General features: G+C 37.3%; 2 protein-coding genes and 2 long non-coding RNA genes across 7 annotated transcripts; 2 read left to right on the plus strand and 2 right to left on the minus strand.

Moving 5' to 3' along the window:
* Positions 1–3,208: 3,208 nt before the first annotated feature.
* LOC123312239 (TBC1 domain family member 20) lies at positions 3,209–99,862 on the minus strand. Of its 3 annotated transcripts, none has more exons than XM_044896566.1 (8): positions 99,593–99,860; positions 99,352–99,468; positions 70,778–70,930; positions 70,618–70,712; positions 70,072–70,265; positions 37,268–37,594; positions 6,158–6,370; positions 3,209–3,470 (listed from the first exon to the last, which is right to left on the minus strand). In XM_044896566.1, the coding sequence occupies exons 1-8, from the start codon at positions 99,726–99,728 to the stop codon at positions 3,455–3,457; spliced, it is 1,251 nt and encodes a 416-aa protein (XP_044752501.1). In that variant the 5' UTR covers positions 99,729–99,860; the 3' UTR covers positions 3,209–3,454. The 3 variants fall into 3 exon arrangements, with proteins under 3 accessions (XP_044752501.1, XP_044752504.1, XP_044752502.1); XM_044896569.1 differs by lacking the exon at positions 3,209–3,470 and adding an exon at positions 17,113–17,135 and having other exon boundaries at positions 6,193–6,370; positions 99,593–99,862; XM_044896567.1 differs by lacking the exons at positions 3,209–3,470; positions 6,158–6,370 and adding exons at positions 16,938–17,014; positions 17,113–17,135 and having other exon boundaries at positions 99,593–99,862.
* LOC123312243 lies at positions 46,892–47,471 on the plus strand. The gene is made up of 2 exons (XR_006537595.1): positions 46,892–47,026; positions 47,084–47,471. It is a non-coding gene; the product is annotated as an uncharacterized LOC123312243 (long non-coding RNA).
* Positions 99,863–102,551: 2,689 nt separating the features above from the next.
* On the plus strand, positions 102,552–103,917 carry LOC123312242. Of its 2 annotated transcripts, none has more exons than XR_006537594.1 (3): positions 102,552–102,909; positions 102,962–103,134; positions 103,212–103,917. It is a non-coding gene; the product is annotated as an uncharacterized LOC123312242 (long non-coding RNA). The 2 variants fall into 2 exon arrangements; XR_006537593.1 differs by having other exon boundaries at positions 102,972–103,134; positions 103,212–103,916.
* A 16,948-nt stretch (positions 103,918–120,865) lies between these two features.
* On the minus strand, positions 120,866–123,879 carry LOC123312241. The gene is made up of 3 exons (XM_044896573.1): positions 123,843–123,879; positions 121,153–121,432; positions 120,866–121,077 (listed from the first exon to the last, which is right to left on the minus strand). The coding sequence occupies exons 1-3, from the start codon at positions 123,861–123,863 to the stop codon at positions 120,926–120,928; spliced, it is 453 nt and encodes a 150-aa protein (XP_044752508.1). The 5' UTR covers positions 123,864–123,879; the 3' UTR covers positions 120,866–120,925.
* Between the last annotated feature and the right edge of the window lie 20,300 nt (positions 123,880–144,179).

Here is a 144,179-nt window from a genome sequence, read left to right on the forward strand (position 1 = left end):
AGAGACATTTCATAAACAGATTTAATTCAATAATTGAAGACTCCTTTCATTACCAAAATATGGATTATACCCATGGTAGAAGAATACTTCATCGCACCATGGTGGTACCAGAATTAGCCAAATGATGGCATCACTGCTCTTGACGGTTGCGATCACAGGGTAGCATACACGTCTATTGCGGTGCAGCATACGCCAAACGATGGCGCCACCGGCGAAGCACTACTCTATATCCTCTACGTAACCGGCGTTTATGCGTTTATAGCAGGCACGAACTACGCTGCTTCGACAACAGTTTGTCTATGTTTGGCGATTGTCATAGGTAATTCCTAGGGTTCATTAACCTACAATCACCCTTAAGATCAGGCCATTTCTCACATAACGTAAACTCTCCCCTTCACTTACCGCCAAATTATCAAGTGAAATTGGAAATTTCCGATTTGCAGATTAGGTTTTCTGTTTATTACTAGGAAACTTCTCTATATAGAGTATTGTTTCGTAATTGCAAGTTTCGATATAGTATAGTTTTTACACAGTGACTGCTACATTTAAAGTGCAGCTTACTGTACAGTTTGAGCACAGTGTCCATTGTATTTAAAATACAGTTTTTGCACTTAACTGCTGTATTTGAAGTGTAGCTTGCTGTACAGTTTTTGCACAGTGACCACTGCATTTAAAGTGCAGTTTACTGTGCAGTTTTTGCAAAGTGAATACTGCATTTAAAGTACAGCTTGCTGTACAGTTTAGGCACGTCACTGCTGCATTTGAAGTGAAGCTTGCTGTACAGTGATTGCAATACCATCGCTGTTTTTGAAGTGCAGCTGTGGCTGTATGTCGAATGCAGTTTGTACTGTACAGTAACTGCACAGTCCACCTGGACATATACGGTCCTTTTTGGTGCAGTTATTGCATTACCGTCACTGCAGTCAATTGAAGCAACGAAGTACAGTTTTTGTACAGTGACTGGATTTCAGTGTTTGCTGGGTATGAACATATGTCCTAAACGTCTTGCCTTTTGAGATACAAAGTGGTGAAGTTTTAAAAAATAAATCATTTACTATTAATATCTACAACACCATTTCAGTCCAACGTACGGGTTTCATTTGAAGAAATAAAATCGTCGTATGTCTCTGCATGTTGATATTGTCATATATGTATGTACTAACGATATTTGTAATGATCATGCAGAGAAACGATTTTTATTTTTCAAAGCGGAAACTGTGAATCGGATTGAAAAAAGTCAGGTGATCAACTTTGGTGAGAAATGATCGGGAATTTCAAAAATAATTTTTATTTCAGGGAAAATCTGTGACATATGTCACAGATTTGCTGTCTGAAGTAGTATTGTAGATATTAATAATAAATGATTTATTTTTGAAAATTTTACCACTCTGTATCTCAAAAGGTAAGACGTTTAGGACATATGTTCATATAAAGTTTTTTTCTTAAAATGGGCCCAAAAATCACCCCCATAAATATTGACATTCAATTACCCTGTATATCATTATGAATATTTTTACAATATATAAAAAATTTAATCGCCGATGTCACCCCGCCGCTATTTTTAACGAAATAAGTTAAAAAACCGTCGAAAAATGATTGTGAAAATGAGTTTTGTAGATACTGAAGCTCAAATTCCAAACATAAAAACCAACTAAATTGGAAAAAAAAAGACGGAGTGAATTCAAGAGGTTCTTTAACTTCAATAAAAAAAATTAAGGCTTTAAGTACATCATTCAAAGCATAAATGGCCGTTTTTGAATGGAGATTCTTGAGGTATTACTTCCCCATAACATTTTCTTGTTTAGCTTACGTCAATAGCTCTTCCTGATAAGAAATACGATTTTTCAAACGAAACTCTGCATTTATAACATTAATGATAACACATTAAGAATATACATATAAAATTATGAAAAATAAACACATTCTTGTATTCTAATATTGAGTATTGCCTCCACGTGCTCTTATCACTGCCCCATGAGGCATGGTAAGTGGTAAGTTCCAATACAGTTGGCAATTTCCTGTTGTGGAACGTTTTCCCATTCTTCAAGAAGAGCTGTTCTGAGAGCTGGAATGGTTTCCAGTTGACGGTTGTGAATAAGCATCTCTCAACCCACACATCCCTCCCACATATGCTCAAATGGGTTTACATCAGAGCTACGTGGAGGCCAGTCCAATCGATGGATGTTTATCTCATCTCTCATCGAGATAATCTGTTACAATTCTCGTCACATGTGCAACTGCTTGCGCGATTTCTTCTGCATAATAGAATAATCACTTGCTAAATGCAATGCTAAATTCCAGTGAACTGTAACTGACAAGATGAATTACATAAACACTAATCATTACGTTGACACGCAACAGAATAACCGTGTTCCTTGATCAAAAAGTAGGTATGTATTGTTCTTAATGCCTTAATGTTAAGCTGCGTTTACACTAGCGAAATTTCCCTCGCGAAATAATTGCGCGAGGAAATTTCGCCTAGTGTAGACGCCTCCCTCACCGCGAGGAATTGCGGGGCGAGGGCCCTCGCTGCGAGCCACAGGTCTGTCGGTTTTTGTCCGCGCATCAAAGAGTTTCGCTCATCGAATTTCGCATAGTGTAAACGTGGTCGACAATCTCCGTACTTACTGCGAAACAAAAACTGAAGGCGGCTCGCTCCACTCGCGAAAGATTTCGCTCTTAATTGCGCTTTGTTTTGGGAACTGCGAAATTTCAGTCGATGAGAGTAATTGATGCCCGTGTGATTTTCGCGAGGAAATTTCGCTAATGTAAACGCAGTTTTATAAATTGCATGAAAAATCGTATTTCCTTACAGGATGGATCTATTGACGTAAATTGAATAGGAAAATGTTAAGAGAAAATCAGGCTCCAAAAACACATTTAAATACCCATCATTGCGACATTAATTACCTCCACAGGGTGTTCAGAAATTTAGAGGAAATTGAAATTTTCAGTCCACCCTGTATACCATCGAATTCAAATCAAATTCCCGCAGACTCGGCATCAGGTGAAGAACTAGATGAAATAGGCTACAAATAGAAAACATGATCAAAATTGATGCATACCTTGAAAAGTTATTTTAAAATGAATTCGGTGAAAAAATGTATTATATGGAAAACGGTATCGATGTTATCCAAATTATCATTGATGATGCCTCTGCAAGAAGATTCGGGATTTGGGCATGATTTTAGATCAATTGAAATATCAAACAAAGGACTTCTTTAATGAATTATATAAAAATTGTTTTTTTTTACTACAATAGAAGCATTTGCTTGAATCCTAATTAAATTTCATACACTATACAGTAACAGTTGTTATATACATCTAACAAATATATTGAAGGAAACATAAAATTATCATATAAATATATATCCCAGTACTCGTAAAAAGTTCAAATACCTGTATAAAATTTTCGCTTGATAAGATCCTTGACAGTTATGCATGGAACTATATGTCATGTATCCCATATACTGAAAAATTATCATCGTTAGTGAATGTTGAAATGTCTGAGATGCAGTGTTCAGTTTTTTTAAACATTATTTTTTTATTGAAAGCTATTTTTACTGAATTTTTGAAGTTTATGCAAAGAATTATCGGATTCCCAAAGAAAAATAGCTATCTGCATTTTTCTGCGGTTTTCATTTTTACGAATCCACTAAAAATCAAAAATACTTTTTTTTTTTACTTTTCAAGTGTCTATCTCTGTTTCTTGTGGAATAGCTATGATTGACATCGTTTTGGAACTTATCTCTATTCTTGAATACAAACAAAAGACATTCATGAATGTACAAGGCATATACAGTCATTATATTCATACGCTTGAATTTGCCTCTACAAGAGTCCCTGAACTTCATTTTGCACCTGGTTCCCATACTCTTTTTTGCACAGCAAATACTGATTCCACACTTGCATTGCTACCCCAAAAAATAATACCAAATCTTAGAACAGATTCAAAATTTGCATGGTATAAAATTTTTAATGTATTAACATTCATGTATTGAGCTACGACCCTGATTCCATAACCAATGCTAGATAATTTCAAACAGACCTTTTGATGACCTTTTTATGTGGTTAATTACATGTTGAAAAGTATATATTTTCTTAATCTGACAATTCAAGCTTATCGAAATGTGTGGGAGGGCGCCAAAGTTGCAAAAAAAAACGTCACGTGTTATTTTGAAGATAATTATTCAAGAATAACGGAAAAAACATAATCGGACAGTTTTAGCAAGCAGAAACAATAAAAACTGGCCATAAAGGTCAGAAAAATCAGATTTTCGAAATATCTCCTCAAATGGGCTTCAAATCTATTTCGCATTCATTATAAAAGTTGTAGAGAACCAATTTTTTCTACGTTCAAACGATTTTGAGATATTTCGCGATTAATGCGAGGTATTTAGCGATACATTCTGAAGCGAAAATTCACTCGTTGGAAAATAGTATATACATTCTAATACCTCAATTACACTCAGCCACTGCCACTGCCACTCGCGCTGCCGGAAATATTTCCCGAAATATTTCTGCGGCAGTATCGAAGGCAGTGAGTATTTACACCCTGCTCCATCATTTCTCTCGCGGTCAAGTTTCGGCAATGACGGATATAAAAATAAAATCATCAACTTACCTCGTTTTCTGTATTTATGGTTTCTTCTACCTCATACGAAGGTCCCAGAAACCTTTCCATGATATCAAAGGCAAACCATATAGGTTGAAAAACATCATCTGCTCCTGATCCAGACTTAATGGACTGGATTTTTCTCCTCAGAAGTGGTCGGAATGTGGCCATAAGTGATTTTTTGTGTATGGGGGATATTCCAATTGAGGAATTGAAGGCGAAAAAAAAATCAGCGCTGAGGCTGCAATTATCTCTTCATCCGTCATTGCCGAAACTTGGCCGCGAGAGAAATGATGGAGCAGAGTGTAAATACTCACTGCCTTCGATACTGCCGCAGAAGTATTTCGGGAAATATTTCCGGCAGCGAGAGTGGCAGTGGCAGTGGCTGAGTGTAATTGAGGTATAAGGTTCAGTCAGAGACAACACTTAAATTTTCGTAACTAATTTCGAAATTGTCGTCATAGAAATTCCTTGTCATTTTGTCAATTGGATGAATGTAGATAAGACTGGGATTTCTGGGATAAGACCTTGCCCTTTCGCATATGTGGCTAAGCTCCTCGCCCTTATCGCCCTCTAACTCGAGAACAGTTAAAAGTACGTAAAATTGCTTCAGATTAATGTTGTGTAGAATTTCATTATATTCAACTTTCATTATGAATACAAAAACGATTAGAGATAGAGGCAGGGAAAAATTCGAAAAAAAAGCATTTTTGTCATCTTCAAAGTGTCAGATTAAGAAAACCCCCCTTGCTTAGGTCAGGTTAATGGTTCAACACGTCTACAACACCGATATTAATCCCTTGAAAAATAGCTTCCTTTGGTTCCAATAAACATATTCTCCAAAAATTTGACACGCTATAAAATTTTTTTTTTTTACCATTTTCAACTTTTCCATACGGCCAGTCCCATCGCGCAAACTGTCTGATAAGCATGAATTCATTATAAGAGACACGTAGGGCATATACAGTATCTTAATCTGACACGGTCGAGTATGTACACCTGACGATTTTTTTTTTTAGATCTTTGAGACTCTGCGGACGCTTTCCCCACCGCTGAAAGTGCATACATCATAGAACCTTTTTTTCCTTCTACCATCTAATCTTCAAAATCCACTAGGTTTCTACGACGCTCGAGTAAATCCCGATTTAGCATCGTCAGCTCCCCAACTAAAACCCACCATGGCCGCTCATGCAATGAAAATATAGGTTAAATTATGAAGTTATGAGGTCAGCATTGGGTTAACTCCTTTTTTTCTGCTATTTTAACGTGTTGATGACTATAATTTGATTTTTTACATTTAACATTTTAGCCTTGAGAAAGAAACTAGATGAGTTTCGAAACGTCGACAATGTAACAAGAAATTTAATAAAGATATTCGGAGTACAGATTCCTGTTATTGTTATGTCTGAAAATTTACATCATGGATAGTACTGAGAATTCATTTCTTAAATTTTTAGTATTGTAATCATTACTGAATTTGACATAGTGTCAAACCGCTGTAGATACATTTCATATTCTATTAAATCATAAGAGCATACTTACTGTGATAAATAATTCACATTAGGATTGATGGATTTCAGATAATATGCATAAAGGCCGATCAGCACTGTAGCAGTGGCGAATAGAAAGCCATATCTGCTCCTGTGATTAATTAGTAACCATGGCGGCATGCTATTGGAAATTCGCAGCCACATGTTATTGTTACCTCTTCTTAGCCTGCGCATACGGGCCTCATCTCGTTTTCTTTGATCCTGTCTTGAAAAATATATATATTCAAAAAGGAAAACAAATGAAATCCATGAAATACTTATAGCCATTTAAAGATATCAAGACATATCAAAAGCTTTCCTTCAGGAACGAATATTACATATTACAAATTAATAGTTTACAATGGCCACATGTCCCGTTTATACACAAGTCTATATCTCATTTTATGCAATTTTATGAGATATCATTATATGACCTTGGAAACACTAGTTCGATTTTCACAAAAATAAAATAAGCTAAAAGCAGTACGGACTATAATTAGAAACTTTTAATATGGTATTTCCTGCTACTCATAAGCTTATATAAATAAGCAGAACAAGCTGAAAGTCTGGAATATAAAAGAAACCCGCAGAAAATTTGGGATAGATACAAAAACACTACCCTATATACTTAAACGGCGGCAAAAATCAGGAAACTGATTTCTTCTTCGAAAACATTAATACATTCAAGGTGAGTTCCGATATCGCTAGTGTTTCTAGCCGCGTTCGAATTACGATACACAGAACCATTGAATATAAAATACCAGAAAGTATGGTATGAAAAATCTTGCGAACGGAAACGGCCCTATTAGACTACCTTGTGTGACACATCGATTATGTGTTTAATAACATAACTAGTAAGCACAGCGATCTATATTTTCGGTGACTCCATAATTTACCACCAAATCAATTAAAAAATATGATAAGCGAAAAAAAATCAACCAAATGAACCCGATTTATACCCCGTAGTGATGATTACTCCTGGCCGTCCAGTTTCAATACCGACTATTCCAGGCATGGGCGAACTTTTTGAGGGAAGGGCCAGATGAAATGAAAAATTACCTAGGCGGGCCGAAAAAAAAATACACATTTTTACAAGTGATTAATTTTTTTTCGATTTTTACATCAAACATGACTAACATCCTAGAGAAGTAAAAAAAAATGACAAAAATTAATTATTGTTCGGTAGGATACGAAAGAGTATGTGAAAAATGAAACTGTGATTGAGCTTCTAAGAATTGTCCATACTCTGGTAGAAATTGGCCGTGATGATGCTAAAAGCTGGTCACTAAAGCTGCCAACAGATTACTCTGACGACGTGGGCCCAAGTCATAATGCGCATTATTCGAAAATCTAATATAGGATTTTTTGCGGAAGCGCTAAATTAGTCAGACGTGACGTTGACACGTGTATTCCCACGTTCCCACATTGAACGCTTCCGCGCAAAATCCGATGTTAGATTTTTGAATCATGCGCATTATGACATGGGCCCACGTCACGTTAGAGTAATCTGTAGGCACATTTATAGTCGGTTGCTTACGCTGCTATTCATAGTTTCATAGTGGAAAACACCTGTTCACATAACAATATGCAGTTGTTCCCAAGATATTATGATTATTCATTAAATATACCATATTCCGCCCGTCATATTTGGTGCTCCTCCCTCCAGTAGTAATGTTGTAAATATTAGTCAAAGGTACTTTGAAGGACGTGATTTTTTGTTTCTTGAAATTTTTGAAAAATATGTGATATTTTTGTTGCTCTCATCAATGAAAATCAAAAGGTCAAAAATACTTCGAATTACACAGACGTTGACAACGAACCAAACGAAAATTTTAATGCTTGATTCGTTACTAACCACCACGAGCATAATATCATCATCTCAGTAACCACGCTGTAGACTGCTATAACTCGAGGTCCCAAGACTCCCAAGCAAATCCAAAATAATTTAGTTTAGAATTGAGAGAACTAGAACACTACACCTATGCTAAGTTGCGCGCAAACTTTGCTTAACTGAAATTAATGTTAGATCCAATAATTAATACCGTTCTTAAAGCTCAAAAATTTTCATTCAGAAGGAAACCGTTACTTGATCGATTCAAACTACGCAGAATCGAATAATTGAATAAATTTTCATGTATTAATCACACTTGAATACTGCCTTCATGTTTGGAGCTCAGCAACAAGCCGTTCGTTGCAAGTTTTGGATTCGATGCATCACTATTTGTGTTCTGCGATGCAGTCGTTGGAACTTCGAAAGAGATTTGGCAACTTTTGCTTTTTCTGGGGATTACAAGAAATAATGCCAGCCGCTGCCAGATGCACACGCAGTACTAAGGCTGAGCCTCGAGCACAACTCTATGCAATTTGAATAACCAATTGGTGGACTTTTATTTGAGGGATTCAGGGCTAAAGTGAACCAAGTCCATGCAGCCTAGTTTTGAGATACATGACATAGAAGTTGTTTATCACTAATTAATTCAAAAGTGACTTCTTTAGATTTGTGTAAAATGAATGTAAGCATATGCTTATATTCTAACCTAAGTCATGTATCCCAAAACTAGGCTGCATGGACTTGGTCAGTGGCGGCTGGTCTGTGAGGGCTATAGGGCTACAGCCCCCCATACAAGAAATCACAAGGAATCAATCCTTTTATGCTATTTACCTTTCTATACGATTTTCAATGAAAATATTACTTTCCACGGTTATTTATATAATTTATTAACGTAAAACTTTCATGCGACTCCTGCAGTTTTGTTTATTTCAATCATAATCTAGCAGTTCGTCCCTGCATGGGCGATGAATCGTATAGCCCCGAATTCTTGCATTCGGACAGTCATTCGGCTCCAGCCGCAACTCTTCGTGTCGGTCGTTTTAAGGAGTAAAAGGGCTACGATAAAAGTCGCCCCTATCCGCTTCAGTCTAGCCGCTGCCGGCTAGCGTATAGACAACCTAGTGTGCGTTCGTATTTGTTTACGTTTTGAAATCACGGCGGACAATAGTGTTCAAAATATTTTAAAAACTGATTTCGCGAGGCTTTCGCTGGCGGAAAAAAGCCGTATTCAACTGCTGGGTTGACCGACTCCCGATTTAAATTTAACCCAGGCAGATAAAACTCCAAAAACTTCTTAAGCAAGACGATTCTCAAGACAAGTGTATAACAATTGATAACGTATGGGCAAGGGCAGGATTTAGAGATTTGAAGCACCTTAATGAAAAAATTAAGAAGCATGAGCTATCTGCCAAGCATGTAAATTGTTCGACAGAATTAGCTTTTCTGGTTACGACTAATATCGCTGCTCAATTAGAATATCGGAATAATATTATTAAGCACAACGAGCAAGTAGATAGGAACAGGTGTGTTTCAAAAAGAATTATAAATTGCATAAAATTTTGCGGAAAACTGGTTTTAAAATTTCATATTTTTATTATTATTCCAAAAGTAGCCCCCTAGTGACCTAGATCACGAGCCGCCACTGGACTTGGTTCACTTCAGCAGCTATGAAGCCCCCATTTATCAGTCCTTCTTCCACTAAATACGTTTCCAGCTAATTTGTCGTCTTCGATGTATAATCTTCAACATTTCAAGATGATAATAAACAGTACGCAACTTACGCTTTGAGACAACTCGGTATTAGGTGACATTGCTTTTCCTTATCAGGCGTTCAAACTTAGAAAACAAAAATACTGGCGATTGTTTCAAAATCTTGATGCTGGCCGGATTAGACTTTCACGTGGGCCGGATCTGGCCCGCGGGCCGTAGTTTGCCCATGCTTAGACTATTCCACCACGGTCAATACCGTATGTCGATGTCAACCCTGCAGGCTGTTAATTTTTCCTTATTTAGAGTAGAATGCCGAAGCGAATAATAAGCTATATGCAAGGAGGGATGGAGTGACATCTTACCAAGGATTATACAGGGTGAGTCAAAAATTTGTACCGAGCTTTCCTAAGGTGATAGTACATTGAAAAATAAGTGTAGTTTGTTAAATGAATTCATGGCCCAAAATGCATATTAAGGTAGATTTATCCTTTGAAAGTTAATAAAACTAAAAAAATTTCCCCACATAACTGCATTTTGAGCCACGGGCAAACTATATTTATTTTTCAATGTTCTATCACCCCCAGAGAGCTCGGTACACATTTTTGACTCATCCTGTAGATTAGGGTTTATAATCTATAATTTCTTACAACTATTCAGAATATTTAACGGATTTCTACTCCCAGGAGAAATATCAGTTCAAAATAGACGGTCAGAGAAATTGATGGATACAGTTAATAGAGGGATCAATAAAATATCCTAACATAATTTTTGTATACTGAAAGCCCAAGAGCCTCAGCTCCAAGGATTAAAATGAACCACCACTATTAGGTAGACGATGGAGAGCATGTTCCTCATATTATTTCGAATGTATAAAACGGCTGGCCAATAAAATTGATACAATTTTAGAAATTTATAAGATTTACTCAGAAAATTTTCTATTTCTTTCTGATAGCCATAGAGCTCTAACTTCAAGTATCAAAACGAACTGGTATTCCGCCTACGGTCGAGAGTATTTTCCTCTTTTTTTCTATTGAAAATTTAAAATGGTCAAGAAAATTTTTTCTCCATGCACCCACTCCATGAATTATCTTGGATGGTCATTTTAAATTTTGGAAAAAAAAGAGAAACATGCTCTCCATCATAAACAGAATATCGGTTCATTTTGATTGTCGGAGGTGGGGTTCTAGGGCTATCAGAATTAACCAAAATTTATTCTAAGTACATTCTGATACATTCCTTCATCCACCAATTTTCTTGTCCGGTCATTTGAACTTGCAAAATGAGGAATATGAGCTTCAGCTTAGACTGAATAGTTCATTTTGATACTCGGAGCTCTGGTATGAACAAAAAAATTATGTTAGGGATATTTTAGTCTTCCCTCTATATACTTGAGCCATCAATTTCTTTTTCTTATTTCTGGTAGTTCCTGTCCTCTCATATGCGGTCCCCCATATCAAGAGAGACGTTCTTTAGCCGACTATTTTGAACTGACTTATCTTATGGAGGAGGAATCCTTAAAACATTCCTCTATTCACCAATTTTCTTGACCGGCCATAATGAACTTGAAAAATGAGGGATATGCGCTTCATCGAAGAGTGAATATTTCATTTTTATCCTCGGAGCTGTAGTATGAACAAAAAATTATGTCAGGGATTTTTTAGATATCGATTGTAATTTATTCTGGGAGGATTCTGCATCTCTTCATAAACTTTTTAGGGTTTTCACTCCCAATCTCTGAAACAAAATCAATTAAAAATGAAATCAACGATTTGCTCCTGCGTAAATTCTTGCACTAATTTGTCAGGAGCAAATTAACTAGAAAAAATTGTTGCCTGACAATGAACTCAAAATAAATACCTAACGTTGAAATTATAATTCTCAGTTGTAACGTTTCGGAGTCTATATCAGACTCCTTCATCAGACGAAAAATCTATTTTTGAAAATCTTCTGAATTGTGGCTTTTGTTTGACATTAATTGTCAACACACAGAAACAGAGACTGCATAGAAACGTTGATTCATTTAATTTTGAAATTACCGGATGACAGTTCCTTCTTTAGTAAATTGATCCAAATATGATCTATTCCTACCGAACAATTTGCCAAATTATTATCCTGATCCAACAGAATACACGTAGACTCTTTAATTTTTCGTTTAAAATGGTCTGGTTCCGTCATTAAAATTTTAGTGTTGTCCCAATCCATCATGTGGTCTCCCGTATTAGAACAAATGTGATCTGCGATTTGTGATCGATTAATTACATTCAACAAATTTGTTGAATGTAATTCCTTATGTTAATGGCCTTTCAGAAAAAATAAGAAGAATCGGTTCGAAGTTCAACATACGAACTGTTTTTAAAACGCAAAATGATTAAAGATCTATATTAACAAAAACTAAACCTTTGAACGAAAAACAAAAATCAAAAAATTGTATTTACAACATACCCTGTATTTGTGGTAAAACTTATACAGGTGAAACGTCCAGACCTCTAGAAATAAGAAAACGCGAACATAAAAATAATATTAAAAATAGAGAAATTAATCGATCACAAATCGCAGATCACATTTGTTCTAATACGGGAGACCACATGATGGATTGGGAGAACACTAAAATTTTAATGACGGAACCAGAATATTTTGAACGAAAAATTAAAGAGTCTACGTGTATTCTGTTGGATCAGGATAATAATTTGGCAAATTGTTCGGTAGGAATAGATCATATTTGGATCAATTTACTAAAGAAGGAACTGTCATCCGGTAATTTCAAAATTAAATGAATCAACGTTTCCATGCAGTCTCTGTTTCTGTGTGTTGACAATTAATGTCAAACAAAAGCCACAATTCAGAAGATTTTCAAAAATAGAGTTTTCGTCTGATGAAGGAGTCTGATATAGACTCCGAAACGTTACAACTGAGAATTATAATTTCAACGTTATTTATTTTGAGTTCATAGTCAGGCAACAATTTTTTCTAGTTAATTTGCTCCTGACAAATTAGTACAAGAGTTAACGCAGGAGCAAATCGTTGATTTCATTTTTAATTGATTTTGTTTCAGAGATTGGGAGTGAAAACCCTAAAAAGTTTATGAAGGGATTTTTTAGTTATCCCTGTATGTACTTTAGCAATCAATTTCCTTGACCGGATGTTTTGAACTGATTTATCTTCTGGGGAAGGAATCCTTAAAACAATCTGAACCGAAAAAAATCGGTTCATCTGGTAGTTGGAGGTGGCGTTCTAGGGTTGTCAGAATGAAGAAAAATATATTCTGATACATTCCTCTATCCACCAATTTTCTTGGCCGGCCATTCTGAATTTGAAAAAAGAGGAATAGGCGCTTTATCGTAAACTGAACAGTTCATTTTGATTATCGGAACTGTAGTATGAACAAAAAATTATGTTAGGATATTTTAGTCATTCCTCTATATACTTTAGCCACCAATTTCCTCGGCCAGTCATTTCAACCGACTTATCTTCTACAGAAGAAATTCTTAAAACATTCTGAATAGAAAGAAAAAAAAAAGAATATCGGTTCATTTTGATCGTTGGAGGTGGGGTTCTAGGACTGTCAGAATGAAACAAAAAATTTTATGAGTACATTCTGATACATCCTTCTATCCACCAATTTTCTTGGACGGTCTTTCTGAACTGAGGAATATGCGCGTCATTGTAATATGAAAATCAATAATGAAATTAGCGATTATAAAACATGATCTATAATCATATAGCTAATTATTCGCTTCGCCATACAATTATGAATAAGGAAAAATAAATTATCCCACTGCAGCATTGATATGAGAGATCGGCCGGGAGCAAAAATTCGATTATATGACTTGAGGAAATAATACTTATTCGAGGAGGATCATACGTTGTGTGTCTTAAAACAAATATGGATCCATCATAACAATAGTCTTAATCATGAATTAATTTGGAAAGTTTGAATCTCAGAACTTCACCAGTTTAAATGTTCCATGAGCTATGATTTTCAACATCAATGCATTTTAGATTTCAGGATAAAGAATATATATATTAAAAAAAAACTAACCTCTGAGAGTGCATAAACTCTTTACTTACTCAAGATGTTTCATTTTTATATCTTCCTTCAAAAACTAAGTCAATTCAATTGTTTACGAAACTGAAAATTTTTGAAAGATCCTCATTTTGAACTTTGAACTATATATAAATGGCATGGAGAAAAATTGTTGGGCAGAGAAAATAAGAAATACTCGAAGTTGATATTATTGCAGTTTTAGGTCTAACTGAAATATAAAAGTACAAATCTGGGTCAGCTAATGACATAGCATACATACATACATAGGTTACGTTAATGTCAGGGGATGGGTTGATCTCACTTGGCTGTTTTGCGAAAATGCGACTTGAGTGAATGGCAGGAATGCAAAGATATTACATGTGTGTAATATCTTTGCAGGAATGGATCTCGATTTTTTTTTAATTCAAAATTGATCTAGATATTTTGCGACCGAATTTGGGTCACGGACTGTGCTACGGGATATGGAGAAAGATATTTTGCTATCAGTTGTCGTTTTCTGGTTGGTTTCGTGTAGAAAAGTAGGTAGGTTCTCAGGAATAATAAAACTCCTCCGAAACTATAAGAAACGGCAACATGCCCCAGGTGAATCTGGAAGCGTTTACATTCGTATTGAAAAATCTCGAATTTCTGAAGCTTTTTTCTCGTATTTTCTATAAGTCGCAAAATTTCCATTGATTGTTATGATTTGAACATAAAAATATGATTTTTCAGATGCTTGTATCCTCTAAACAAAAACGAATTGGATATATGTTCATAGGAAAAAAATGTTCAGAATACGCACAGCTACCATCTGTCAAAGTTTGTCATAGAGCTTGTAGAACAGCCTGTATATCATCGAATCAGTGTAATGAAGGCTGTACTGTTTACTTTTTCTTTCACGTTTTCTACTCTGTTTTTTTTGTTTCAGATAGAATTTCTAAATGGAGAGAGGAAAGAAATTTTTATGTCAATGAAAAAGAAGCCCTTCAGTATTAAAATCTCATTCTGTAAACAAATTTGTCATCACTACACTACTCATGGGGAAAAAGGGTTTTTCCTAAGCTCTTGTATCATACGCCGAAATGTATGGTACCCCAATGTATAGAATGCATGCCTGGGTCTTCTAGGCAATTTATGAAAAAATACGAATGCTTTTGTCCATTTCATACTTTGCCTAGGCATTTTATACAGTTCTTAGGTGTTTTATCGAGGTATATTTGGTCCTATCCCCATATTTTGGTCCAAACAATCTGCCCTTAGCCTATGACCCAATAGTTATGAATCACCCTATATAGAATGCCTGCTGATCTGTCGGGAATGTATGAAATGAAATGATTCAGATAAGAATTATCTTATCAGCATGGGTATGTATAGGATGGGCACAATTCGTTCTCTACTGAAGGGATCTCGAGAACTACGTATAAGAACTAGAAGAAAACCAATGACACACATTTCATAGCTTTTTTTCAGAGAAAGAGAGAATGGTGAAAACCGTAGCCTCCTACTATTCTTCTTTTTTGAATTACATATTAGCAAAAAATTAGTTTTTGGCGATTTCGAAAAGTTCTCATAACTTTTTTGTCTGTGAACTTACAGATCTGAAACTTGAATCTTCTTAGGCACTTTTATACGTAGAATCTACCGACAAAAGATTTTTTCCAATTCATAAATAACAAATTAACTTGAAGTTTGTATTAAAAAAAAAGCTCGCCTAATGATTCGAAATGAAAAAATATTTTTAGCCCCTCTTTTGATTCTACGTAAAAAAGTGCCTGTAGAAAGTTCAAGTTCCAGATCTGTAACTTCAAAAACAAAAAAGTTATGAGAACTTTTCGTAATCGTCAAATTCTCATTTTTTCTAATAACTCAAAAACGAAGAATCGTAGATAGCTACGGTTTTCATCATTCTTCGTTTATCTGAGAACGAGCTCTCGAAAGTTGTATGTGTTTTTGAATCCCCTATCCTACCGTCAATTTTGCTATTAGTAATTAGGGCAAGTAATTCGAGTTGCCTACGTAACATGGAGGCTTACCGAGAGACTTTCACGATTTTTGGCCATAGGGTAGTTAGGTGTCTTTGAAGTGCTTATAAGCGGCATTGACCAGCACAAAATAATTTAAGGCCAGAGCAGTACAACTGACATTTAGTAAGTAGCAACTTGAGAATTTGGCAAGTAACTTTAAAGTTAGCAAATTTGATAAGGATTCCAAAATGGTATGGCACTAGCTAGATTATTTATTGAATAGAGGACAGTTTTTTTCCGCAAACACCCATTTTAAAACAAATTTCTCTTCAAGGCCGTTTCTAGTTCTTGCGGCTCTTTTGATATGATAAGGGACTCCGTTATCTTTGTAGAGATTTGCATGTTAAATGTCTTTACGGTTTCTTCGAAATCATTTTTAAGTTTATCCGTAAATATGTAGGCTTGAACTGACCTCTCTTCGTATTCCGGTTGAAAAAGAAACTCTATTTATTGTTTTATTTCTACCTTTACATAAGTATTGTTGCCAATGTTCTTTTCTGATAATGGAAATAATATTTGGTTGCACTTCTACCTTCTTGACTAATACTAGTCCGTATGCGAGTCTTACTCCGTCGAAAGCTTGGCTAAGACCAATAAATGGGGCTGCCATAAATGTTGGAATATGGCACAGAAATACCACATAAAATTTGAAAACTCATCAGATAGGTTTCATACTGACTTGTTTTTTTTTTTACTAAGTTGTTGAATTATATCACATTCCCCGATCAAATTAGACACATTTATTCACAAATATTATTAATCGCCACTTCTATTAAAAATGTGAAAGTCTGTTAGTTTGTTTGTTTTTACGGAACTCCGGAATCAGATGTCCGATTTTGATGATAATTCAACTAAAGTGTAGAGAATTTTTTCAAGTAGTTTTTCGTGCGACATTCATTCCTATATAGTGACGAAATGATGAATTATATTGATTTTTCTTAAACAAATTCGAATGGAAGAATTGTCACATGAATCTTAACCAGAATTATTCTCACCGTTTCATTCTCCACAAATTGGCGGATTTTGTATTAAGTAATAAATTCATGTCCAATTCCTGAAATTTGTTTACTTAAGTTAAAATTGAATGTTTTCCTAGTAAGAAAATACAAAAATTAAATCAGACCATTAGAAGACAACATCTGTTTCGTTGCCTAACTACTAACCTGAGAAATCGATTTTGAAGATTTTAATCTAAACTATTGTTTATTTCATGGGACATTCAAGTTCTCGAAGCATTGGTTGATTTTGTATTATATGGGAGAATATATTCAAGTCCCATTCCTGAAATTTGTTTACTTACATTAAATTTGTTTTCCTAGTACTTTTGAACATATAAAAATAAAATTAGACAACATCTGTTTTCTTGCCTAACTACTAACCTGAGAACTCGAGTTGGACATATCTGAAAAGAAAATTCGAATTGAGGTGTCACTCGACCCTTGTTCCTATTCAAATTTTGTAGGATGTAGCGTTTTAACACTTTTGAATACAGCAAAATGTGCCCCCCCTATGAAAATTAATGAAGGTATTCCATTAAATTCTGATAATCATTATGCTATGAGAAATATACTGGGTATGGCTCCTTTCGATTAGTACTCCCTTCATTCAAAAAACAAGAAGTCACATGAGACGAAAGCGCGATTTATCATCTCTTGTGCAGAGACGTGATGAACAAAAATAAAATATCATCTAACCTCTCAAATCAGGCACATTTTTACAATTTTTACATTTACCATACTGTCACTGGAAGTATCCGCCACTAAGACCAAGGTGATTTAAAATAAATCGAATTTCAATTCTCACCCTGTTTATGATTTTAGCGCAGTTCAACCAAAACTGCAGGTCTTTAACCATTTAGCAGGTAGTATTGAGGATGCCATTTTTCACAATGTGTAGGGAACATTAATACAAAAAAAATATTTTTTTCAGTTTTTTATTCAAGGTTAGGTAATAAAAAGTAAGTTTGGTGTCAATAATCTATTGTAATTCACGTTTTCGATTGGATTAGTAAATCAATTGATAATAATAATACTTTATTGAGATTATTCTTGAAATTCTTATTATATTTTTCATCCATTTTGAGATTGAATTTTTTCTCTGGGATCCAACCCGGCAAAATCGTCTATGAATGGAGTGACTTATTTATAAATGAAATCAGTGAAGGACTGTCGCCCAAATTATTTCGAGGTGAAACAAATTCATGTGCTTGTTATTGAACAGTAATTATACGTATGTGCCTTCTCATAAAAGATCGTGAGGAAATTTGACGAGAGCATTATAACATACAAGTAAGTGAAAAGTTTGGAGCCTGACCGAAGCATTCAATTCGCTGAAAGATTGAAAGAAATTTAGTCCTGTGGTTTACATACTATTTTATGCATGTCCTTATATTTCAAAAAAATTGAACCTCAAGGGGCAGTTCACCAAGAAGGTGCTCTAACACTTTACCCCTATTTTCGATTACATTTTCGAATGAGCACATAAAAACTAAAAACAATGTGATATGAATGGACGAAAAATTGAAAATGAACATAAATATTGAACAGAATTCACATAATAAAAGAAACATAACCAACAGGATCATCTTTAAAACAATGAGACCTGATAAATTTTCGGAGAAAAAAAAATACTCATATTGTAAAGAATATGATTTTCATCTCTCTTTTGAATCTAGCCGGTATAAATTTATCATATTCATTTGGAAACGAGTTGTGAAGTTTGACTATATTGGATTTAAAACTTCTTTGAAAGATCGATGTTCGGTGCTGGGGACCTATATCTCAGGTTTTCGTGAAGATAGAGGAGACATTTTTATTATTAATTGTACTGAGCTGAAGGACCGAAGGTCGATGGCTCTTGTCTGATATTCAGTCAATAAAAAACAGTTCTCTCTCTCTCATTACTATAATTTTATGGTAAGTACAGAGGGCATAATATTCCAATAAAATTTTCATAGACAACCAAAGAGACTCCTTCAACTTCTGTGAGGCATATATAAACCTGATAGAGCTATTTTAAACACGTTGAATTCGACTTAATGTCTCCTAGTTAAGGCAAAAACAGAGAAGTGGTAATTAAATTTCGAGAAGATTCACATAGGACCATTTCTGTAGTGATTGGTAAATAAGACCTATGCTGGTACAGCATCCTCAAGGCTCCATAAGCTCTCCGAATGAAACAGGCCACAAGATCGCGAAACCTCAACGTACCATCCACAATCAAACCCAAGTCTCGAGCACTCTCTTCCAAACTTTATGTTATCACCACACAGTGAGATATGAGCACAAAAGTTCCAAACCTTCACCTGACACACCACAAGACTCGAAAATCGCCATAAGATTATCATACCTCACAGTATCAAATGCTCTACTGAAATGCAGCAAAAACAAAATTGAGCACTTTGAATAATCTGAATAATTTACCGGAAACCAGATTGATTAGCAGGTAGGATCTTATTGAACTCAAAAAGCTGAACTGCTACAATCTTTTCCAATAACTTGAACATAACAGGCAGAATACTGATCGGTCTCAGGTAAACAGCTCCTTGGGCATACCATTCTTTAGAATAAGTATTATTATTTATTATTATTATTATTTATTTAAATAAGAGTAGAGGAATACACCTATAAACTGACATAAAAACTAAGTTTAAATTGAACTCCTGAAAATGAACTTAACATATGATTGAAAACAAAGAGAAAAAAAAATATAGAAACACCGTCATCTCGACGAGGTCACCCATCTGTCAAAGCTGTTCTTGAATCCATTCACTGAAGACGATTCTACGACGGTTTCAGGCAAGGAGTTCCAAACATTGAACACTCGGTTTGACAGAAACATTTGCCTCTGGGTAGTCCTGAATTTTTCCTTCGCGAGCTTAAATCCATGGCCCCGTAAATTGTTCGTGTTCATACGGTACATATTCATAATATCCGGACCAAAGTGACCATGGACCGCTCTGTAGGAGAACATTAAGTCGCCTCTCGCACGTCGTTGTTCAAATGTGGGCATATCGAGCACTCTCAACCTTGTTGCGTAGTCAGGTCTCCTAACACCGTAGGGAATTCTGGTGCACCATCTCTGAACAGACTCCAACCCATCCACCTCGCCTCGCAAAGAAGTCCACCAAGCCGGACCAGCATACTCCATTATCGGCCGAATATAAGATTTATAAATCATGCCCCAGGAGACAACATCAGTGTTTGGGAATGCCTTGCTGAAGAGGTAGATCATCTGTCTGGCCTTTGTTGATACTGACGCGATGTGGTCCGACCAGCTCAAATCTTCCGCTATAGTCACACCGAGATCCAAGTGGCGAGTCACTGTGCCAAGTCTTACCCCATCGATGTAATAGGGGGCCCGAGGGTTGTTCTTTGCTATGTGCATAACACAGCATTTGCTCAAATTCAGGGGCATCATCCACCTCTGGCACCAACTGCTTAGATTATCGAGATCCTGCTGAATTAACCGTGAATTGATTGAGCGATTGAAAATCTTCGTGTCATCAGCGAAAAGTGCACATTTAGATCTAATTGATGCAGGTAAATCGGCTGTATATAAAATAAAAAGAAGTGGGCCCAGAACCGAGCCTTGTGGGACACCACTCTCAACAGTTTTCGCGGACGTAGACAGATCACCACCAACTCGTACACGAAATGACCTATCCGACAAAAAAGATCGGAACCACTCCAGTAGTCTCCCCCGGATCCCCATGTGTTCCAACTTATGCAGAAGACGCCGATGAGGGACTCTGTCAAAGGCCTTCGCGAAGTCGAGATACACCACATCCATTGGAATGCCCATGTCAAGTGCCCTACTCCAGTCATCAATACAAGTGAGCAAGTTAGTGAGTGTTGACCTCCGGGGCAGAAAACCATGTTGCTCCTTGGGGATTAAGTTATTTTGTGATGCAAACTCAAGTACCAGGTCGCTAATTATTTTCTCCAGTACTTTGGAAACTGTCGACAGGAGGCTTATTGGGCGGTAATTGCAAGCTGACAGTTTGTCCCCACCCTTGAAGATAGGTGTTATCAAAGCAGATGACCAAGGCTTGGGAATACTGGATGTCGATAGAGATCTTCTAAATATAATGCACAAAGGCTCGGATAAGGCTTGTGCGCAACGTCGAAGTATCGATGTGGATATCCCATCAGGACCAGGTGACGAACCTTCCCTACAATTAGAAAGATTTCTTTCCACCATGTTTCTAGTGATGGTTATGTCATCTAAGCAAGATGTTGTTCGGGCGGTATGCATCGAGGGGACAGCGCCCTGAGGTTCATCCACAAATGCCGATGAGAAATGACTCGCTAGAATATCAGCCGATTCGGCCGGTGACGCACTTACAACTCCAGATGAATTTTTCACAATAGGGACACTGATTTTTGCGTTCATGTGGGATCGAACGTACTTAAAAAACTTCTTTCTGTTACTTTTCATCGTCAGATTTCTCTCGTAATCAGATCTCGTCTTCTGGATTGTAGAGGACAAAAAGTTGGAGAATGACCGATGATCGTCATAGCTTCGAGCTGATCTATCTCTCAAATACCGCTGCCACAAGGATTTTTTGCGCCGTAACATCCCCAGCAGATGACTGTTTATCCAGGGTCTTGAGGGAATCTGCTTGATATGTATGTCCTCCGAGCAAGCCGATAACGACTCGTCAAGGATTCTTGAAAAGGTTGACCACATCCTATCAATGTCATCGGATTCGGGCAAGAGATCATTCCAACTGTATGATAGCAGTTTTTCGGAGAGTCTCTGGTAGTTGGTTTTCCTTGAAGTTCTAATATGTTTGGGAGCGGTGGGTGAGCAAACAAGCTGAAGCTCCGTTGATAACACTGCGTGATCGGACTTACCGAACGGCGGTAGATGAGATATCTCCGAAGTAAGGTTAACGTCGGAAACGATTAGCAGGTCCAGAAGTGAAGGCACCTGGCCAGAGCGAAATCTAGTAGGCTTGCTAACTAACTGATGCAGACCCGAGTTGAGGAGAAAGTTAGCATAGGGAAAGGAAGGCGATGATTCAGCCGGTAAGTGCAGCAAAGGCCAATTGAGATCGGGGCAATTAAAGTCGCCAGCAATTAAGATGTTCTTCTGGGATGCAGAAGACATGGATAGAAATTCGACTAAGTCGGCATCGGCAGCACATGGGCGAGGACGATAGATACAGCCGACCATAATTGAGAAGTGATTATTAGTTATTTGTAGAAAAAGGTTGTCGATACCACGCCAATCCTTATGCGTCACATCAATCCTGAAGTTGTCAGTAATATCGTTTCGGACATATATACAAACTCCTCTGTATCCCACTGATTCAGTATTGTCGTCTCTGTAAAGCGTATATGAAGGTAAAGAAAAGATACTGTCGTCTATTGAAGGCTGAAGCCAGGATTCCGAAATGAGTACTAAAAATGGTTTATTGAGTTGAACATACAATAATAATTCATGGAATTTCGCAGAAAGGGATTGAATATTTGTGTAAATGATGGGCCATATTGTGAGAGTGTTTAGTTTTTTGAGGTGCCGCGCACTGCCTGGGTCTGTACTATCTTCGGAACACCCTGTACATATTTGATGGTTATATCCTTCTCCCCAGAACTTTGTCTCATTTTGAGCTCGTCTCTGAGTGCATTCAACTCGTCAACTTGCCTTTTAGTTCTGTCCTCCTGGACCCTAATGTGCCGAAACTGAGGATGGCCCGATAGAGAATTTCTATTTTTCAACAATGCGTAGACTTTGTCGGGGTCGGAAAGAACAACTCTAGTCCAACGTGGTCTGGATTTGTCTTTCGAAGGTAGGCGCACTATTTTAGTAATAAATTTACTAGATGAATTGCTGATGCAGTCCAAAATCTGTGATACCGTCTCCAGGTCATGGGAATCGCTGCCACCTTCTGGCACATTAGTTATGATAATGTTGTGCGATTTCTTGACCCTCTCTAGAATTTCTGGCACAGCTTCTGTGTAGGGGCGATTATCTAGCCCGGAGCTGGCAACACTTGCAGTGATGGAGCAGATTTCGGCCTTCAAATGTGATTGAGTGCGTTGAAGGTCAGAGATTTCGTCTTTGCAGGACTGAATATCGATCTGTTGGTTTGAAATTATTTTGGAGTGCTCCTCAATCTTGGTAGTGCAAGCCACAAGTGTATTCAATAAGTCGTCGTGCCGTTTTTCCATTCGTTCGATTGAACTTGTTAGATTACTGAGCTTTTCCAAAATTATATTGAACTGTTGTGTGTTCATGGAAGAGCTCAAAGAGTTGTCAGCAGTGGTCTGCGAGCTAGCAGATGGGGATTGTGGGCGTGCAGTATTACTAGCACTTCTGAGCGAGCGCTCCCTCGAGTTGCACGAAGGACATACCCACTTTTCATTTCTTTCCCTCAGAGATTCAACCTCGCGCTCCGTGTAATTAGTGCATTCGGGGTGATAATATTTACCGCATTTAGCGCACGAGAGCTGGGAGCGATTGGAGGCAATCGCCTTAGAACAAGCTGGACAGCATCGTGGCATTTCAATGGTTGGGAAGAACAATTACAACCTTTCACTTTCCTGGGCCCGTAGGAAAGACTTGGACACAGGGGTGGAAGGCCTCGGATAACAGAAGGAAATAGGAAGGGGGTGAATAAAAGGATCCTTTACGCAGATTCTCAACTGCGTAAATTTAATATCCTGTCCAAACGAGAGCGCTACACACCGCTCCGGTACTAGTTTGATACTAATGATATGATAATTAATAACAGAAGTCAGAACGTATTGTCCCCGTTGGTAGCCTAATCGAGGTGGGAGCGATATGCGCGGGCGGTGTTTATTATGCAGATGAATGGCGCAGATAATAAGTAAACAATCAAATAATTCGGAGAATACCCCAAAGGATCAGGAATTTGTGAAAACGATAATGTTTCAAACCAAAACTTACGAAAGTTTTATCTTCTGGGAAAGAATCACAGTTCACAGACGTGAAACAATGCGAAATATCGGAATAAAGAACAGAGCAATCGACAGTACGTGTTCACTCCAGGAGCTCTCGAAACGAATTATGATCTAAGCACACTTCCACGAAGTGGGAACTTTCGAACTGAGCAAGATACTGTTGTAAATATTGACAAGAAATGGCAGAATATGAGGACAACAAATTTCGACGATATCGATATACAACATAAGAAACCGGCGCATTATTTTTGATTTTTTCGAGGTTTGTTATTATATCATTATTTTACACTACCTGTCGGAAGTTTAAGCCTTCAGAACTTATTGGAACTGACCTGAAGTATCGCGGCTATAAATTCGAAAATAACTTTTCACGGTGACAGAATCGACTGAATTTTATTTTGGCACTTTTTATACAATCTTCTCTATCGATTGCTCTTGGCAATTTACGAGATCATAATAGAAGGATATTAACTATATGAGAGCCAAAACTATGATATCTTGTCTTCTCCATTATATACTAGGTGTGGTTTAATGAACGGATAATATGGAGCCTGCGGGTAGAGGACTCTATGGTGGTTCAGAAGAATATATTTTACGTTTAATAAAAGTGCCTTGGTTTTCGAAATATTGGAGACTTTCGAAAATTCAAGAGAATTACACCTTTCGTCACTCGTTTTGCAGGCAAGACTCCAAATGAAGGAATTTTTCTTGGATAGTATTCCTGGATAGATGATCTATCGAATGTAATTCATTATTCTTGAGGCGCTTGAATAGTTCTTCATGAAAAAAGATCTAACTCAACTTTTCCGTTTTGCTTATTTTTTTTTCATAAGTTCAACCTAGCGCGGTGTAAAAAATAATATGGTTACCTGAGAGCCAAAGCAAGAGGGAACATGGCCGTTTCATTTTGATTCCGAAATGGTATAAATCTATATTTTCAGCATTTCATACAATATAAATTCCTATTGCAATCAGTTGAGGCCTAGTTTAATGTTAACACTGTAGCTAAAATGAGAAATGCAAGCAGAATAAAGTGATCAGCTATAGGAAGGTATAGAGCATGTACTGAAGCTCATGGTGGCCTCTTAGAGCACCTTTTGTGAAATTTAATTCAATGAAACGATACTCATTTTAAAATTGTTGATATGCGATAAAGCTATGATTCATTAGAAAGTGTAGACCATAGAGCATATATCAGAACTCATGGTGGCCAATTTCAACATAATTTGTGAAACTTTATTCGATGAAACGATATTTTAAAATTGTTATTTTTTTCTCGTTTTCTCTTATTATTGAACCCCAACGTGGTGAAATCAATATTTTCGAGTTAATTTCAAGTTATAAATTAAATTTCACCATGTTTGTAACAAAGATCTTGACTCAATGTAATAGTATTAAAAAAAACCAATATTAAAATATGGTTCACCAGGAGCTCTACTAGATGCTTTACAACTTCTTATGAATAATTGCTTTATTCTGCTTGCAAGTCTCATTTCAGTTGCTAAAAATTAAAGAAAAAGACTTACATCAAACTCCGCCTTGACTCATTGTGATAGACATTTATTTTGTATTTAATGCTGGAAATATAGTGAGTTATACCATTTCAAAATCTCAGTGAAACAGGCATGTTTCCTCTTGCTTTGGCACTCAGGTAACCATATTATTTTTTACACCACGCTGGGTTGAACTTAGGAAAAAAAAATAAGCAAAACCAAAAATTTGAGTTAGATCTTTTTTATGAAAAACTATTCATGCGCCCCAAAAATAATAATCTACATTCGATAGCGCATCTATGCAGGAATACTATCCAAAAAACATTTTCCTGCAAAACGAGTGGCGAAGGGTGTAATTCTCTTGAAGTTTCGAAAATCTCCAATATCTCGAAAACAAAGGGACTTTTACTGAACATAAAATATATTTTTCTGGACCGCCATAAGGTCCTCTACCCGCAGGCACCATATTATCCATTCATCACGCCACACCCTGTATACAATGACTAAAATTGGAACATTGATCCAAAGAAAACTTGTCCAAGTAAAATTGGAAATTAGACACGATTTTCTAAATGGAGTTTATGTGGATGTTTTCGAAGTTCAGGGTGACTGGTGAAGTAAGGAACAACGGCTAAGTGGAGATAGCGGACCTCAAACTAAATGAGAATTTGGCTTTCAAAAGTCCCATAAGGGTATTCGTTTCGGAGATATAAGGTGATTTATGAAAAAATGCTGAATCTATAAACTCCCATATCTTCGTTAATATGGTAAAATTTTCGCTGATATTTCACAATTTGTTCCTATAGGCATTCACCTTCAGCATAAGAAAAAAAAAAAAGAGAAAATTGCAAGCCCATATTCAAAAATTTCAATTTACTTGTCAGGTGAGAAATATCACACGGTATGTGAGATAAAATAAATTCAAAAACAAATTTGAGAAGAACGAGAGCGAGAAAAACTGATGAAAGATCTGTTTTTTGTTTGAATGGTACTAATTCTCTATTGTTTTTATGATAATATGTTGAAATCAGAATATTACAATATTTTCATATTCACATCATGAAATATAATATTCCTGATAAAACAAAAACACTAAATTCGAGTCAAAGATAGTTGATAGTTAGGAAGGTCTATTGTGCCTTGTGCCCCCTAACAGAGCTGTTCTCACCACGCCCTGCACATCTCACAGATAAGTTTGACTTACTTTAATTACTACCAGAACTCCTGTTCATTCTACTAAACTGAAAAATGTGGAACAATAATGGGGTATTTTCCTAAATTTCAAAATATATGTTATTAAAATCTTTATACCTCAAATATATCGAAATATATTTTTTTCGAATTTTATCATATTGCATTTTGTCTTTATTCACTTTCGAAAATTCTGATTTTAGAAGTGCTCTCTTATGAACATTCTACGTCATTTTCACAATCCGGCAACGCCCTTTGAGTCAATAATGGTCATGAAAGTTTTCTGATCAACATAGACGTAATAAATATCAAGTTTTGTGATCAAATTTGACAAGAAAAACAAACAATGACACAGAATCTCATCGGTTTTAAGAAAGTATAGACACGGATTACAGAAACAATTTTATGCAATCTGTGGATATCTTCTTGATCGGTTCCGCTGTTGTCGAATTAACAAAAATTACTAGACTTTAGTAAAGGCATTCTACGTCACAAGCTTTCACATATTCGAATATTTACAAGTTTCGAAGGCTGTATTTCTGAAATTTCTGAATTTTGAAGCGAATCTTTCAGGTGTTGGATAACTAATGGAGAAGGGTTTCCATAAATAGTCTTAAATTCGATTTTGGAGTTTTAGGAAACTTGCCCATCCACCTTATATGTTTCCAACAAAATTTACTCTTCATCAAAATAATGTAAACTTTATAAGCATAAATTTTCTGAGGGGGTTGGACTTAAAAAAAAACATTGTTTCATTTAACATATAAATTTTTTAATACAAACAACTGAATACTGAAGAAAATAATGATTTTCAATTATCAGGGATTCATCATTCGTTATAAATAATATGTGTTTGTTTTATCAGGAATATTATTTTTCATGATATGAATAGAACAATAATATTGTAATATTCTGATTTCAACATATCATAAAAAAAATAGGAAATTTGTGCCATTCAAACAAAAAAAGATCTTTTCTCTTTTTTTTTCGCTCTTTTCAAATTTCTATTCGATATTATTTCATCTCATATACTGTGTGATATTTCTCACCTGACAAGTGAATTGACTATTTTAATACGGGCCTGCGATTTAATTGATTTTTTTTTCTTGTGCTGACGGTGAATGCCTATAAGAACAAGCTTGCGGAATATAAGCGAAAAAATTACCATAAACGAAGATTCGGGAGTTTATAGATTTAGCATTTTTTCATAAATCACCCTATATCTCCGAAACGAATACCCTTATGATGAAGTTGCATATGTATTTTCATCAGATCAAGATATTTTTTTATGAAAACTCTTATTGAAACACGAAAATATTCTCCATTTCTCGATGTAAACATACAAAACTCTACTAACTTTTCAATTACGAAAACTGACTCCAGAGGGCGTATCGCTTGTTTGGAATTCCTAATAAAACCTTTAGGTCAACGCATGATTTAAATTTCATGACTTATTTACTGTAGCTATTAAAAAAAAACTTAAAATTAAACTTTGATTGTGCGCACCAAAATTCATATGAAATTATTGTCTTGAAATTATTCAGGGAATAAACTTTTGAAATTAATCGTTTTTTTGCAACAAATTCAATCATAATAGTTTGGAATTGATTGAACGTATTCATACCTTCATAAGATAAACTCCTGAAAATGGAATTTCAAAATATATGTTATTGAAATCCTTATAACTCAAATATATTTTTTATATTTCAACATAATGTATTTCATCATTATTCAGTTTTAAAAATTGCGATTTCAGAAGTATTCTTTCACAAACATTCGATGTCACATTCACAATTTGGTAACGCCTATTCAGTCAATGATAGTCATCAAAGTTTTCACTCAACTGAGCTATTGGGAATTCCAGCAAGCGTTACGCCAATTTTTGTAAATAAAAAGTTAATACACTTTTGTTTGTTTATATCGAGGAACGGAGAATATTTTGGTGTTAAAATTAGAGTTTTCATAAAAAATATATCTTAATCTGTTGAAAATATTTTCATCTATGGATCTATGTCGCCACTATGAGAGAAGCTTAGTGAAGATTTCATATTTTGGATCGTTTGAGCAAATTCATCGAATACGACTTTCTTGTAGAGGTGTCAGTTTTCACTATTTTCCACGATGGATTGAACGTTGAGTCGATGCTTAAGAACATATGTATCGTATCCTCATAGCATGGTATGTATTTTGTCAAAAACTTTCAATCGGCATAAATCATGAACGCCTGCATGGATTTTGGTGAAAACTTCAGGGAATGAATATGGGCCAGTGCCAAATATTTGCACATAATGACTTGTCGATAGCGCAAGTCCGGACTGAGAAAATTATATTCTTTTTTCCACTTCTTATAAAACACCCTGTACATCAAATTTTCGAAAAGCGAAATTTTTCTCAGAAACTAAAATAAATACTCTTTCGAACAAGCCTATTAGGATCAATGGCATATTTCGCATCATCATATTATGAACCATTGAATATTTGGGATTTTCAAATTATATTGAACACGGACCTGTGAATCTCCGAATAATGCGTCAATTCATATTGAATCGATTGATATTCTCAGTAACATGACTTAGATATTGTCAAGTGGCGTAACTATAGAGTGGCACGGCTGGCCAAATGCCACGGGACCCGACCCAAGAGGGCCCCGGCGGCTTAAGAGGCCGCGAGATCAGAAATAATTTTTTAACATTTTACCTGAGTATTTTATTCTACTTGAAAAGTATTTTTCTCATTTTTTTGAATTCTGTCTAGACTCCATAAAGTGAGAAAACTAAACACCGTTTTTTTTCAAGTTAATCGTTGAGCATTTCAACACTTCCTTAACCAAAAGGTGTTGAACCATTGGTTTCTACATTTTTTGTTACGGTACGTTCGCATAATTGACGCATTATTCGGGTGATCATTGACGATCGGCGAATTTCCAAGAAAGCAAAGTATATAAGTATACCAGATGCAGCACCCAACACCAGTGTCTATCCAGATCCAGAACAACCAAAACAAGGTTCGAGCAAAAATCAAAGAGAATTAGGCGTATTGTGAACCGTGTTGGTTTTTCGCAAATCAGGCATCTAAAAAAATACAAAATGTTTGGATTGAAGACTATGACGACTGGAAACATATTGTACATGCCATAGAAAGACACCAGACATCGAAAATTCATCTGGATTCTTATCTTACGTGTCAACAGTGGCGGTAACATGGAAGACTCGATGAAGAGCAAGAATCCATGATGAAAATAGAAAAATCTTTTTGGCGCCAAGTACTTTTCTAGACACCTTGACGTTATTCTGATACTTTTAACTTGTAATTTAGCCTTTCGTGTCCACAGGGAAAACGCAGATAAAAGTGATCCCAGTTCCAAAGAAAACTTTCTAAGTATTGCTGAGTTATTCGGGAAATACGAACCGATTTTACAAGAATTGTTAAGTAAACCAAAGGACAAATGAAATACTTAAGTCCAAAAATACAAATTGAGCTAACATACTGGTTCTAAAAGTATAAAATGCAGTCATGAATGAAATAAATGCCGCACCATTCTACACTATCATATTTTGATCAAATGCCGTTATTGTATGATCGAATAGATGGTAATCAAACTACCTCAGCAATGTCCAAGCAAATTATTGAATCCATAAATGAAAAAATATTCCTCTTAATAAGTGTCGAGAACAAGGTTATGGTGGTGTTAACACAATGAAAGGAATTTATAGTGCAGCTGAAAAACTCATAAAAGATGTCGAACCAAATGACATATATACATAAGTACCTACTTCGGGAAACACATCTATATATGATGTGAAAGACAGGGAACCCTAAAATAACTTTCAGATGAAAATGTTAATTCATACTTAGTAGAGAAATGCAGAAAAGCTTTGAGCGAACTGGCGCCGGTAATGGAGAGGCAGATATCTGCTAAGCGAGGAATCCGCTTTTGTTCGTCAGAAACAATCTATCTGTCTATTGTATGTCTGTGAGAAACTTCTATTAATAGATGACTAGACAGAAAATTTTCCTCTGCATCGAGCATGGGAAGTGGTCTCAGACGTCAAGGACTCTCATTGAAAGACAGTCTTCTGACCCGAGGTCTAAAAACTCCTGCCTCTGAGAGGAAGAAGCTGAGACTGGTGCAATGAGTGGCCACCTTTCGAATAAGCATTCGAAGAAAATATGACTCACTGGTTTCTCCTTGTACCGCTGATGTACGAGCACTAATGAAACAGTTGGACATATTCTGTTCACCTGCAGCAACCTTAAACAGTTGAGAGGAGTTTATACCTCGGGACATTCTCGCTATCCGTATAAGGCGTGAAGGGGGAAAGACTACCAGAATGTGGGGTGTTCCTAAAACACTTGAACGATAAGTAGAAGTTACGAATATTACAATAGTTTCCACTTTCGTCGAAAAGATGGCAGCACTTAACGTACGTCTTTTTTCAATTTTACCAGGATACGAATTGTTGCCAATGGCGAAACTTTTCGAGAAATTTTTTCATGTGGAAATTCATAGAAAAGATAATTTCACTGCGGAAAGTTAATAACATTGAAAAATATTTGTTCTTCAATGAAAACATTTTTTATCCGTTTGACGAATAAAAAAATTTCTGACTTTCTGAAATGAAGAGTTATAATGAAAACCCCATATAAATTAGTGGTTTCTGACGTAAGATATTCTTTTTGTCTTTTTGAACGGACCATTGATATAATTTTATGTTTCCAATTTGTTCGATTTTGTTTAGGAACAAAAACAGAAGTACAAAATTCAAATTTGTTGAAATTATTCATTGCTGTATATATTGAAAAACAAAGTTACCTAATGTCAGACTGTCATAATAAAAAGTTTGAGTTAAATCTGTTCTCTCAAGATACTACAATTATTATCTATTTCATCTTTCTTTATGTGTCCTTGAACTAAAAAAGCCTCACTGTCAACATCTGATTGAGATGATAATCTCACTTCAATCAACCTTAATCGTACAGTTAGGTTATTGACGGATCTATCCTGCAATGGAACGGATTCCCATACACTTTTGAATTCAAAATAAGCTGAATGTAATGTGGATATAATTCTACTAATCTGCAACAGTTCTGGTAACTCGGAATTGTTGATTCTTTTGAGCTCATCATTCAGCTCCCGAAAATTCAATTGAAGACGTCCAATATTTGCCATCACATCTTCTCCAGTTGATTTTTCACTCTTAAAGAATTGTTTCATCAAACTATCAATTCGTTGACCTGAAGTTTGCTCATAAATCGACGTTAATTTATCCCAAACATCTTTTGCTGAATCACAAGTAGCAGTTACCTCAACATTGGAATCATTTAGGCTTCCTACCAATATCAATTGTGCCAATGCATCAGCTTTTCGGAAAACTGTCTTAATTGTTCTTCTGAGTACAGAAGAAGTTACATTTTTCTATTTTATCTCCTCCTTTATTTCCTATTTTAACCACTCCTCAATAACGCCCTGAGTTCATAAACTTTTGTGAATTAGAGGATCGAAAGAGTGATCTTATCATTAAAATAGATAATAATTGTAGAAGAAAGATGAAAAACGTTAGAATCTAAAAAAATGTTTCAAGTGTACTCAAATAGGACATTTCGCAAAATGATGTCAACAAAAATCTAAGAAAAAAAAACATTGAAAAAGAGACGAGTTCTTCAAGAAGTGCAAATAGAACTGGCGAAGCTTATGTTTCAATTCGTTACAATATGGAAGATGTTTGGTTAGCTGGGGGCATCCAGTCACATGACAAGTTACAAAGACTATTTTGTTACTTATCAAGCTTTTTAAATTCCTAAAGAAATAACTGTGGGCAATAATGAAGTCATTTTTGCATATGGAAGTGGAGATATAAATGTAGAAATATAAATAGAATATAAATAATCTATGGATCAACTATTAAGAGAATGTGATATGTTCCAAAAGTTGGAAAGAATTTGTTGTCAATTGATCAAAATATTGAAAAGGGTTTATCGTTTTCTGCTAATAAAAAGGACTGTGTATTCAAGAAGAATGGAGCACTTAAATTAACAGGACGAAGAACTGAAACTGGCTTATAGGCAGTGGCGGCTGGTCTGTGAGGGCTATAGGGCTAAAGCCCCCCATACAAAAAATCCCAAGAAATCAATCCTTTTATGTTTTTTACCATCCCATACGATTTTTAATGAAGATATTACATTCCACGGTTATTTATATAATTTATTAACGTAAAACTTTCATGGGACTCCTGCAATTTTGTTTTTTTCAATCATAATCTAGCAGTTCGTCCCTGCATGGGACGATGAATCGTACAGTCATTCCGCTCCAGCCGCAACTCTTCGCGTCTGTCAGATACGAAGTTTCAACGAGTAAAAGGGCTACGATAAAAGTCGCCCCTATCCGCTTTAGTCTAGCCGCTAGCGCATAGACAACCTAGCGTGTGTTCGTATTTGTATACGTTTTGAAATAATGGTGGACAATAGTGTTAAAAATATTTTAAAAATTGATTTCGCGAGGCTCTCGCTGGCGGAAAAATGCCGTATTAAACTGCTAGGTAGACCGACTCCCGATTTAAATTTAACCCAGGCAGAAAAAACTCCAAAAACTTCTTACACAAGACGATTCTCAAGAGAAGTGTATAACGTGTATAACAAGTGATAACGTATGGGCAACGGCAGGATTTAGAGATTTGAAGCACCTCAATGAAAAAATTAAGAAGCATGAGCTATGTGCCAAGCATGTAAATTATTCGACAGAATTAGCTTTTCTGGTTACGACTAATATCGCTGCTCAATTAGATTCAGCTTACCGGAATAATATTATTAAGCACAACGAGCAAGTAGATAAGAACAGGTATGTAAGTTAACGTTGCATCAGAGCAAGGTTGGTCGCTAAAGGCTATTCACAAAGAAAAGGCATGGATTATGAAGAAATTTTCAGCCCTGTTGTTCGTTTTGACACTATCAGGTCAGTGTTAAGTATTGCAGCGAGTGAAAATCTTCATCTGCTGCAGTTTGATGTGAAAACAGCTTTTCTATATGATAAACTTCAAGAGGAAGTTTATATGAGACAGCCTGATGGTTATTGTGATGAAACAAATAGAGTGTGCAAGTTGAATCGGAGTTTATATGGTTCGAAACAAGCTCCGCGTTGTTGGAATCAGACTTGTGGATTTTCTTCAAAGACAATGTGGAATGACTGTCTCTAAAGCAGATCCTTGCTTATTCATAAGTCGACAAAATGGGCAAAAATTGATTCTTGTGATTTGTTGTTAAATTCAACTGTAACGCCCTCTATCTTTTTCCACAGCAATATTTTATTGAGGTATATTTGGTCCTATCGCCATATTTTGGTACGAACAATCTGCCTTAGCCTATGTCCCAATAGTTATGAATCACCCTGCATATTGAAAAACAACGTAACTGAATGTCAGACTGGCATAATAAAAAGTTTGAGCTAAATCTGTTCTCTCAAGATCCTACAATTATTATCCGTTTTATCTAATAATAAGATCACTCTTTCGATCCTCTAATTCACTCAATAATTATTAATTAATTAATTATGCTATAGTTATAGTTTGATAAGGGGGTTACAACTTATGTTATACACTTATGATATTTATAAACAGAAAAACACATTTGCCCCTCTAGGGGTATTTTCCTATTAAGTGCGGGAAGTGGTACTTGACCGTATAATGTTCTAGCATCATATTGTAGCCGAATTAGTCCTTTAGGCCCGTTTGTTCAATTCGTGATTAAAGTTAATCCTGGATTAATTTTGACATTTCCGTTCAAATCTGTCACGTTAATCCAGGATCAACTTAAATCTCGGCTTAAACCTGAATTGAACAGCCGAGTCTTAGGGTTATAATCGCCAAAATTTAAAAAAATGACGATTTTTTCGATTTTTGATAAAGTTGCGTTCGGTGCTTGAGGTCACAAACTTGGATTATTCCTTAGGCCAGCATCATAACCAAGTCTACAAAAAATCAGACTTATACTACCCCGTTCTTTCAGACGACAAAGTTACTGGATTATATATGTATTCATTTAATATTCATATTCTGTTTATTACTATGATGGTAATCATATATCTTTTCGAATTAAAGGATTAACATGGAGATTAGCGGTTTTTTGAATTCTGTTTCATGTCGACCTTTTTCTAATCGAATATTTTACATATTTATTTGAGACTTTAAATGAGTACATAATTGAACGAAATTACTCATTATGATGAAATTTTGGAAACGCGATAGACAGGGTGTTTTTCGAACCTGCACGATTAATTTGAAATTCTCACAAGAACAACCCTGTTTCTTGGGAAGTGTTGAAATTATTGAATGTGGTATTTCATCGAAATGGGCCTAGCAGCCAGACCGGAAATAGGAAAAAAAAGTTTCAGAAGTTCAAGATTTTTGACGTTTACTAACCGCGAATGTAAACAAATCTGAGTCTGACGTCAGTCGCCAGTTTGATAAAACTAACGAAAGTAAGGTTAGCACCAATTACAAACAGGGGTGGTTAGTGCCGATTCAACTCGCGAAGAGTAGTGTTTTTTGCCTCGGTATATTTAGGCAAATCGCCTCGATAACGTGGATATCCAGACTTTCTAGTTACTACCATAATATAATAATTGGACATGAAAAATAATCACTCTTATGTTGATATTTATAATTTATTTGCAATTCATGCGAATGCAACAAGATTATTCTAAGAACATGCTGAAAATCCAACGACATATATCTACAGTTGAGACCAACAAGTAGAACAAAATTCAGGAGATAAGATTGGAATTTTGTTATGCTAAAAAAAAAGGCACCTTCAAATATCATCGGAAGAGAAATTAGAAAAATTCCAAAAGTAAAATCGAGAGAGCATTCCCCGAGTATGGTATAATAGTCAACGCTGTGACCTTTGTCAGTAGAAAGTTATAACAATACTTAAGACAATCTTTCGTCAAATTTGGGACAAATTTTCTCAAGAGCATTGAGGTTTCGGTATAGGAAAGTTCACGTGAACCGGAGTTGAAATTTCGGGTAGAATCCAAGAATTAATTAAAATTTCCTTAATAACCAGAAGTACCACGGAGACCAAAATATTTTATCTGAATAGATCCGTGTCATTAATTATGATTCAGAAATTTCCAGAAAATACCTCGTTCAGATTTCTACACACGTCCAATGGACACTTTGTAAGAAAATAAAGCAATTTAAATTCATGAAATATATCTAGCAGTATGAACCACGAATAAAGTTTTATGGTACCTAGAGTAGCCAGAAAACAAAAATGGGCTAAGGCTCATCATTTCTGAGTGATTTATTGATTTGGGTGAAAATTTTGATAAGCTAAATCTCCAGAACTGTCCAAAAAATTCTTTTGATATTTGGTTTTTTTTTCATCTCAAGCTAACAAACTGTTAATACATAAACAATATCTTTGAAGTACAGACCTGTACTCGGGAATTTCCATTTTTGTTTGCAGGTCTAATAAAGCATGTACATGAAATATCAATTCGCCCTCAATACCATGTGATTCTGCATTTATTTCGAATACTAGAATTACTAGAACGTCACACAAGACAATAGTTCTAGTAATGATGAGATATGCTGGCCACGCCATTTACTGGCTACCGAACTCAATAACAAAATTGAAAAATTTAAGATTCGAAAATTCTCAATGGCAAAAATTCGGTTAAATTCAACGCTTTTTTTTGTTCTGAGTGGCAATTGATTTAAACCTTCCTGATCATATTGGATTATTCTCTTATCTTACTGTAGGTTTATTCCTTCCTTCATGTGTTCTCTCCATTACTTACCTCTTCGGCATAGACTTTTTGCTACAAACAACCCAAAAAAATTGGATAAATATCGGGACAAGCAACCGTCGCGGCCAATTATGAGGTAATGGGCTGAATGGTGTTACTCGACTTGATCAATAATTTGATCTCCTGGTGAAAACATGGCGATACTAACCATGCAAAGAAATTGGTAATTAATGTACTTATCGTATATTGATCCCGAAACCAAAAATCAAAATTTCTGATTCTGTAAAGTTGTGCAATGGTATATGAACAGTTTGTTAGTCTGATTGTCAAATTTGAAAATAGTTTGTTGGACGGTTCGAGATTTATAACTAACCAAAAGTCTTGAGCGAATTACCCAGTATCTATGAAAAGAAAAGCCTTAGCACATATGCACTTGTTGTTTTCTGTTTCTTTCCCTTTATGTATTATCTGTCCATCATGAAACGTTGCAGTTATTTGCGCACAAAAATTTAAAATATTGTCCCTCAAGCCTTCTGAAATCGTTTATTTGAATGCGATGCAACTTTGAGACATGACTGGGCGTATACCCACAGAGGCTTCCGTGAAATTACGTTCCGATAGATGACGGATAGATGCGTTCGTCTTATTGTCGGAAGTTAGATTGACTGTTAGGAGGTACGAAGTTAGCCGGATTAGCTAGTTTTGAAGTAATTTACATATATCAAATTAACTTAGAATTTGGCATAAATAGTGGAATTGCATATTGGGGAATGAAATCCCCTATTTAAAATACATACAAGTAATATCATGCATTTCTAACACAAAAATTTTACCAATATTTACTACTACAAGCCGAAAATGTGAATTACTTTGGAATTGTGAAGGACATTCGTGCAATAATTTGAGTTTCATACAATACAGTCATTAATACATGGTGGAGGAAGTTGAAGCAACAAAAAAAAGCATAATGCAGAATTTAAAATAGATTCGAAATTTAAAGTGAACAAGATTTATCTAAATGCAACAAATAGTACAGAAGCCTGAAAATTAAAGCGCTTAAAAGCGTTTTGTTTTTTTGGCAGCAAAGCATGGAAAGAGCTTATTGCGGTAGAAGATCTTCAAGAAATGAAAGTAAAGTTTTCTCAATAAATGAACAAATCCAAATAATACATACTCTCTTTTGACCCTTTTAATGACATCTTTCTCTAAATCCTCTGGTTTGTATCTCTGGTAATAAAACGAAGCTTTCTCTAGAATCTTCTCGAAATCAATGTCATCAGGTATTTGAGCCAACAAACAGTGTATGCTGGCAAGATCACAATCTTGTTTGAAAATTTCGTCACGCCTAGCAACTACAAGGGCAGTAGCTACATAAATTGACATGAGTGGTGGAGAAGCCAGGAAGAAATCATATAATCTGACGACATCTTTGTATCTATTGAGGGAATGTCCAAACCAAGTGAGATACCAAGGTAATGCAAACATTGTACCTACGCTGGACCTGAAACAAGTTGATATTGCGTTTCAGATGTCTTGAATTAATGAGCAAAATGAGCTAATGCACTCAGTATCAATGAGAATAATAAGTAAAAATACCGATGTGGAAGATTCAAATGGAATCATAGGAGTTTCAGTGTTGAATTCAAATGGGCTCGGAGTCTATTGGAACAGTGGAAGAATCGAAACCACAGAGCGATACGATATCGAATAAACGGCTCGTTTAGTTTAAAGTGGGGATGCTTGGAAATGAATTAGATTTCGTCCATTGAATTTGTCATGTTTGTTTTTGAAAAGTAATTGGCTACAAAATTTTATAATGACTGAAATGCGAATTCCTAGACGTTGATGCGTTGATACGAAAACCGTAAATACTTATAGTAGACAATTTACAGGGTTACTTCTCTAAAACCCACCTTTACTAAAGTATCTACATAGGAATACAACAAGATTGAATCTCTTCAAAAAATTCAGTTGAACGGCTCACAACTTTATTCACATCTACATGTTTCGGTAGACACCAGCCGTACCACTAAGATGTCTAAACCTATACATTGTTTCAGTTACTGAAAATAGAATAATCATCTGATTTCGTTTCTATGATCTATCTGTATATTTTTCCGCCGACCTCTTAATGATAGCACTGTTTAACGTAAACGAAATTAGCTATTAATAAACCCTTTTATTGGTTAATTTCCCATTAATGCATTATTGTCATGGGTAATCGAACATAGAAGTATTCAGCAGCTTCCCAAATAATTATTTTATTTGTATGTCGCATTGATTTTTCGTAGTACCTAGCGGATGAATTGAGAAGAGATGAATTGTGGAGGTTGCAGAAAAATTATGATGGTTAGAGAGTAATCAATATATCTATTTACTACAACTCCAGCTTCCACCAGATCCACACATGTCAAATTTGACTAGGTATCTAGTCAAATGTAATTTTTTTGAATTCTAGTAAATTCACAAAACAGAGGTTTCTACTAAACATAAGACATAATTTTATGAGCTCCCTATTCTGGAGCAAGTTGAACTGAATTTAAGCTAGGTCAGGTATTCTTGTTTTTAATTACATACTGATTAGATATTAATTTCTTTAATAGATTACTTTTGGTCGGCAGGAAGAAATTGCATGGCGATATGTCCACCTTTTGCACAATTACTGTAAAAATGTATGAAACTTATTTTGAAGCAATAAAGAGTTCAATAATGAACCGCCACAACATCCTCTACCCCTAGGTACCATATTATCCATTAAGTACGTCACACCCAGTATACAAGGTGATTTATTTATTTTTATTTTATTTTTTTTATTTATTAGTTCGGGACACAAACAGGACGAACCCAAAGCAGTGTCCACAATTCAGTGTTATAGAAATAAAAATTAATCCACATATGAACATCAAGCCCTAAATTGAACACATAAATCGATGATTGAACAGAAAATGATATATTATTATACAAAACAGTGTGGTATACATAAGAATTCATCTGAGCGACCTCAACCAACAGTACCACGAGTGAAGTTGCAACGGCGAAAATAATTAACAAGAATGGACCGAAACCTAGAGGCAGAGTCAGAAAATATATCCATGTTAGTGACTTTAGACAGCTCATTATGTGTTTTCATTAATCTGTGAATTGGAGAACTAAGAAAATAGTAAGTACTCGCAAAGTCAGTACAAAATGTATCCGTGTGTCGAGTGTTGTAAGAGGGAACGATCAACCTCACATATTGGGACAAATGAGTACAATCAATTTTGTTGTTCACCAGTTTGTAAGTGAACATTGCATCAGCTATCCTTCTGCGATGCTCAAGGGGAATAAAGTTTAGTTTCCGATAAACTTTGGATGTATTAAATAATGAGGATAAATTCAGATGCATACCACCCGACGATATGAATATCGACAAGTGTTACGATCTAAATTGAGCTAGCCAATTTGCCATCGTCAAGGCCCCAAATGGAGTATGCTCCACCGAAGAAGAGCAGATGCTGACCATGGTTTCGGCCTCATTTGGCCTCATCAGAGCAACATAGCATTTTTCCACGGTGGAGAACGTTTGGAATTGATGGAACTTTATTCAATGTTGTCATGTTCTAATGGTCAACATCTGCTCTTCTTCGGTGGAGCGTACTCCATTTGGGGCCTTGACGATGGCAAATTGGCTAGCTCAATTCAGATCGTAACACTTGTCGATATTCATATCGTCGGGTGGTATGCATCTGAATTTATCCTCATTATTTTATTCATTGCCGTTTAGGCGGTATCACTCTTCATTATTGTACCGCTGGCATCGTACTCTGCCGCGACCTGAGCGCGTCCCAGACTTCTCAATTCATCATGCGCCCGACGTTCGCAAAAGCGAATCGGCGTACTGAATTAGGGAAAATATGGGACATATGCTATTGTCTTCGTCTTGGTTTCTATCTGGAGGGGATTGAATCGGATACCGTTTCATGTTGGATGGCGCTCTGGGTAAATAATACCCAGTAGAACATGACAACATTGAATAAAGTTCCATCAATTCCAAACGTTCTCCACCGTGGAAAAATGCTATGTTACTCTGATGAGGCCAAATGAGGCCGAAACCATGGTCAGCATCTGCTCTTCTTCGGTAGAGCGTACTCCATTTGGGGCCTTGACGATGGCAAATTGGCTAGCTCAATTCAGATCGTAACACTTGTCGATATTCATATCGTCGGGCGGTATGCATCTGAATTTATCCTCATTATTTTATTCATTGCCGTTTAGGCGTTATCACTCTTCATTTTTGGATGTATTATTCACAAGAGGGAAAAATCGAAAAATCGCAATGTCTCACGAGCCTCCTCCGAACACCCTTCAGTCTATCTATATAAATCCCATAGCGCGGATTCCACACAACAGACCCAAAAAATAAGATGCTGTTGACGTAGACCAGGAAAAGAGTGCGAGCCACGTCGGCACTCCGGAATTCAAATGATGTCCGAAATCCGACACATGAAACTATCCAGCACATCACCGGGGGATGTCAGAAGTTCGCGGGCACGGAGTACAAAAAGAGACATGATGCTGTTGCCAAGATTCTTCACCAAGAATTGGCACTAAAACACCAACTTCTAACTTCGAAAAAGGTTCCTTATTACAATTACCATCCGGATGCTGTGCTGGAAAACGAACATCACAAGCTCCTCTGGGATCGCACGGTTCTCACAGACCGAAAAATAACCCACAATAGACCAGACCTCATATTGCTCAATAAGGATGAGGACAGAGCACTATTCATCGACGTGGCAATTCCAAATAATACCAATCTTCTAGATAGGCACACTGAAAAAATTTCAAAATACAGAGATCTCGAGGAACAGACCAGAAGACAGTGGAAGCTGAAAGATATCAAGACCATCCCTATTGTCATTTCATCTACAGGCCTAATACCGAAGAAACTACTAGAGAACTTGAAGAAACTTCAGTTGGACGAAAATATCTATAGAGTCATGCAGAAGGCGGTACTGCTCGGAACGGCGAGAACTGTACGCAAGTACATGGGGAATGCAGAGGAACACCGTCTGCTCCAACAGGAAGTGCAGGTGGAGCAGGAATCCAACCTACAGCAGGGAGGCGAGGAGCGACCCGGACCCGACCACCACCACGAGCCCGAAAACCTGGAAAGGGTTCCAACAGAGCTTAATCCTTTTGATATCTGAGATATCTGGGATAAGTGAATTTTCCTCTGGAGAGGAGTGTGAAAGCCGCAAGGCTAAAGTCATAATAATAATAATAATAATAATAATAATAGATTTATTGCAGAGTAATCAAACAATTTCATAGAATACATTAAACAGAGAAAAATAACTGCAAAAGGACTTACGTCAGTGATACTGTTATTATTATAAGCCCCGAGATGCCAACCAAAAAACCAGTCATTCATTCCCACACTTCACACCATAAGCTCCAAGAATGCGAACACCCAGAGGAATTAAAAAAAAAAAAATAAGAATACAGCACAAACTTCTCAGTTCGTTGTGTTCAGCAACACTCTTCGATACTCACTCTTAAACCGCGATGGATTACTCAACCTCATAGGGGCAGAAATGCGATTATATAGAAAATATATCGAAAATGAGAAAGATCTGCGGAATAAAGATGTTCTATGAGCAGGTGGTGAAATTAATCCTCTAAATCTAACATTCACATTGTGAACGTCCGACCTAAACCTAATCTTATTGTACAGATAGGGAGGCGTTCGGAAACAAATGATGGAGTGGAACAAAACCACGGCATGGAGCTCCCTTCGCTTATCCATGCTCAACCACCGACAGCACTCCAACTTATGGATAACTGGTTCAAATTTTCTTATACCATAAATGAACCTTAGGCAAGAACGCTGCACTCTCTGTATCCTTGTCTTATCAACAACCCGCAAGCATGGACCGTAAACAACGTCACAATAGTTGAAATGGCTCAAAACCAGAGAGTCGGTCAGTAAAATTTTAGTCTTTTGAGGGAGAAGACGTCTACTACCGTATAACTTTTTCAGTCCTGAATACGCTCGCTGAATACAAGATGTTACGTGTTCGGTAAATCGGAGCTCAGTATCCAGAATAACCCCCAAATTTCGTGCAGATTTAACCACAGGAATCCTAACACCATCAACTCTGACATCCAATTGAGACTCCAAATTTTTGCTGTCTTTTCCAAATATGAGAATCTTTGTTTTATTCGGATTCAAGGAAAGCTGATGATCACTCGAAACCCTCAATAACTGAGCAACATCCTCATTGATCATACTGGTTGCCTGATGCAACGATGACGACTCAAAAGTGAAGAGTAGCTGTGTGTCATCAGCGTACTCAAAGTCCACACAGTACTGCAGTCCATCAGTGATGAAAAATGTATAAATGCAGAAAAAAATTGGAGCAAGAACTGAGCCCTGCGGAACACCACACCCGACCGGTCCCAATTCCGAACTACCTGTCGATGTTTCCACATACTGATACCTATTTTGCAGATAACTCCTTATAAGTTCGACGGCTACATCGGATAATCCTATATGCCTCAGTATTGCAATCATAAGTTGATGATTAACTCTATCGAAAGCCTTGGAGTAATCCAAAAGCAGCAAAACACAGCTTTTACCAGTGTCAACGTTCCGAATAATGGTATCCACAATATCCAGCAGAGCTGTACAGCAACCATAACCCTTCCTGAAGCCTGACTGGCGCGGCGGCAAGATGTTGAATTTATCCAAGTGAGATCTTACTCTAACTGCTAAGATTCTTTCCAGTACCTTCGCGCAAGGAGACAATATGGAAATGGGGCGGATGTCATTAAAACTTGTGGGATTGCTAACCTTGGTTATCGGAACCACCTTGGAAACCTTCCAGGAGTCGGGAAATTTGGCATCTATTATGCAACTATTGCAAATGTTAACTAGATGTCTGAGTATATGTGGGCAGCAACGCAAAAGCATTTCAACGTTCAAACCGTCAGGCCCAATAGCCCCAGAATTAATGGACTTAATAATGTCATAAATTTCATCTTCATCTGTTAAGGTGAAGTGCAATCTTCCATCAAACAGAGCGAAACTAGATGATGAATAATAACTAATTGCATCGTTGACCTGATTAGCACTCAAGGTTTGTGAAAATTTGAGAAAAAATTGTTCAAATCCTGTGGTTTATCCAAAGTAGGCGGGATCGTCTTCGCGGCAGTTTTGACATGTACACCCAGTTCTCCTAGTCTTGTCCATAAGATCCTGCTATCAACCCCCCTCCCATCAATGGCAAACTGAACATAAGCTTTCTTTTCCCTATTCACAGCAGCAGTGGTCGTATTACGAATATTTTTATAATAATCCCAGTTCGAAGGGGTTCTGTTCTGTTTAAATTTATTGAGAGCAGCATTCTTCAGCGAAATCAATTTCTTGATGGTAGAAGTGAACCAAGGCTTGTAATTTTTCCTACACCGTATAAACCTCACCGGAGCCAACTCATCGTAAAGACCAATCATCAACCGCGTAAAACATGCAACCTTGTCCTCAACATCAGAAATGTATAACACATCATCAAAAGGAGTAAGTGACAAATATTCCGTGAGAGTTTCATATTCTAAAGTACGTAAACATCTTGATTTGAACACTTTAACACCCACACTACCCCTCACATCCGCAGCTTCGGCATAGACGAGAGAGTGATCCGATATGAAATCCATGTTTAATGAATTGAACCGATATTTACTCTCACTGTCCTTCGGAATCAAGATGACATCCAAAAGGGTGGAAGATGTTCTCGTCACACGAGTTGGACGATCTACAATTTGCTCCAACTCAAAAAGTGAAAAGGCCTCCCGAAATCGCCGCGTCTTATAATCGTCTGGACTTAGGAAATCAATATTTACATCACCACCACAAATGAGCTCATCGCATTCCCCAATAAAAGATGCCAAGGCCTCCTCAAATGAATCCAAAAATTCCGGAAAACTCCCACTCGGAGGTCTGTAAAAAGCTCCAATAATATACACCTTTCTGTCGAATTTAAATTTAATCCAAATCTGTTCTAAGTGCGCAGACGTATCACCCAGTATAATCTCAAAGCGTAACCTATCCGATACATAAAACAGGACACCGCCACCAATAGATCTGCGATCCACCCTGACGCAATTATAGCCATCAATATCAATTAACGAAGTGGGGATGTGACCACCCAACCACGTCTCCGAGATACCAACAATATCGAAATTATTTTGCTGTAACACATGCTTGAAATCCTCCAAGTGCGGAATCAACGATTTTATATTGAAAAATGAAAAAGAGAACTTACCCATCCTCACTTATGTGTGCACATTCCTTACAAAAAAAACATCCTGTCTGAATCAAGTTACATCCCACTCAACAGCCACTGACGCAAGTAGGTATGAAAATAAACAAATAACAAAAAAAAAATATGACAACACTGAAAAAAAAATCCGCAAATACAAACATTGTCACCCCCTAAGTTTTATTTAAAAATTTATCAATATCTGAAGTTGAACTGATCATGTGTCTTCTGCCGGACACTTCAATAAATACTTTCCCCATATTCGACCAAACTTTTTTCATACCCATCTTCTTTTTCGCTTCGAGTAACAACTTATAGTTATCCTTTGTTAATTTTTCTGCCAACACAAGATGAGTTCCCTTCAATTGTTTTTTATTATAATAAAGATCATTTCTGGAGTTCAAAGAATTGAACCGAATCAAAATGGGTCTCTTTTTATTATTTTTGATTTTTGGGCCCACCCTGTAGCATTCTTCTATTTGAATATCTTGTAATCCAAAATTTTGCTGAAAGAGTTCTTTCACTTTATTTTTCAAATTTTCGCCATCAATTTCTTTCATTCCATAAAGTCTCAACTGCTTTAATTTATTCTCCAGTTCCAATTTCTCAATTCGATTTTTCAGAACATTCATCTGCGTTATTTGTTCGTCATATTGTTCCTGCAAAGATGTTAACTTCCTATCTGTTTCATCCAGTCGCTTATTAATCATATCTTCAACGACATCTGCCATTCTAATAGACAACAAAGATATAAACTCCTTATTGGATAAACATTCCATTATGCATTGTTTGATTTCCTCTTTTTGATTTTTTGTAATCGGCATATTTTCAGCTTTATTAATGTTGCTTCAACTGAATCTTCACACTAATCTGTAGGCAATTTAACGACGAATCGAATGGTATATTTTACTAGTCGATATGGTGCTTCTATTTTACCTCAGGAATAATTAATTCAGGAGTGAAAATTTATACGTCTATTCGATGCGAGACATGTGGGTACATGTCTCGCATAGGTTTAGAAGAAGCTTGTTTTCCTTGCAAAAATCAGCAAATCGATTTAAATCTTCTTGAATACGTACTGCGTCGTTAGGACAAGAAATAGAATGAAACATCTTTAGATCATCGGCAAAATTTAAAACATCTACTAACGTCATTAATAAAGCAAAAAAAGTAATGGGCCTAAGTGGGATCACTGAGGTACACCCGATGTGATATGCACCGCTTCAGATCTGAAACCACCCAAACAAACACGCTGATGTCTATTAGTCAAATAGGACCCAAACCACTCCCACACACACCAAACCCAGCAAGCTTAGAAATCATTATGGAGCGGTCAATTTTATCGAAAGCCTTGCTAAAGTCGGTATAGACAGCCCCAACCGAATCCATATTCTCCTAGATATATTCAATATTAGTCTCCACTGAGCGATTGTTCATGAAACCAAAAATAAATCATAATAAAGGAAATCCGTCACGACGCTCTCAAACAACTTACCAATTGCGCAGAGTTTAGAAATAGGTCTGTAGTTCTCAACAAGATTTTTATTCCCTGATTTGAATATAGGGGTGATACTGCTAAATTTCCATTTATAAGGGAATCAGCCATCCTTTAAAGACTTGTTGAATAAAATAAATAGAGGTTCAACAATCACATCGCAACAATTTTTCAAGAAAGAGGAAGGAATACTATCAGGGCCAGGACTCCCATTGCGCATGGACGTGATCTTAGCACGGATATCATCGAGCTCAATACTAAAATTACATAAATGCAGAAGAACCCCTTCAGAAGGTTCATTATAGATTATAGCCGAGAAAGGAAGAAAAACTGAGGCAAAATAATCAGAGAACTTATTACAAATTTCCTCCGGCTAGTCGAGACACAACTGGGTGTACCGACAGAATAGGACAAACAAGGAGAACCCTTCTTATTCCCCACATATCGCCAGAAAAATTTCGGATCATCCACAATGCTACCCTCCCAGAGATATAGAAGGGGGGAGAATGAGCTTCGACCACTGCGCATCCTATTTTCATGGGACAAAAGTGGGGCCGCCATTTGTCAGGTCATATCACGGTATTATGATCACGGTCTAACAATTTAGTGAATATTCTTGTCATTTAGCTGCCATTGCCTGCTGTCCATTCAAACGAATGTAAACAATAATAACAAATATCAACGTATTTTTGGTGATATTTAGCGGATTCGTGTGGTTTTATTAGCTTTTTTTCGCTGAATAGCAGGATATTTACGATGGCTTACTTCACAATTATAGGTAAGTTCCCAATTATATGAATTTTTGAATATCTTTAATAGATTTACAAATTTTTTAACTTGTTTCAGTATTTCTCCTTCAAAATTGATGAAAAGACACATCGAATTGAAAAAACTCCAAGCATCATATAAAAGGAAATTATACAATTAAGTCTCTAAAAAATAAAATAAAACACATGAAAGAAGTGATGGACTTTTTGAGACAAGATCAACGTATTTCTGAAAATGCTGCCCATCATTGGGAAAAATCTTTTGATTTAGTGCCACATTGATGAAAAGATATTTAAAAAATGTAGAGAATGATACTATAACCCTAAAAGTTCCAGTCTTGAGGGAATTGTAATATTCTTCAAAAATAAAGGTAAGATGAGATAATTTGATATGAAACTGAAATGATTTTATTTTATGATTGTCTCAGGGGGACTTCATGTACCATCATATGGAATTATAACGATATGTCAATCATGAATTTGCTGATTTCAACTAAAAGTAGAGTTCCAAGAGATGAAAATTTTCTCGAAGCATTTGCAACAATTCAGTCCCAAAAATTTTATGATCGAGTTAATGATTTGTTCCCTTCCTTGAAAGAACATTTTTTATATTCTTCAGTGATTGACAGACATCATGGCTTTCTTTTAGTGAAAAATATTGCCAGATCTCATTTTAAAATCAGAATATTCAATCTGTGTAAAAAGTTTATACTGAAAAATTCAAGGTTCTGCAATTAGAAAACTTCATCATTTGATTATATGCAGCAATTGATACTGGATATACAATATTGTATAAATAAAATGAATAGAAAAATGTTTTTTTCTTTTATATATTTAATGCCAGAGGTACTGAAAAATTTATCGACTTGTTAGCTTTCATCATATCATGTCTTACTTCCAATACAAAATATCAGATCAAATTATCCACTTTGAAAAATTTAGTGTCCTTCAGATAGACAAAATCGTGTTTCCTTAGAAACAGAAAATAAAATTAAAACTTAATAGCAGAGTTCCAGAATTGCATCTCGAAGGAAAGTGGGTGAGCAATTTTTCAGGTTACTTTGCTCTTATCGTAATCAGGGAACAGTAGTGAAAAGAAGCAATTCTGGAACAAACCAAATATTGGTGACGCTTCGAAGTCTATATATATCAGTATACCCCATAAGACCAAATTGCTAGAATCTTCAAAATCATGGATTTTATTTTGAAAACGTTACCTATTTTGATATTTCGTTTCATGTTTTTGTTTGTTGTTAGAAACACAAATCCCACTGATTTGCTCCCAACCAGAATCAACATAGAAGTATTTCAATGATTTCAAAAATTTTGAAATTGAGTTAGGTTCTCAAACTGGGAGAAAAAATTCGAAAAACTTTCATATAAAGTCAACATAGGTACCTACTCTATTACAATATGAATAGAAAAGACAATTAAATTAAAATCTAGTGCTCCCTTCATCGTTGATTACAAACGCTTGAATATAATTCAAAAGGATTCATTGGTACAGTTTAGATAATATGTTCAATAATTGCACATCTCATTATATTCACCAGAATACACAAAACAAAAAATTTTTTCCTTCGTTGACATTTTTGCTATTCATTTTGTATTGTACTGAATAAATAATAAACTAATTGACCGAAATCTCATAATTTCAAGTACTGTTATCAACGAAATCATAACATTCAAATTCTGAATTTTACGTCCCCCTGTATATAACTCTTGCCACATGCTATCACTTTTAGGCGGTGCTGTATATATTTCCTGACAAATGGCGGCCTTCAATTTTAGCCAGTTCGCGCAGCTTGAAGCTCAATCTCCCCCCTTCTATATCTCTGTACCCTCCACGCTCGCCAAATACTTTTTGTAATCCTCTGAGATCAGATACCTGGCTCTAGCCCTCAAAAGCTTGAATGTAGCGTAATCCAACGAGTTGGCATATATCTTCCACCGCTTATGAAATTTTTTCTTTTCCCTAATGGTCTTGATAGAAGCTAGGGAGACCAAGTTGGATATTTTCTGCAGTATTTGGGCTAGGAAAGGACCGAACTATCAAATATATCATCCAAAATCTCATAGAATCTATCCACAGCAGTATCTAGATCTTGATAACACAACCCGCTGGTCCAATCCATGACACCAAGAGCTTCATTTATCAGCACGATTGAAATTTCGATTGCATTACATTACAAACATTTCTTATGATGAACAGGAAGATTTATATTGAACTGTAAAGTATTATGACTTGGATCTTCAGGAACTAGAGGGAATTCAGAGAGTTGAAAATCGGTTATATTGAAATTGTTATTAAGAACTAAGTCAAGTGTATTGCCGGAGACATTGATAAAGCTGTTGAACTGATGAACTGTATGTATGTATCGTGAAACATATGAATCGAGGTTGATTTCGTGGCTCTCTCGCGTTTTCGATCGATTTTGGGTGTTTGTTAACGTGATAAATTCCCAAAGTTATAGAAGGTGTGACTAAGTATCGGCAGTTTTATAGTGGAAAATATTTTTCCGATCGGTGTAGGGGCTTGGACATAAATCATAAATAACAATTAAATATTTTCTTGAATTAAGATTGTGAATTCACAGAATTCAACATGCCAGCGAATTGTTTGTCATGTGGTACACCGGTGAGCAGAAGTAAGCCGGCTGTTCGATGTTTTTTGTACGTTAATGAAGCACATCTGAATTGCCTGGGGATTCCTTCGGAACCGGTGTGAACCTAGCAGACCGTTTCCAGCAGACCGTTCGACGGAAACACCCGAACGCGGTGACCAGTGGCGTACTGCCAAAATTTTTTAACACGGAAACTATGCACCAGAGCATAACCATATTTGGAATGTAGGATCTCTATATCGATGTGATTAACCACAAAAAAAATCAGCGACTCGCATAGGGATCCAGGGGGTGTTTCGTCATCCCCTAAACTTAAAAATTTTATAACGCGGAAACTATTCGCCGGAGCATAACCATATTTGGAATGTAGGATCTCTATATCGATGTGATTAACCACAAAAAAAATCAGCGACTCGCATAGGGATCCAGGGGGTGATTCGTCATCCCTTATATTTCGAAATTCGATAACACGGAAACTATTCGCCGGAGCATAACCATATTTGGAATGTAGGATCTTTATATCGATGTGATTAACCACAAAAAAAATCAGCGACTCGCATAGGGATCCAGGGGGTGATTCGTCATCCCTTATATTTCGAAATTCGATAACACGGAAACCATTCGCCGGAGCATAAACATATTTGGAATGTAGGATCTTTATATCGATGTGATTAACCACAAAAAAAATCAGCGACTCGCATAGGGATCCAGGGGGTGATTCGTCATCCCTTATATTTCGAAATTCGATAACACGGAAACCATTCGCCGGAGCATAAACATATTTGGAATGTAGTATCTTTATATCGATGTGATTAACCACAAGAAAAATCAGCGACTCGCATAGGGATCCAGGGGGTGATTTGTCATCCCTTATATTTCGAAATTCGATAACACGGAAACTATTCGCCGGAGCATAACCATATTTGGAATGTAGGATCTCTGTATCGATGTGATTACCCACAACAAAAATCAGCGACTCGCATAGGGATCCAGGGGGTGATTCGTCATCCCCTAAACTTCAAAATTTTTTAACACGGAAACTATTCGCCGGAGCATAACCATATTTGGAATGTAGGATCTCTATATCGATGTGATTAACCACAAAAAAAATCAGCGACTCGCATAGGGATCCAGGGGGTGTTTCGTCATCCCCTAAACTTAAAAATTTTATAACGCGGAAACTATTCGCCGGAGCATAACCATATTTGGAATGTAGGATCTCTATATCGATGTGATTAACCACAAAAAAAATCAGCGACTCGCATAGGGATCCAGGGGGTGATTCGTCATCCCTTATATTTCGAAATTCGATAACACGGAAACTATTCGCCGGAGCATAACCATATTTGGAATGTAGGATCTCTGTATCGATGTGATTACCCACAACAAAAATCAGCGACTCGCATAGGGATCCAGGGGGTGATTCGTCATCCCCTAAACTTCAAAATTTTTTAACACGGAAACTATTCGCCGGAGCATAACCATATTTGGAATGTAGGATCTCTATATCGATGTGATTAACCACAAAAAAAATCAGCGACTCGCATAGGGATCCAGGGGGTGTTTCGTCATCCCCTAAACTTAAAAATTTTATAACGCGGAAACTATTCGCCGGAGCATAACCATATTTGGAATGTAGGATCTCTATATCGATGTGATTAACCACAAAAAAAATCAGCGACTCGCATAGGGATCCAGGGGGTGATTCGTCATCCCTTATATTTCGAAATTCGATAACACGGAAACTATTCGCCGGAGCATAACCATATTTGGAATGTAGGATCTTTATATCGATGTGATTAACCACAAAAAAAATCAGCGACTCGCATAGGGATCCAGGGGGTGATTCGTCATCCCTTATATTTCGAAATTCGATAACACGGAAACCATTCGCCGGAGCATAAACATATTTGGAATGTAGGATCTTTATATCGATGTGATTAACCACAAAAAAAATCAGCGACTCGCATAGGGATCCAGGGGGTGATTCGTCATCCCTTATATTTCGAAATTCGATAACACGGAAACCATTCGCCGGAGCATAAACATATTTGGAATGTAGGATCTTTATATCGATGTGATTAACCACAAGAAAAATCAGCGACTCGCATAGGGATCCAGGGGGTGATTTGTCATCCCTTATATTTCGAAATTCGATAACACGGAAACTATTGGCCGGAGCATAACCATATTTGGAATGTAGGATCTCTATATCGATGTGATTAACCACAAAAAAAATCAGCGACTCGCATAGGGATCCAGGGGTTGTTTCGTCATCCCCTAAATTTCAAAATTTTATAACACGGAAACCATTCGCCGGAGCATAACCATATTTGGAATGTAGGATCTTTATATCGATGTGATTAACCACAAAAAAAATCAGCGACTCGCATAGGGATCCAGGGGGTGATTCGTCATCCCTTATATTTCGAAATTCGATAACACGGAAACTATTCGCCGGAGCATAAACATATTTGGAATGTAGGATCTCTATATCGATGTGATTAACCACAAAAAAAATCAGCGACTCGCATAGGGATCCAAGGGTTGTTTCGTCATCCCCTAAATTTCAAAATTTTATAACACGGAAACCATTCGCCGGAGCATAACCATATTTGGAATGTAGGATCTTTATATCGATGTGATTAACCACAAAAAAAATCAGCGACTCGCATAGGGATCCAGGGGGTGATTCGTCATCCCTTATATTTCGAAATTCGATAACACGGAAACTATTCGCCGGAGCATAACCATATTTGGAATGTAGGATCTTTGTATCGATGTGATTAACCACAAAAAAAATCAGCGACTCGCATAGGGATCCAGGGGGTGATTCGTCATCCCTTATATTTCGAAATTCGATAACACGGAAACTATTCGCCGGAGCATAACCATATTTGGAATGTAGGATCTTTGTATCGATGTGATTAACCACAAAAAAAATCAGCGACTCGCATAGGGATCCCGGGGGTGATTCGTCATCCCTTATATTTCGAAATTCGATAACACGGAAACTATTCGATGGAGCATAACCATATTTGGTATGTAGGATCGTTATATCGATGTGATCAATCACACAAAAAATCAGCGATATAAAGATCCTACATTCCAAATATGGTTATGCTCTGGCGAATAGTTTCCGTGTTATCGAATTTCGAAATATAAGGGATGACGAATCACCCCCTGGATCCCTATGCGAGTCGCTGATTTTTTTTTGTGGTTAATCACATCGATACAAAGATCCTACATTACAAATATGGTTATGCTCCGGCGAATAGTTTCCGTGTTATCGAATTTCGAAATATAAGGGATGACGAATCACCCCCTTGATCCCTATGCGAGTCGCTTTTTTTTTGTGGTTAATCACATCGATATAAAGATCCTACATTCCAAATATGGTTATGCTCCGGCGAATGGTTTCCGTGTTATAAAATTTTGAAATTTAGGGGATGACGAAACAACCCCTGGATCCCTATGCGAGTCGCTGATTTTTTTTGTGGTTAATCACATCGATATAGAGATCCTACATTCCAAATATGGTTATGCTCCGGCGAATAGTTACCGTGTTATCGAATTTCGAAATATAAGGGATGACGAATCACCCCCTGGATCCCTATGCGAGTCGCTGATTTTTTTTGTGGTTAATCACATCGATATAGAGATCCTACATTCCAAATATGGTTATGCTCCGGCGAATAGTTTTCGTGTTATAAAATTTTGAAGTTTAGGGGATGACGAAACACCCCCTGGATCCCAATGCGAGTCGCTGATTTTTTTTTTGGTTAATCACATCGATATAGAGATCCTACATTCCAAATATGGTTATGCTCCGGCGAATAGTTTTCGCGTTATAAAATTTTGAAATTTAGGGGATGACGAAACACCCCCTGGATCCCTATGCGAGTCGCTGATTTTTTTTGTGGTTGATCATATCGATACAGAGATCCTACATTCCAAATATGGTTATGCTCCGGCGAATGGTTTCCGTGTTATAAAATTTTGAAATTTAGGGGATGACGAAACACCCCCTGGATCCCTATGCGAGTCGCTGATTTTTTTTGTGGTTAATCACATCGATATAGAGATCCTACATTCCAAATATGGTTATGCTCCGGCGAATAGTTTCCGTGTTAAAAAATTTTGAAGTTTAGGGGATGACGAAACACCCCCTGGATCCCTATGCGAGTCACTGATTTTTTTTGTGGTTAATCACATCGATACAGAGATCCTACATTCCAAATATGGTTATGCTCCGGCGAATAGTTTCCGTGTTATAAAATTTTGAAATTTAGGGGATGAAGAAACACCCCCTGGATCCCTATGCGAGTCGCTGATTTTTTTTGTGGTTAATCACATCGATACAAAGATCCTACATTACAAATATGGTTATGCTCCGGCGAATAGTTTCCGTGTTATCGAATTTCGAAATATAAGGGATGACGAATCACCCCCTGGATCCCTATGCGAGTCGCTGATTTTTTTTGTGGTTAATCACATCGATATAGAGATCCTACATTCCAAATATGGTTATGCTCCGGCGAATAGTTTCCGTGTTATAAAATTTTGGCTGTACGCCACTGGTCACCGCGTTCGGGTGTTTCCGTCGAACGGTCTGCTGGAAACGGTCTGCTAGGTTCACACCGGTTCCTTCGGATGTGTTGAGGACGTTCGGACGCGGGGGAGGCATGAAATGGGTGTGTGACGGTTGCTGCACAGGTGATAAGGAGGTGCCACGTAATAATCATAACAATAATATTGATATCAAACTCGATAAAATTATGTCCGATTTGACTGCTATCACAAGTCAGCAGGCGAAGTTCATGGATTCATTGAACTTTTATGGGAACAAGATAGATGATTTTGAGCTGAAGATGGCAATCTTTGAGGACATCAACTCGAAGCTGCATAAGCACGATGCTGAGCTCAAGACTCTTGTGGATGAGAATACGGACATAAGGCGAGAGTTAATTGTTTTACAACAACAGCTCAAGTCGAAAAACCTAGATGTCATCGGAATACCGGAAAGAAAAAATGAAAATATACTAACTATTGTGGAAAAAATCGCCTCTAAGCTTGGTGTTCCAAATGTGGGAAATTTCATAGAGGGCTGCTATAGAATTCACTATATGCCAAAAGTTAATTTGGGGACAAGACCTATCGTAATTGACTTCAAGAATAAGTCTTACAGAGATGAGTTTTTGCGAGCATATAGGGGAGATAAACAGAAAATCAAAACGAGCGATATTGGTTTTGATGGGGTTGAAGAGACCATATACGTTAATGAAAGTCTGTCCCCCTATTACAGAAAACTATTCAAGTCAACTCGACAGTTTTGTAGAGACAATAATTACAAATATTGTTGGGTCCAGGATGGCAGGCTGTTGGTGAGGAGAACTGATTCCTCGAGGATTTTTAGCATTGTTTTTGAGGCTGAGCTGAACAAGTTGCCAAAGGAGTAGTGCGTGATTCCTTTTGGTAGTTATTTTTAGATATAGTTCGTTTACATTACCGGGAATGGCTTTTAATTTGACTTTATCTTACCAAAATTGTCGAGGACTGAGAACTAAAACGACAGAATTTCTTAATTCATCATGGAATAGCACTGCGGAGGTGATATGTGTTACGGAATCGTGGCTCAGATCGACTATTAGCAGTTCGGAATTTATGTGTAGGAATTATAAAGTGCATCGGAAAGACAGATGTGATACGGGCAATATTAAAAAAGACGGAGGTGGCGTATTCATTGGCGTTGCTGAATGCCTGCAGTGCGCGCAGGTGACGGAGGTCTGTCATTTGACCATGGTTGAGGACGTTTGGGTCAAGATTAGGCTCGGTGGAAATAGAAGCCTATTTATTGGTGTATGTTACATCCCCCCAAATACAACTTCTCAAGATTATGCGGGCTACTTTGACGCTGTGACCATCTTCATGGAGAATCATGCCGATGACATTTTCCTCCTCGTTGGTGACTTCAACCGGCCACTTTTTTCCTGGCATGCGGATTTGAATGGGGAGCTTGTTTGTGATGATGTGCAGAGAGACTCGTACACCTTCTTCCGGAACTTCACAGCGTACAACTCGTTAGTACAGTTTAACGGTAATCTCAATAAAAATGGGAGAATATTGGACTTGATTTTGGCTCCTAATATTGACATCCATATATCGCATTCTTCATCTCCACTCGTGAGTGAAGACCCACATCATCCTGCCTTAGATATAATGGTTAACCTTAGCATAAATAAGCATAAACCGAAAAACTTTATGTCAACGTTCAAATTCTTTAATGCTAATTATTCCGAAATAAACAATGAACTTTCGACCGTAGATTGGAAGAAGATTATGAACAGTGAAAATGTAAATACTAATGTTGCTCATTTTTATAGTATTCTCAATCATGTGATAGAGAAGTATGTCCCCGAGGAGATCTATGAGACCCGGGGGTTTTCCCTGTTGGTTTTCCACTGCGTCAATTAAGTTAACAAAAGAAAAAATTAAAGCTCATAAAAAGTATAAAAAATTCCGTAAAACTGAGGACTATGCTTATTTTTCTGTTCTTCGTAAACAATGTAAGAAACTGATTGAAAGAGATTACTCTGATTATATAGCACACATCGAAAATAATATATCTAAAAATCCAAAGAACTTCTGGTCACATGTTGCGGAGAGTAGAAGAGACGGGCGGATTCCTAGTTCGATGACTCATGAAGATAAGGTATATGATAACGGCCAAGATGTTGTTAATGCGTTCGGTGAATACTTCGCAGGTGTTTTTGATGATCCCAATAAACCGATCATCTATAAAAATAACAAAAACACGAATAATTTCGATAACATCAACATTGATTTTATTCAGAGGGAGGATATATTGAAAAAGATAAGCGAGCTAAAACTCAATAAGGGACCTGGACCGGATTCAATTCATCCTGTATTTATAAAATCTTGTGCCAATTTTCTAGACTTGCCGCTACAGATGATTTTCAATCAGTCTATTCTCACCGGAATTTTTCCCAGTAAATGGAAAGTTGCTAAAATTACTCCTGTTCATAAAGGTGGAAGAAAAGATATTGTGTCCAATTACCGACCGGTCTCTGTTCTGAGTCATTTTGGGAAAATATTCGAGTCAATCATAGCAGACTTTCTTTTTCGATCACTAGGAGGGAAGCTCAGCATGAAGCAGCTTGGATTTTTCAAGGGAAGGTCAGTTCTTACTAACTTGGCCCCATATGTTGATTTCATCTCAAAAAATCTGGATCAAGGTACTCAGGTGGATGCTGTGTATACGGACTTCGCCAAGGCCTTCGATAAGGTTCATCACGGAACATTGTTAGGCATATTAGCAGATTTTGGGGTTTCAGGGAATCTATTGCTGTGGATTGAATCTTACTTGTCGGATAGATGTCAGTATGTTGTTGTGGAAGCATTCTCGTCCGCAGTTCACGAGGTCACATCAGGAGTTGTACAAGGGTCGCATTTGGGTCCACTTCTTTTTAATGTTTTTATCGACGACGTGTCAACTTGTTTTTTACATGTTTATTTCGAAATCTATGCTGACGATCTCAAAATGTATAAGTCGATTGTAAGTTTGGATGATGTCACTGGATTTCGTGAAGATCTTGACAGGTTTTCTGTATTCTGCTCGAAACGATATTTAACACTCAATATTGGGAAATGTAAGCATATAAGATTTACTAAAAATACTAACGTTATGGAACGTAATTGTGGAGGAGGTGAGATGTGTGAGGGACCTCGGAGTGTTTCTTGATTCGAAGCTGTCATTTGAGTTTCACATAGACAGTGTAGTCTCTAAGAGTTTTAAGATGCTAGGTTTCGTTTTGAGGATTTCTAAGGCGTTCAAAAATGTGGAAACAGTCAAGACTCTATATTTCAGCTACGTACGTAGCAATTTGGAATATGTAACACCGATTTGGAGTCCCTTCTATCATAAATATATCGAAAAATTGGAAAAAGTACAAAGTAAATTCACAAAAAGTTTGCTTTACCGTTATGGTAGTAGACAAGACTACGCTTATGAATATAGACTTCAATTGTATAAAATGATGAGCCTGGAAAATAGAAGAGTAATGTTCGATCAAATATTTTTGTATCGTATTTTGAATGATTGTTTTGATTTCCCGTTGATAGAGAATATTCATTTTAATGCACGCTCTTTCAGTGGTCGTCGAAGACACTTATTTTTTGTACCACAGGCTAGGACCTCTCTTTATTATAACTCCATTTATTTGAGAATAACACGTTTTTACAATTGGCATGTTGGCGAACTTGATTTGTTTAATTTGTCCTTGTCCGAATTCAAGCGGAGACTGATACAGTATTTGTCAAAGTATTAAAATTAGGTAATTAAATTTTTTATATATGGTGCTAGTATAGATCTTCATTTCATATTTATATTACCATGTTTCACGATATTGTTGATTTTATGTAAGTTAAATTTGTAGTGAATCCCTGTTATTGGGTTTATCCTGTTGGGGTTCCAGTTATGTAAATAAATAAATAAATAAATATACTGATTCAAGCCCGATAGGGAAATGGCGTCCACGAAGGAAGCCGAACAAGGATCTCTAGCATTACTTGGGATACTTTGGGTTCATACTCCACTTTATTTCTGGCAAGTTGAAGTCGCCGCAGATAACAAAGGTATGGTTATAATCATTATTATTAACTACTTGTAAAGGAAGTTAAGGCCACCATGTCTCTTGGTGGGATGTAGGCACATCTAATGTGAACTCTAGCTTTGCTACCCCGATTTGGAACTATAGTTACCCAAATGTCCTCAGCTTCTGAGCACCAGGAGCTCTCAGAAAAACTCGTGAGATTATTCGAGACTGTCACTAGAACACCACCCCCCTACTCTTGAGCAACGAGCCAGACCTTCTATCTCGCCGGTAGACATTATAGGAGTTATTTAATACCTCAGAGTCTAAGATATTATCATCGAGCCAAGTTTCCGTTAGACAAATTATATCATATCCACTCATAGATGAGTACTAACAATTTAGATTTTATACCACGTACATTTTGATAATATACAGAAAGACCCATGAAAAGAAAACAAAAAACTGAAAGAAAATGAACTAACAAATACAACCGACTACAACTCAGAGGACTTATACGATCTTAGATAATAATAATAATAATAATAATAATGTCTGGCCTGCCTGGCAGCTATCTGGTAGATGGCCTGCCAGGTAGCCATCGTAACGACGTAGACGGTGCAGCCAGCCACGCCTGCTGTCCGCAGTCCCATTCCTTTTTCCTCTCTCTTTCACATCCTTTATAGGGGTGCTCTTTCTGCTCTCATTTCTCTACCCCTCACCCAAACCGAGAAAGGGGAGCACAAACCCATGAAAATGGTGATAACGAGAAGCCTCGGAAACAAGTCGCTGCCTGGGGATCGTCAGGGCATGTCTGGAGCCGGCGCTGGACATGACAGCATGCGGGACGTCGGTGGCAGGATGTTGAGGAAGCGGGCTCCTGCTGCAAAAGAAGCTACAGCTCCAAAGCAACAACAGCAACCAACGAGTCCAATTCAATTGTCGACTCGAACCGCTGAAGGTGCTGCGCAGGATATTCAGCCAGTGCTCACCCAAGCGGGGTTAGTTAGAAAGCGCATGAAGTGGACAACGTCCATGAATGAAACTATTGTGCGCATATATAACTCCATCACGGGACTAGGGCAGAACACGAACAACTATAGAAAAAGGCTCCATGAGGAATTCTGCAACGCCTACCCAAATCTCAATGTCACTGAACAACGAGTGGCAGACCAGTACCGCGTAATTCTGAGAAATGAACTAATACCAACGGCCCGAATCGACGCAATCAAACGAGAACTTCAGCGTCCGCCTACAATAGAGAATAACACCAACACCTCTGATGAAATTCACATGCCGGGGCAACAACAGGCAGAAGAAACTGATACTGAAAGTCCATCTTGCAACGCAAGTGAGCCTGAACACCAGGACGATAGGAAAGAGCTCCACCGACAAGTTGACTCTGACATGAGGAGATACTTTGCCGAACTGGAAGGAACAGATCCTCTTCATCGAGTAGCACCTCCACGACTCAATACATCCAAGAAACTGTCACTTATAATCGACATCTTGAATAAGGACGTTTTACCTGAATACCTACAGAACGGAAGTTCATTGGAATATCTGCATCTAGTTTTTCACTGTGCAGCGCTAACGACAGCGAAAACCATGGGGGCAAAAATTCGCCGAACGAACAACGATGGTCCAAAATTACACAAATTACACGCGCCAGCATGGCAGAAACGTCTTCAACACAAAACAGAAAGGCTAAGAAGAGACATTGGACGACTGACGGAGTACTTGAACGGGAATCGCGGAAGGAAGGTTGTGAAAGCTGCCAAAGAAATCATCGATAGAAACAGAACACACACCGAACGAGAGACAGAGAATGCTACAGCACACCATTGCCTTGACACTCTGAAGCAAAAATTAAGTCTGTATGCAGAACGCCTGAGGAGATATAAAAGCAATTATAGCCGGAAAAGAGACAATAATTCATTCGAAAAGTCCGAAGAATCTTTCTACCGGTCACTCACATCGTTGAATGGAGAAAATGGAAAGTTACCACCAAAGGAAGCCATTGAACAATTCTGGACCGAACAATTATCAACGAAACCTCAGTTCAATGGAAATACCGGATGGATTGAAGATGAAAAATCTGAAGCTATAAGATATGAGCCGATGCAGCATGACATGATCACAATTGAAGAAGTAAAATCAGCTATCAGAGGACTGCACAACTGGAAAGCACCTGGGCCTGATGGATTACAGAACTTCTGGATCAAGAAACTTTGGATCATGCATGACAAATTGACCTCCGCAATAAATGATGTCATCGAAAATCCTGAAAGAATGCCAGTATTCCTTACACATGGCACAACATACCTGTTACCTAAAGACCAAAGGAATACAGAAGACCCATCCAAGTACCGACCAATCACATGTCTTCCAACGATGTACAAATTAATCACATCGTGCATTTCGAACCGAATTTACAACCATTGCGAAAGGAATAACATCATCGCCATGCAACAGAAAGGATGCACCAAAGACAGCCGAGGGTGCAAAGAACAACTAATAATAGATTCAGTTATCTGCAATCAAGCGTTCTCCAAGCGAAGGAATCTTTACGCTGCGTACATAGACTACAAAAAAGCATTCGATTCTATACCTCACGAATGGCTCTTGACGATCTTGAAGATTTACAAGGTGGATCCCAATATTGTTAAGTTCCTTAAAAACGCCATGTCAACCTGGCGTACTAGTCTCCAAATGAAAGCAGCAGATTGCTCCATTACAACAGGACCTATTCCAATAAGACGCGGAATTTTCCAAGGAGACTCGCTGAGCCCTCTGTGGTTCTGCATGGCCCTGAATCCCTTGTCTCATAGATTGAATTCTACGGACTACGGATTCTCCATCAAGAGCGGCAGTAGAACTATGATGAAACTGAATCATCTCCTTTACATGGACGATTTGAAACTCTTCGCATCTACCAAAAAACAAATGCAACTGATGCTGAAAATGGTGGAAGGATTCTCGGAAGACATCAAAATGAAGTTTGGACTAGAAAAATGTCGACTGCTAAACATAACGAGAGGGAAAATGGAAGATGGTACGTTCAAACTCAAGGAAGGTGCAGAAATTGAAGCATTGAAGGAAGGAGACACATACAAGTATCTAGGCATAAAACAGGCAAGAAAAATCAATCAGACCCAGATGAAGAAAGAATTAACGGAGGAGTTTACCCGAAGATTGAGAAGGATAATGAGAACTGGTCTTAACAGCAAGAACCTGATAAAAGCGATTAACACCTACGCTTGCTCGGCGCTGAGCTATTCATTTGGTATTATCTCTTGGACGACCACCGATTTAGCAGCTTTGCAGAGAAAAATACGGACGATACTGACTAAACACAATAAACATCACCCCAAAAGCTCAATAGAACGGACAGAGCTGCCACGACATCTTGGGGATAGAGGAATTGTTGATTTGTCCAACCGTATGTCCCAGGAAATTGAAGGACTTCGAAAATATTTCTTGAGCAAGGCAGCTTCGTCAGAACTCCATCGAGTAGTTTGTGTTGCTGATACTTCCACACCGTTAAAGCTACACCAGGATCACTTGGAAACCGTCGAACACTCTGCAGAAAGTAAAATGCAGAAACTGATTGGCAAACCTCTGCATGGGAGGCACCAGAATGAGGTCAACCATGATTACTTCGACATATCTGCGTCGAACTACTGGTTATGGCTGTGCGACACATGAAACTATCCAGCACATCACCGGGGGATGTCAGAAGTTCGCGGGCACGGAGTACAAAAATAGACATGATGCCGTTGCCAAGATTCTTCACCAAGAATTGGCACTGAAACACCAACTTCTGAGTTCGAAAAAGGTTCCTTATTACAATTACCATCCAGATGCTGTATTGGAAAATGAACATCACAAGCTCTACTGGGATCGCACGGTTCTCACAGACCGGAAAATAACCCACAATAGACCAGACCTCATATTGCTCAATAAGGATGAGGACAGAGCACTATTCATCGATGTGGCGATTCCAAATAATAACAATCTTCTAGATAGGCACACTGAAAAAATTTCAAAGTACAGAGATCTCGAGGAACAAACCAGGAGACAGTGGAAGCTGAAAGATATCAAGACCATCCCTATTGTCATATCATCTACAGGCCTGATACCGAAGAAACTGCTAGAGAACTTGAGGAAGCTTCAGTTGGACGAAAATATCTATAAAGTCATGCAGAAGGCGGTACTGCTGGGAACGACGAGAACTGTACGCAAGTACATGGGAAATTCAGAGAAACAAGGTCTGCTCCGACAGGAAGTGCGTGTGGAGCAGGAATCCAACCTACAGCAGGGAGGCGAGGAGCGACCCGGATCCGACCACCACCACGAGCCCGAAAACCTGGAAAGGGCTCCAACAGAGCTTAATCCTTTTGATATCTGAGATATCTGGGATAAGTGAATTTTCCTCTGGAGAGGAGTGTGAAAGCCGCAAGGCTGAAGTCATAAAAATAGACATGATGCTGTTGCCAAGATTCTTCACCAAGAATTGGCACTAAAACACCAACTTCTAAGTTCGAAAAAGGTTCCTTATTACAATAACCATCCGGATGCTGTGTTGGAAAATGAACATCACAAGCTCTACTGGGATCGCATGGTTCTGACAGACCGGAAAATAACCTACAATAGACCAGACCTCATATTGCTCAATAAGGATGAGGACAGAGCACTATTCATCGATGTGGCGATTCCAAATAATAATAATCTTCTAGATAGGCACACTGAAGAAATTTCAAAATACAGAGATCTCGAAGAACAAACCAGAAGACAGTGGAAGCTGAAAGATATCAAGACCATCCCTATTGTCATTTCATCTACAGACGTGATACCGAAGAAACTATTGGAGAACTTGAGAAAACTTCAGTTGGACGAAAATATTTATAAAGTCATGCAGAAGGCGGTACTGCTCGGAACGGCGAGAACTGTACGCAAGTACATGGGGAATGCAGAGGAACACCGTCTGCTCCGACAGGAAGTGCGGGGTGGAGCAGGAATCCAACCTACAGCAGGGAGGCGAGGAGCGACCCGGACCCGACCACCACCACGAGTCCGAAAACCTGGAAAGGGCTCCAACAGAGCTTAATCCTTTTGATATCTGAGATATCTGGGATAAGTGAATTTTCCTCTGGAGAGGAGTGTGAAAGCCGCAAGGCTAAAGTCATAATAATTTATTGATCCTGTTAGACATCAAACAATGTATAGGACAAGTCACAGAAATCAGACCATTACAATTGATCACATAAATATTCACTAACCGAGTAATAACAATTCTCTTAGAGCAATTCTTTGACCACTCTCTTGAAATTCTTCAGACTGAGAAATCTTATATTCGCAGGAAGATTATTAAAAAGCTTAATGCATTGATAAGATGGTGACATCTGGTACTTAGATGTTCTGTGTTTTGGAAATGACAGCACTGTTTTATTTCGGGTGTTGTAATTGAGAAAGCTTTGTCAGATGGTTTTCATTCTCTTTGGCATATACCAGGCACTTGAGGATGAATATGGAAGCGACAGTCAAAATATTGTTCCGCTTGAAAACCGGTTTACAAGAACTGCGAGGTGCAATACTGAACATTATACGTATAATCCTCTTTTGGGTTATGAAAACTTTACCAACGTCCGATGAGTTCCCCCATAGCATAATATTATAAGAGATATGACTGTAAACAATACTATAGTAGATATTCATTAGTGATTGCAGAGGAATAATATCTTTTATTCTACTGATCGCGTAGTATGAACTATTAAGTTTCTTGCAGACATCATCAACGTGTAAGCTCCACCTTAAGTTTTCGTCGTAATGAATCCCGAGAAATTTTGCATGGCTTCCAGCTTGTATCACATTATCCGAGTACCGCAATATCATCCTATTCAGATCATTACTCCGGTTTTGAAAATGAATGAACTCCGTCTTATTAATATTAATCATAATATTATTTTGTCTGCACCAATCTACAAAAAAGTGCACCAGCAGCTGACATAACGCCTGTAATTCCTCAAAGGAACCTGCACTAATCACCACCGAAGTATCATCGGCGAACAATATCAATCTCAGTTTTTCGAGGAGAAGACGGATATCAGGGATACCCGTTATCAAAATAAACATTTCACAGGCAGATCGTTAATAAACAATAAAAATAGAAGTGGTCCCAGCACAGATCCCTGGGGAACGCCCGAATTAACGCTACGCTCTCGTGAAAATGAATTGTGAACCCTGACAGATATAGTTCTTCCTTCGAGATAACTGAGAATCCAGGTTGAAAATATACCCCTGAATCAATGACGGCTCGTCAGGGTATGCAGGGTCGGCCGGGCCGACCCAAAAATAATTGAGAAATAGAAAATAATTATAATTATTTTATTCTTCGAAACTTATTCCAAATGATCAATTTCAATATTCAAATCTCGATTAATTCCCTTGTATAACGCACTACAAACTACAACTTAATTCGATCAACATGACGCCCCAGTCGACTTGAATTACTTTATTTCGAAGTTCTTTTTACTTACGCTAAACACGCTAGGTCGGCCAGCCGCAGGAGCATAGCGAAACGCTTCAAGTTATGGTACCGTACAGCACCTACGTCGCACGCAGTTATCACCAAGTTGAACTGTACAGTACATCGAATTACGTCGCTGCTAGATACATACATGGTCGGCCAGCACGGGTTGGGCCTACCTTGCTATGGTTTGGGCGTTTAGTTTTCATATTTCTAGATTTCCTCATTGTCTATTGACTCTATTGCAAGATATTATATTATCAAATGAATAGTTAATCATTAACCCATAATAACCTAGTGTTACACATATGTAACGCAAATTTCACTGGCAAATCTATTTTATTTCTCAGTAACTGTAGCTATTAGCGTTACATATATGTAACACCATTTTTCTCAAACAAAAACTATACAATTTTCAAACAGAAATTGAGTTGTTTTTGTCTTGTACACTCTATAAAGAATATTTATTCAATAAGAATAGTGATCATAACTCAGGTTATTAAGGGTTAAATATTATGTCTATTTTAGAAAAAAACGTATTCGTACCGTTTAAGAGTAGTTTAGTCAATGAAAATATAATATATCTCTAATTATAGTTAGATTTTTTGTTTATTAAATGAATAGTTGATTTTTGAAGAAGGGTATTCGTACCGTATAAGAGTAGTTTAGTGATTTTTTGACCATAAAAATTCGTAATTCCTAGTGAATTTATAAGGGCACGGTGATTTCGAAGCTTCTTGAATACGCGTAGATCGGCCGGCCGAGCCTCGAAGTGGGGATATAAGAATCGCATCCGCATCGCTGTTCTCATATTGAATTGAATTAGGTCAGTGTCGTAGAATAAGAGAAAGGGGTGTACGTACGTGTTCATCAGTTTTCTTCGATTCATTTCGTAAATTTTGATAATCTGAGTGGATTATAAATTTCTTGGATTGTTGAATAATTGGAGTGGTAGCAAATCGAAACAAACTTTGCATCCTGCCACAAAATCATATGACAGTAGAAGGAGGAATGGTGAAATAAAGAAAGGAAAAATTAGCACATTTTCACTCAAAATCAAAATTGTAGATGTGTTTCAGAGAACTTAAAATTTTGATCCGTATGGACGTTGATGTTTTGTGTTTAATAAATTTGTTATCGGTATTTACAGAAAGACCCCGAAGAAGAATAAACCTATTATTGAAAAGCTTGGCAAAAACAAAGAAGTGTAGTACATTCTTTCTCCAAAAACAAGCCGTAACTTTTATACACTGCGGTTGTATAAAGAAAATCAGATTATATCTGCAGGGTGGAACATAAGTCTGGAATAAAATTAATGTTTTTTCAATATTAATCAAACACTCAAAATGAAGACGCTGAAACCCACCAATTGCTTTTCAATTAACTTCTTCTTCTATCTATTAATAGTTTCTCAACCAATAACTTAACATTAGGATGCTGAAAAACATGTCAATTGAGTTCTGATTGCACTTATTTTTGGGACATAAAATTGAATATTCCGCGTTTTCATTTCCAGTTATTGGTTGAAAAAATAGATACTAATTTTATTCCAGGATATTCCCTGTATATCCTGGGTCGGGCCGACCCACACCTTATGGGCACGAGCCGTCACTGCCCTGAATCCAATGTTGTAGCATTTATCGATCAAGAACTCGAAAGAAAGGCTATCGAAAGCTCGGGATAAATCGAAAAACAACCCGGCGACGAACAAGTCCCCATCGAGGCATTCGTGGACGTACTCGACAAAAAATAGGGCCGCCGTGTGAGTTGAGCGACCAGTCCTGAACCCGTGTTGTGCAGTATCTAGTATATTGTACTTGTCAATAAGTTCATCTGTTTCATTCTGTTAAAAACAATTCTTTCGAAAACTTTAGAAAACACACTGAGAATAGAAATAGGCCTATAGTTAGCAATGTCATGCACATCATTTTTCTTATGGACAGGTAAAACAATAGCTTTCTTCAAAAGATTAGGGAAAACACCCGAGCTAATAGAAAAATTAAAGATGTACGCGAAGTGTGGCGCTATGTCAGCCGCTATTATCTTCAATATACGAGCAGAAATGAAGTCAAACCCTGTACTCTTTTTGTTCTTTAGACTTTTAATTACATCGGCAACTTCATTATCCAGAACAGGCTGAAAAAAAAAGTTATTGTTCAATATTGGTGAGACGGTGCACGAAATCGACAAGTTAGACCCATAATAATTGAACAAAGTTTTTTCGGTAACTGAGGAGAAATATTCAGCAAAAATGGACGTCAGATTATCAGGGTTGACATATGACATACCATCAACAATTAACTCAAAGGGTTTGCAATTCTTTGACTTCCGGCCAGTTTGGAGATTTACTAAACTCCACACTGTTTAGGTTTTGTTATCAGAGGTTTAGATGACATCGCGGTAATAACGAAATTTCGTCTTTTTTATTAGTGAATTGTAAGAGCTTTTGGCCTTTCTATAATTCTCGTGGGTAGAGTGATGTTGGACTTTAGGACTGTGCTGTGTTGTCTCGAGGTGTTTGTTTCTTCCTAAAAAATCGTCCACCAAAGGAAAACTCTCTCAGACATACTCCTTGGGGCCAGAAGGATTCATTGAAAATTCTGTCGTAGGATTCTTTGGATTGTAGGCCAATACTGAATGCAGTGTTTTGACCCTGACAATTCAGCTTCTTCACAACAATTTGCTCCTTAACACCCTCATTCTGCAAGTAAGATAGCATATCTTCCTCAGACACCTGCTTTCCAGCGATTTTTCCGACATAAATCCATTGCCTACGTGTTGCGCCTCGAATTAGCATATTATCGTCATCTATAGATTTCGTTCCATAACAAGTTTTATTATGAAATGGTTTCTTTTTAAGCCTTTTTCCTTTTACTGTAGACCAACCATCGTCAGAATCTCCTTTGTTTATATTCGCCTCGGTTGCATAGCCAGATGAACATTTGTCATCCAAGTTTATCATCGAATTTACAACACTTGGTGGCGACGGTGGCGTTTGCCTCAGGGTGGGCATTCCTTGCGTACGCTTCTTAACCGCAGAATTATAACGGGAATTCCCTGATGTCGGATAAGCGTCATATCCACTATCAATATTATCACATTTATCACCTTTGGTTTTATCACTACTTTTTGTTTCATGTGTGTTTGTTTTTGTTTGGTTCTGAAGGAATTGAACCTTTTCATGAAGTAATCCGTTATTTCCAGCAAGAATTTTATTCTTACTACGACACTCCTCTTTCGGGTACAGAATTTCCATTTTGGGGACATCATTTTCAGTTTTCATCTGGGATTGCTCCTCGATACTTTCTGTTGGCCGCCTGTATCAGACACGACGGATGGAATATTCCATAACATTTTTTACATTGAACAAATTCTTTAACCTTTTTACTGCATTGGTTACAAACTGTTTCGAGATTCTCACTGATATTATTCGTTTTCGCGGATCGATCCGTCGACAACATATTTGCGAGAGGACAGATCCTCTTCACCAGAGACCCTAACGACCCTCGACCTATCATCCTTTCTAACGAAGATGAAACCATTGCGTGTCCAAGCAAACTTATAGTTTTTGCTGCGTGTGACCTCTTTGGTTTTTTTCAGAAGTTTCTTATTTTTTGGAGTCGAGTGTTCATTAATATACAAATCATCAGAGATATTCTAAATCTTCAAACCCTTGTTAGGTTGCAGTGACTGACGACGTTTGGTCTTAGATGCTCCGAGAAAATCGCTTCTGTTTCAATGTGAACTTAACCACGATAGGCTTTGGTCTAGAAATGTCAAATGTTGGAACTCTGTAAAAACTATCCACATCGGATGAGTTAATGGGACAACCGATAACCTCTGCAACCTTAGATATAATGTGGGAAATATTCTCATTAGCTTTCTCTGGAACACAACAGATCTCCAGGTTGTTGACTCTATTCTGTTGCTCCAATACTTCCATGCGCTCCTGTAAATCCTTCACGGTAGACTTCAGCTGCATATTTTTTCTGGTTATCCGCTACATATCGACCATCATTCGTTCAATAACAGACGTGCTCCGCTCAAACGGGGAGACGGAGTCACTACAGAAGTTGACGGATTCAAGAAGAGTATCATATCTAGCAACAAGGGACATTTCTGATTGAATATTTCGCAGCACGCTGAGCGAGTCTGGGGAGGTCTCCACAACATTATGCACCGCCGTCGCTCGCCTTTCCTGATGTGCATAAGCGGCGGCTTATGCACATTTCCCCCGCTCCTGCATCCACCGCAGGTCCAAGAAACCCCAGGCATTTGAAAAGGAGGAACGTCAGAAAGGTTCACGCATTTGGCATGAAAAAATTTCCCGCCACCACTGCATTTCAATCCCGGGAATCTAGAAGAGATGCTTCCCGTACATGTATCGCCATCAGGCATGGCAGAAGAAGAAGAAGGGATATAAAGGATTGGGCTATATACAGGGACACAGTCTTCACTCCACAGTGGCCCGTCTGGGAGGCTCGAAAAAACGAACAAAAAGAGGCCGAGGAGAGAAAAGGGAAGACAAAAGGAAAACAGACGGATAGTGTTTGTTCTCCTTTAGAATGGAATTCCCACAGCCAGATGTCCCAATACGATAAGGTATTACCGAGGTAAACAAACCTCCAATGAAGGAGAATTATAACACCAACGTTAAAATATGAGCAAGATGAACTATAATCACAGTTTGAAACTCACTTCAATAATATAATTTATAACAAAGTATTTATATCTTCGGGAAAACAAACTAAACAAAAGTATCAATCACCGAGACGTGCTAGACAGAACGACATTCGCATGTTATGGTAAATGAAAGGAAAACTAAGGGTAGATAGGGGACACTGAAGTGGGTCCGAATAACCTATATTTAAAGAGTCTATCTATTATTATAAGTAGAATTAACCACGCGAGATAAGAAATATTGAATAATTTTCAATTATTCCTTAAATTCAGCGTAATTTTGGCATATCGAGGGTCAAAACGCAGTACTAACTAAAATTTTTAACGAAATCCGTTTTAATTTGAAATATTCCGTAGAATAGGGGCTGCCATCTGTTGGCTAAGTTTTAGCAGCAAAACGCAAAAAACTAAATCTCGTATTTACTTCCGCAGCAATTTTACAAGCATCAACTCGTGAAAGTAGTTTATTTCATGAAGATAAAAAAATTATGGAATCTTTCTATAATGCTCTTATTGTGTTCGTTTTTAACACATATATTCACAAAGAAAACCTTTACTTGTCGTTTAGAACCAAAATAAAAATTTTTTATTGGTCTCCTGAAAATTTTCCAAATTGTTTATTTCCTGCGTTTTACCCTCGATATATCACTTTGAGAATATTTGCAATATATAAAGAATTGAAACGCCGATGTCATCCCTCCGCTATTTTTATCGAAATATGTTGAAAAACCGTCGAAAAATGATTGTGAAGACAAGTTTCATAGACACTAGAGTTCAACTTTTTTTTCACATAAAAAACCAACTAAATTAGAAAAAAAACAGGCAGGATGTCTCCAAGACTTCAATAAAAAAAAATAAGGCTTCACGTAAAAAATGAAAAGCGTAAATTAAGAACTAGTAAATGCCGCTTTTGAATGGAGATTCTTGAGGTACTACTTTCCCTTAAGCAATTTTTGTAAAACTAAACTTACATTTCAAGAAAGTTATGAAGTTTTTCATCGATTCTATGCAAAAGAGGATACATATAATTTAATCTAAAGGAAGTCTTTTCCATCGTAGATTCCATGCATTCCTTCAAATGGTCGGTGCTAAGGCGTTCCATAATTCTGAATGCGATTACCTCTCCTACCACTAACAAAAATGTTATAGCTACATCATGGTATCCCTGCAAAAAATGAATGTTATTAAAACACTATCTCTGTAATACACCGAGCGTCATTAAATTTTATCTGTTGGATTGACGAGGCCGACAAATCAGTGCCTTAATATTAAAAAATCATAATGAAGTGAGTTTTAGAGAAGAATGTTACTCAAAAATTGGAAAATACGGAACACTACATTGAAAAATCAATTAATAATAGAATTGATACAGCTCATAAAATATCCAGCACAAAACAGACAATTACTCTTATATGTAGCTACCAGACAGGGTGATTCCATAAAAGTTCAATTATATATAATATACATATCTAATATATAAGAAACTCGGACTTTATGAAATTATACTAGAAACTCACCTGATAATACTTCAAATGAGGATATTTCATTATTACTCTTAAAATAAGCACTGTCAACTGATCTTGTAGAGCTAGCCTCTGCTTCAAAGGAATGCCTATTAAATATTTCTCATTCAAGTCATCTATTCAAAATAATATTTCTTAATTCTTAATTTCTTACCTGGCGGAAATCTACTCAATGATCTGTTCACATCAAGAACTACTTGGTTATATTCATCATGATCAGAGAGTTCTAAAAGGGTAGGTATTTTCTCATTATTCTCATCCGGATCTACTTCTAAGAGTAGAGGCCATACCTTTCTTCGAAGATCATCTGAAAAATAATCATTGCTACATTTTGAAAACTTATATTCAAAAATTCCAAAGTTGTTTTGAAAACAGAAAAGCCTTTTATAGAATTAAAAACTGAAAAAAATTATACGAAAACAATTGACACTTTGATGTCCAGCATCACAAAGCTTAATGAGATTGAGGAATCAAGCGTTCGATTGACGGATCCAAACTGGCATCAAATGATATTTGATGCCAGTTATTATAATCCTATACATCCATTCTGTAGTGTTACTTTTTTCAACTTATCAAGCATTGAAACAATTTAAGTCATTTCATTTTGGAAAGGTTTTGTGGAACCCGCCTTCAGTGTTTCTTTCTCTATAACTGAACTATATACGGCTATAGTTCCGCTCACTTCACCAAGGTCGATGATGATCGATTTTTTCTTCACATCAGTGGAGTAATAGGTGTGTAATCGGGGCAGGTGTGTGAAGCCGGGTTAGCCCTTCAACGGCTAACGTTGCCATATGGCAACGGCGGTAAAGTGGGTTTAAAAAATCAATAGTTTTCTTCACGTGCGTTTGAGGTTAGATTTGAGAGTGACAAGTTGTTTTAAAAGAGCGGTTTATGTGTGCAATTAGTTTGAGTTGTTGAAAAAGCTTGAAGATTTAGTGTTACTATGATTGAAACTTGGCCCAATTTAAAGATGTCACAAATATTGGACTTAGAGTAAGTATCACACAAAAGTAACTATGTTTATATTTTAGGAGTGAAAACTATTGAAGTGGCTAGCAGAAGAGTTTATTATTATATAATATTAATCACAATAATAAAAAGTCACAAAATGCGTTTTTTCTAACACGATTTCTTTCGATGTTGCCATATGGAAACACTAGCCAAAGCTAGGGTCAAAAATTAAACTCATGCCATGTAAGTTGGTATACCTTATTCTGATGTCTTTTTTTTTTAGACGGGAATTCACGCCTGAAGAAGAGCTGCAAATGATTTATGAAGGCGATGAAGATATTGACCAAATATTCATTACACTTCTTTAAAGTTACGTTCTAACAGACGAAGACTCTGGAGACGAAGACGAAGCTGGTCTTATCGATGATCTGAATCGTCAACAATTGTTACCTCCAGCTAAGGTAAAGTTGAGGGGTAATGCTGTGTTGGGAGCTCCTAATAGTTGGGATGAACACGGTACCACTCAGTCACAGCAAGACATTTTGCAATTACCCAACGTCTTACCCCTACCACAACCTCCAGGTTTGGAGAAAATCTCATGGATTGATGGAGATCTTATAACTAATAAATTTAGAGAATTTCCAAAATTTGATACTCCTAAATATGAAATCATGACATTTATTGATTTTCAAGTTATTGATTTATTGGTTACAGAATGTACGAACTATGCATCATTTATAAACAAGCCAGATCCGAAAATTTCGCCAGGAGAAATTAAATGTGCTAAAAAAAAATTAAAATGCTAAAATTGCCATCATGATTTTGAGTGGATGCCATGAGCTTTCAGGCAGAGATTTGTACTGGAACACCGGTAATGATATGAATGTGCCGGCAGTAACTGATGCAATGAGAAGAGATCGTTTCAGACAAATTTTGAGATTTCTCCATTGCGCAGATAACACTAAACTAGGGTGACCAGACGTCCGTCATTGTGACGGACAGTCCGCCAATCGTGCAAGACGTCCGTCACTGGAAAACGTCCGTCGAAATGTCCGTCAAAATCTTGAATTTAATTCATTATTTTTCTCAAGATTATTTGAGATGGATATTAAAAAAAGAAAGTGCAAATTTATCAAAGATCTTTCGAAAGGATTTCCATTTTTTAAAACACAAGACTTGATTCTGAAGTCCAATGTACGAAGTGTTTGGGTCAATTCAGATTGCATTTTTTTAGGACCGCTGCTTTTTGTTATTTATACGAGTGATATCCTTACTTCCATTAAATATTGTAGATATCAAGCCTTTGCTGATGATACTCAGATTTATTGTGACTTGAATGCGGACAACTTTGTTCAAGTTCAGGAAAATATTAACAGTGACCTTGAAACGGTGAGTAATTTGGCTGGGAGACACAATCTGAAGTTGAATGGGGGTAAGTGTAAAGTAATGTTGTTCGGGAATAGGAGATTGAGGGTGAGTCTGTCCCAGATGTTTCAGGTGCGAATTAATGATTTAGTCTTGCCCATTGTTGACACCGTCAGGAACCTGGGGATAACGTTCGATTCTGAACTCAAGTTCACTTTTCACGTAAACAACCTGCTCAAGACATCATTCTGCATCTTGAAAGTAATGTATTCTCATAGACATTGTTTTAACCGTTCTATTCGTAAAATTCTCAGTGAATCCTTAGTTCTGTCCAGATTCTATTATGGAGATGTTGTCTATGGAAATTATTTGACGAAGTTCGAGCAGCACCGCATTCAGAAGGTACAGAATTTTTGTTGTCGTTTCGTGTTTTCACTGAGGAAATATGATCCTGTATCTCATAAAATCAGAGAACTGGGTTGGCTTCCAATGTTTGTTCGAAGAAAATATAATTTTTGTGTTTTCTTATATAAAATAGTCAAATATAAAATTCCCGTCGAACTCTATAATAAACTTGTTCCTAGATCGGCTGTTCATTCAGTTGTAGTGAGGGGCAGAAATCATCTTAGCATTCCTCGACACTCCAGTGCTGTGTTTCAGAAATCTTTCAGTTATCAGGCCGCCAAAGTATACAATTCACTTCTCATCGATTACTTGCATGTTTCTGAGTTTCGGTTGAAACGTGTTCTGAAGGCCAGACTTCTCGACTTATTGTGTTAGTGTTAGAATAACGTTTTATTTTCCTGATGCTTTTTTCCCTCTCATGGTGTGAATATTTGTGGTTTTTTCCTCTGTAACCTATTGGGTATTCTGTACACTCAGAAATGTATAATCATGATTCTTGAATGTAGATTGTAGAGCGCTGTAATATTTGTATGTTTGTATGACACAGGTTAAGTGTAAGAATAGCCTTAGGCTAAACTTCGCCTGTGTTATATTGAAAATGTGAATAAAAGACGTTTATTATGACTTTAGCCTTGCGGCTTTCACACTCCTCTCCAGAGGAAAATTCACTTATCCCAGATATCTCAGATATCAAAAGGATTAAGCTCTGTTGGAGCCCTTTCCAGGTTTTCGGGCTCATGATGGTGGTCGGGTCCGGGTCGCTCCTCGCCTCCCTGCTGTAGGTTGGATTCCTGCTCCACCCGTACTTCCTGTCGGCGCAGACGGTGTTCCTCTGCATTTCCCATGTACTTGCGTACAGTTCTCGCCGTTCCGAGCAGTACCGCCTTCTGCATGACTCTATAGATATTTTCGTCTAACTGAAGTTTCCTCAAGTTCTCCAGTAGTTTCTTCGGTATCAGGCCTGTAGATGAAATGACAATAGGGATGGTCTTGATATCTTTCAGCTTCCACTGTCTTCTGGTTTGTTCCTCGAGATCTCTGTATTTTGAAATTTTTTCAGTGTGCCTATCTAGAAGATTGTTATTATTTGGAATCGCCACATCGATGAATAGTGCTCTGTCCTCATCCTTATTGAGCAATATGAGGTCTGGTCTATTGTGGGTTATTTTCCGGTCTGTCAGAACCGTGCGATCCCAGTAGAGCTTGTGATGTTCGTTTTCCAACACAGCATCCGGATGGTAATTGTAATAAGGAACCTTTTTCGGACTTAGAAGTTGGTGTTTTAGTGCCAATTCTTGGTGAAGAATCTTGGCAACAGCATCATGTCTGTTTTTGTACTCCGTGCCCGCGAACTTCTGACATCCCCCGGTGATGTGCTGGATAGTTTCATGTGTCGCACAGCCATAACGACAGCTATCGTCCGCCACTGAGGCATCCTTGGCGATGTACTTCATGTAATTTCTTGTTGGAATAACCTGATCCTGGATGGCGAGCATGAAGCCCTCTGTCTCAGGAAACAACCTTCCGGAAGTCAACCAGTAGTTCGACGCAGATATGTCGACGTAATCATGGTTGACCTCGTTCTGGTGCCTCCCATGCAAAGGCTTGCCAATCAGTTTCTGCATTTTACATTCTGCAGAGTGTTCGACGGTTTCCAAGTGATCCTGTTGTAGCTTTAATGGTGTAGAACTATCAGCAACACAAACTACTCGATGGAGTTCTGACGAAGCTGCTTTGCTCAAGAAATATTTTCGAAGTCCTTCAATTTCCTGGGACATACGGTTGGACAAATCAACAATTCCTCTACCCCCAAGATGTCGTGGCAGCTCTGTCCGTTCTATTGAGCTTTTGGGGTGATGTTTATTGTGTTTAGTCAGCATCGTCCTTATTTTTCTCTGTAAAGCTGCTAAATCGGTGGTCGTCCAAGAGATAATACCAAATGAATAGCTCAGCGCCGAGCAAGCGTAGGTGTTAATCGCTTTTATCAGATTCTTGCTGTTAAGACCAGTTCTCATTATCCTCCTCAATCTTCGGGTGAACTCCTCCGTTAATTCTTTCTTCATTTGGGTCTGATTGATTTTTCTTGCCTGTTTTATGCCTAGATACTTGTATGTGTCTCCTTCCTTTAATGCTTCAATTTCTGCACCTTCCTTGAGTTTGAACGTACCATCTTCTATTTTCCCTCTCGTTATGTTAAGCAGTCGACATTTTTCTAGTCCAAACTTCATTTTGATGTCTTCCGAGAATCCTTCCACCATTTTCAGCATCAGTTGCATTTGTTTTTTGGTAGATGCGAAGAGTTTCAAGTCGTCCATGTAAAGGAGATGATTCAGTTTCATCATAGTTCTACTGCCGCTCTTGATGGAAAATCCGTAGTCCGTAGAATTCAATCTATGAGACAAGGGATTCAGGGCCATGCAGAACCACAGAGGGCTCAGCGAGTCTCCTTGGAAAATTCCGCGTCTTATTGGAATAGGTCCTGTTGTAATGGAGCAATCTGCTGCTTTCATTTGAAGACTAGTACGCCAGGTTGACATGGCGTTTTTCAGGAACTTAACAATATTGAGATCCACCTTGTAAATTATTATTATTATTATTATTATTTGGAGGAAGATGAGATATTGTACGGCATGTTTCAAGTTACGAACATAAAAAATGTTTAATGCAGCAGCGTCTTCCTCCCTGGCCAAATATTTGACACATTCAAATTTTGGGAATTGGGGGGGGGGGATGAAGAAGCTTCTCCAGCAACGCCTGATGACCTCTTCTCATTCCACAGTGTAATGCCCAACCATTTTATTAATATTATTAAATTTTCGTTTTCGTGTTGTGATGAACTTTTATTATTTCTCTATTTTCAATAAATTATTTTTTTTATCGCCATACGTTGTAGGAAACTGAGTTGCTGGAATCATATACAGGGTGAGACTTGGACTCTTAAAAATATTTTAAAGTAGATTCTTGAGGTCAAAAGAAACACTTATCGAATGAAATGAATTTCGGAATATAGTTTTCGAGTAATTTGAAGTTCAAAAATAAAAGATATCTGTGAAATTCGAAAAATTGGGTACTTTTGACCGAATGCAACTCTTTTTGAATAATCCACAGATGTCACAGATTCATTTGGTTATTCTGAAGGAAGGTAATTTTGCTATTCCAGGGGTGTCACAGCTCATTATGAAATTATAAAATGGATATATCTTCTTATCAGGGCTGAATCGAAAAAAAGTGGTACAGGAAAAAAGTGTTTTTTTTTTATCTCAAGAATCTACTGTTGAAATATTTTTACGATTCAAAGAGTCGCCCTGTATATATAAATCAGGTCCGTCCGTCATTGAACGTGAGATAATCTGGTCAGCCTATAATAAACTCAACTAATCACACACACAAAAATTCCACGAAAGGTGGAATCTCAGACCTTTGATGGATTTGATGAAGGAAAGGTTTATGAAAAACTGTGTTCCGAAGAAACATCTTGACTATGATGAGTTTATGATAAAATACTTTGGCAAACATACAGCAAAACAGAGGAAAACCAATCCGTTTCGGATATAAAATGTAGTGTCTAAATTCAGAATGTGGTTACCTAGTGAACTTTGATGGAAAAAAATGTTACGAGGATTCAGTTGGTAAATATGCTGCACCACTTTTAAATATGATGAAATACCACATCCAAAGAAAGGTCTCCCATTCAAATTCTATTTGGACAACCTCTTTACAGGTTTCAACTTGTTATATTTTTCAAACAAGGTTATGATGGAACCATAAGAGATAATCGCATCCCAAAGTCATGTACTCTCAAAGACAAGAGAAATTTCGCAAAAAGCAAAACAATAGGCGCTGGAGGCTCCCTTCTGGATCGAGACGACGCGACGTTATAATTCTTGTCAAATGGAAAAACAGTAATGTTGTAACAGCTTCAACTTGTCCCGGTATTGCACCTACATCGATTGTGAAACGATATTCACAAAAAGAACTGAAAATGATTCAGGTACAACGTCCATCAATTATAAAGGAATACAATCAATATATATTGGGTACAGACCTCATAGATGAGCATATAGGAAGATATAGAATTAGTTTCAGGAGAAAAAAGTGGTGGTGACCAATTTTCACGTGGCTTCTAGATGTGTCTATAGTCAACGCCTGGATTATAAGTAGGCAATGCAAATTGTTGACTTATAAGTCGGTATTGAAAATAAAAATAATTCCTTGGTCTTTCTACCGTATGAATAAAAAAATTAGTTCGTTTACCGTTTCCCATTTATACCAAATGAACAATTCGACTGACATAAGGTAGATAAGTCTAGACAACGTTCGAGTTGAAATAAACTAATGGTGCGCATTTGCTTTAACGACTGTCAATATTTCGCCGCATTTCTTACCTTACGACATAGATACATGGAATGGACATTCAGTGCTACAAATGAATGTTTTGTAGTACACACATTCGATGTTTCTCTGGCTACAGCGGCACTTAGGCAGTGGCGTTATATTGAAAAGTTAATATACTTCCTATCTCTTCGTACTGAAAATTGATGTGACAATGATCTCCGAGACAAATGTCTCAATTGTGAGTGGCGACACTAAGCAACTATCTCACTCCAGTCTTCGGAATGTTTATTTTTCATTCCATGTATCTATGTACTAAGTTTCTTACTATAGTACATTCAAGAATGATTGACATCCCAGTGGTACTTGAAAGTCCAGACTATGGAGAGTAGAGAGAAGGAGAACGATCGCTGCTTTGAGACCATAGATTTTTTGTCCCCTAAAATATGTACCGATAAGGTAGTTCATGCTTTTGACAACAGGCGCGCTGGCCATCACGGGATGGCGAAATTTTGATTTAAACTAATTGTAGTTGGCTGAGTGAATTGTCTTCTTGGTGACAGATAATTAGAATATTATTGTTTTCAATTTTTGATAAGAGAACAACCATGGTGAAATGTTGAAGAGTGCGCTAGTGTAAGAGTGTTTTGGCATCGGAAAGAAAAGGAGAATAAAAGTTCCGAGTGCATTTTTGAGAGAAAATTGGAAATAACCTTACCTCGAGAATCGACTCGGAATCAATTTGTGTGTCAAGAGCACTTTTGCGATGAAGATATCAAAAAGATTATGGATTCATTATGAATGAAATCGAAATTGTCATCCCTCGTGAGAAGTGGACTCTTCTGAATAAGAATATCTAACCAATAAAACCATATGGTTCAGAAGTGGATGAATTTTGTTGGCATAACATAATATATGAATCTTGAACGGTTTTTTTGAACACAAGATGATTCACAGATATACATGGGAGAGACCATCTCTGAACCAGAAGTCTATTCTGGACTATTTCATAGCTAAAAAGAGAAGTCGGTTCAAGTGGCAAGATTGCAGGGTGAAGAGAGGATCTGATCATTTTTTGGTGGAAGCGAAGATAGTATGCCCTTTTGGAATTAAACAATCAAAGAAACTCCAAGAGATAGAAGAACTGCCGAATTTGCCGGAAGAACAAAAATATAAGCTATACCTCCTACAGCAAGAAAGTATTAGAAACCTCTATCAGAACAGACTGGCACAACAACTTAGGACCAGACCACCAGATGATTGTTTAGAAACTGAATATGACAACATTAAATCTGCCATACATTCGGCTGCAACGCAAGCTCTAGGCCCAATGCCAACAAGAAGAAAAGGACATAAGCCCCCTTGGTTTACAGAGGAAGTAGAAAAGTTAATAGACGAGAAAAACAACTTATTTAATAAGTGGCTAACAAAAAAAGATCAAACCAGTAGGGACGTATATAGGAGCAAGAATAGAGAACTTAAGAAGAAGATCAAAGAAACTAAAGATCGATACTGGGAAGAAAAGTGCTACCAAATAGAAAACTATATTGGAGGATCGCGATCTACAGAAGTATGGAGAACAATTAAATCACTCAAAACCAACGAGACAAATAAAGCACTGAATCTAATAGATATGGAGGACTGGGAAAATCACTATAAAGTGCTGTTAACTGAAAACAGAGACTATACAGGAAGTGAAGCTGAAGAGGGTGATATAGATGAGCAGGACTATCGGATGACCATAACTGTAGAAGAGGTGACAAAACAACTAAAGAGAATGAAAAATGGGAGATCGCCGGGTCCTGGCAATATACCGATAGAGTTGGTGAAATATGGAGGTGCAGAAATAATCGACAGACTAACGAGCCTAATGAAATAGATGCTGCGACACGGCGAGAACACCCAAAGAGTGGAAACAAGCCTACATAGTGTCGATCTTCAAAAAAGGGGATAGAAAAGATCCCAATTGTTACAGAGGCCTCAGTATTACTAGCAGTTTGAGCCGCCTTTATGGTAAAATATTGAATTGCAAACTCAGCGAGGAAATGAAGGACAAAATAAGTGAAGAACAATCTGGATTTGTAGCGGGACGATCGTGTGTAGATAACCTTTTCATTCTGCAACAACTGGCAGAAAAAAGAATATCAACTGGAGAAGAGCTGCACATGGTCTTTGTAGACCTGGAAAAGGCATATGACACGATCCCCAGGCAGAAACTGTGGGAATCATTAGGAATATTAAAGATCAATAAACAAATGCTATCAATTATTCAAGAGCTATATGAAGATAATATTGCATATATAAAAATTGGTAAAAAGTTATCAAAGCCAATTGTTACATCGAAAGGGCTACGTCAGGGGTGCAGCCTGTCGCCTCTGTTATTTAATCTGTACATCGAGGTGGTGTTGACCAGATGGAGGAGGAGCTGTGGAGAGATGGGCATACCCGTGGGAGACCATAAAATATTCACGCTGAGTTTCGCGGATGATCAGGTCATATTGGCGCAGGATTCATTTGATATCGAGTATATGATGAGAAAATTACGAACGGAATACGATCAGTGGGGCCTGAGTGTAAGTCTGAAAAAGACTGAGTATTTGGTTGTAAACAGCGAGGCAAATTTTGAGGTACTAATGGATAAGGACACGACGATAAAACAAGTGGAGAAGTTTAAATATTTGGGCGCAATTGTGGACAAGGATGGTATTAGTGGAGCAGAAATAAAGCACAGAATACAGGAGAGCAAAAAGATCATTGGCTGTCTTAACTCCTTGTGGTGGGACAGGAATATCTCCAATCATACGAAAAAACGCATTGGAAAAACGATGGTTGAGTCAACTCTGTGTTACGGTAGCGAAATATGGACTATTAACGCAGATCTAAAACGCAGATTGAATGCAGTCGAAATGGACTACCTGCGGCGGAGTGCAAGAGTATCAAGGCTGCAACATGTGACTAATGAGGCCATTAGGGATCGGTTGCATGCCAGAGAAACTGTGTTGGATCGTATCGAAATAAAAGGTCTGAGGTGGTTTGGTCACTTAATTAGAATGCCTGAACAGCGATGGCCTAAGCGGATATTTGAATGGGTCCCGCCAGGGCGGAGGAAGCGAGGAAGGCCGAGGCGCTCTTGGAACGAGGGAATACGCCAGTCTATGGAGCAGACACAGCTGAATGTGGAAATGGCACAGGATCGAGAGGCTTGGAGAAGAGGACTGGGTAGACGGCATTAGGCTGTATCTTATTAATATGTACATATAGCATATTGTTAAGCCCAGAAATATATATATATATATATAACATAATATATGGTTTATAACGGTTCTCAGCTGAGTATTGGAAACAGAATCTATATCTATCTAATACCAAAGTTTTAAATCTGAGATTGCTACCTTATGTTGTCTTGATGTGTACTACTCCTCACTGCGAATTTATATAATTTTGAAGATTACGATAAACCAACTAACATACCTGTTTTCAATAAACAATGACAAATAAACGTAGGTAATTTCTTTTGAATTTCATTGATTTCGTCATTTAATATGAATGAATAAAGTTCATAACATAGTATTTTATTGCATATAATTCAGAGAACTCATATTTAATATAGATTTGAAGAAAGGTATTTGAAAAATCATCAGAAAAACCACGATGACACATAACCTAAATTACAGTTCCAAAATGGTCGTGACGCATGACGGCGTGATGGGTTCTTTCCCACACGTCCCATTTTGGAGCTCCAAAAATTAGAAATATTTGAAAATAATATTTTAAATCAACGACTAAGATAAAACTAGAAAGTAATTTGATGAATTTTGTGTATGGTTATGTGATTGTGCTGCTAATCTGTGATTATTGATCACTGCGTGACTTGTTAAAGACTATTTTTGGGGATTGGTCCTACCAAGCCTCCTGCAGTTCCTCGGGACCCCAAGAATACAACGACCAAGATCTGAACTGTTTTTGGGTACATAGTCTAGAGTGCCGAGCCCAGATTACCGTCAACCTGGTTTAGAGGGGCTGCTAGCCGGGGTGATGTGATCACCAAGAAATAGAAAGAAAGATAACCTAAAATAAAATGAAGGCTGTTCATTTAAAATTGACGCTAAAATCCCCACCCCTTATCGATAAACGTAGCGATCGCAGCGACTCCTAGCCTACGTTCCCCGTTTTCGGGGACACATTTTTAGTACGGCTATCGTTCTCCTTCTCTCTACTTTCCATAGTCCAGACGCACCAATATCTGGTCACAAAAGCAAAGATTATAGAGTAGAAAGATGGGAAACGAGGCGACTAAAGCGATTTGAATGCCATCTGTGTGTCACGCGTGTTTTTAAGACGCTAGGACTGGTTAAAATATTAATTTGAGTGCCATTTGCAGAAATATATGAAATTTTTTAAGATTTCAGACGTCAATTTTGATCAAAGAGGTTTTGAATGTTTTGATTCTCGTACCGCTTTTTGTTTATCTAGCTCGTTCTAGTTTGTCTTATTTCTTGGGAAAACATCGAAATTTTGTTCGAAAATTATTGAATGGTGAAGAACGGTCGATCAAATAATAAAATGTATTTTACGTGATTAAGTTTTTCACTCAACTAAGGAAAATGGAAGCGTAAGTATTAAAAGTCGTAACATGTGAATCGGTCATTCATTGATTCTAATTTTCTTTGCTCCGAAGTGGATAAAATTCTCAGAGCTTGAAGACAATTAATTCAGCAAACACTACTTACTACACCATGTGCAATGAACATTTTACTGCAGGTTCATTGAGAACTGTTCATCGACGTAAATTGTTGTATGCTTAAAGCATCCCTTGCATGAACGGCCTATTAAGGGGAAATGATGATCTTTATAGGTCCATTCAATAATTCTCAATTGCTTCTCTTTCAATATAAATATACAGAAATGCAGAGGTTTTATTGATTTCCATTTGGGAACCGAGTGACTGTCAAATTGTTGTTTAGAAAGTCAAAGTTTTATGAAACCTGCTGTGAGTGTTTAGTTCATTCATTAATCAATTCGTATTTTGTGTCATGAAGAGACCATATCATAAGGAAATCATAAAGAAAGCACCAAGAAACCATACTGACATACAGGTCTTGCATATGTCTGTAAGGTTTTTTTTTTTTAAGTGTGGTTCTGAAAATTCTTTAAATAATACCTACATATGTAAGTAACTGGAATATGCATGCTATGATGGTATGTTGAATATTGGTTCATATTAATTTCTGATATATGTATATTTTAAAAATTCAACTAAGTTCATTAATTCATAACAACCTATTGTACAGAAACAACACCTTCGACGTATAGCAGATCACCATATGTTCGAAATTCGAACATTATTCTAAAAAATAATCAAGTTCAATAATATGGAAAATTCCATCTGAATTATTCACAAAACTGGGTCACGCCGAGCGAGCCGTCGATCTACCGAAATCTGCTGACTGGCTAGAAACAATTGATGCAACCGGGGACTCCGTCAGTGCAGTAATACCAAATATGGCAATGTTATTTCTATCGTCATTGTTCGATTTAGTATACAAGCTTAGATTGTAATTAATAAAATCATCATTCATCTTCAGTTTGATCAATATACCTCACCGGCAACTGTGGAGTTAAGACTTCCCTTGAACGTTCTGAGTCTGGTCGTTCAGTTGCCCTTAACTTCAAGCAAGTGTTGTTTCAAACATTAGAAACAACATTTTTTTGGTCCTTCGAGCCGGATCGCCCCTAATCTCGATCAAATCATCAACGCCTGTGGGGAAGTCTTCCAGAGCCAAATCCAGCGCCAGCAGAAGCCCTCCAGAGCCAACAACAGCATCCGTGAAGAAGCCATCCAGCGCCAAATCCGAGCCCGTGAACAAGCCTTCCGGATCAAAAATTCAAAAAAGCCAGGGAACACACCGAGTCCACTGGAAAAAATAAGAGCTAAGGATTTACGACCCTAATCTCAATTAAATCATCAACGCCTGTGGGGAAGCCTTCCAGAGCCAAATCCAGCGCCAGCAGAAGCCCTCCAGAGCCAACACCCGCATCCGCGAAGAAGCCTTCCAGAGCCAAATCCAGCGCCAGGAGAAGCCCTTCAGAGCCAACACCCGCATCTGCGAAGAAGCCTTCCAGCGCCAACTACGAGCCCGTGAACTAGCCTTCCGGAAAATCAACAAAAAAATTCTTCAAAGCAGAGATTTCATGAAACCTTCAACCAACATGAAAGAAAAATTGGGAGAACAAATGACTATTGGCCAAGACCTGAGCAAAATATTATCTTCACTCAAGAAAGACGGGTCTGCACGCAAAACAGAGGAATACTTCAAGAAAAAATCCATGATGGCCGCAGATCTACTGAACAAATTCCAAGAAAATCATAACGAACTCCGGAAATCCCTTGATGAAGAGCATCCCTACTTCAAACAATATTTACATGGTCAGATATCCAAATGCTACCAAGAAATCAAGAACTATATCAATACATGGCAGAAGTCCACTCCGATGTCAGAAGAAGTCAGCCACTCTTCCATCCTTCAAATTCAAATAAAATTGGATTTATTCAAAAAGGAAATGGAAAGGGCCCAAGAAAAAATGAAGTGCCAACTACATCCCAAAATATACAACTTCCTCGAAGAAAACCTAACCAGGATCTGGCGGGACATAGAAGCACTCTATGAACAGATGCTAGCTATCAATGAAGAAGAAGTAATCAAATACCAGAAAACCGGAGTCTTCGAAAAATTTAGAACCAAATATGAGGAAATCATAGAAGAAATAATCACCGCTTCTCCGACTGATACTAAACAGTTCCAAAACAAAAACATTTCCATAAATTTACCACGGATCAGCATCCCTATCTTCACTGGTGACTACGAGACCTGGATTACATTCCGAGATATATTCCTTCAAACCATACACCAAAACCATGAACTAGGAGACGCTGAAAAAATGCAGTACCTGAAGAGCCAAACCAGGGGTGACAGCGAAGCTCATTCAACATTTAGAAGTATCATCAAGAAACTACCCCATCGCCTGGGAATTGATAAAGAGGAGGTACAACAACAACAGACTTCTCTTCAGCAAGTACGCCGACAACATCTTGAATCTACCAATTTTGCAACAAGAGTCGGCAGCATCAATTAAAAAACTTCACGACACTGTTCAAGAAAATCTGAGAGCTATTGAAAATATGGGAATCACAGCCGAACAATTGGGTAACAACATAATAGCGCATATGCTGCTAAAGAAATTAGACAGCGATTCAAGAAGGCTCTATGAACAATCTACCACAACACACAAGGATATTCAAGAACTGGCAGATCTTTTGGAGTTTCTAGAAAATCGATTCCAATCCCTCGAAGCACTTCGAGGCACAATCAAAAAATCAGATCATCCATCAACAGGACAAAGACATAAATTTCAAAACTACCACAGCGACTTACAATCATGCAGTTTATGTGACAGCAACCATGAAATTTTCCGTTGCCAAAAATTCAAGGATATGTCAGTAAAAGAACGAAACGATTTTGTACGAAAACAACACCTCTGCAAGAATTGTTTGAAGCATCCGAGCAATACGAAATGCCCGAGCAAGAATCTCTGCTTCAAATGTAACAACTTTCATCACTCATCATTGTATTGGGAAAATTATCGGAACTTCAAAACAACTTTAAATCAGCAAGGACAGAAGCAAGATACCTCCAAAAGTCAACGCACAAGAGAGCATGAAAATGGATTCGGGTCCCATCTAGGAAAAGCTTCAGATAACAATGATGGACCAACCATCCCCATCCTGGCCACAGCATTCGTTAATGTTAAAAACAACAAAGAGTACCATGAACTTATGAGAGTTCTTATTGATCCAGGCTCCCAAGTATCATTTATAACTGAAGGAGCCGCAAATACCTTAGGAATGCCCAAGCAAAGGCATCATGCGAACATAACAGGGTTAGGATCTTGCGACGCAGGGACTTCAAAATGGAAAATCCACACCGTGATGAAACCAAGATTTTCAAGCGACTTCAAATTACAAGCCGAGCTATACATCCTACCAAAATTGACCAGCTCCATGCCTCAACAACCGATAATTGCTGTCGAAAATTGGAGCAACGTAATCCTTGCCGACCCCACTTACTACAAACCCCGAAAAATCGACATTCTCCTAGGAATCGACTTATACACGGAAATCGTACAGGATGGTGTTAAAAAATCTAAAAATGGTCTGCTTGCACAAAACACTGAGTTAGGATGGATTCTCTCCGGTAGCACATCAGCTGGTCCGCAACTCCAAATAACCAGTATGATCGCCACCACTGCGCCGGAAATACAGATAACAACATTCTGGGAAATAGAAGAAGCGGATACCCTCACAAACAACAAGGGCCAGGAAAGCCCCTGCCAAGAATTCTTCAAGAAAACTTACACAAGGAATCAGGATGGCACATATACTGTACGACTGCCATTCAAGAAGTTCGAGAAGGACGAGAAATTGGAAGCAATGTACAAAGAATTCATGTGGGAATATATCGAACTAAAACACATGACTCCAGCAAATCAGACGACCAGCACAAGATACTACATTCCGCATCAAGCAGTAATAAAAGAGGACAGAGAAACAACAAAACTGCGTGTCGTATTCGACGCGAGCCAGAAAACCAGTACCGGAATCAGTTTAAATGATATATTACACACTGGTCCCAAGCTTCAACAAGACTTGATTGATATATTATTGAGATGGCGAAAATACGAAATCGCGTTGACTGCAGATGTGGAAAAAATGTACAGGCAGGTCAAACTACATGAAGATGATCAAACATTCCACACTATTTTATGGAGGTTCAACAAAAATGACCCAATCCAGGAATATCAACTCACGACAGTCACCTACGGAACCGCTCCCGCTGCCTACCTTGCTATAAGGACCATGCACCAATTAGCCATGGATGAATGCGACAAATTCCCGAGAGCTGCGGAACTGATACTTGAAGACTTCTACATCGATGATTTTCTCTCCGGCGCACACAATAAAGAAGAGGCACAAAAAATCAGACAAGAAGTTAAAACGCTACTTCTCAAGGGAGGATTCAACATTCGAAAATGGAAAAGCAATCTCACATTAAATGATGATACATCCTTTCAAGATTTCAACAGCCGGGAGGACATAACCAAAATTCTGGGAATTAAATGGTCACCACAAAATGATAACTTCCAATACACTATTAAACAAACTTCCAATCGAACAAACACAAAAAGACAATTGTTATCTGAAATTGCTTCAATATTCGATCCATTAGGTCTCATGGCTCCAATTGTAATCAAGGCGAAAATAATTATGCAAGACATATGGAAAACTGGCAAAAAATGGGATGAAGCTATTCCTACAGAAATCCAAACAGCGTGGGACAAATTCAAAGAAGAACTGCCAATAATAGAAGACCTGCAACTACCAAGATGGTTCCAGTATAATCCAGAGCAGCCCATTGAACTATACGGATTCTGTGATGCATCGCAAAGAGCCTATGGAGCAGCAATATACACCAAAGCAGTCATGAAGGACAAAACCCAGACAACATTGCTAGTAGCCAAAACGAAAGTTGCACCTGTAAAAAACAAATTAACTATCCCGCAATTGGAACTTTGTGCCGCAACATTATTGGCCAAACTGATGAAACGAACAATTACAGCCCTGAAGATCGCCGACCTAAATATTTACACATGGTCAGACTCAAAAGTTGTGTTAGCCTGGTTACAGAAAACTCCGAGTAAGCAAAACGTCTTCATAGTCAACCGAGTCAACGAAGTTCATCGCTTACTAGGTCAAGTTCAATGGAACTACGTGAAATCGGAGGAGAATCCAGCTGATTTACTATCCAGAGGCGCGCTACCAAGTAAACTCCAGAAAAACACATTATGGTGGAATGGACCTGCATGGCTCAAAACATCAAGTAGTGAAATCAAGAGAACTGAAGGGATTCCAAAAGAAATCGTAATGAATAACGAAGAATTTCAAGAACTAACGGTGTTTACCACCAAGACCAATGGACCTCTAGAATTGTTAACAAAATTTTCATCCTGGAAGAAGACAAAACGAGTGATGGCCTATTGCAAAAGGTTCATAGACAATTGCATATCCAGGAATGCGACCGAGTTACCAAAAAAGCGAGTACCCCCATTCATCACACCGACCGAACTTCAATGGGCGAAAACAACACTCATAAAATTGGTCCAGAATGAACATTTTCAAGAGGAATTAACCAGATTAAACAACAATCTAACTATCAAAAGGACTGATCACCTTAAACACTTGGACCCCTACATAGACGAAGGGGGAGTGCTTCGTGTTGGAGGTAGACTACAAAACCCATCTCTGAGCTTCAACCAAAGACACCCAATAATTCTACCAACAAAATGCCATCTGACTGACATAATTATCCGAAACGCACACTACGAAACCCAGCATGGAGGAACACAACTGACATTAAGTCAAGTTAGGCAAGAATACTGGATACCACATGGAAAAAATAAAATCAAACACATAATAAGGAGTTGTGTTATATGCACTCGATATCGTTCCACTCCATGTGTCCAGAAAATGGGAAATCTACCGAGAGAAAGAGTTAATAACTCCTTCCCATTCACTAATGTTGGGATAGACTATGCCGGCCCGATACAAATGAGATTATCCAGAGGTAGAGGATCCAAATCCTTTAAGGGATACATCTCCATTTTCGTCTGTCTCGCAACAAAGGCAATACATCTGGAAGCAGTAAGTGACCTTTCTACAGAACCATTCATGGCTGCCTTCAGAAGATTCACTTCGCGACGTGGGTTATGCTCTGCAATATTCAGTGACAATGGAACCAATTTCATCGGAGCTAAACGTATACTTGACAAAGAATATCAAGAAGCCATTAATGAAAGTTCAATAGAGAAGGCAATAGCAGAAAAATCGATAAAATGGCACCGCATACCACCTGGCAGCCCTCATTTCGGCGGACTATGGGAAGCTGGCGTAAAATCTATGAAGTTTCACCTACGAAGAATTGTTGGAGACCACAAACTGACCTTTGAAGAAATGAGTACACTCCTATGTCAAATAGAAGCATGCCTCAACTCTCGCCCTCTTATCCCAATCACCGAAAATCCACAAGAATTAGATGTGCTGACGCCTGGACATTTTCTCATAGGAAAATCACTACATTCAATCCCTGAACCAGAGATCAATGAAAAGAATATCACCCTACAAGATAAATGGAGGCTTATACAAAAAATGAAACAAGACTTCTGGAAGAAATGGACATCGGAATATCTCTCCAGATTGCAACAAAGGAGCAAATGGACGGATAAAAAAGAAAACATGAAAATAGGAGATATCGTACTAGTCAAACAGGACAACATTAATCCCAACTATTGGCCCTTGGGAAGAGTTACGCAGTGTCACCCAGGAAACGACGGATTTGTGAGAGTGGCTACGATACGATGCAAAGATAGGAAAGAGATCAGAAGACCTATAACCAAAATCTGCATACTCCCGGTCGAGCAAGAAGAAAGAAGAAACGATAAGACTAACAAAGTCGGACCTTCCTCGAAAAATCGACTGATACAAACATTAATGATGATCACGTTACTATGTATAGCCAATACTAAAAACGCAATAGCGCACCACACAATTCACAAACTGCCGCCTGGATTCTACGTGGAGCATTTAGGAAAAGCATACATAAGTGGAGGAGAGTTGAAATTATTAACACCGTTTTCTCTTGATCAACTACACTTGGACCGAAGCAATCTTAACAGAACAGTTGAAAACTTTTGAGGGTTATGTACTACAGCTTCTCAACTATCGCAGACAAATCACTGTCCCGAATTTCAACACCACATCGCAGAAATGAAGTATGAAAACAACCTACTCATCGACAGCATCCAACATCTATCGACCAGATCCAGGAGAGGAATATTAGGAGAATTAATGACATCCATTTTCGGCGTCAACGATGAAGTCTATCACGATATAGACGACCTTCAGGAAAACCAACAACACCTCATAGAAGTCACCAATCATCAGAGAAAACTACTGATTTCCACGACGAATGACGTGAGGCAGATCGAAGAAAAAATAAGCCAAAAATTAGAACATTTTCGTGTAAAATTCAACAAGGGCATAGCCATCATCAACGAAATGCATCTATGGTACAGAAATGTTGATGAAAACAGCATAAATCTTCAAATCATTCAAAACTACCAACTAGCTGTCAACTATTTGGAAGAAGTCAATAACAAATACACAAGAATCATAAACATATGTCATGGTCAAGGCCACATCACGGATCTACTTTCTCCAAGCGAACTAGCAAAGCTGATCCAGAAGGCTGAAACAACGATTCCATCAGACATGCACATATTACTCAAACCTGTGAGCAGAATGGAAGTATTCTATGATGCGAATGAACTAAGAATAGTCACCTTCTTCTTCATTATCCAAAGACAAAGTTACGACATAATCAAAGTATTTCCCGTCCCGGTTAAGAAAAGAGAAAACATATTCATGGCACCAAAAGTATCCAATGACTTACTAGCAGTAGAGTACAACAGTCAAAAATACTTCGAAATAAATGAACAGGAAGTCAAGGAAGCCGTAAAACTACGAGAGGGCCTATACATTTATAATCCTGGAATGGTCAAAAACATGGAACAGCATCCGAATTGCATCATCCAAAGCATCTACCAAAGAAATGGGAAATTCGACTGTGAACTCTCCAGCATTCGAGTCCAAGACGTATTATGGAAAGAACTAATCAAACCAAATACGTGGATGTTCATTTCCAACCAACCGTCCACTATATCAAAATTATGCGGAGGAAAACGAGAAGAAATTACCATCAATGGAACTGGCACAATTCACATAGGAGCAGACTGTCTCCTCAGAACGCAAAATATAATCCTTCGAGCGAGGTTCACGAATGAGATGAAATCAACAACGACGTTCAGCAAGCCAATCCCATTGAACTTATGGCAAGGGAACTCGAATCCTTCCAATGAAAATCTCATCGAGCCCGAAACAGCAATGGACAACATCTCTGCAAATTCAACAAAGATAATTATGGAAGAAGAGGAACCAAATTCACATATCTGGAGACATTTTTCACACCCTCTTGCTACAACCACCGTGATAGGAATCTCTGCGATAGTCACACTAGCTGTAACGTACCTCTGTATGCGATATAGACGTCCACTCCTTCGGAACCGAAGAACTAACAGATCCACCACGGAAATAAATGAAGCAGAAGCCGAAATTCCATTGACCGAAATCACACCGAGTTCAAAACCACGCCAGCAATGTTTCGACCTTGACCAGCTCTACGCCGAGGCGAGAACAGAATTCCAGACGAGAGACCAACTCCGGACGTCAGCACCTATTCATGACCATGCCCAACAAAGCACTCGATCGAGTATCACACGAGTTAGAAATAGGAAATTAGGAAATAGGACAATAGAAGTAACAGATTGCCAACACTGGAGCTCCAACATCATAGCCTGCAGCATTTCGGCCTTGGGAGTAATGTTCGAAATTCGAACATTATTCTAAAAAATAATTAAGTTCAATAATATGGAAAATTCCATCTGAATTATTCACAAAACTGGGTCACGCCGAGCGAGCCGTCGATCTACCGAAATCTGCTGACTGGCTAGAAACAATTGATGCAACCGGGGACTCCGTCAGTGCAGTAATACCAAATATGGCAATGTTATTTCTATCGTCATTGTTCGATTTAGTATATAAGCTTAGATTGTAATTAATAAAATCATCATTCATCTTCAGTTTGATCAATATACCTCACCGGCAACTGTGGAGTTAAGACTTCCCTTGAACTTCAAGCAAGTGTTGTTTCAAACATTAGAAACAACACCATATACTTTAGTGCCCTAGTAGCACAGTATTAATCAAAGCTCTGTTCGACATTGGTTTGTGAAATTTCGTTCCGGAGATTTTAGCCTCGAAGATGAGTCCCGAAGTGGTCGTCCTAAAGTAATGCAGGACGAGTATTTGACAACCCTGGTGGATCGTTTAAAACATATTGGAAAGATCAAAAAGCTCGAAAAGTGGGTGCCCTGCGATTTGAAATCGACAGGAATTGTCACGTTTCGAGATCTGTTCTTCCCTTTTGTGCAACTGAAACGATGCTTTTTTGAATCGGATCGTCACGTGATGAAAAGTGGATCCTCTACGACAACAGGAGACGTCCAGGACAGTGGTTGGACACCGATGAGCCACCCAGGCAGTACCCAAAGACGAAAACCCATAAAAAAAAGACCAAGGTTGCTGTAGCTGGTGTGATACACTATAATTTTCTGCAACCGGGCCAAACCATCACAGAAAAGTCCTATTGTGAGGAAATCGACAAAATGTACCGAAAATTGGGTCAGCGTCAGCAGCAACCGGCATAAGTCAACAGAGGAGGTCCGATCCTGCTTCACGAGAAATTCCGTCCGCACGTTTCATAAATCATAGTCAAAAATTTAACGAATTGAGCGTCAAAGTTCTGCCTCACCCACCATACTCCCAGACCTCTCGCCAACCGACTCCCATCTTTTCAAGCACTTCAAGAACCTTCGGCAATCAGGACCGGGCAAAAACAGTCTTCGTCTGGTTTTCAAATCCCGAGTACCTAAGTTTTATGCCGACGGATTCAATCGACTTATTGGCAAAAGTGCACTGATTCAGATGGAGCTTATTTCGATTAAATTGAATTTTGAAACAACCTGCTAATAATATGATAGTGTTATGCTTTTCTTGAATGAGCAACCTAATATTCAAGCCGGTTATTCTGACGTGAGCCACGTGCCATGCCATTTTGTTTCTATTCAGAATGTTTTAAGGATTCCTTCTCCAGAAGAAAAGTCAGTTCAAAATAGCCGGCCAAAAAAATTGATGGCTAGAGCACATAGAAGGTTAACTAAAATATAATTTTTCGTTCATACTTCACCTCCTAGGATCCCAATGAACTATTCAGTCTATGATGAAGTTTATATTCCTCATTTTTTTTAAGTTCAAAATGGCCGGCCAAGAGAATTGATGAATAGAAGAATGTACCAGATGTACTCAGAACAAATTTTGTTTCATTCTGACTGCCCTAGAACCCCATTTCCAATGATCAAAATGAACCGATATTCTGTTTGCGATGGAACGAAAATTTAACATGTCCATCCGAGAAAATTGATGGAATAGGTGCATGGAGAAATAAATGTTCAGTCAGTAAATGATCAGTTTGTTTTGATTCTTGAAGTTAGAGCTCTAGGGCTGTCAGAAAGAAAAATAAATTTTTCTGAATAATTCATATTCGAAAAAATATGAAGAATATACCCTCATCTGTTGACAGAATAGAGGTGGTTTATTTTAATCCTAGGAGCTTTGTCTCTATGGCTTTTCAAAAAAAGGCGACCCTGTCTCTAGGCTCTAGGATAGGTAGAAAACTGAGGAATAATTGGGGTTAGCTGAGTAAAAGATTTCCGTTACGCCATCCGTATAGCTGCAAGATAAAGGACGTTGAAAAAAAAAATATATCACAAGAAAGGAAAACCCTCAACCCCAAACTTACTTCATAATTTTCAAATAAAAATATTTTGAAAACAGTACACAGTATCAAGTTTTACCAAGAGTAACTTTTTGTTGTAAAATTGAATGATGTTCAAGTTCACTTGAAATTTTGATTAATAAATCTAACGTTAAGAAGTTATGTTCTACTCGCCACGAAGCGTGTAACTTACGGCCTCTATGAGAGTCATACATAAAAACAAATTCATGGGATGTATCAGCTTTCAAAACTTATAAAATTTCATCACAATGTTGGCAGTAGTTTCGCCAAAATCATTAAAAATGTGTATAATTCTTTATAGTAAGTATGGATGAAGTATCTAAGAAAATTTTTCAGTTCTCTACCTATCCTAGAGACGGGAATCACCCTTTTCTGAAAGTATAATTACTTGCCTTTGTGTATAAGATTTTATCTTATTCTGTTCTGTTTGAACGTAGATGTTCCTTAGGCTGGAAACGCACCGGATGCAACATTTTGTTGCGAGACGTTGCGGGATGTTGCAAGATGTTGCAAGCTCCGCATTTTCTTCAGAATCAAATGGGACGGCACGCACCGCTTGCAACACGGGTTCGAAACGTTGCGAGACGTTGCGAGATGTTGCGAGGTGTTTCGCATCAAATTTAGTAGGTGCTCCACCGAAGGTTCGAAATGATCGAATGCAACATTTTGTTTCAAGATGTTGCAAGCTTCTCGTTCCCTTCAGAATGAATGGGAAGAAAGTCACTGCTTGCAACGTTGCGAGACGTTTCGCAACAAAAAGGCGAAGCAGCCCTGCCGAAGAGGTTGCAACATTCACCTTGCAACATACTAGAGGATTGATCTATTGATCGAAGTTCTGTTGTCCAGATGATGAGTAGAAATAATACAAACTATACTCTAGTTAATAGTTGATTTAGGTCACTTTTTGCTTTTACATTATGAGGCATATACTGTATCTCATTGCGTCACCAATGCAAAAGAATTTATACGTGTACTATTCAGTGCAGTTAATGTTTTTATTTGTTTCTCATTTGTAAACGTCAGTTTCCAAAAACACAATATTAATCAAAAAAGTTTATTTTATCAAGTCACTAACTTGTAAAACTGACAGTTCACTTGCAAAATTTTTACAAGTTAGTAGTACTATTTACATTAGAAAATTTTGTTTTATCGTCATATATGTTGAAAATCATGGTACAATTGTTATTTCCAGTAACACAGATTTTTGACGATGAAAGAGTTGATACTGATGATGATGAACCATCTGTTGACTCAGAAACTGCTGAACTTGAGGACTGCAGAACATCTGTACTCTCGTCACATCGACAACATCCAAAAATTACATATATTGTTACAATTTTCGCCAGCAACCACTGGTCATCAGGAGCATGAAAAAGAAATTGTTTAGCCTCTTCTTTACTTAATACTTTGGCCTTTTTGGCGTATAACGCTCATTTTTTCGTTTCAGAAACGCTATTACCTTTTGAAATCTGCAAATGACAACTAAACGTCATATTTTTCAATAAATTTTTTAAGAAAAACAAACCTGCGAACAGGGGCATTTTCTTTCATTTCCAAGCAGCTTTTCAGCATAGACCATTTTGCCTATAAAGTATCAGGGCTGACACTAGCTGATAGTTGATTCAAGTAGACCAACAAAACATCTTCAGTTACCCCAATCACACTATTTTTGTTTTGCCACTTTTTGAAGTCGTCGTATTCTCGCTCGTACCTTGAAGCTGATTTTGCAGGTAATAAACAAAGCTTCACTGCTGGCTGCCTGAATAATTTCTTTTGGTACATTCATTTTCGCTTTCGTCAAAACAAATAAAGAAAAATAAACAGACATGTTCATGGCAACGCTTCCATAGCTTACGACATTTGCGACAAATTATTGAGATTTTTTTGGAATTTATCTAACCTTTATAAAATGAGAAACAAATAAAATATAAAACAATACACGCAAGGTAACGGGTTTTACTGGCTCAAGGAGGTAAAACCCTCTTACCTTGCTAGTAATGTTATATACTATAGGACATTTCTCAATAGTCTTCATGACCTCCAAACTCTCCGAAATAAAAATAATAATTATAATATCGTATCTTGCTTGCGAATTTTTTCTTTGATTAAACTCAAAAGATGGTCGAAAGTTTCTATGTTCATTCGGCAATAGTTACAAAATTTCTCTGGATCATTCCTGAGCTCTCCAATGAATCCAGTATGTTTCTTTTTTTGTTTAAAGGATGTATCCAAATCTTCTTTTCAGGTTCCAGTAATTGAAGAAATTGCCATATAAGGATATTCGGGTCCATTTTCTATACGTATACAAATTAATTCACCTCGAAAACACGAAAGTCGAAATACGTGTGATCCTGTCAAACTTCAGATATACACTAGGAAAAATTTGTTGCAACCGAAATGTTGCAAGCGAAAGTTAGTTAGATTTTAGCTTGCAACATTTTGTTGCGAGACGTTGCGGGATGTTGCAAGCTCCGCATATTCTTCAGAATCAAATGGGACGGCACGCACCGCTTGCAACACGCGTTCGAAACGTTGCGTGACGTTGCGAGATGTTGCGAGGTGTTTCGCATCAAATTTAGTAGGTGCTCTACCGAAGGTTCGAAATGATCGAATGCAACATTTTGTTTCAAGATGTTGCAAGCTTCTCGTTTTCTTCAGAATGAAATGGGAAGAAAGTCACTGCTTGCAACGTTGCGAGACGTTTCGCAACAAAAAGGCGAAGCAGCCCTGCCGAAGAGGTTGCAACATTCACCTTGCAACATACTAGAGGATTGATCTATTGATCGAAGTTCTGTTGTCCAGATGATGAGTAGAAATAATACAAACTATACTTTAGTCAATAGTTGATTTAGGTCACTTTTTGCTTTTACATTATGAGGCATACTGTATCTCATTGCGTCACCAATGCAAGAAAATTTATACCTGTACTATTCTGTAATTAAAATTTGACTGTTTTCTTCATCGTACGCTACATATTCGTAACTCACAAATGAAAAGAAAACAACCATAATTGAGTAAACTCATGCAGTAGAAATGATTATATCCACAGCAATCATCAAACTCTAGTGTCATTACATATTTAGAGACAAATATTCTATTTTCAAATTCATTTCCAATTTTTCACCCGAAACATAGTCAGACGACACTCGATATTTTTGACAGACTTCCCCTTTCAAGTTTCAGGAGTTTCTGAAAAAACAAAAAACCTGATGGCCAAATGATATAGTTGTAGGTATACTTGAAGCGATTCATTAAAGAACTTATTTTTCAGTATCAAGCACAAAAAAATAGCAAAAGCGCAGTGCAGTTCATGTTTTTATTTGTTTCTCATTTGTAAACGTCAGTTTCCAAAAACACAATATTAATCAAGAAAGTTTATTTTATCAAGTCACTAACTTTTAAAACTGACAGTTAACTTGCAAAATTTTTACAAGTTAGTAGTATTATTTACATTAGAAAATTTTGTTTTATCGTCATATATGTTGAAAATCATGGTACAATTGTTATTTCCAGTAACAGATGTTTGATGATGAAAGAGTTTATACTGGCCGAAGATTTACATATTTTCTGTATAACATGCAGGGCTTGAAGCTGCAGCCATCATCGGTTATGGAATCTTTTTGTTGTTAAATTTTTTGTTTGTCGCAATGTCACAATAACGTATTTTCCCATATCTTCTACATCATTCATGTTTAAGGAGAGAATTTCGTCACATCGACAACATCCAAAAATCCCAAATATTGTTACAATTTTCGCCAGCAACCACTGGTCATCAGGAGCATGTAAAAGAAATTGTTCAGCCTCTTCTTTACTTAATACCTTGGCCTTTTTTGGCGTATAACGCTAATTTTTCGTTTCAGAAACGCTATTACCTTTTGAAATCTGCAAATGACAACTTAACGTCATATTTTTCAATAAATTTTTTAAAGACACAGATAACAGAATCATATTTAAGGAAAACAAACCTGCGAACAGGGGCATTTGCTTTCATTTTCAAGCAGCTTTTCAGCATAGACCATTTTGCCCATAAAGTATTAGGGCTGAATCTAGCTGATAGTTGATTCAAGTAGACCAACAAAACATCTTCAGTTACCCCAATCACACTATTTTTGTTTTGCCACTTTTTGAAGTCGTCGTATTCTCGCTCGTACCTTGAAGCTGATTTTGCAGGTAATAAACTTGAAGCTACACTACACTTTCTACACTGCTGGCTGCCTCAATAATTTCTTTTGGTACATTCATTTTCGCTTTCGCCAAAACAAATGTATAGAAAAATAAACAGACATGTTCATGGCAACGCTTCTATAGTTTACGACATTTGCGACAAATTATTGGAATTTATCTAACCTTTTTACAAATGAGAAACAAATAAAATATAAAACAATACACGCAAGGTAACGGGTTTTACTGGCTCAAGGAGGTAAAAACCCATATTACCCTGCTAGTATATGCTATAGGACATTTCTCAATAGTCTTCATGACCTCCAAACTCTCCGAAAAAATAATAATAATGAATAATAATTATAATATGAATAATAGTAATTCGTATCTTGCTTGCGAATTTTTTCTTTGATTAAACTCAAAAGATGGTCGAAAGTTTCGATGTTCATTCGGCAATAGTTATAAAATTTCTCTGGATCATTCCTGAGCTCTCCAATGAATCCCAGTATGTTTCTTTTTTGGTTTAAAGGATGTATCCAAATCTTCTTTTCAGGTTCCAGTAATTGAAGAAATTGGCATATAAGGATATTCGGGACCATTTTCTATACGTATACAAATTAATTCACCTCGAAAACACGAAACTCGAAATACGTGTGATCCTGTTAAACTTTAGAAATACACTAGGAAAAATTTGTTGCAACCGAAATGTTGCAAGCGAAAGATAGTTAGATTTTAGCTTGCAACATTTTGTTGCGAGACAAAATGCATCCGGTGCGTTTCCAGCCTTAGGACTCAAGTATTGTCACCTATGCTCTAACACATATAAAATGCAGGCAGCAGATTTTAATCTGGTAGCTTTACCATACCATCAAACAACTAAACTACACAATATGTATAGCCTACCACCTTTAAATAAGATCAGAGAAGTACCTAATTTTATGGTGTTGTACACAATAAAATTTATTTACTGTCCTTGTACAATACCACCATTGTAAAAACAGCATCTACCTCTAAACTGAAGGAGGGACATCCCATTCAAGAATTGGACTAGATATTTTATTTAATATAGAGTGTATTTTTGATTTCTTCATATAGTTAAATGGTAATAATTTCTGAGGACAACAAAAACTATTTATTATTTTACTTTTACACATTTATCTCAATTTCAGATATAAAACTGTTATTAACACGTTGACTGTCCCATGCATCACATATGATGCATAAAGATTTTCGCCAGGAGTCCATGAGTTGTATGTGGTTCATTTAATGTTCAAGATAAATTTGGTTACTATTCATGAATGCTGCAGTGTAGTCGGTTTATATGGGCTGAAGATCTTGTAGAAGTATGTATTGATAACCTCTATCATAATTAATCAAACATGATTCAAGATATGTCAGCGTCAAGCCTTCCATTGGACTTTTGGAAATTTTGAATATAACAATTCCTTAAATGGCTGCAGAATTAATTTTTTCATAGAATATATATTTTATCACTCAAAAGCAACCATCTTTGGATGAATGCGTTGGACGTGAGGGGTGAAGAAAAAATTAGAATGGGGACAGTTAAGTATACACTTAACTTGTCGTACTCTTCTTGAGTATCTTGAGGGCTAAGAAACTGAATAAAATAGAAAGTGAATCCAAGATTTGTTTTTCACTTACCGCTGTTTTTAATAAACCTATCCATCCATTGTTTCACTTACTGAAGATAGAAAAACCATCTCATTTTGTTTCTATGATCTATCTATAGATATATTTTAGAATGGATAGATGAGTTTATTGAAAGCAGCTGTAGTGATTTGTGATTGAACTTATTTGATGGGAGACCAGCAATATGTTTTATTGAATGTGTGGATATAGCCCTGCTGGCTGGTATACAGATATTGAGGAATCAGAAAGTGTAATTCGTATTTATCTAGAATATTACCTTCAACAAGTCCATATTCTCCAATTGCCAAATTGCGCCAGGTATCTAAGTTTGTAGGTCGTTCCAGAGATATTTCAATTATTTTTCTTTTCTCAAATTCAGCCAGCGATTGTGCATCTGAAACCGTGATAAATGATTAGAATCAATTTATTTGTGAATATTCGAAATTTTCGGATATTAATACAATTTCTGAGAATTAAAACCTTCGTCAATACATAATTTGTAATCTATTTCATTTCACCTTTTTCGAATTTCAATTCTGTTCTTGTATCCTCATGATCTACAAAACCATTTGATTTATTATCGATTAAAGCTAAATATTTAGAATTAATTCTCGGGTTGCCTATCTTTGACAATGGTTCATCGTTTTCCATCATATTGTCCTTTTTTTCAAAACATAAGCACTAATGTTTATCTTAAAGTTAAATAGTAACTACAAATAATTGAACAATGTTATTTCAAATAAATAATGAAATACCACAAACTGTCAAACTGACATTTGTCACATCATAGAAATTAAACTAGGTTAGAGCAAAGAGGAAGTCTATGATCCTTAGTTAGAGCATTGAACTAAAGAACTAGCGTCTATTTCCTGTGCTTTACAAATGAACCTTCATTTGTCATTTATCCCTGCTGTGCTGCCATCTGTAGTGGGAAGTGGGAGTTATGATGTGCGCGGTCATATGTTCCTGAATGTCAAAATTCAAATTTAATTAAATTAACGCAAAGCGGATTTTCGTATATAAAGTTCACATTTTGAAACACCCCAATCAGCAATATAAATGCGGCAAGGTGTTTTCCAATTCCAACATATCAAGTTTGACACGCCAGGAATTTTCACAGAGATGAAACTACTGAAATCGCTTCTAACTTGTACAAAAATGCAGCGAAATATAATTATAACTGCCATTGTGGAAAGAACTTTAGTGATAAAAATAATTTCACGAACCATCATAAGATCCACGGTGAAGATTCATCTTCTGGTAGTGGTAGTTACCAACGGTAGGTAGGTATTCTTCTAAAATTTAGTCATAATATACAGTCTATCATATTTTCATTACAATTTCAGAATGAAGTTCATAACCAGTTGCATAGTATTTTACATGAGATAGATCAACAAGTTTTACGTAGAAAGCTGTTCAATTTCCTAAACCAATGTGATGATCCAGATGTAACAGATTTTATTACTTCAAAGAAAATTGGGCATATGCTTACTGACTTCATGCTGGTATTAATACTGATATGCATCTAGAGAGATTTCATAAGACTTTTAAATATATTTACCTCAAAGGAAAGAAAGTTAAAAGACTAGATAAGGGAATATGTGCAATCATGCAATTTGTTGACAGACTTATATCCCGTTATAAGGATAAAATCTGCAGTAAAGTCAAAGAAATAAGAGTTTGTCATGAAACTATGACCAGCTTGGATAAAAATTTATTAATATAATGTGAAGATGGATGGAAAATACCTTCAAAAACATCTGAAGAAAACATTTATTCCAAAAACAGACAGCGATAGCCAAAATGCCAACTTAAATGTACATTGTGTAACATCTACATACATGAATATATCTGCTCTTGTATTGATTCACCTAGTTTCTGCTTCAAGGAAAGAAAATCTACTTGGGGATGGAGGACCAAACTTTCAAACTGATACTGGTGAGTGGTTAATGGTAGCAATATGATAATGCCATTGAAGATTGAGAATAGTTATTTCATATCACATGTTGCATAAGAAGAAGTCAACTATCAAGGTGATATGAAAAAATTTCATTATTGGGTTTAGGACATTTAGCACATTACTATCCTTTTTTTCTATTTCTATTTTTTTCATAAAGCTTGTATGGATATTTATTTATTATGTTTGGGTGCTTGTAGGAAATATTGTCCTTATAATAGCAGGGTGTATATTATCTATAGATATTCTTTTGAAAGGGAGAAATAGCAACTTTTACAATCTTGAAACAATAAAGCAGGTATAAAGAAATGGCAACAAGAAGCAGATCGTAGAACCTGTTCCAGATCTCACTGCAAGCAGAGGAAAATTTTATTAGGGTTCTATACATATATCTTTAATAATACAGGAAAAAAAGAGATAAAAAACTATTTGAGTGCACTCTGTTATTATACTCCAAAGTAGTGGTTAATTTTACTGTATCCCCTGTTTTAGACAGTAGTAGGTGAAGGAGTGTGAAGACACAAAAGAGAAGAATTTAATTCTAAATGAAGTTGGTAGGAAAAGAGACTTGAAGAGGTCCGTAGAGAAGGAGAAGGAAGATATCAGGAACAAAATTGCGAGACATTTGAGGGACAGACATTCCCCTACCAAACTTCAAGTCATTAAAAATATTTTGGCTCCGCTTTCACCTACACACAGCTATAGATTCTAATAATTCCGTACCTTCTACAAGTAGTCGAATTCCACATTGTATGAAAATTGTTCCACAGAGATCACTGTTTTCAACCAGAAATGAAAAATCAAAGAAAAAAAAACATTCTCTTTAATCTGTGTAGAATACAGTACCTGTTTCAATAAACTATTTAAAATTTTCTTTGACGTATCATTAATCCCAATTCCATAGAATCCCTTTCTGAATTAAGCTTTATTGTCACTTCATTATACCATCCCCTGGAATAAATACCCACAGAAAGATTTGATTCACACGCTGGAAAAATTTTGCTAATGATGATAGGTCGTTATTTTAACCTCAGCGGAAGATGGAGCTTTTCTACTCAACTGAGGAACATAACATATATTTATTCTCATAATTATAACATAAGAATGCTATTTTGTAATTCCAAAGTAGTTGCACATCATTCCTCATTAATACTGATATCTCTGTTTATATTTAACCATGATAACGTATATTATTTGAAATAAAATGTATCCTTTGCCAATCCAATGATGATTGATGGAAGAGAACCTGAGCCTAATTTTGTTTATCTGCCTATTCCCAGAGACAGAGTTTGTCTCTGCTATTCCTATTACTAAACAACATAAAACTGGAAACGGTTCCAAATATTATTAAACCTTTTAATTTGCCGACCATAGAGATATGATTACAAATATTGGTCGGACACTCTGTGTTCTGAGTTCATTTGTAAGGCACAAGAAATAGACGCTAGTAACTAAAGAAAGAAATGGAAGGGACCCGCAGTTCAGCAGAAAGTGTGTCCAAAAGTGTGGGAGTGAGAAAGACTATTGGTGGGTATCCCTTCTCTCTCTTTTAGATGTTTTGTTTACATCAATCAGCTGACGGTTTTGTTGATTACTCAGTTTAAATTAGTTTTTGGGATGATTTCTGTTGTTTTCAATTGGAAACGAGATCTAAAAGTGTTCAGAATGCTAAAACTCAGGATTAATATTCGCTTGAAACTTGAAAAAACTCAAATAAATCGGGGAATCCCACTCGAAAACCTTTAAGTATCTGGATTTTCGGTTTCTGAGAAATATGGATCTAGTGAAGGCACAGATTACCTTTACCTGGCCACCCGAGGAAATTAAAAGGGTTGAAACTGTCTGAAAAGACCACTTTCGATTTTAACTGTACTCTGAGTAAGTAATCTTCAGAATTGAAGTTATTTGTGGTATAAAGTTTTAGAGAAAGTATTTTATAGGTTTTTGTGTTTCTCAAATCATTGTTGTCCCCATCAACATCAGTACTGTCTGCAGTCACGCAAAATTGGTAAATTTCAGAATCTTGTTACAACGATGGTTGTAACAAGTTGCTAAAGGATGCTCCAATGAGCAGAATGAAAAGGAGCCGAAGAGTTTCCACAGGTAGGTCTATTTTAAATATTTTCATTATGAGATCCATTTTTGTGACTTCAAAAGCATTATATATTACTTTATTTTAGGTTTCCTTTTTAACGCCCAGATATTTTGGAACTTTGGATTACTGCTGTAGGAAGGGAAAATTGGTATCCCTCAAAGTATAGTAGAATATGTGAAGATTACCTTCATAATCCAAGTTATACAAGAAAAATATTGAAACTTGATGCTGTACCAAGTGTATTCAATAATATCCCAAGACATTCAAGGATCATGGAATACTTACAGTTTGATCACTCTTCATATACAACTCACTGTGTTATGTGCATCAGAAGTGGAAGAACTTTCCGACCAATTCTATAAATCATGCATATGAAACAAGAAATAAAGACTCCTTGCAGATTGCAGTGCACCATCTGAAGCGCATAGACCATCAGGGCATGGACTTCTGGGGCCCCAAACTATATAATAAACTTCCTTCTGAGTTTCATGACAAGTCCTGGATGAACTTTAAGAGAGAAGTGAAAAGGTTGCTTTTAAATGAAACTATATATTCTATAGAAGAGTTCTTATCGAGAAAGAATATGTGATGAGGATTGTTTTTTATTTTTATTGTGTTTGTATGCATGTTGTTACCACTGTGATATTTTATATTTGTTCATTACTATCGACACCATTTGTAATATTAATTGCAAACGAAGATTAATCTAATCTAATCTGATGAGAAGCAGAGCGCATGTAAGTTTTCGAATTTAAATTATTTGAAATCAACAATTTTCTTTTTCATTGTAGACTATTACTGAAGATATATGTAAACTATTATATATATTGTATATAATAAAAATATAGATAGAATTGACACTTGTTTTTTTTTGGACAACGCTCCTTAATTAACTTAAAATTCAGTATAGTAGAAGGAAAATATGTATGTTCAACATGTAGATTAGAACCTTGATGAATTTCAGATGATTATATTCTTTCACAATATACTAATCTAGTTAAAATGAACAAATTTCTGTTCTTTTCATACAAAAAAAGGCTTATTAAATTCCGTCTGCACTGTTCTGAAAAATATGATCAACATCGCAAAATTAACTCAGAAAACGTCTTTAATTGATGAAAAATATCATTCCAATCATCACAGTCCGAGACGCGAGTCCAAAATTTCAGATATCCCCATCTCATTGTTGCAGGTATTTGGCAAAAAAATTATTAAATTCCTTCTACACTACTATGAAAAATATAATTCACATCGCATATAGGTTATCTATGATCGCATAATCAACTCAGAAAACGTCCTGATTTGATAAAAAATACGATTCAAATCAGAAAAACGAAACGTCAAAAATTTAAATTCAAACTTTTATAGGTTATCTCTCCTTGCGCAAGTACAGAGAGAGAAAGATATACATCCAGTTGTCTATTTCAGTCGGCCTCACTTTTGCTGACCCGAGAGTCCCTTCCATTTCTTTCTTTCATAGAAGAGTCTCTATGTCTATGCTTTCTTTAGTTCAATGAGTTAGAGCCATATTTTTGCGATTAAGCGTATTTAAGCCAGAGATATCTCTGATTTAACCGTGACGTCATTCCTTTTTTTGTCGCAAAAATAGAATATCGCTCATGGTTGAGTCATCTGTATTCTGTCATTGTCATTAGACAGCGAATCGAATTGTGAATTTTTCAATTTCTTCAGGGGATTGGGAATTCAAATGTAGATTGCAGCGACATGGTGATGACAGTTCGAAATAAAAAGTTAATGCAGTCATTGTCATTTTTGAAGGGGATATTTTGATATTTTCGTCAGATAAACCTTTTTTTCTCAGTTAACAGTTGGTTTTTCTCAATTTTGAAGATTGGCTGTTGCAAATGGATTCAAGTGTGTTAATTATTATCAATTTTAGGATTTTTAGGTCAATAAATGTCATGAAGTTATAGAATATATGAAAAAAATTCCGACTATGTTCTGAATCAGCTGATAAAAGAGAGCAAGACTTTTTAAATCTGAACTTCTTGGCTCTTTACACGATCATAATGAAAGCAAATTGATTATATGGAAAGCCACAACTATGATATTTTGCCTTCTCCATTATATACAATGGCTGAGAGGTTGTATATCCAGATTATTTAATTCACTTTCTATCATTCGTAACTAATTTGAAATGTACAAAAACTTTACCATACTATAAGGACGAGATACATATGTCCAAAGTTTGGACTCCAAACATTGACTAAAAGTTCATTTCATCGTGGAAACTAGTAAAAACTTACATCTCCACAAGAAATTCGTAATCAAAGATTTGCTCAAAGGATGCAAATTATGACAACTTCTCTAAACTTTCCCCATTGTCACAAGATGAAGATATTTTCAACAAATTATAAGATATATTTCTCATGAAAACTCCAATTGAAACACCAAAATATTTTTCAAACAAAAGTGCATTAACTTTTTATTTATAAAAATTGGCACCAGAGGGCGTATCGCTTGTTTTGAATTCCCAAATATTCACAGGTTTAGGACTGACCAATAACAACTCTTTAGAACAAAGTCGACATCGACTTTCTCAAGACTAGTTTTGTTAGTTGTTTAAAATATGTATAAAAGTAGCATCAAGGAAAACACAGCGCTTACGCGCTTCCCTAGTAGAATTTCAAATCAAATTCGACAAATATAATAATGTTAACAATATATTCTCTATTTTTCTTTACCTCTTTCCGCTTAAGATGACCCAGGTGCTCTCCAGGAGTCCAGAGACTGCCAGGTTTCGCTTAAAGCGTCTTAAAGACTGATGTCATGACTTAAGCTGCATTCACAATCAATTCGCGGGCCGAAGTTCACTTCGCACGAAATTTACCATTCGCAATAATCTTAGAACCGAATACTCAAATGAATCAAAAATGTAACTGATCAAAACATAAGCATCAGCATCATCCATAGTTGGCACGAAATACCTTGTCGAAGTGATAGTTTGCAGCTTGCAAGAAATTTGCTCAATTTCCAATTCCGTGCTAGTCTTGAGACTTTGCAAGCGTCTTAATCGCGAAAATATGGCTTAGTATATCTTATCGAACTCACATAAGTTCCCATAGAGTTCAATCACCCCCTCTTAACTCTGTTTAGGAGCGCTGAGGTTCAATGGTATATCTAAGATATCTAAAAACTATATGGTGTACCCACTATTCGATTTTGTTTCATTTTTATGTAGGATATCGGATCAGTTTCATTTTACCATATATCCATTAATCAGGCCCGGATTGGGACCACTTGGGGCCCTCAGCTGAGACCTAATAAGGGGCCTTACATCATGGCGTCCGGGGCTCTACCTCGGAAAATTTTTGAAAACGAATTAGGTGCTTGAAAATAATGAGAACTAGCACTTCAGTGCTAGTTATTCATGCGAAATATCATGATTTTCGACATTTCGACTTTCATGGACTTCTTTAATAAAATAAGAAATTCACAGTGCGTATTTTTAAGATACCACTAGAAAACACACAAAATAAATGTGCAGTATTGACACAAGGGCGGTCCTAGGGGGGGGGATAAAGGGGTTAATTACCCCCCTCAGACCCCAGAGCCCATAACGAATTATATTTTTTAAATTTTTCATTTGAAAAACTAAGAAAAAACAATATTATAATGAAATGAAAAGGAGAGATTCCTTGTACAGTGCATCCCATTTTGGGTAAGACAGCCAAGTTTCTCGCTTGTTATTTAAAATAGATCCTTGCAGTTTTCACGTTCCTATCCTCTTTTTTGTGAAACTCAAGTTATCTTAATCAGATTTTTCATAATTGTTTCCGTTTATAAGATACAGGGCGATGTTGGAAATTGATTTTGGATTCCTTCTTTTATCTCCGAAGTTATGAAAAATAATGCTGAGCTGAAAACTACGTCTAATACAAAATTCTGGGTAGAATCCAGTGGCATACTAATTTTTTTCGGGGTATGGTTTTGAAGATACGACACAAACCTATATTTTTTTCAATGGGATACCCTGTACTGTATTACTTCACTGAATTGGTCAATTTTTTTCCTTTAAAATGATTTATAATATCATATAAGTAGGATGTTCAGAAATGCTTAAAAACACTAAAACATCACATAATGATGATTTTTAGCTAGTGGGCCATGGATCGCCCATATAAAAGAAGAATCAATTGGATGGCAAACAAAGATTATACACTCATCACTGAGACGAAGAACAAAACGTAGGTACCTACCTAATAGCAGCACATAAATAATACAAAAATTCATAATACAAATTAGATACAGAAGAAATACCAATAAAATATTTATCATTGATACAAATTTTCAACATTGCATAATATTTTACTGATTAAACTATTCAAATTGCTGCCCATTTTCCCTAATACATAAATGACAAACCTTTTCATTACACCTGAGTATATTCAATATTATATACTTATACAGGGTGATTCCGGAGGAGACCGTCAGATTTTAGGTGATACACTATACACTATACACTAGTCAATATAGTTTCGGAACAATGTTGGGTTTATGGTTCGGGGCCTTCATTGAGAGTCTACAGGGTGATTTGTCCGATTCGACCGATTTTTCTTTTATTCATAACTTTGGTATGGCTTGATCAATCATAGTGAAATTTTCAGTGTAGAACAATATGATTATCTTCTTTCAATAATTCCAACACTTGTTCAAAAATACAGGGTGGGAATTATGATAAGTTCAGATTAAGTATGCAGGTTGAAAAAACACCCTGTACATTCCGTTTTTAGGAATTTTCTACTTGCTTCAGATTCTACCATAAGTTTACATTACTGGAGCGTTTTTATTTTTTTTGGCACACGTCCATTTGTGTGTGCCAAAAAAATTAAAAACGCTCCAGTAATGTAAACTTATGACAGAATCTGAAGCATGTAGAAAATATTCAATATGTTAAATATGAATTTCGAACGAAATTATTGATTAACCCAAAATACTTTTGAGAGTCTTGAGGAAAAAGGATATTTTTCCGAGTTTGCAGAAAAAAGGTGTTTGGTTGAAGGATCGAGAGATATGCGATGAGAAGGACTAGACACGAACTACGATCGGGTTGGATCGCTTGGTGGCGAACTCTTATCGCAATTCGCAAGAAGCCGCGAACCGGCCATGGGCCAATAGAGTTAAAGTTCATAGTGCATAGCTATTTGAACTTGAACATTCAACATTTCCGTTAGTATACAACCAAAGAGTAACAACTATGATACTCTTTGTATACAACCCTTCTTTGTAAGAAGGTCAAGTCGGCTAGTGATTGTGTTCGTTTTTTGATTAGTGATTTGTGCTGTAATAATTGAACAAGGTGAGTGCAATTTCTACTTAGGGTAGTTACATCAGGTAATCCCTTCACACATTAATCAAATTGCTTGAACATAGGAAAATACTATTCACTTCGATATGGTATTAGTTTGGATTTGTGCTCTCTGTTGAAAATGATATCCAGTTATCGTTTTCAAATACTTACCTGAATTTTTGGCTACAATAAATTGAAATATAGGTAGATTTAAAATAGAAATATCTTTCATAGATCAATCGTCTAATAAAGTCTATTAAATGATATTCTTTAGATAACCATTGACAAGTCAATACTATTTTGTTAGATAGGTACTATTAATGGTATATATTATATCTAAAATGCGGTCCTCTGAGGAATATCAATCGGAAATTTGACGAATAATCGAATATACAGAGCTTGAAATCTTCGAGGAAATGTTTAGATGTTTTTTAGATCATTTAGGAATTCGAATATTTTTTCGTATTTCGATGTTCGAATTGAAAATTTTGTATCAATTAATCCATAGGAGTTCATTATACAGCAGCGTTTTCTATTTCTATGTAAAATTTACTTGGTGAAGACGGTTATCTGAAAAAGTCTATTGATAGACATCTTCAGACATCGATTCAGAAGTGAATTTTGAATCACTTCACTCAGGAAACTCTTGCTGAATAATGTAACCCTTATTATAAGTACTAACAAAACAGGATTCAATCTGAAATTTGACGAATAATTGAATATACGGAGTTCGAAATCCTCGAGGAAATGTTTAGATGTTTTTTAGATCATTTAAGAATTCGGATGTTTTTTCTCATTTCGATGTTCAAATTGAAAATTTAGTATCAATTAATCCATAGGAGTTCATTACCGCAGCGTTTTCTATTTCTATGTAGAATTTACTTGGTGAAGAGGGTTATCTGAAAAAGTCTATTGATAGACATCTTCAGACATCGATTCAGAAGTGAATTTTGAATCACTTCACTCAACACTTGCTGAATAATGTAACCCTTATTATTGTGAGTAGTTACTTACAAAACAGGATTCAATCTGAAATTTGACGAATAATTGAATATACGGAGTTTGAAATCTTCGAGGAAATGTTTAGATGTTTTTTAGATCATTTAAGAATTCGAATGTTTTTTCGTATTTCGATGTTCGACTTGAAAATTCTGTATCAATTAATCCATAGGAGTTCATTAGAGCAGAGTTTTTTATTTCTAAAAAATACTCAGGGTATCTAAAGAGTACGGAAATTGAATCCTATTGATTTATAATTTGTATCTCCAGGTTCTGGTTCATCGCTTTCTTTTCTTCAAAAGAATATTTTTTTGCATATTTTCTCAACTTGTAATTGATATTCAATCAAAAAACATTTAGCCATTTGTATTTTATGTTGCTTCCAGAGGCTGTATATGTTCCCTTCGAAAGTGAAACGCCAGCAGACTTAAATGATGCTGTCATGAAACGGGCCATTCAAGACTGGTTACGACTAGCCAATCAACGGTACGAATATGAGAGGAATAAAAACAAATAGCCAATAATCTCATCTATTTATATTATGTTTTTTCCAATTTTATGAATTTGTGTAATATAATCTCATCTATTTATATTATGTTTTTTCCAATTTTATGAATTTGTGTTATGTTTTTGAATTATATTTATTTTTGTTTTTTTTTATTATAAATATATTTATTCATCAGAACCTGTTTTTTTCTCTTCCAACTCCCATACGAACTGTCAACCATTCCGTATAAATATGAACTCGCCCATCACTAATCAGTAGATTTTCAAGTGGTCAGATTTTATGGATATGATTCGAAGATGTGGATCTTGAATCTACGGAAAGTCCATTTTCTTTCACATGGACCCTTCTTCGAAACATATCTTGTGAAATAAATATGTCTAGTTAAGAGGTCATTAATATCACGTTTTTTAAATTATCCTAATATAATTCCAAAGTTGACAACGACAACAATTAGAGGACAAAAACTGTATATACAATACAAGGTCATTCTAGAAATATCTAACAAACGTTCATCTTTGATCATCTAAAATAGAAGAATACCAACACCATCTTTTTCAATAAATAATCTTTCCTCTAATAGACATCCGATTTCTTCAACGATAAAGACAATGCTCCAAAGTCTAAAGAAGATCTTTGGTGCTACATGATTTAGATGTCCTAATGGCCATGTTTTTCAGGTCATCCATATATTATCAGATTGTTGATCGAAGAAAAATGTCAAAAATCTAATTAGATATAAACGATATCGAATGATTTTAATAAAGTACATCCTCAAACGTCTATTATATATCACACAAAATACCAAATCAGGATAATCTCGAGAATATCAGAAATCGTACTTGTTATAGAGAAAATTAGAATTACGTCGAATAGACGTCTAAAGAAGTGATACTTTTCAACGTAAATCTCGCGGACATTTTTCCGTCGAATCTAGGTTAGAGATTCGATACTTTCTGATGTTTTATAGATCATCTAAAAGTCTATGAGCTATGGTCAATAAAATGTTTTAAAGATATATGTGTGTTGTTTGGGAGTATGCAACACGGGCGAAACTGCCAACATTACCACTTTACGAACACCTACTATCTATAGAATGACTTTTGTAGTTAACTAATTTATTAATTAACAAATATATATGTGTAACTGGCAGGAAGACTTCGGTCGATAGCCAATTGATCCTTTGTATCAATAAAGTTATGTTTCTCTCTTCTCTCTCTTCAATATTATAAAAGGGAGGTTTTGTAATTTCTCCGTTGATGCACGAAGTTCTTCGGGACTTCTAGAACAGATTTGCTTTTTTCCCTCAATGCCTACTTGCATGACTGAATAAAGCTTCCAAACGCATAGTAGCAATAATAATAACAGGGATGTTTGTATCATCCATGCATTACTACTTTTAATAATCAAAAGTAATAATCCTTTTATAGAAACTTGGGAAATTCATGGCTCACTAACAAAAAATCATCATTACGTGATGTTTTAATGTTTTTTAGCATTTCTGAACATCCTACCTATATAATGTTATACATCATTTCTAAGGGAAAAAATAAGGAATTAAACGAAGTAATGAAATATACAGAGTGTTCCATTGAAAAAAATTATAGTATTGTGTACCTAGTATCTTCAAAACCATTCCCCGAAAAAAAAATTGAGTACTCCACTGGATTTTATGCAGAATTTTGTATTAGACGTAGTTTTCAGCTCAGCATTATTTCTTATAACTTCGGAGATAAAGAAGGGGTCCGATAAGTATCAATTTCCAACATTGCCCTGTATCTCATAAACGGAAACAGTTATGCAAAATCTGATAACTTGAACTTGAGTTTCACAAAAAAGTAGGGCAGGAAAGTGAAAACCGCAAGGCTCTATCTTAAATGACAAGCGAGAAACCTGGATGTCTCAACCAAAATGGGATGCACTGTACAATTGTAAGAAAAAAACATGGAACTGCAAATGCTAACTAGAGACACCTACAGTTGCTGCCTTATATTGATTATGAGTGAACCGATTATTTAAATTTTTATGCAGCCAATGAAGATTGTTCAAGTTACGTTTAGCAGCGATTATATCAGGTGTCAACCAATTTTTGTCATGATGACAATGACCAGTGCATTTTATAAGTGGACAACAAGCCTGAAAAATTTCACGAATGATATTAAAAAATTCATCAACATCTACATGTTGAAAGTTGTAAATAACCTCAAAGTTACAGTGTGAAATGCCATAAACAAAATCATCAAGATTACGTCGACTAAGATTTCTGACAAATTTAAGTACTTTTTGTGACTTAAAGTTACAATTGAGAGAAAGCTCAAGTGAGATAATTCGATGGTTCCTAATATGAGCTTCAAATACTTGATATGGCGATAAACCGGAGCTGACGATATTTTTCACTCTTGTCGCATTCTGGAATTTTCAGATTTTTAACGTGTGAGGGGATTTGCCTATAAACGCAGATTTTCCCCCGCGATGCTCCTTTTTTGTCACTTGACTCTCTTTTGTCTCTTTACGCTCTTTATTCTCTTTTCTTTTGTCTCTGCGATTGTGTGCCCGACGAGCCGTTCAACGAATTTAAAATAAATTTTGTGATACGAAGGTAGTGCTCTTAGAAAGTAATTTTTATTTTTCGTTTTTTTCCGTGAGTGCCTTGAATAAAGAAGGTAGGTTCCCGTTTGTACCGTTCAGTTTCTTTATTAGACCTACACCGGCTGCTGTATCGCTTTCTGTTATCTTTTGCCGTACTTTTACCCTGTTTCGCGAGTCTGAATTTTCCTTTCGCTATCAGTCATGGTGCGTAAGCCCTTGGGGTAGTGAAGAGGAAGTCCCGTCAACGCCCCTGTTCGCGTTCCCGCGTCATAAGTGTTGAAATAGAAATCACTTCTTTTCTATCAGTCATGGTGCATAAGCCCTTGGGGTAGAGAATAAGAGATACCACTCGTCGTCTGTGAAATCCCGTAGTTGCGCTCAAAATAGACCTTTTCTTCGCTATCAGTCATGGAGCGTAGCCCTTGGGGTAGCGAATAAAAGTCTCGAGTAGATCCGCCCTGGTTTTGTTTCTTTCATTTCTGGAGAAATACAATTAATTACATCCCGATACCGTATAGCAAGTCATTTCACTTCTCGAGGCCATCCTTAATATCCATTTCGTCAGTTCTCGTTGGCGCATTTTTTTGAACAACCTTTGATGTTTCACTGTACCCGGTATAAACTTTATAAAGTGCTCGTGATCGGATCGAATTTCCAGAATGTATGTTTGCTGATCGATTCGCTCATATTTCATACCTACACATATTTACGTTGTTTATATAATCAGTTTCCGAAGGTGTGAATAAACTGGTACATAATGTAACCAGTCCGGCCCTTGCGGTCGGACCTTTCGAGAAACAGAGCGGTCGAGAAATTCCAGAATAACCGCGAATCTACCTGAATGTTTCCGGCGCCTATATAAGCCCAGCGGAGGAGCAGGTAGGAAGTACAAGTACAGTTACAGTGCAAGCGACTAGTGGAAATAAACAAGAGTGGAAATAAATAGTAGTGTAATAGTTAGTTTGTGAGTTATATGTGTATTAAGTGTAAATAAATAATTTTAATAAGTTGGACGTTTTAATCAAGCGAAGAAAACGTTACATTGGTGTCAAGTGTGCGGTTCAACATCGCTCGAATTAAATAAATAATTTTGGATATTTGGAGTTCATGCCAGTGACCACAAGACTGCAGAACGCGATGGAGACTCAAGCGGTAATGGACTTTTTGAGAAAATTAAATGAGAAAATGGACGAGAATTCTTGTAAGTTGGAAGAAAATTCTCGAAAATTGAATGAGAAAATGGACCAGATTAAGGAAAATTGTAATGATGTGGTGAGTCAACTTACAGATAAATTGGATAAGAAACTGGAAACCATAAATGAAAAATTTGAAAAAGTAGACGAGAAGTTTGATATAGTGAACGAGAAATTTTACGAAGTTTATGAAAGTGTTCATGGAAAGTTTGACAAAGTTTATGAAAGAGTTGACGAAAAGTTTGACAAAGTTTATGACGACGTTAATGGAAAATTGGAGGAAATGGCAGGAATAATTGAACATCATTCCAAATTGATAGATTCCTTGAAAAGAATGTCAAACAGAACAGATATTCTGGCTTCAACACCCTACAGTACAGCGAAAGCGGAAAATGACGGCGAAGGTAGTAGAATGAAGATCAAGCCTCCAACTTTTGATGGAAAAATACCCTGGTCAACTTACCAAAAACAGTTTGAAGCTGCTGCGCTGGCAAACAATTGGAACGATAACGAAAAAGCCACGGCATTAATTATAGCTCTACGAGGAGAGGCGCTCAACATTCTGCAAACGATTCCGGAGAGCCAACAAGCCTGTTACGAAGTTCTTACATCGAAACTTCAGATGAGATATGGTGATGCTCATCTACAACAAGTATACCATGCACAAATAAAGAATCGAGTGCAGAAAACAGGGGAAAATCTCCAAGAGTTTGAAGCTGATGTGGCGAGATTAGTCAGGCTGGCTTATCCATCTGCTCCAGATAGCTTCCTGGAACAGCTATCAATCCAGACATTCGTGGACGGGATAAAGGATAGCGAAATACAACAAGCCCTGAGACTAGCACGCCCTAGAACCATAGATGATGCCTTAGCCCAGGCTTTGGAAATAGAGGCAGCGAAGCAAGCGTCGCATAGAGGACACCTTCGTGTAAGACAAGTCCAAGAAACAGACCGATCTATTGAGGACATTGTCAGAGAACAAATCCGCAGAATATCACAAACTAGGAAAAAGGATACTGTGTGCTGGAACTGCAACAAAAGTGGGCATTTCAAGCGAAACTGTCCAGAATTAGAAAAAGAGTCGCAGCAGGGAAACTAAAAGGGGTCGGTGATAAGGGGCATAAATCGACCCAAGCCAAAAATGCCCCCGAAGTGATAATCCGAGGAATAATGTCTAAGGATTTATCAAGCATAGTTATCCCTGGAAAGATAAATGATCGAAATGTGAAAATACTGGTAGACACTGGCTCGACCAAAACCATTGTGCGTCCAGAAATTGCTGAAGGATTGGAGATTCGCCCAGTTAGGATCAAACTTCGAACTGCGTCTGGACAAGAAATACCGACTTATGGATCGATCGTCTCCACTATTGAATTAGGAAACACATCAGTTAACCACGAAGTTCTGGTAGCTGGAATCACGGAAGAAGTTATTCTGGGATTGGACCTTGTTAAGAAGCTTGGATGCCAATTGGATTTGAAGAGTGACGTACTTCGGCTAGGAAGTGAAGAGATTCCATTCAATGATGTGGAGGACAAGATATATCGGATTCGACTGACCGAGGACATCACGTTGCCAGGGCGAACTGAAGGCATAGTGACTGGTAGATGTGACGACGTAACGAGGAGTGGCTGCGTGAGAGTAATTGAGCCCTCTGACGATACAACCTTAGCTAAAGGACTACTACTTGGAAAGACCTTGGTAAGGGTAAGAGACAGCATTCCCATCCGATTGCTAAATGTCAACATGTTTCCAGTCACCCTGAAGAAGGATACCTTGATTGGACGTGGTGTACCTGTGTACCATATTTCGGGTGGGATAAGTACTGCAGAAGTCTCAAAATCGCAAAGCAATTCTGAAGAACTGGTGTCCCTCCTCACTTCAAAATGTCAAGAGCTCGACCGATACCAACTACTCGAAGTGAGAAAATTGGTTCAAACGTTCTCCGACGTTTTTGCTACGGACGGAAAAGCAGGGAAGACTGATGTTGTGCAGCATAAAATCAATACTGGTGATGCACAACCTATCCGACAGCATCCTAGACGTCTTCCTCTGTCAAAAAGGGAAGAAGCTGAAAGGATTATTGAAGACATGGCGAGAGAAGGTGTAATCGAACCGTCAGATAGCCCCTGGACATCGCCCGTAGTATTAGTGAAGAAGAAGGATGGAACTACTAGATTCTGCGTAGACTATAGGCAGCTCAATCAGGCCACGAAAAAGGACAGCTATCCCTTACCGAGAATTGATGATACCCTGGATACACTCTCGGGATCACGTTGGTTTTCCACCTTGGATCTGAAGAGTGGATATTGGCAGGTTGGCTTGGATCCAAAAGACAAAGAAAAGACTGCCTTCAGTATTGGAACGGGTCTGTGGCAGTTTAAAGTTATGCCTTTCGGTCTATGCAATGCTCCTGCCACATTTGAACGTCTGATGGAGACAATATTGAGAGGGCTCTCCTGGAAAACTTGTCTGGTGTATCTGGATGATGTGATAGTAGTGGGAAAATCATTCCAAGATCACTTACACAACCTATCCGAGGTTTTCCAGCGACTTCGCGATGCCAACCTAAAGCTTAGTCCTAAAAAGTGTAATCTGTTTCGAACAGAAGTGAAATATTTGGGACACGTAGTTTCACGGGGAGGTGTCAAAGTTGATCCGGATAAGATCAAGGCAGTGCAGGAATGGCCTATACCGAAAGACAAGAGTGAGTTGCGGAGTTTCTTAGGACTTTGCACTTATTATAGAAGATTTGTATCTGGTTTTGCCAACGTTGCCAAGCCACTGACGAAATTGACGGAAGATGGACAGGAGTACATATGGTCCGATGATTGCGCTGAAGCCTTCGAACGATTGAAAAAGGCTCTGGTCACAGCTCCAGTTCTGAGTTACGCAAGGGCTGAAGGAAAATTTGTGCTCGACACCGACGCCAGTAATACAGCCATTGGCGGCGTTCTATCGCAAGTCCAGGATGGACAGGAAAGAGTCATCGGGTACTTCAGCAAGGTGTTGTCCAAACCAGAACGGAATTATTGCGTGACCAGGAGGGAACTTTTAGCAGTCATCAAGTCCGTAGAACATTTCTACAAATATTTGTACGGAAGGAAATTCTTACTAAGAACGGACCATGCTGCTTTGAAATGGCTCCTGAGTTTCAAGAACCCGGAAGGACAAGTGGCTAGATGGATTGAGAGGCTGCAAGAGTATGACTTTGACACTGAACACAGAGCGGGGACTAGCCATCGCAATGCAGACGCGTTATCTAGAAGACCTTGTCCCGAGAATTGCAGCCATTGTTCGCGCCTGGAAGAAAAGATCGATTTAAGGCGGACCACCGTAATCGAAGACGACTGGCTACCTGAAGAAATTCAAAGAGCACAAGAGGAAGATAACGACTTGAAAGTAATCCTGAGTTGGAAGAAGAGCGGTAGACGACCTACTTGGGAAGAAGTATCCAGACTGAGCCAGAATGTAAAGTCGTATTGGGCACAATGGGAAACATTGAAGATTGATGGAGGTCTTCTGAAACGTTGTTGGGAAAATGAAGATGGAACTGAGCAGAGACTTCAGTTGATTGTGCCAAAGAGCCGTGTGACAGACATTCTGACCAGACTACATAATGGAACTTCAGGTGGACATTTCGGTATAACCAAGACGTTGGAAAAAGTCAGGCAGCGATTTTATTGGCCCTATTGTAAGAGAGACGTTAAAGATTGGTGTAGAAGATGCAAGGTTTGTGCTGCTGCTAACGGACCTTATGGTAAAGGGAAAGCACCAATGAGGCAATATAACGTCGGATCCCCCATGGAACGAGTAGCTATCGACATCGCTGGCCCCTTTCCCGAAACAGACCATGGAAACAAGTACATTTTGGTAGCGATGGACTATTTCACGAAATGGGTGGAAGCCTACGGTATTCCTAATCAAGAGGCAAGTACGGTAGCTGATAAATTGGTCAGAGAATTCTTCTGCAGATTTGGAATACCTCTGGAGCTGCATTGTGATCAAGGCCGAAATTTTGAATCGAAGTTATTCCAAGAAGTATGCAGCAAATTGGGAATTCACAAAACAAGGACTACACCTCTTCATCCACAATCAGACGGCATGGTCGAACGAATGAATCGGACCATGGGAAAACATCTAGCCAAAGTAGTTTCTGATTACCAGCGGGATTGGGATGAATATTTACATCTATTCACCATGGCATATAGATCTTCGGTTCAAGAATCTACCAAGGAAACTCCAACCAGTATAATGTTCGGCCGAGAAATAAGACTGCCTTGCGACTTAGAGTTTGGATGTAAGCCTGGAGAAGACGTAGCTGGGGAGGACTACGTTAGTAAATTAAGGAACAAGCTGGATTACATTCATGGCAAGGTGCGCAATCAAATGCAGCAAGCAAGTGACCGAATGAAAATGCGCTACGACATCAAGGCTATTGAAGGTGGATTCACCACTGGGGATCTGGTGTGGCTACATAATCCACAAAGGAAGAAAGGTTTTTCACCAAAGCTGCAGAGACAGTGGGAGGGACCGTATGAAATAATCAAGAGGATAAATGATGTAGTTTACCGGATAAGGAAGCTCCCCAGAGGAAAACCAAAGGTTGTCCATTTCAACCGATTAGCCCCGTACGCGCAGGACGAAGAAGAAGTACGTCTTGTGGAAGCCCCGATGCAAGGTAGCAGCGATTACCAGAAGTTTATGGATTGTTATGGTAAGACACGCGTTGCACGGTTCGGCGTTACACAGGAAGTACATCAAGATCTCTTTACCGTGTCTAAGGAATACTCTCTCGCTCATTGCGTAGCGGAGGACCTTCGTATGAGCAAAGGAATAGCAAGAGTATTCAGAAATAAATTTGGACGTCAGGAACAACTATTGCGACAGCAGCCAAGAATCGGAAAAGTTTTGAAATTGAAGGCTGAAGGTCGGTTCATTTATCACCTAGTCACGAAGCAACATTCCTATCAGAAGCCAACCTATCAGAATCTGTGGACGGCACTGCATAGCTTGAAAGAAGACCTTCAACGCTTTGGGGTTAGGAAATTAGCTGTTCCCAAGCTCGGTTGTGGATTGGACCAGCTAAATTGGCGAGTTGTGCGAAGCATGCTGGAGGTGGTATTTCAGGGGACTGGTATAAGGATCCTGGTGTGCAGTTTCAACCCAAAGCAGGCCAGGGAGCCTGGAAAAACTGTGGAGTGCTACTTCCATCAGAATGGCTACTGTAGGAATGGTGATGAGTGCAAGTTTCGCCACGGTCCTCGGAGGAATTCACTAAATCTGTTCTGGGACAGAACAGGCTTAAGGAGGGGACAGTGTAACCAGTCCGGCCCTTGCGGTCGGACCTTTCGAGAAACAGAGCGGTCGAGAAATTCCAGAATAACCGCGAATCTACCTGAATGTTTCCGGCGCCTATATAAGCCCAGCGGAGGAGCAGGTAGGAAGTACAAGTACAGTTACAGTGCAAGCGACTAGTGGAAATAAACAAGAGTGGAAATAAATAGTAGTGTAATAGTTAGTTTGTGAGTTATATGTGTATTAAGTGTAAATAAATAATTTTAATAAGTTGGACGTTTTAATCAAGCGAAGAAAACGTTACAATAATTTGATTTTGACTACTGCGTTATCGCTACCACCCTAGATAACAGCGAACTCTGTCTCCGACTAGCAGCTACTCTGGTAGGTTTGCTATTCTTCCTAGTGAAAAAAAAGCTGGCGCTCGAGATAAGTTTTCTCCGAGGTAACCACGTTACAAAAATGGCGCAATGAGCCCTTCAAAATCTAGTAGGAAACAACAGAGGTGAGGGACATTAACCGGACAGTGAGTGAATTCCCGAAACAGTGAGTAAAACCCTCGGTGAAACTTCAGAACAGTGAGTTACTATTTCTTGAACGAAAACTGTGAAAAATAAACTTTATCTGTGTTTTATTCCCTGCCACTTTGTATTGAACTGTTATACTGTGAATTGAATTGGACTATATTTTGGAAATTTTCCTATTGATGAACCCCTTTGGAAATAATTTGTGATTATTCTTTTTGCCGATTACTTTATTGAGTTATTGAAAACTGAACTGTTATTATGCCGTTATATCAGTGAAAATTATTTCCGATTTCTTATTACTTCTGATTTATTGAATTGAACTGTTTTAATTCCGTATTGAAAGTGAGGGAAATTTATTGTCGCAATTGGTAAAATTTAATAGGTTTGATTTACCTATCGGTTTAATAGTGAATCACCTATTATACCATGTTGATAACTTATCTACCTGTTTTATATTTTCTTTTGACCTGTACTGTTGAATCTTACCGATTATTTCAGATTTTTCTGGAAACTGAAATTCGATTATTGTCATTTATTTTCTGGCTATTGAACTTGAAAAACTGTTTGGAATTTAACCTGTGCGTTCTGGTGCTATTCGAATTTCGGGAAATTTTCCGGATTGTACGAAACGACTTGCTATTGTGTGCGGCATTTCTCGAATATTTTCGGACTTTGGTGGGACTGATTGAAATTTTTTTCGAGTAACGTTGGACCTGTAAAAATTTTTTTGTGATACATCGGGACTTAGATTGTTTTTGGTGCGCCGGGACTTAGACTTTTTTTCTCTAATACACCGGGACTTAGACTTTATTTTTTTTTTTGGGTACACCGATACCTACTTCGAACTTAAGTGAGTAGGCTGGCCAACGATTAACTTACCGAGTCGGACTTGGAACTTAAACGGATTGTGAAAGACATACCGAGTGTGAAATATTGGTGCGTTCTGGATCGGACTTCGTGTTGAATATAATATGTCGAACAAGGATGTGAACCGGTTACTCAGTGATGAACTTACATACGAATTACAACTGAGGGGACAATCGATACCGGGTACTGTGATGACTAAACGGAGTCTGTTACGACAAGAACTTCAGTCTAATGAACCTCTATTATCGTCAACATCATTGAATCCCGCCTCGGAGATTGAGATTTGTCAAAATAAACTCAACGATTTGGTGGAATCCCTTCAGAACTTCAATCATGATAATGCGGCTAACGAATTTACACCAGATTAATACACATTCAAGGAAGGCTGGACTTTATTGTCACTGCAGACACAACACAGTTACAACTAATTGAACAAATGAAGGCGTTGGAGATACTGGAGGAGCTACGTAAGAAGAGTAATCGTGGACAGTCGCAGACATCCAATCGGGATCAGAGGTCTCTTTTAGATGTGGAGGTGCCCAGTTCACCTGGGATGTCACCGATCCAACCGGAGAGGATTTCAAGGGTTGAGACATCGTTGATCGACTTGGGAGATGGTGTCGATCCTCCTGTAGTAGTAAATGTCTCACGTACTGGTACACCTGTAAGGAATCCAACATTAGAACAGGTCATGAATGAGACGAGACAGACATGTAGAGCATTACTGCGACAATTACCAGCGATACCTCTTACACGGTCACATGACTGTGGGACAACAACACCTAAGGGTCCGACACAGGATAGATGGATTAATTCCACACGAAGGGTGTCTTTCCCACCCTTACCTGCACCTTGGATAAATCCTGACCGGCCAGTTACCAAAACACCTGCCAGATCAGAGCCGGAGTCCCGATCAACAATACCAACTATACCGGTACACAAGTGGAACATTTCCTTTGATGGCACTGGAAGTGTGACCGGATTTCGTGAAGAAGCGGAGAGGCTGGTAAAGTGTCCCTGGAACAAGTTTTTGAATCAGTTTATGAATTACTACGAAAGGATGCGAGTTTGCGGGTTTGGTTTATTCCCAGGAGAGGTACTTTCAACGACTGGCAGGATTTTAGCAACCAACTGCAAGTTAACTACGAGGAGAATCTGTTGGAGGGAATAAAAAGGCGAACACGGGGCCCTGAAGAAAAGTTACCCGGATGCAGAACTTATTCCAGAAACTCACCTATGCAAAACCATCCGAGGTGGAGCAGATCCGGCTTATCCGACAGAGGTTGATCCCGCCTTTACAGCAGGCCTTGGACTTCCAGGAGACCAAGACTTATGATGAACTTCTCCGTAAGGGAAAAGTTTTTGAACTGGTCCAGTGGCAGATGAGCCAGTACACCCGGCCACCCTCAAAACCAGGTTTCGTGGAGGAACCTCACCTGACGTACACTCCCCGTCAACTGAACCGATATCAAGCAAGTTTTTCTATGGATACCGGAGAGCAGGTTCACCAAACAACTAATCACAGGGAATCAGTACCGCCGACGCAAGCCAACCAGACACGACTTTCTCCGCCGGGGGAAAGCCGTCCAAAGCCACCCAGATCAAGAGAGTCAATAGTCCAGCCACAGGAATCACACCGTCCAACTTCTGGAGACAGGTTCGAAGGTCAATCCAGACCATCAACACCGCCACCCCGCCGTCAAGCCGAAAATAGCCACGCTGACCGGACCAAATCATCATCAGGGAGGTGTTCTTCCAGAAACAGTGTTTCCAGTGTGGTTGATATGGCCACATGCGTCGAGAATGTCGCAGGCCACCGAAAATCTTCTGTTCTCGATGCCAGAGGGAGAATATTCTCTCACGAGACTGTCCGTGTTCGGGAAACTGAAGGGGAGATTGGAGGCGGAGTCGACCAAATCTCCCGGAATCTTGACTCCACTGACACCGACTACCTGTAATGACAATCGTCTGTTAGTAGAGGTCAGAATAGCCGGCAAAGGCGGCAAACACTTCCGAGCACTGATAGATACCGGAGCTACCAGGAGTTTCTGCACTCAGGCCGTATCCCACCAGTGTGAAAGCAAGGAAATCACCGGACAACATGTTGAGAATGGTTTCGTGGTGGTCGCAAATGGTCAACCCACGACAACACCCAAACTCTACACTACCGCCGTTCACCTGGCTGATTATTCCTTGACCGACACAAAATTTTTGTTGGTGCCTGATTTACCAGTTGACCTCAAGTATGAGGTCAACCATTCATAGTAATGAATGGACGTACTAGGAAGGTTCAATTTTTCCATTAACCTCAGTACCGCCGACTATTACTTGGAAGGTCGACTGATTGAAAAACCAACACCGGAAATTCAAGAAGCTGTTGAGGTGCAGGGCCGGAAAAAAATCCCTGAATACACCTGCGGACAACCCGTCACCTAAACAGTTACCGTCCGTAGATTCCGTATACCTGACCGAAGTGAATATTCACTGCCGATGGTACAACAAGAAATTACAGGAGGTGGAAAAAGATCCAGCAAATTTTCCTGCCTACGCCGTTGAAAATGGAAAACTGTTACGACATTTCTGGGACTCATCGGACTTCACAGAAGATGGAACCGGCCAACCCTGGAAACTCTGTGTACCGACTGAACAGCGAACAGAAGTACTGAAGGAAAACCACAACTCAGAACTAGCAGGTCACATGGGGATTGCCAAGACCATTGCACGTATAGCCAGAAACTACTACTGGCCAGGGATGTTTAGAGACATTGCGAAATACGTGAGAAATTGCACATCGTGCCAAAAGTACAAAGTTTCGCAACAGAAAACCCCTGGGAAGATGCAACCACACCGAATGGCGGATGCGCCGTTCAAAGAAGTATCCACGGACATTGTAGGACCATTGCCACGGTCAAAAAAGGGAAACTCCTACATCGTGGTAATGCTAGACCGATTCACAAAGTGGGTAGAATGCCGTCCGTTGCGGAAACCCACCGCCAAAATTGTTTATTCCGCCCTCTACGAACAAGTCATCCTAAAATACGGTTGCCCAAAACTGGTAATATCTGACAACGGAGTACAATTCGACAGCAGACTATTCAAGAACAGTCTCCGAGAGCTGAACATCGCTCACCGTTTCACACCACCGTATACTCCTCAGTGCAACCCATTGGAAAGAGCTAACCGTACCCTGAAGACTGTGATAGCACAGTTTTGTGAAGCCGATCAACGAACCTGGGATGAAAAGATAGGAGAGTTAACGTTTGCCATCAACACCGCTAAGCAGGAGTCTACTGGATTCACACCGGCATTTTTGAATTATGGAAGGGAACTAGAAGTCCCGAGGGCGATTTATTCGACAAATCCCCACAATGAAGAAATGAACAGAGAATCCAACCGCCCAGAAGAACAAAACAGAGACATGACTTACCGTACTCAACAGATCAGACATCTCCAGGAGGCTTATGAGTTCGTCCGTACTAGACTATACCGTGCCTTCCAACAACAGGCTCACCACTACAATCTTCAACGAAGAGAAGTACGATACCATGTGGGAGATCGAGTTCTACGCCGGGACCGTCCTTTATCCTCGGCCGTTGACAGTTTCGCCGCCAAGTTGGCTCCGAAGTTTTCCGGACCGTTTACCGTAGTTAGAGTTGTTTTCCCTGTCGTCTACGACCTGAAAGATACAGCGGGTAGAAGAATCACTAACATACACATTAAAGATTTAAAACCATTTCATGCATAATATATATTTATTGTCATGATCCGTTAACCGTTCTATAGAGATAACCTCTGAAAGGAGGAGATCCGTTATTTTTTTCCGTTGCCGACTATATTTTTTTTAATTTTTTTCCTTTACTGATTATATTATTACTTTCCGTTTACCTGTTGATCCGAATAACTGTAGGGAGCACAGTCGAGCCCACTGCACCGGTACACCAATCCTTTTCTGCAGTAGTTGCGGCCTGCTAGGTACGCTGACTAGAAACTGTCCTTGTCATTCTCATCACCGTCAAAGAGAGGCTGTCGTCCAGTGTGATATTCCCAGTGCATCCAGATAATCTGTCTCCAAGAACCAGCAGGGAATTAGCCCTTCGTGCCTTCGTGCCGCGTACACATCTGAGCAAAACAGCCGAATGAGCACATCGCGCCGAATGAGCATTCAGATGTGGACGGACAAAACGCACCGCACCGAACGCGCTCATGTTGCGCGGAGTCGATCCGCAATTTGTCGGTCCATCAAAAAAAATTCGTGCTCAGTGTGGACGGGTTCAGTTGACAATGTTGACATATTTGCCTCGAACCGAACGCACACATTTAAATATGGATTTCTCGCAAGAAACGTGTTTGAATTTAATAAAATCGTATGAAAACCGCCCAATCTTGTCGCCCTCACTCTGAATGTCGTGCAAAAAAAAAGTGCTGTTGAGGCTACGGTCTCAACTTCTTTGTAGATATAATTGTGAAGACCAACTAGTACGCCATCGTCTCTTCTTCTTTAGCAAGTCATACAGAATTATGAAAGAGGCACTAGCACAACCCAAGTTTTCTATCCTTAGAACATAGAATACATTCCTTTTTTCTAAGTTTCCATCGTTGACGTTCGTAAGCACTGAACCATAGAAATCATATTATATATTATCACTCTAGAATGCTTATCCAGTAGTAAGAAATGCGGCGAAAAATTGACAGTGGTCGTTAATACTAAGATGTCTAAAACACTGGTGTGTGCACTTGTCACTTTTTGCAAGCATCAACATTTCAGAAAATCGGGGATATGGGATCAGTTTCGTGGCGGCGCCACCATGTCATTTGCTTCGTTCCATCCTTGTTCTACCAAAGGAAGTCCAATGGTACTCTCTCGTTTTATTTTGTTTAGCGTTGATATCGAATGTCGATCAACGAGTTCAAAATATGAACCGGCCCATTTTGTCAGCTGTTAAGGAATATTTGTGATTTACAGTTTTTCGTTGTAAAAACAAATCTGTCAATATTTCAACACTATTGAATAAGGATTCGAAGGAGGATTTACTGTTCTTCTTAAAGATAATTTCCGTTTGACAACTTGAATTCGTGAGGGGGTAATTCAATATGATTTTAAAGGAACACAGTTGATTGGTCAAATATCCAATATATTCAGATGACGGAAAGGGAATTTTCACTATATCTACTCAGGAAGAATATTTGAAGTAACAGACTCGAATAGATTTATGTATCTCTGATTCTCAATACATGCTCACAATTCACATTACGTACTTCCAATACAGTTTCTTTGAAATATTGCTGAAGTTTCCATAAAACTTAGCTAAATCGGTCCCGAATATTCATTCATCTGATTTAGTTCTGCTTCAAAGTCCAACAACACCAAATTCTTAGCTGTAGTTCTTGATTGTCCATACAGAAAACTAAACTTACTGAACGACATGTTGACTGAATGTTCTACACCCCTTTCTCGAAACTTATACATTTTCACATACGAATAATCGCTTATAAATACACATTTTCGTACGTCGTAGGAAAGTGTTCAAATTATTTTCAAATATCAAATGACAATGCTCTGTCAAATTCTAAACAGCGCTACCTACAGTGGAAATAACGAAATTGATCCCATATCCCCACGAAATTAAAAACAAAATCGAATCAGTGAAAACACCAGAGTTTTAGACATCTTAGTTAATACGAATGCGCATCATTAGTTTATTTTCTAGTAGAACGTTGCCGAGTTTCTGAATATTCTGTCGATCGAATCTTATGAAGAACGGACAATTCATGTAACGAAGTTATGTCGGACAACAACGCGTTTTCTTTCAGTCATTCGATTTTTCACTGTTGCACGATCTGTTTTAAGTCACATTTTCTGAAATGCACTTGTGTACTTGTCTATCATATCAAAAATAATAAATGCAAACAAAAAATTCAAAACTTGAATGAATTATCGAGTTCCACTGATAGCAAATTTCATTGATGGTATATAGTAGTATTGCACTAGATCAGGATATTTCAAAATTGTTGCACGGAGTTTAAAATATGCACTCAATGCTTAGGTACTTGTTCATCTAATAATCTAATCGAATCTGCGATAATATCGAATTGAATTGGTGATATTTAGCTTAGATGTTCTGGAATTTTTGTTGTGTGTTCCAAATATTTAGTAAGCACCAGTTGTTACCATGAATTCGCTATACAACTCCAATCTTCAGCCAATTCACGGTTTGATTAAAAATTTAGATTTGGACTTATCAGGCCCGCCGCTAGCTGTCTAAGCGCCCGCGTGCAAATACTTTTATGCCGCCCCCAATAGGGCGCTACATCAGGGGCGTATCCAGAGAGCAATTCAGGGGGGGGGTAGTGGCAAGTTTTAGCGAGGGACCTGAACTGATCTTGAGTGAAAAGCGGGGGGGGTTGGTTAGGTCGTTTCCATTCGATGATGTAGTGTGAAAAACTCTTTCCAGGAGGGGGGGTTAATTAAAACCCAGTAACCCCCCCCCACCCCCCGTAAATACTCCCCTGCGCTAAATATGCTGCGACTTTTCTAGAAAGGGTTCCCTCATTATGGTGGGAAAAAAATAAAAATCAATGATTATTTATTGATCCAACTCAGAAGAACTATTAACAAAATAATTGGAATTTAATTTTTGATCCTTACTGTTCATACACCACGGAACTGTTCGAATCGAATTATAGACAAGGGACAAGTTTCAATTTCGAATGCAAAATGCAACTGATCCTAGGGGGTGTATATTCCGACTAAGACCCTCATTCTGTTTTTACCTTTATTTTCGTAATTCTCTCTTCAAAATCACGTACCTACCTAAACTCGGCTAGTAGAAAGGGCGCAATTTGGTAAGAGATGGTTTTTTATGACATGCAATAATTGGCATAAACGATACGGCGACACTGAAAATATTCGACTACTACTACTACTACTACCTGGTTGCAATATTGGAAAAAAGAACATCTGCAAATTGAATCTGAAATTCGGGGGGCGGCAGTACCCCTCCCGGAAATATATCTGAAAGAAACACTGCAGTGAATTCTACCATGTCTATTATATGCTATATCGATAATGAAGCAGAGAAAAGTGATTTCTGGGCGTTTGCAGAAATATAAAGAATAAAAATACTTGATTAGCTCTGTCTCTTTTCGATACATGGTTCTCTAGTTATAACTGCGAGAGTTTGCCATGGTTCTCCTAATAGTAACTTGAAGTCGGTTTCAAGAAGGGGTGAAAAATCTACAGCATGGTTCAAATAACAGTTCCTGAAAATTTAATCTTTTTGGCGTGAAGGGAAAAAAAATAGCTGAAAATTCAAGACGAAAAACAGTTTTTTGTGAATAACTCAGAAAATATCCACTTTAGGGCAAGGGTGTGATGCATACACTCACATTATTTTTTAACGTAGATTCAATATGTGCCATGAAAAAATGGGGATTTGAAAAAATTGATTTTTCACGATTTTGTCATCCCTAACTTTGAAAGCGATTTTTTCACCCCCTGTATCATGAATCGCGATTTCGATTTTTAAAGTGGATACATCAATCTTACATCTTGAAAAATCCCAAAAATGAAAATTTTCCATCCAAAAACCTCGAAGTTATTCTTGTTTCAGCGGAGCTCAATTTTCGATTTTTTTTTCGACTTTTTCCGCTCAGAGAGAATTTTCCAATCAAAACTAAAAACTTGAAATTTTCTAAGGAATCTATTTCTGCCATTAAAAAAGTGGTGTTCTAATTTGAAAAACGGAAGTTGACGTCATTTCCGGAAAAACCGGAGGTGCTCATGCCTTGAAAATATTTTAGATTTCATCATCATCGTGAAATACTTATAAGTGCTGAATTTCCTGAAAATACGTTCAGTAGTTTCCCGTATAAATATGGGTGAGGTTCCTCGTGAAAGACCCTGTATATGTTGTCCGTTCTACGTAAAAGTCTCAGTAATTACGCACTTTATCACAATATCGAATCACTTCGAAAATATGAGGTCGAAGATATGACGAACATAATTGACGTTTATACAAACTGATTGAAAGCATACCAAATCTAGTCATTTGCATGAAAAATACAAGAGATCAATTTTTAAATAGATATATTTAATTTTTGCTATGGAACGAAACTGAATTATTGATACATAATATGCAGTAGCTTGAGTAGAGTTATGTTGGTTATCTTCTTTGGCCAAAGATGGAAGAGGTTACATCAGCTGTAGATTTAAAAAAAAATTAACCCGAAGATGAAATTCATCTGATGCAGTGGTTAGGAATGGGTATCTCTCGAAGGAATTAACGGATAATTACAAGAATGTTAAATTCTTCAACAAAAAATCATCTTGGATAAATGGAAGTCAAAATAATTAATGGAAGTATCAAGGAACTTTACCCTTGAAACAAAAATTTCACATGAATTAACAATAATTAACAGGACAACTGGCGAACTGACTCGTATTAATGGATGTTTATTTTTAATACTTTGATATAATTATAATTATTATATACCTACCCATTTATTGATCGATTGATCCCTTAAGACTACGTATAGGCCAAGTCAACGATGACATTCATCGAAAATCCTGTAGTAATTTTTCGCATTCGTTCGCCCTAAAATAAAATTCTAAAATGCAACCACTCTCCCAATAGGAGAAAATTTTTTGTCATCCTCTTCATTCACAATCTTTCTGATTATGGAATCACTCAACATTTGTAATATTAATTGATATTATTTGTGGCAACGGCGTTATGACATTAACGACATTTCATGAGTGTCAACCATACTCTGTTCTAGTTACAAAAACTTGATAAAATTATTTCATGGCAAACCGAGTGCTCAAATGAAAGTGAATAGAGTATAACTATATATTACATTAAATCTTGACCCAAAAATATTTTTCATTGAGTATTGAGTAGATTTAGAAGAGGGGAAATTCAGGAGGTGAAATAAGTATGATGTGTACACGTACACGCAATATTGAAACTGGTATGAAACAGTTATATAAAACTAACTTGTTATTATGTCACTCTTGAGTTCACTAAATAAGGACAATAACAATACCATTCTTTTTCGGCACTTATTATTTCACATATCATAATAGGGTGAATAGTTTTTATGCACGTATTTGGTTGATCTCTTTTCGTTGATTCATCTGAAATTAAAAAAAAAAAACGGATGCATTCTCGATATATTCAGTATTCATAAACTTTCGCTTCATATAAAATTCTTCTCAAAATTTGAACAAGATTTCAAAATAAATCATCATTCGAATTCATTGAATCATCCAACGTTAAATATAAAAACAAACTAACAAATATCTTGATTAGTTGTGTCTGATCTCGATTGTCATTTTCGAATTTCTAATTCGCGCATGCGTGTTAATAAATTCCTGCCAGCAATTTGGCTTCACTTTTTCCCTTCTAGAAAGCGTGTTATCAATATTGGTATAATTATAATAGATATATTCTATAGATGGGGAGCCGAAGAGGGAAATTCGGGATTTACTCGAACGTGTCCGATTAATATAAGGGGACATACCTTGGACCCTGTAGTAACTCTACCAAAAATTAGAACTGTATATAGAGGGAATTGTCTAGGACAGCCTGTCAGAATAGTAAAAAAAAGCATCATTGTACATACTCGAGCGTGTCAGAATAAGATATATGTTGAAAAGTATATTTATATTCTCTTAATTTGACAATTTATGTGTGGGAGGGCGCCAAAGTTGCAAAAAAAAATTCACGTGTACATTCTCGAGCGCATTGGCGTTTTTTTTTATTTTGAAAAATAACGGAAAAAATATAATCTGACAGTTTTAGCGAGCCGAAACAATGATAATTGGCCATAAAGGTCGCAAGAATCAGTTTTTTTGAATTATCTCCTCTCCTGGGCTTCAAATCTTTTTCGCATTCATTATAAATTTTGTAGATCATAACATTTTCTACAAATTATGTCCTAAGCATTTTTTTCTACTTTCAAGCGTTTTTGAGATATATGGCGATTAATGCGAGGTGTTTAGCGAGACATGATGAAGCGAAAATTTAATCGTTGGAAAATAGTACATTCAAGTTCAGTCAAGGACAACACTAAAATTTTCATGACTAATTTCGAAATTGTCATTATAGAAATACCTTGTCATTCTGACAATTGGATTAATGTAGATTAGACTGGGATTAAGATGTCTAAAACTCTGGTGTATTCACTGATTCGATTTTGTTTTTAATTTCGTGGGGATATGGGATCAGTTTCGTTTTTTCGACTGTCGGGGCACATCTGATTTCCGCACCCCCCCTGTGGGTATAAAATCAGATTCCCCCGCAGATCACTTACGATTAGTTCACCTGATCGCCGACTTACTTACTTAGTGCCGTACGCCGAATTTTTCTAGAAGAATGTTTTTTTTTTGGGTTTTTTTCTTAGAGTTTAAATTCCTTTTTTGCTTTTCTCCTTCACTGCAGTTGGGGCGATTTTTTTCGAGTTTCACTAGTGTAAGTGGCCGAATATAGCCCAGAGGTAAGACGACACTCCGTTTTTTTTTTATTATTCATTGTTGGAACTTCAGCTCCTATCTTCCCCATTCCTGTACCACAGTCTGAGTTCCACCCTTACTGTCATTAAAGTACCCTGATCGTGTGGATACCTGGGGGGTACCGAAGGCACTTTGGGGTGGCTCACCCTTCCCTCAAATTTCCCTTCTCTTTCAGTTCCACCCCTACTGTCATTAAGGTACCCTGCTGGTGTGGATACCCAGGAGGTACCGAAGGCACTTTGGGGTGGCGCACCCTTTCCTCATTTTCCGTCTTTTATTTCGTTCCCGTGTTCACCCCTACGGTTAGAGAGGCATTCTGCTGGTGTGGATACCCGGGGAGTGCCGAACGCGCCTAAGGGTGAGCCGTCGTAGCTCTGTGTCGTAATTTTTCACCACCTTACCTGGCTGAAGTCCGATATCTGTCCGTTAAGTGTGCGTCTTAGGTTCTGGCTAGCGAACAAGTCCGTAAACCCCCGTATATCGTTTGAGATCGGATCCCGTTTCATTCCGTCCGTTTTGCCCTGTAAATTTACTGATTTCGAGTCTTCCACTGTGCGAATTTTATAATAGTACCATTTGTGTTTCCTTGTAAGAGTCGACAAATATAATTTGTGTGCGTTGATTTTGACTTTCACTGGTTGTCGCTAACACCCCAGACGCCGAGGAACCTTGTCTTCGGCTAGTAGCTACCAGGGTAGGTTTGCTATTCTCTCTTAAAAAATAGCTGGCGCTCGAGTACACCGAGGAAAAGCCGTTACACAGGGTTATGCAGATCATATTTGGATAAAGAACCATGATAATTTTGACACTCCCTCAAAATTAAATTTATGACCACTGCTGAATGAATGAACGGTTAATGCCGTTCTATTTGTGTGAGCTACATTTATAAAATCATTTTTATATTGTCTTAATATTGTCTAGTTTGACCTATATAATAACACTTGTTACATCCACTACAAGGGACTCAATTCAAATGTAGATTGCAGCGACATGGTGATGACATTTCGAAGTAAAAAGTTAATGGAGACATTGTTATTTTTAAAGGGGATTTTCGTCAAATAAATCATTTTTTCTCAGTTTATACCTAGCTGTTTTTCGAAAATTTGGAGGTTGGTTATCGAAACTGGATTCAAGTGTGTTGAGTATTATCAATTTTAGGTCAATAAATGTCATGAAGTATTTGTATTTATGAAAAAAATTCCGACTATGTTCTGAATCAGCGGATAAAAGGGTCTTCACACGATCATAATTGAACGAAATTGATTATACGGAGAGTTAGTAGAAGTAGAGCCACAACTATGATATCTTGTCCATTATATAAAATGGCTAAAATTGTAACATTGATGCTAAGAAAACTTGTCCAAGTTGAACTGGAAATCAGATATTATTTTCTAAATTAATTTTGTTTGAATGTTATTGAAACACCAAAATATTCTCCGTTTCTCTCCGTTTCAATCAAAACTGCATTAACTTTTTATTTACGAAAATTGATACCAGGGGACGTATCGCTTGTTTGGAATTCCCAACATACAACACAAGACTATAAGTCCTTAGGTGTTTTATCTTTTAGTTTGGTGAATAACTTATCGGTAGGTACTTGGTACCTTCTGTATTATAAAATGTACAGTTGGTATTGAGACCTCGAACTATCCTCCTATATAATCAAACGAAAGGCCACTTATATATGGAAATTTGAAAAATCTATCATTGTTCTCTTTCTTCACTACTCTCGACCTATTAGAGTTCAAAAAGAGGTTGATGGATCGGTCAAACAGATAGGTGGGATAGTTTTTTTTCTTGCGAGAATATCTTTTACTTCGTCTAAATTTTTCTTATGGAATCTCTGGTTGCTTAGATCAGATTTATCGTTCTATATAAATAAGGTTTTTTTATAACATTAATTTTAACTTGTGGACTATGGATACTTAAATAATTCAGACATCTATTTGAACTGATAGGTTTTGTGTACCAATTTGTCACACAAGTATGTTACATTATTTTCTCTAATTATGAGTAAATCTAAGAAGGTAATTCTTGTTCGTTTCTTTCTCCAAAGTAAATTGAATCTTGGGATGAAACAAGTTGAATACATTTAGGGTGTTTTTATCTTGTTTTTCGGAACTAACAATAGAGTGTCATCTACATATAATTTTAGAAGAAGTAGGATGTAGTCTAGATATTCCCTTACAAAATCGAATAGTTCATGCATGATGAAATTGGCTATAGAGGGACTTGATGGTGTTCCCATTGAAGTATTATCCAATTGTTAATAGAAAGTATTGTTAAAAACAAAATAGCTACTATCAAAGTATGTATCAAATAACATAAAAAAAGTGTCTTTATCTACGATAGTGAAGTTTACAATATAGCGACATCTCTTTTTAATACTGATTACTAATTCTTTGGGTATATTTGTAAAGAGACTGATGACATGGAGAGACACCAGTACATATTCTTCAGGAAGCTCTAAAAAAAAACTCTTCAACCAGTTAAAACGAGTTTTTTACGTTATAAGTAAAGCAAGACAGCACTGAGCTAAGTACTTTATTCATATACTTTGACAGGAAAATAAATTATTATTTTTACTAACCTTCGTTTCAAACAATTACAAATGAACGATTAATACTTCTAAAACTTTCAGGGATGGGCCATGATAGTAACAGAAATGACGATCGTTATATCCATCTGGCACTTTTATGTTGCAAATGTGCGAAAGAGGCAGAATAACCTGCCAGGAAAGCATTTCAGAACTTCAGAAGTATGTCAGTTTCATGTTGGCTATCCTATATTATCTTTAACTCATTCTTCGATCATCAAGTGAACTTCAAGGTCAAAAGCGCTCTTCTAAAAGGGACGTATTTCTTCTGACCCAAAAAATAAAAGCAACGAATATTCGATTTCCATAATCATAGGATCTCGTAGAATAAAAGGCTTTTAAAGTCAGAGCCACGGCCGAATTAATCATGGCATAGTGGAGAAGAAACCTTGAAACTTTTTTTTTGGTTTTGTATCGATCCATTACTTTTGCTTGTTTCAAGTTGCGGGGGCTTTAAGGTCAGAAGGAAGGCATAAATTAAGATCATATTTCGAAATTTGTGGCTATTTTCATCTTGGTCGTCCAAAGAACGAGGTTTCCCACGAAAAAAACGCAATTGACCTTGAATATCAAGGTCATGGTCGAAACCATAGTTACCATCTGATGATAGCTAGAGAAAAGCCCTGCAACTTTGTTCGAAAACTTTTTCTTTGAAATGCTCTTCCGCCAAGTTATTCTAACAATTCCCATACTATTTTGATACCCTGTATATTTTTGAAAAAATCGACCTATTTTGAAAGAAGGGTAAACATGTTCATAGGGAATAGGAAGAATTAATAAAAGGTTTCTTTCTAAATCGATGCATGTTCCGTGGGTTCCTACATTTTCTCATATTTTACAGTCTAACGTTACTTCACTAATGGAAGCTATTACCCACAGTCACGCCGCAGTAATCAGTTGTTTCATGCCTACAAACATTTATTTTACAGTGATTTTCTCCTGCATTATGGTGAGTTATTTGTTGTTTTTTTGGAATTATTGCTATTGAAATCGATAATCTATGAAAGTATCCAGTGATTTCAGTTAATTTCATTTCGATTAGATATTGGTTCTTCGATGAAATTATAATTTTTTATTGTTTCTTGTTCACATTTGGACGAAATGACATACGTACCCTACCCTAATAGCACACAACGTCCATGGGACGTACAATTCATGTCCATTTAACGTCGGAACGTCCATGGACTTGATTTGTATGTCCTTAGGACGTCCGTTTCCGGACAGTTTTAGGACGTCCACGATATGTATATCCATTGTTAGTCCGATTTATGTACAATGTCAGTATCGGATATCCATTGGATGACCGTGATGGACATAATACGGACTATATGACATATGTCCGTATCATATAGTTCCAAAATAGTCCCTGACCGACTTAATACAGGCAATGTCAAAAATATGTCCTTACTGGATATCCATTAGGTGTCCGTGATGAACATAGTACGGACCATATAACTTATACATATATAGTACATGGTCCGTATAACGTCCATCACGTACACCTAGTGGATATCCAGTAGGAACATCTTTTGAATGTTCTCACCGGATATTCACTAGGAGTCCGTAATGGACGTAATATGGACCAAATAACATGTATATATTACATGGTCCGTATAACGTCCGTGACGGACACCTATTGGATATCCGGTAGGGACATCTTTTGAATGTCCATACTGGATATTCATTAGGAGTCCGTAGGGGACGTAATATGGACCAAATAACATGTATTGTTTATTTGTTTACTGTTTATTGTTGTTAATCAGGACACATACAGGTAATTATAAATACCCAAAAAATGGTCACAATTCAGATAAATGTATATGTTACATGGTCCGTATAACGTCTATCACGGACACCTAGTGGATATCCGGTAGGAACATCTTTTGAATGTCCATACCGGATATTCACTAGGAGTCCGTGATGGACGTAATATGGACCAAATTACATATACACATTACATGGTCCGTATAACGTCCATCACGGATACCTAGTGGACCGGTATGGACATTCACTAGGAGTCCGTAATATGGACCAAATAATACTTCTATCTACATGTATATCAATGAACACCAAAATTTAATATTATTTTTCACTAAACTCCATTTTTCCGCTTTGTAGAATATGAATATCTTATGAATATCATATTATGTATAACGTTATGATGAACGAAGACTAAATACTTGAGTAATTACTATTATTATAATCTAAGTTTAAGACTTTAGTTTTTATTATATGGTATTTCTGTATTAATCGACTACTATTCCATAAATCAGTTAACAATATAATGAATATGTTCCTACAAGTAGGTATATCGTATAGTCTCCGTAGCTAGGACGGTTGCAGTGAAGACTTAGTAATGCGATGTCCCCACGAACTCGCGAGCAAGGAGATATAGGAAAGGAGGCGCAGGTCGCAGGTCTGACGTCATTGGACGCTTATGTCAAGCTAAATTGTCAGATCTGGAGTCGTTAGCAGTGGCGTAGATTATCCGCACGTAAATTGTTTTAGAATAAGCGAATCCAACTACCGAATCGATATATCTGTGAAGGTAGTGAATAATTATGGGATTATTGATTGTGCTCGAGTTCCTCCAAAACTTTTCTGAACATGTTGGTGTCGTTTGATGAAGATTTTACAAGAACTTATGTCTAGAAAATTTCATTCTATCATCTCACTCACATGAATAATGTAATTTGTGGAAATAAATGAATGTAAATATTGGAGATAATTTATTTCGATGAAAACATATTATGCAGCTCAAAATGCCAACACAGAAAGTATTTTCCAGCAATTTTTCATTTAATGAGAAGTTACAATTGGGTTGGTATGGTTACTTTGGTTCACGATCATTTCTGTTATCTCTCTTAATTAACCCATTTAATGATAAGCTTCTGTTTTGTCAGAAATCATCATCTAAGATACTACAGTTTTTTCTTTAGGTGTTCATTATGACGTTGGTCTTACTTTATCAAACCCACTTATAGAACTGTGAAAGTTTGTCCCCGAGCCATATGATAATTTTTTCCTACTCAACATATCCATATTGATTCAAATTATAACTGCACCATTTTTTTTCCTTCACAAAGCTCATTAATGGTACTTTTCTACTAAACTTCTAGTCGAGACACTTCTTTTGGAAGTTCCAATAATAGGTATCTGTTGGGCATAAGAAGATCAAGGACCTATATGACTGCGTTATTTTAATAATGAGAAAACATCCTTGAAACACTTTAATAAGAGAACAGTCTGGAATTATGTTGATGAACCTTTTGGATATTGTCCCCTTTTCTAGAGTGTCCTTATTTTAGAAAGTACATGCAGGTATTTGATGTCCTTCAAGTTAATTGTTGACAAATACACCAACTACGTATGTGAATTTTCTCTTGCTAAATCTTCTAGGGTATGTGTTAAACATTTCAATGGGAACTGATTATGTTACGAGATAAGTTAACAAGGAGCACATGTAATAATGGAAAATTATTTTATATACCCAGCCTTCCTGAGTTATTGAAATAATAGATTGGTTTTTATCACATTTCTGACAAATTCTTAATATCATACTTACGAAAAACTGAATTGCTTTACACTATCATACTTGTTCATCAATTAGACATCTTATGTTTATACTAATACAGTCCTCTCACATATTTCCTGAAAGTTCATCTTTACTCATCTGTATTTCCTATATAAATCATGATATTCAATTAATCTTTTATATTGTCATGCAGTTTTCGTTATCCCACTGCATTCATTTCCACAGGTATATTTCGGTCGGATAATCATATAGCGAAATTTTTTCTTCCTATCATATAGATCATATGCCTTCAGTACTGAACTTGCTGTTGGTTTAAATGCCCGCACTAACTGTTCTCGTATACTGTATCAGATATTTTTGTAATAAATTCGATTTCATAACTGGATGTAAGAGTTTCTGATCCGATATATTAAAAACCAACGTTTTCTCTACAGATCACATCATTTTGCCTAAAAATGTACATCTAACATCTAACCTCCCATTTTGCACGCTTTCTACTAGTTTGTGCTATCAAAGAGGAATATTTGATGTTATCTACGCCAATGCGCGCTAGTGTGACGTCATTGGACGCAGCCGATCCGCACTTGCGCCTCCTTTCCTATATCTCCTTGCTCGCGAGTTCGAATCCGGGCCAAGTGTAAAAACTTTTTAGTAAGTATGGATGGAAATGAGAACAACACAGAAAATACCATCTGCGTCTGAGGCCCGGTACTTTCACCTTCGAATAAATTTTATTCACTGTCAATAAGTATCCGTCAAATAATTTCCTATCTGAAGGATACCTTATTTCGGTGCCTTCAGATAAAATTATTTGACGAATAACAATTCTGTGAAAACACGGTTTACTACTTTTCACTGATTAATGTAAAATAAGAGACCGCATTGTAGAAATTGTCATAATTCCAACTACAAAGCGTGTGAAAATCACACAAAAAATAACCATACATCCAGAATCTTAAAAATTCAACCAATAATGACGTAACGACATTCGATCTATGACAAATAAAATCTTATTAACGAGTTTCAATGACAGATTTATTCGATGAATAACACTATCTGAAAGTAAAAAGACTGCATTTTTACTTATCCTAAGAATAAGACTTATTTATCGAATAAATTTAGTTATTCGCACGTGAAAGTACCGGGCCTGAGTGTAAGACATTGGGTTCTAGGACATTAAAATTCTAATAGATAGGATAGCCAACGTCGTGCTAAATTTTTGTACCGTTGAGATAGCTAATGATGGTCCCAACGGGATATCCATTGGACGTCCGCGATGGACGTCCGAACCGAATTCGGTTCAAAGTTGTGACATTTGTACGTCCCTCGGATGTCCATAGAACGTCCATTGTACCAGAAATGGACGTCCCATGGATGTCCGTAATGTCCGAAGAGGACGTCCTATGGATGACCATAGGACTACTTTGTGCTATTGGGGTATAGTTATGTCATCTGTCCGTAAAGTTTCTGTTAATAGATATTTATCATTTTGTTCAGGTGATATGCCGTGAAACTGCGAGAGAAAAACTAATTGGCAGCCTTGGAGACAAGAATCTATGATAAGGCTTTTGAAGCATGGAAGCAGAAAAAAGGGGAGCATTTGGTATCCCTTTGTGGCAACTGTTCAGAATGCAATTAATGACTTCAAAAGGACAGGCATCTTGTCCATAAATCCTGATATTTTTCCAGACAACATTTGATCCTGCAGAAACCACAAATATTCCATTTAATCAGTAGGATATTGCGGACATTACACCTAAACTTATACATTATACACAGCTCGCATTTGGCATCATCTGGATGTCTCAACACTTCTTCAATCCAAAAATATCCGAGTGACAATGTTGAATCTATTTTACATCCAATGGCAACAAATAACGATAGAGTAGATTTCTCACAAAACACTGCAAAACACAACACAACCCCCACCAATGCTGTAATTTCAACTTGGCAAACATTATAAAAAATCTGAATGAATTTATCGAATACGATTAAATCTGTGAAGAAAAGATGTCGCATTTACTAAAGAATAGTGGTGCCAAGATGTGAATTCACCAGGAATTATCCCAAAATATTAAAGTTCATTTAAGTTCAAAACCTTCTCAAATAAGAAGGAGAGTGCAACTAAAATTAGTTGCACGTATTCCAATCCATTTGGTTTTTTATGTCATATGAAACTCGGCGGAAAAGAAAGAAATAGGAATTTCCTAGGTGTGAAAAGTTTTGTGGTCGATATTGTCATAGAATATTGTATAGAGTGTCTTAATTTCACCAAAATGCGTATTTTCTCCATATATCGTTTTCAGATACTTTCATCAATTTGATATACTATTGTTTATACATATTATGTATATTTTTATGTATAGTTGAAATATATTACATTTTCGACAGTGACAATTTTTTTAATTCAGCCTAACTTTACGAGAAACAGTCGAAATTAAGTAATGTATGACACCAACAATAACTTGCAATAACGATCAGAATATCATGAACAAACATCATTTTCTGATTTTATTCATACCGGCTTAACTGCACAGACATCTGCTATTCAAATTTCGATAAACCCAACTGTGTTTGGAAAATTGTCCCTCAATATTTAAACTCAACAATTATGATATAAATCATTTCCAAACATTTCTACATCTCAAAATTTATGTCGAAAGAGATTTATAGTTTTCTATTTATAGTTTCTTTGAGATGTAGAAATGTATGTAAAAACCCAAGAAGTTCGTGGAATTCTGAGGATGTCATAGGAAGTCCAGGGATTTCTTTGGAAGTCTGGGGATGTCTAACTAAATCTGGGGATGACATTGCCACCTTCTACGTCATCAACCTTCGATTCGGTTTGGAACTTTGTGAGGATTTCCATTTAAAACTATAGGTTGTAATTTTATTGAATATTCAGTGAATAATATCAGGAATTTGGAATAGGTATTTGAATTATTTATTGAATTTACTGAATATGGATGCGATCACTCAATAAATTCATGAAATATGTTTCACGATTCTAGCTTCAAGTTTGTTGTTTTATGTTTCTTCGATGTGTAGCTAGCCTAATATTTTTTTTTACCTTTTTGGAATTAATGTTGCGCTTGAATTTTTGTTTATGAGAGATTCGTATAGACGAATCTCGAATACGTCCTTCGCACACTCATCTTCGACAAAAATGATATTTTATTGCAGTTTTCTGGAACCTTACAAAAGCCACCTTCATTTCAAATTTCGGATGAGTTATTCATTCCTTTCAGGAGATAGAGTGGTTTCAATTTCCATTCGAATTTGAAAAACACCCTGTATATCAGAATCTAGAACTCCTAAATACTACATATGGGGGTTTTTCAAACTGTGGGTCGCGACCCCTACCCAATAAACACGTATTATACGTTTGTATGTGGTGGGGAGCGTTGATTCAAGGTTACTCATTGAATTTTGTAACGTTATTTCGAAACCTAAATTCCACCATACGTTGATTCCACATATAATCAACGTTTATGATTAAGCTGGTTACTGAATCCACTAACGTTTTTATTTCAGTGCACCCTCAACGTGTATTCAATAGGAAGTGAGAAACATTAAATTAACGTTGAATATGATACCACTCAACAACTCGTTACTGTAGTCACCAATATGTAACGTTTCTGTAGCGTACTTCCTCAACGTATATTCAATTGGAAATAAATAACATTACATCAACGTTGTATACGAAATCATTCAACAACTCGTTACTGCAGTCACGAATATATGAAACGTGGATCTATGGTGTTTTCTCAAAGTATATTCTATTAAAAGCAACGAACATCCCCTTCCTGTAACCACTATTATGGAACGTTTCCTTGTCTTGCCAAGTAGTATATATCAAAAAAGAATGAGTGTCCTGTATGTGGCATTGTAAGAGCAAAAGCGATCACTTTTTTATAATGGACTAGCTGACCCGGCAAACGTTGTTTTGCCATATAAATAATTTCCATGTTGTATCATAAAAAAATAGAAATTAAAAATTTTGTCTAAAAAATAAAAAAAAAATTTAGGGGTGGACTACCCCTAACATTTAGGGGGATGAAAAATAGATGTTGGCCGATTCTCATAGATAGCTGACCCGGCAAACGTTGTTTTGCCATATAAATAATTTCCTAATGATTAAATTACTAAAATGGCTATTAAAAAATAAGGGTTGATCGTAGAAGGGTGAAAATTGAGGATTGTATGTATTTTTGTATGTTGTATCATAAAAAAATAGAAATTAAAAATTTTGTCCAAAAAATACAAAAAAAAATTTAGGGGTGGACTACCCCTAACATTTAGGGGGATGAAAAATAGATGTTGGCCGATTCTCATAGATAGCTGACCCGGCAAACGTTGTTTTGCCATATAAATAATTTCCTAATGATTAAATTACTAAAATGGCTATTAAAAAATAAGGATTGATCGTAGATCGGTGGACGTGGGCGTGGGAGGCGGTGAAACTCGCCAGAAAAATCTCAAAAAAAAGTGATTGATCTCCACGTGAAACTTTGTAATAATGTGAATTATTCATGATTATGAGTGAAAATGGGCGTCAGTCACTTTCCCGATGGTGGAAACATCGTCAGTCAGGCGGTTGAAGTGACCGATCTTCACTTGAAATTTGGAAAAATTATTATTCTAATCAAATTGAACGTAAAAATGGACGTCAGTCACGTTTATAGTGGTGAATTCTGCGTCAGTCAGGCTTCCAAAGTCAAGGGCAGTGACCAGCTTCCTTTGGCGCGCTGCACCTTATGCAGTTCGAATGACGCATATTCCACCGGCATCGTGCCGGCTGACGATTATTTATCGAGTGTACATAACAATTACTTGATTATACAGGGTGTTTCATCAAATAAATAAATAAATAAAATTTATTGATCCTCTTGGACCTTAAGAAATGTATAGGACAAGTCATATATTATGACAAATACAAAGAAAAAAAAATAACAAATTCAACAATTGTAGTCCTTAAGAAACTCCTCCACACAATAGTAACACCTGTTAGTTAAAAGGAACTTAACTTCTCTCTTGAAAGATTTTCCACTCATTGATTTCAAGCGACTGGGCGAATGGTTATATAATTTGATATCTATATAACTCGGTGGGGACTCATATTTAACTGTATGATGCCTGGGGAAGGCTATGGTATCAGTGTGTCATGTTTCGTACCCATGAAAATCGGAGCATTTCCTGTATTTTCCGATGTTGAGGTGGATATAAACAAGACAATCAAGGATGAATTTACAAGGGAAGGGAAGAATACGAAACTACGTGAAAATCGGATGACATGACTCACGTGACCAAAGTTTGAATATAAGCCTTATGACGCGTTTCTAAGAAATTAAAACTCGAAATTGTTGAAATGTTTCCTGATTGTAGGAAACTACAAGAAAATTGTTCGAAAATTGTTTTCATTCAGAAAATGAAATTCAAGGTTTTCCGCCATTTTGAATTCTTTGAGTTCTTCATCTTTTCTGAATTGCGCACTGAAAAATACTCCGATGTGACCAGAAACCGTTACTTTGTGGTTTATACATAACTGAGCACACTCAATAGAATATTGCTCAAATACGACGTTGAACACCTTATTTCCCGCTTATGCATCGAAAACGGGGTATATGTCATAAGGCAAAAGTGATTCTACCGGTGTCATTTACCCGCTATATATGTTTGTCCGGTTTATGATGAAACACCCTGTATAAACAAGTAATTGTTATGTACACCCGATAAATAATCGTCAGCCAGCACGATGCCGGTGGAATATGCGTCAGTCGAACTGCATAAGGTGCAGCGCTCCAAAGGAAGCTGCATGGTCACTGCCCTTGACTTTGAAAGCCTGACTGACGCAGAATCCACCACTATAAACGTGACTGAAGTCCATTTTTACGTTCAATTTGATTAAAATAATAATTTTTCAAAATTTCAAGTGAAGATCGGTCACTTTTCACAATTTTCAGATTTTTCCGACCACTTCAACCGCCTGACTGACGATGTTTCGACCATCGGGAAAGTGACTGACGCCCATTTTCACTCATAATAATGAATAATTTTCATTATTACAAAGTTTCACGTGGAGATCAATCACTTTTTTTTGAGATTTTTCCGGCGAGTTCCACCGCCTCCCACGCCCACGCCCACCACGGTCGCGCTGTCTGACTTTCGATTTCGAGTAAAGTAATAGTGCAACTCTCTAATTAATCACGTTTGAGTTGCAGATAAATCACTAACAAAAAAGTGACATCACCTCCCGGACTAATAGATATTGAGCGGATGACTGTTGATGTAGAAATATTGTAAATATGATGTTATGAACTTTGTAGCTTTAAGCTAATGGAATATTCACTACTACTACAATAAAAACTATAAGGTGTAGCGATGTAGGGTAGGACGCCAGAGGTAGCAGGTTCGAATCCCGGAGGTAATTCAGAAAAACTGTTTAATAACAGTTTTCTGTTTTATAATTGATGGGCGCGAAATTCAAATTCTATTCCTTGTATTGAATTTCAATATTGACCTTGTTGAGACCAGAAAACAAACATCTTGAGCGACAAAACAAAAAAATGGTTTTGTTTTGTGATCAGGATGTTAATTTTCATCTAAGATTGTTTGGAAACAATTGGTATCAATGAAATACGCTGTTGGATGTGATAAATTTTTATTTGCAATCTATAAAAAATTCACAAAAATTTGAAATTATGGACAATGAATAGAGCTTTGACTTGGACACAAGAGAATATGATTATCTGGTGTTTTTTCTGTGCAAAACGTTTTGAATTAATAAACTTAGTTGAATTTGTACAATTTATATCAGAAATTAATAGGAACCAATATTCAATTTACCGTCAGAGGATACATATTTCCGTTACTTACATATTATTTACAAAATTTTCAGAACCACAATTGAAAAAACCTTACAGAGGTATTATACAAGACTTGTTTCAAGTCCGTCAGTATAATTTCTTCATGCTTTTTTATGATTTCTTCATGGTATGGTTCCTTTATGACACAATAAACAAATTGATTAATGAATGAACAAAACACTCACAGAAGGTTTCATAAAACTTTGACTTTCCAAACGAATTCGACACTCACCCGATTCCCAAATCGAAATCAA

This window comes from Coccinella septempunctata, chromosome 4, assembly GCF_907165205.1.
Source record: "Coccinella septempunctata chromosome 4, icCocSept1.1, whole genome shotgun sequence".
NCBI classification, from domain to species: Eukaryota; Metazoa; Arthropoda; class Insecta; order Coleoptera; family Coccinellidae; genus Coccinella; species Coccinella septempunctata.

What these genes read in the sequence shown, in the direction of transcription:
- LOC123312241 (XM_044896573.1), bottom strand. Translation starts at nt 123,863, where the DNA reads ATGTCTGATCTGTTGAGTACG. An exon ending in TGTCTGATCTGTTGAGTACG is followed by an intron (nt 121,433 to 123,842) that starts GTAAGTCATGTC and finishes AACTTGTTCCAG; the next exon opens with GGACACTTTACCAGCCTCTC. An exon ending in CCGTGTAAGAGGTATCGCTG is followed by an intron (nt 121,078 to 121,152) that starts GTAATTGTCGCA and finishes GATTCCTTACAG; the next exon opens with GTGTACCAGTACGTGAGACA.
- LOC123312239 (XM_044896566.1), bottom strand. Translation starts at nt 99,728, where the DNA reads ATGATGGAAAACGATGAACCATTGTCAAAGATAGGCAACCCGAGAATT. An exon ending in AGAATATGGACTTGTTGAAG is followed by an intron (nt 70,931 to 99,351) that starts GTAATATTCTAG and finishes ATTATTTTTCAG; the next exon opens with ATGATCTTCGAAGAAAGGTA. An exon ending in ATTAAAAGGGTCAAAAGAGA is followed by an intron (nt 6,371 to 37,267) that starts GTATGTATTATT and finishes ATATTTTTCAAG; the next exon opens with ACAGGATCAAAGAAAACGAG.